Source organism: Hyalella azteca, unplaced genomic scaffold (genome assembly GCF_000764305.2).
Source record: "Hyalella azteca isolate HAZT.00-mixed unplaced genomic scaffold, Hazt_2.0.2 contig4675, whole genome shotgun sequence".
In the NCBI taxonomy this organism is placed as follows: domain Eukaryota; kingdom Metazoa; phylum Arthropoda; class Malacostraca; order Amphipoda; family Hyalellidae; genus Hyalella; species Hyalella azteca.
This window is the reverse complement of record NW_025934886.1, coordinates 194,661-338,839: the sequence shown is the minus strand read 5'-3', so window position 1 is coordinate 338,839 and position 144,179 is coordinate 194,661. Positions and strand designations below refer to the sequence as shown.

Below are 144,179 nucleotides of genomic sequence, written 5' to 3'. Positions count from 1 at the left end.
AAATGTACGCTGTGATGCTGCGGGTGTTGCTGCTAATTTACTGTCTATGTCTGTCTGCCTCACGGTAACTGAGAATTCGATAAAAAGCTTGACGGAAATTGATTTTTTTTATAATTTTGAAGCTGGCTTAGCTGCACACTACGGAATTACGAACTGGCATTACGAACTAACTCTACTTCGTATATAACCCCATCCTGTTTCCGAACTAACTCGTGTTAAGAACTTATTCGTCTTACGAACTAATCCTTCTCACGAATTCAACGCGTATAAACTAACGCCTATGTAATATTAATGACAAATGCGTGTCCCTGTTGCCCCAATATAAGCAGACATTTTTTATTCGAAAGTTAACTTTGGTTTTCACCCCGCTGGGATCTTTCAAACTTCGAAGTATGAATAATACCATTCACTGTGTTGAATTGAAATTAATAATTATATATAATTGAAGTGATTGTTCTTCCATTGTGTTGAAATCCTCAACCTGTGATTTAGGTTCAAAAAATAGTATTGTGTTTAAGCACTGAAACGATTGCGTCATTATTATGTTTATAGTAGTTACCGCTCTGGCGAGTGTGATTGTTCACAGAAAACCCCCATAACAGAAAACGTCGATTTTAAATTCGATCAGTAACTGGTGTAAACTTGCACCTTTAGTTAAACATTAAGTTCATATTGTCAAGAATAGTTTAGTGCAGTTTTTTTATCAGGGAAATTTCTCAAGCCGTCAGCGTTTAACGTCCACTGAATTAACACGTTTCTATTTTCCATTCTGGAAGTGGGTCACGAAATCCAGAGCTGTGCGTCGCTCAGCTGGGCCGTGCAGCGCCTTTATTTTCCGAACACTTGTCAGTATTGTGATGCGCACTACTAGTTGGAATCGCATGCGTGTGAATTGTCGCTGGAATTGTATGCGTTGGAATCACCATTAGAATTGCCGTTAAAATCGCCGTTAGAATCACAGACCGTCATTCGTTGGAATCGCCGTTAGAATCGTATGTGTTGGTATCGCCGCTTGGAATCCCAGCTTAGAATCGTATGCGTTGGAATCGCAATTTGTTCGCACCGACTGCGGTGTGGATGCTCCAGGGTCAAAATTTGTCCCCACTCCGCCGACTAGGGGATTTTTATTATAGGATTTAGAGCGCATTGTAATTTCAGAGCTCAAATTATTTGTCAGCCGCAGAGACTGGCTCATTTGCGGCCGAGGAATATTTTAGAGGAATATTTAGAGTGCTGTTTGTCAGCTGTCAGGCCTGTGAAGAGGAGGAATATTTAAGCGTCTGCTATTGATTATATACCTGCACCCATGCAGGTATAAAGAGTGGAACATATTATCCGTATAGAAACTCCATTTCTTACTTACATGCTGATACGCCCTTTTACCGGGCTAACTGGTCCAAGAAGACCCACATAGGGGAAAAAGTGCATCACCATTTGGACTGTCACACTCTGAGTGTGACCTAATGTTTGCTACGCACTTATTATCAAATTTAAGAAAGTATTTCCGACATTTATATAACATTTTCTTAATGTCCAGTGTAGTGGTCTAACCATCGGCATAATACATTTCTTAATCATCGTTAATGGTTTCATTTGCTAGGGGAACCTCTACTTTTGCCAGTATCTGTGGCATTAATATGTATTATATATAATACTAATTTAGATATAAATTAGAAGTCATTGTGAACTAACGTTATTACATTTCTTCCATGCTGCCTCCCTGGAACACTTCGGTATTTATCTTTTGATTTTTTTGTTCTGAATTATTACTTTACGTATTACGATTATTACTTTACGTATTTGCGTAATACGATTACTTTACGTATTATTATTACGATGTGTTTGTCCTATTGTTCATATGCCACTTACTCTTATCTTTACTGCATGCGTTATCTTGTGCTGCATTTTACTGTCGACTCCTTACTTCTTGCCTGTTGTTATCTCAATAATTTTATTCTTGCTCCGTCGTGTGTCTGTTCTCGGTATCCTTGTATGCTAATTGTCATCCTCTGCTATTACTGCCTGTCGCCGCCAAATTTCGAGTTGTCTCAACCATTATACAACCATTCCACTCACCCTACAACCATTCCACTCACCCTACAACCATCTCACTCACCCTACAACCATCCCTCTCACCCTACAACCATCCCACTCACCCTACAACCATCTCACTCACCCTACAACCATCCCTCTCACCCTACAACCATTCCACTCACCCTACAACCATTCCACTCACCCTACAACCATCCCACTCACCCCCCCCCCCCGCTGGGTGTGCCTGGAGCCCCCGCAGCTTCCAGTTCCTGTACGGCCGCCTGCCTGCCCTGCCTGCCTCTGCCTCCTTCACTGCTGACCTCGTGCAGGCTGGCAGGTTGGCATGTGGCATGTGGCGTGACATGGTGGCGTGTGGCATGTGGCGTGACATCTATGCCGCTGTGGCATTTTAATATTGCGGTTGAATTTATTTATTTAATATTGCGGTTGAATTTCTCAGACAGGCAGAGCCTGTCTGAGAAATTCAACCGCGTTAGGCCGTCTGGTCTCGACGTTGCGTTCAGCGACCGCTCCACCAGACTCTTGAATTATTACATTTTCTTTTACGCGCATTTGGGTGAATTCAAGCGACGTGCGTGACGCTCTTATTGTGTCTTTAGTGTTTTGGACGTAGCAGTCCCAGGCCTTAGTATCCCTAGCAGGGATACTAAGGGATAATTACGGGAAACGTAGTAATCCCTTAGCATCCCTATCTCTTCCCCCTAGCAGCCCCAGGCTTCCTCAACCTCGACACGCACACTTTTCATTTGTCTGTATTAAGATTGCGTGTTGATGACAATCTCTGTCTGGTATGGCTATCGTGTAATGTGTGGATGTACTTAATTCACTTGTACACCAATCATCTTCCTCTGAGCTGCATTCATCATCGCCGGGGTCGTGACGGTAAATTTTTTCTATTTTGAATAATTTTTTCGTCGTTTCCCGTAGGAACAAACTTGATAGAAAATTCCGTCTTTCACGTGGCCATTTGAAAGTAGACTTACCCTCTCTCTTCTCCTCTCTTCTCTCTTCCCCCTCTTCTCTTCTCCCTCTCTCTTCTCTCTTCCCCTCTCTCACTCCTCTCTTCCCCCTCTTCTCTCTTCCCCCTCTTCTCTTCTCTCTTCTCCCTCTCTCTTCTCCCTCTCTCTTCTTCCTCTCTCTTCTCTCTTCCTCCTCTTCTCTCTTCTCCCTCTCTCACTCCTCTCTTCCCCCTCTTCTCCTCTCTTCCCCCTCTTCTCCTCTCTTCCCCCTCTTCTCTTCTCTCTTCTCCTATCTCTTCTCTCTTTCCCTCTTCCTTCCCATTCCTACTCCTCTTTTCTCCCCATCCATGTTCTCCTCCCTCCACTTCTGCCCCCTCCTCTCCTCCTACTCCCTCACTTCTTCCTCCCCTCTCTTGCCCTCGCTCCAATTCCTACTCATCCTCTCCCCAGCCCCCTCCCCCTCACCCCTCCCCCTCCACACTCCCCCAGATCCCTAAAGGGGATGCCATCGTCGCTGCGCCGGCATCCCCTCAAGCTCCCCTAACCCCCCTCCCCTCCAGTGGGCGCTGCTGCCATCATCACACTAAACTGCCATCATCACCTCTAACACAGCACCATTAGCTCTATCATCCTAGACTCATACCATTAACTCTATACCATTAATGGCTGATACTATCAGCTCTATAACCATCGACAGGTTCTACGTCTACGTCATCCTAACCATTACCAAGTTAACCATCACCATCATAACCATCATCTTTCTAACCTTCATCATCATCATCCCAACCATTGACCCCTGAAATCTTGTCCGACTGAATTAATTGCTTTCGATTTACTGATTTAGTCAAGTTTGCTCGTTCACTGAAATTCCATTAGACCAGCAAATTACCAGCAAATTTTGAAAATTCATCATTTGTGTAGATAAACTTTTAATTTATCCAGGCAAACGTCTCACTAATGAATGTTTTCGTTCCGCCTAGACGTTGTAAAAGTGAACAAAGTATATACCTATTATACTTTTAAGTTTGAATTTAAAAAGTTTATAGTTGAAGTTAACATTTCTACCCCTCCCATCTCCTGCCTCAGTTGTGACCTTTACAAACATCGTTGTTTAGTCTTTATTTCGTGTCTTTTTTCTAGCACTCGTGCCAATTTTTTATGCGTCTGTTAATTAGATTTGCGCGAAATAAATTAGAAATTTACGAAACCTTGTTAGTAATGGTGGCGTTTGAATTTAGATTTGTTAAAAGAGGCCGTTGCCTCATAAAAGTAGTTGATGCTATCTTGTCACAGCGATTAGAAACGTTGTTAATCGTGCTGAATTAAAACGCTGTTAGTCATGCTGATTAGAAACGCTGTTAGTCATGCTGATTTGAAACGCTGTTAGTCATGCTGATTTGAAACGCTGTTATATTCATGCTGATTAGAAACGCTGTTAGTCATGCTGATTGAAAACGCTGTTAGTTATATGCTGAATTGAACGCTGTTGGTCATGTTGACTAGAAACGCTGTGACTCGTGCTAATTTGCAACACTCTCATTCCAATTGAAATGGCTGACTAAAACCTAAAAAAAAAACACTTTTGCACGTAACATTGGTACGTCATTTTACGGGACTAAACTGGGTTGGGATCACCCACATAACGGCAACAGTGCATCGATATTTGAGCAATGTGTCACTCATTCCTCTGAGTGGTGCTACAGCTCAAGCCTATAACAAACGACCAGTGCAAATTCACCTGCATTTAGGGCAGAGGCAATCGTGTAGCGTTGAATTTTCTGTTCATACAAGAGCTGGTAATAATACCTGTCTCTTATACACATCTAGATGTGTATAAGAGACAGCCCATGTAGCGCGTGTGCCCCCATGTAGCGCGTGTGCCCCCATGTAGCGCGTGTGCCCCCATGTAGCGCGTGTGCCCCCATGTAGCGCGTGTGCCCCCATGTCGCGCGTGTGCCCCCATGTCGCGCGTGTGCCCCCATGTCGCGCGTGTGCCCCCATGTCGCGCGTGTGCCCATTGTAGCGCGTGCGTAGCTTCTCTCTCGTAGAGAGCGCTGAATCGATTCTCTGTATGGCTCTGCCGTTGTCTCGGCGCTGGCGTGAAAAGCGCACCCGGCTCCTCTGAAAATTCGGGGCCGTATTATCAAAGTAGATCAAGTTCATAAGTCTATCTACCAACTACTGTACGGGGGCCGTATTATCGAATTCAGCGCCGTACTCGTGTTTGCCGAACCTGTAAATTTATCGTTATATCAATTCAAATCATGACAATAAATCATTCCACAATCCTAAAATTGAGTAAGTTGTACAGGCCACATAAATTGAACTGCTCGACTGAACGAGTTCCCGATGAATGTTATAAAATTGTTGATCGTCTCAATTGGTTTTTGATTTCGTAGTTTGCCGTCTTATTCATTGCTTTCAATTTACCTCGGTGCAAATTGTTTCAATTAAGATGTTTTCATTCTTTGCTAGTAGTTAATCATTTTATTCATAATATTCTCTGACAGATATGTTGATGGCATTCCATGTCGACTCTCTTTGAACAAGGGGGTGTGAGGGGTTCAAAAGTCTTTAAAAATTGGGATTTAAAGCTTCATTTGGGATTTAAAGCTGCATTAAGTTGGTTACTCGTTGATTTATCTTTTAATTAAGCGAAGTCGTTCGCACTACCAGCAAACTCGGATACACGTTTCTGGAGACATCGGTTTGACAAGCTAACCGTATTTTATAACCGTGATGAGCTAACCTTGAGATAACCGTATTTGATGACATGAATATAGGCGTAGGATTTATCAATCATTTATCCGGATCCTATATTCTGAGGTTGTCTTCTATCTTCAGAAGACTCAGCCCCAATAATAAAAATCTTCGTCGGGTGTACGAAATGATAAAAATATCAATCTGTCACTCTGAAAAAAAAACGTATCATGCTGATTTCGCGAATTTCAGAAAGTCGAGGAAACATTTCGCGATACTGACAGTACATTAATAATAGCGTTGGGTCTAAAAAAAAAATATGAATCTCTTGACACAACAAGTAAATAGCAAAAAAATGGTTACCATACAAGCCTGACGTTTGCGTTATTAGATTACCTTTACACACACACTCACATTACCACCTCAATTTTAGTGGGTGGAAGGATGTCACTAGTTTTGCCGCTAGAAGGGATGCCACTATAGGTTTTTTCTGCCGCGTAGGTGTATGTGTTCTCATAAAGTGCACGTCCTGTTAATTTAATTGAGCAGGCAAGTCGTGCCTGCTCTGTGTGGACATCGCTTGAGCTCACGAGTATACGAAGAGATATGAATGGGTCATATTGTCCAAATAGTGACACTTTCTTACCCACAGCACAAGCAGAGAGCGGACGTGGCAGTTTCTTACCCAGTCAGGATGACCCACACAATTATTTGAAAAGCGTATTGCTATGTCACTCTTAATATGAAACTGTATGCCGCGAGTGTTACAGTATTTATATTAATCAAATTAACCAATATTTATGAGAGAGTGAACATTATGCTACTTCAAATGTGGTAATGAAGCTAATAAGCTTGGGCGGCTCTGTCCGATTGATAATAAGGATTATATTGTTTCCGAATTGCTTTACTTATAGTAGCTTACGAGGATATTATAATATAATAGCCTCGCTCCCCAGGCTACTCTCGTGGCAGCCAGGGGGCTGAGACCGAGAGGAGACACACAAGAAAAATTTCGACGTATTGTCCAAATAGTTATATACATTTTCTGCACCTAGCACTGTTGCGCCTTTGTACCGGGACAAATTGGTTCCGGATGACTCGTGCATGGGCGGAAAGTGCATCGCTATTCGGACAAAGTTTCGCTCGTTTCTCTGAGTGGATGCGAGCGCCTGCTTGTGTAAGTTAGCTTAGAGCTGCTCGATACAAGAGAGAGCGCCGCCCCCTCTTTAAGGGGGCAAAAGGGAGCGCCGACCCCTCTCTCTGAGGGGCACCGCCCCCCCCCCCCGTTGAGGCTAAAGCGCCTGAGCGTTCATGTCTGCGTGTCTAGTCTTAACGAGCATCTGTTATCCGAGACCTAGCACTAGAAATTATAATTTGTATGTACTATTCTTGAAAAAATCTCGGTTTGAAGCATGTACGGATTCGTTATTAGTTAAATGTTTGTGAGCAATTCGGGTAATAAAGTTGGTCCGTCCGTTGGGAGGCAAAGCGACCGGCGGGGGTCGCTGGACCCCGTCAGTGTTCTTCCAGCAGCCGGCCGATGGTGACCTGTGATCGATCAGCTCTGTGACTGCATCCTTAATTCTTTTTACATATAAATAATATATCCATATATTAATGTATGCATCCTGCAATAAATAACTTCTAGTCAGTAATATAGGGGAAAAATTGTGTTTGTTGAAGCGCCGGTTGTGTGTTTGTAATTCGTTGTAGCCACCGAAATTCTTGCTTCATAACCGACACCATGGACAAGGCTTCAGACATGTGAGTAATTCTAGCAGTGATACAAATATAGGGAAGGGTTATTCTTTTTCAAATTTAGATTAAGTTGCCGTGGCCTTACTGAAAAAAAGAGTATCACGTTGTCTACTTATTCCTTTTAGAAGAATCTGTTTATTCCACTTAAAATAAACTGTTTTTTCCACTTAAAAGAATCCGTTTATTCCACTTGAAAGAATCCGTTTATTCCACTTGAAAGAATCCGTTTATTCCACTTGAAAGACTCCGTTAATTATACTTGAAGAATCTGTTTATTCTACTTAAAAGACTCCGTTAATTCTACTTGGAAGAATCTGTTTATTCCACTTAAAAGAAACTGTTTATTCCACTTAAAAGAAACTGTTTATTCCACTTGAAAGAAACTGTTTATTCCACTTAAAAGAAACTGCTTATTCCACTTAAAATAAACTGTTTATTCCACTTAAAAGAAACTGTTTATTCCACTTAAAAGAACCCGTTAATTCTGCTGAAAGAAACTGTTTTTTCCACTTGAAAGAATCCGTTTGTTCCACTCAAAAGAAACTGTTTATCCACTTAAAAGAAACTGTTTATTCTACTTGAAAGAATCCGTTTATTCCACTTGAAAGTATCCGTTTATTCCACTTAAAAGAACCCGTTAATTCTACTTAAAAGAAACTGTTTATTCCACTTTAAAGAAGTTGTTTATTCCACTTAGAAGAATCCGTTTATTCCACTTAAAAGAATCTGTTTATTCCACTTAAAATAAACTGTTTATTCCCCCTGGAAAAAGCTCTGAGATTTTAAAAAGAAATATCTTTTGTATATGACTGTTGACTTAAAATCTTATAAAATCTTTGTAGTTGCACACTTTCTACATTTTTGAATTAGCATTTAAAACGTATTTCAGTGCTTAGAGATTTTTTATAAATCAATGCTTGTTGGGAGTAACTAGTAGAAAAAGTAAGCAAAATAACCATGAATATGACTGCAAAATCGTATCCTGCATGAAACAAAAGTTTCGAAAAACTCGTGACTATAGTGTTTTTTTTGTCCTATATTTTAAGTTATAATTGCTTGAGTGGAAGTTAATTTAAAATATAATGCATATAGACTTTACACCGCAATCTCATCGTCGCATCTTCGAGACGTTCTGAGCTGTGTGTCTTGAGTCGTCACTATTTTATCGTAAATAATTGCTATTATATTATAAATTATATCAATTATCGAACAATTGCCTCGGTAGCTGTCGTTTTTCAGGCAACGTCCTAAGGAAATCTGAGCTGCTGTCGAAAATAATGTGGAAGGAAGATAATTAAATGTTAGGGTTATTCACCGTGGACTTTTGTTCATTGTGATCTTTAACAATTTAATATTTATATAACGGAGCTTTATGAATATCAGTTGACTTTATGATCTAATATTTTACTTCAAATTTTATCCTTTAATAACTATATTTTACACAAAAAAAACTTTCCGATCCGTCTTTCAAGATCCGTCTTTCCGGTAACTTTGAGTATTGCGCCATCTCACGCTGTCTCCTAAAATTACCCACAAAAGGCAAAAAGTGCTTCTATTTGGACTCACTTTACTGATGCGTTTCCAGCTGCTGCCTCATTGCAGTCAGAATGCAAGCCTCCAGCCTATCAATTCTATTGGACTTTACCGCTTCTTCGAGGAGCAATCGGAGAAAGATGCGCTGGACACACATCCTCTTACACTAGCACGCACAATAGTGAATGGGTCTTATTGCCCGAATAAAGGTCATATTGCCCGAACACTTTTTTTGCTCACGGCATTAGTTGAGAGCGGACTTGGCGCTGATGGTCCCATTTGTTAATTTATACTAGGTTAGCATGATCCACAGGAGGGCAAAAATTGCATCGATATTGGACAATTTCCCTCTCATTTCTCCGAGTCTCTGACGTCTCTCAATTGCATCATTGAAGGCGTACGCTGCACCCAATAAACGCCTTCGCAACTCACTTGAACAACCGTGTGTTGTGGACAGTTTTTTGTGCCTTCAATGTTACTGCAGTTACTCGCATCATGTCCAACGAAGTAGATGCAGCAGTAGGTTAATTAACCCTCTAGCGTTCTGCTGTACTCAAATCATGTGGCGCCTTTCAAAAAATAGCGTTTTTTTGCTCATGTATGAAGCTCATTCGTAATTGGCAAAATATATCGTCTGTAATTTCAGGCGGCGCTATAACTAGGTGGACCTATTTGTCGCCTGTAAATTTTTTTGTACTCAATAGATTTCAGCAATGTAATATTGTGCACTCGCAATAAAATTGGAAGCTAACGAGTTAAATTTAATCTTTTCATGAATATCCACAAGATTTTCAGGAGGTTATTTTAGTTCGCTATCAACCCAAGTGCCGTGAGATGATTAATATTTTGATGTTATTTCCAATACTTCATTGCTGTATCTCAATTATTCTAAATATGCGCAAGTTTTTTCAGTGATTGTTTCTTGCGGGTGTGCGCTTTCTGCTTCGGATCATTTAGTGATGACACATTTCACCGTGCAAAAAAACGTCGAGCAACGTCAATAAAAGGTTAATTTCGCTGAAACCACGTTCAATTAACTGACGTTTTTTGGACATCAGATATATATGGTGAAATTATCAACTCTGACTTTCATTCGGCTGTATTTTCTTATTTTAATTAGAAAGAATTTGTATTCAAGGTCAATTCATACATGATACGCTACCTAAAGCAAGGGATTCTAGTGTTGAAGAGAATTTCGCCTTATTGAACACCGCTGAAAAATGCATGCAATTCAAATATTAAAAAAAAAATGCTGGTTTAAAAATTCACAGCTCGCAATATTCGTTGAAATCTTAAAATAAACTAAAAAATATTGTAAAGATGGGACACAATAAATAAATTGTAATCGTGGAATTTACGGCTCTGTGCAATTCATTCGAAGGTTTTACCAAATTGAATTGAACATTTCCTCCGTCCATTTTTTTTTATTTTTTAACCTAACTTCTGAACTTGCTACAATTTTTGAATTTTAGCAGAACCTTTTTTGCAATATCATGTCTTCGATGTTATCTGAGGACTCAGGGCTGACCCTTAGAGACGTTGCTAACTGAGGATTAAGGGCTAATGATTGAGTTTTGGAAAATTAAACGCTGACCCTTAGAGAAGTTGTAAAAAAATTAATGGCTGACCCTTAGATAAGTTGGTATGAGTATTGAGGGCTGACCCTGAGAAGATTTATTAGAGGATTAGTAGCCGAGTTGTTTCTGCAGTTGCCAGGCTCAGTTATTATTACTACTTTTTTTAGTGCCCCCGGCGAAGTCCTCATTCATGAAGCGCGAGAACATCATTTTGTATTGCAAGTCTAAAAAGCTAGATATGGCTGCTGGTCTATAAATTTTTTTGTTTTGATAGAAGCTCGAACTTCTCTGTCGAAGTTTGAAGACATGCCTATTTACTTTCCATGCATGTTGTATTGAAAGTATAGGCGGCTGACACCGCGCAGCTGCGTGCGTGGCTGTGGCTGACACCGCGCAGCTGCCAGCGTGGCTGCGGCTGACACCGCGCAGCTGCCTGCGTGGCTGCGGCTGACACCGCGCAGCTGCCTGCGTGGCTGCGGCTGACACCGCGCAGCTGCCTTGCGTGGCTGCGGCTGACACCGCGCAGCTGCGTGCGTGGCTGCGGCTGACACCGCGCAGCTGCCTGCGTGGCTGCGGCTGACACCACGCAGCTGCCTGCGTGGCTGCGGCTGACACTCGTGCCCCGGGCTGACCTGAGCGCTTGCCTGATCAATACCGGCCTCTCTGCTCCCCTTGTCTGCCCCATTCCTCCCCAACCCAACCCTCTATTCCTCCCCATCTCCCTCTACTTATCCCCATCCCCTTCCTCTACTCCCAATCCCCTTCTACTCTTCCTCACCCCCTTCTACTCCTCATCCCAATTTACCACTTCTACCCATCCCCGCCCTCCACTCTTCCCCATCCCCTACCAATCCTCCCCAAGCCCTTCCACTCTTCCCCATCCCAGTCCTCCACTCGTCCCCATCCCAGTCCTCCACTCCTCTTTCCCGGCAAGTAAGGACGATATCCTTAGAGGAGTATCCTTTTATCCGATATCCTAGGTACGGTGGCTCATCTAATCAAGGTCGGTCTGTTAACTAATCTCTTCTAAAATATCGGCTCACAGAAGTGATTAGTCAGCTCACTACTCAGCCTGTGCTTATCAACTCACGATTGTAATCACAGTTTAATTTAAATCACATCCCGTTTAACTGTTTATGGTTTTGTCCCAGTTGAGTTAGGATAAATTGTATGTCCAGGGTTCATTCAATTGTCGCGACTATGTGCGTGGAAATTAGTGATCGTCATGCACTTGGAAAATAATCGCGGGAATATAGCTGATTTTTCGTGTGGAACACGGCAATCAATCCGCCGTGTATACGCTCAGAGGGGAAAAAAGTGGGTTATTGTCCAAATGGCGATGCGCTTTTTGTGCTTGTGTAAGTCATCCTGACCCAGTTTGACCCGTCATAATGGCGTATTAGAGCACTTTCGCTCGCTGCTCGTACAGTGGGTGAGTAAACTGTATCACAATTTGAATACCATGACCCATCCATTTTCCTGAGTACACTGCAATCGATATGCCTAAATTTAGACGAGGCTGAACGACCTGCGGCTGGAATGGCATTTGTGTTGTAAATTAAAACGCTTCTTTTATATACGTTATTCATACAATATTTACATAAAATATCTCTTGAAATTGCTCTTGTTTGGACGTTTTCTAAGACTATCAACTCAGTCATTGAGTCTCACAATGTTCCCAACTGGGCTGTTTTAACTACAAAAAGGCTTCCGTTAACGGAACAACATTCGTAGCATAAAACATTTCTTGCTCGTCTCAACATTTCGTTGAATTACTCAACATTGAAAACTAAAAATAAACTTGTATCCTTTTAGAAGTTCCGCATCTGTAGCCAGAACCGCCGTCATCTCGTTTCAAGATTGGAGCAGAAATCGATATTTACTGAGCGTGATATTGACACAGCCGCTTGCGGTGCACTCGAGGAAATATCAGTGGAGAATTGAAAAAAGATTTTCTCTTCATCCTCACCGTTTTTCGATACCATCAGCTTTGACACAATATTTCCTAATTTAACATGCCTCGATAAGTTTTTTAACCTCATGTTGTCAACATCATGAAAGGGCACATATTGAAACGATGCTTCGCTAGATGATACTTCATAGTTACCCATAAATTATTGATGAATTTTTTCGAAATCTAAATCTTAATCTCACCAGTAGGGCATTTCTTTTCATATAAATATATCGTCTCGTCGTATAGAGAATGCCCTCTCGAGTTTGTGTTTGCCGCTCTGATCACACATTGGATGGCTGCACTAAGAAAAATTAAAGGGTCATACATTGTCCAAATACTGACACTTGCTTACCCACAATTCCGGTCCCGATTCAAGTCTAGCTATATAAAATTTTAGCCTTAAGATAGAAGATTGCTGCTCGTCATTGTTTTGGTCTTATCAAAAATCGCATTAATGTTAATTCCACTTCACGTTTTATGTCTATCGATTCACTTGAAATCATGGACAGCAAGTTGCTGTTTATTGAGCGGTAACTTCGAAGTTGACTTTGAAAACTTTCAGAAAACTTCGACCCAGTAAAATTATTTAATTCATTTACTGAACTCATGCCACCGAAGTCGCTACCTCATTAAGTCTCTTGTCTCCATTAGAATATCTACTTTAAAAATGAAATTGAATCTGAACTCTAATTATCTATTGCATCTACCGGTTTCTAATATATTAACGCGCTGTAGGAAGCATAGAAAGTTTAATGGCTGCGTTTAAACCATCATAGTTTAAATTCGTTCTATTTTTTGGTAGTCTACACTCGGTTGCAGTAATTTCTTCTGTTACGCAGTACACTGTTACACGAAAAAAAGCTCTCTTAGTACATGTGCATTTTACAGACTCCGCTGCACCTGCATTCATGTAATACACTCGTACCAGATTATTTTACCTTAATGAGAGCAGTTCTCAGGTACCGAAAGCAAAAACTGTGTATCCGAATAGTTTTAATTTTGCACGTTCCAGACGCTGTAGTCTCTATCTACTATCATTATGATTGGAATTTTGTAGATACAGAAAGCTGTAGCTATCTTCGATAACTTCGAGCTGTGTAGTATCTCAATTGTTGTAATTTTGCAGGTATCAAAAGCTATACCTGTGTACCTTGCTTGTGGTACCTTAATGATGGTGGAACCTTAATGATTGTGGTACTCTAATGATTGTTTTACCTCAATGATTGTGGAACCTTAATGATTGTGGACCTCTATGATTGTGGTACCTTAATGATTGTGGTAACTTAATGATTGTGGTACCTTAATGATTGTGGTACCTTAATGATTGTGGTACCTTAATGATTGTGGTACCTTAATGATTGTGGTAACTTAATGATTGTGGTACCTTAATAATTGTGGTACCTTAATGATTGTGGTACCTTAAAAATTGCGGTACCTTAATTATTGCGGTATTACAGGTACCAAAATTGTAATTTACAGGTACCAGAAGACGGCGGGCGCCATCGGGGCGGTGGGCGAGAAGACGTCCTCGCTGTTCGGCGGTATTGGTGCCAAGTTCGGGCAGCTGAAGGAGACGCCGACCTTCAAGAGCTTCGAGGAGCGCGTCGGGGGTGTCTACTCTGCAGCGCGGGTCAGTCACTTCGGGCTGCGGGGTGCCAAGTTTCTGTCCTTCTAAGGCTTATTCTGGCATTCCGGATCCTTATCGGACCGTTAATATCGAAGTTTATTCTGTAATTTGACATTCTGGATATTTTCGGACCGTATTTATTGAAGTTTGTTCTGTAATTTGTCGGTCTGGATACTTTCGGGCTGCAAGGCGGGAATTTCTCTGTCTGAGACCTACCATTGTTACTCTTCGAGCTGCCGGGCACTAAATTTCTATCCTTCAATGGTTATTTTGTAATTCCGGACTCTCATTTTTAGTTTATTTTGAGTTTCCATACCCTTTCGGGGTGTAGAGTGAAGAATTTCTAGCCTTCTAAAGGTCATTCTGTAATTTGACCTCCTGGGCTCTTTCGAGCTGAGTGAAAAAAAAATATTGTCTTCGTCTGTCGTTCAAGTTTTTCTCACTCGAAGTTCAGAAGACTTTCGGGAAGGAGGGTGAAATTTTTTTTTAATTTTTCTTCTTCGACTGTTGCGTTCAGGATACCTGATTTATTCATTGCATCTATTTTTCAACGACTTCATTTCCTTTCATCCGTTGAAGTTTTCTTGATCTGCGGATGCGCATTTTGTGAATTGTTACGCTTCGCGCTCGCTTTAGACAACTTCTATAACTTATTATTTTCTGTTCTGTCTTAGCATATACGAATATTTAAAGTCTTTGTTATATTTCAGATTTATTAATCGTTCAAGAGACATGAGTAATGATTAAAATTTCTAGATTGCATTGATTCCTAGATACGGGTTTTAGTTTAGCTATTAGTCCTTTGAACTTTGCATCGCTTTTACCGTCATTCCGCTATATTTGATATTTTCAGTCTTAGTTCATAATTAAATGCTGATGCTCCCTACGTTACATTAGAAACGATGAGACCCGAACCTGCGTTGTATTCTCTGTACCGAATGATTTTTGTAACTAATCTCAATTATTCTTCAAGCATTACTTGATTAACTTGTCTATGTGAAGGCAGTTTTAACATCTTTTGGAAGTAATCATTACGATGTAATGTAAGCGAACAATAGAAAGAGCAACAAAACATGTCATTAAACGTTCTATCTAAAACATTCAATAAATGTTTGATGCAATAATTGCTAGCGAGTTTTGGTAACGAGTTTTTCTGTGGGTTAAATTTTTTATATGCTCGTCAACTAATGTTGTACACAACATTTTATTGTAGCATCGATGTATTGCATATTAGGTGAGTTTGTAGTCCTAGATGAAGTATCGGATTTTCAATAGCATCTTTACAATTATATTGTAGCATTTTTGACGGGATAAAAATGCGTTAGCTGGCCAGAATGAAAATACTTGAATACGTTTTGGTTTTCTAACTACTCAAATCATTCCTTATTGTGAATTAATTTATTATTTCGGCATGAAGTCAGACGTCTATTTCTTCTCTAAATTATTTGCAAGTGAACCGCGTTACGATAGTGGGGAACCTCGGTATAGGGTGAACCCTTTGATAAATTATTCCAAAATCGCTCGTTTCGCCATTTTTGTAGTAATAAGGCTCTATTAAATTTAAGATCTCGGTCCACATTATCCCCAAAACACGCTTGTATTCCCAAAAACACTCAACAGAAAGTAAGAAAGGCAACAGAAAGTAAGAAAAAAGTTAATATCTTGGTATTTATTTGGAGCTCTAATTCTTTAAACTTCACATGTTCTATTTATTCTATTTATTTGATTTGTGTAGATTTTATTCCGATGCCAACTTTCTATTTTATGCATTCGTTTATTATTAGCGAATTGTACGTCATGTTCGTGGTTTGCTTGGAAATTAAATCGCATCCGAAAATTTATATTTTTCTAATCCTCACGCGACTATTAGAACCTGATCGATATTGAAATTTTTTCTAATTTGTTGCTTCATAAGTAGCATGTAGTTTCATATAAACTTTTCGGACTTATGATACTAGTTATTGAATTAAATGGAAATTTTTGTAGCTTTCTGTTCTGTGAAATGAGCAATTTATTCCTTGTGACGAGTTTATTTGCACAGACGAGTTAATTTAATTACTGAAATTGGGAGTGTGAATTGTGGTGAAAAACTTCATCATTTAGAGCACAATGGCTTCCAACATGTCACTATCATGTCAGGGCACTAGCATGCGGTCAGAGCAATAGTATGTGGCCAGGGCACTAGAACACACTATCAGAGCGCTAGTGTGGGCGAAAGCTACGGTAGTTAGAACTGACCGTGTGCAAATTTCTATCGTTCGAACTTTCCTGATGAGATGCACCAGTTTCCACTTCGTCGTCGGAGTAATCAATTTGTCGAAAATTCTCTACAGATAACATGCGAATCAACAAAATGCATAAAAAACGTTATGAGGTTTCAATCCTACGGATTGAGTGAATATTTCATTGCCTAGCGACGGCAAACATATGCACTTACTTGATGTGCCACGCGACTTGAGGATGGCATTGTAGTTTAAAATATTCGCTATAAACTACAACAGTCATCGCTAAATAAATTTCCGTCGATATTCTTGACATGAATGACGTGTAAATTTTAATTGCACGGCGTGAAGAGCGCAAGCGAAGATAATGGATGTTTATGTTCACTTATACCAAGTCATGAAAACTTTAACGAAAATTATTATCTCGTAGAATTTTTAAAGTTTGAGTTTATCAAAATGATAATGATGCTAACAATCTTTTTATGTAATGATAATATTGCTAATGATCTTTGTACTAATGTTTTCAGTGTAGTCGAAATGACTTTAATGAGCAACACCCAAGATATGAACACAATTTTTGATTGTTTTTGCCGTTAATTTAAATTAATTTCACTCATTACCATTGTCTTGATGTGCATCGCAACTATATTATTAATTATTTATCACTCAGAAAAATGAGTTCGTCCAAGTAACTGTGCACTTTTGGCCCTTTTGTGGGTCATCCTAACCCAGTTCGGACCGGCTAAAGGACGTATCAATGCTACGACCGCTCTTTGCTCGGTCTGTGGGGGAGGGAGGAGAAAGTGTTTCACTATTTGGACAATGTGACCCATTCATTTACACAACAATACTCATGGTTCCTGTATTGTGCAGTCAGTGGCTGAGTGCCATGTCTGCTCTTTGCTGGTGCTGTGTGGGAAAAGTGTGTCATTATTTGGGCAATATAAGCCCCGTTCATTTTTTTGAGTGTTCAAATATCAATACCAACTCATGATGCCTGTATTTTCCCTTTTTTTCGACTCGTGATGCCCATATTTTTCGATTTGCGGTGCCCGTATTTTTTTAATTGTGGTGCCCGTATTTTTCAACTCATGGTGCCCGTATTTTTCGACTCATGGTGCCCGTATTTTTCGCCTCATTAATGCCCGTATTTTTCGCCTCATTAAGCCTGTATTGTGCAGTCGAAGATCCCTGGTGGCAGCGGATCGAACTCGACGCAAGACTTCGAGGAGGCCTTCAAGGAGGCTGAAGGCGAGAAGGCTGCCGCTGAAGCCGCTGCTAACGCCACCGCCCCCGCCCAGGACGGCGTGGGGGGCGTCGACCCCAGCCAACAACAGCAGTCCCTTGGATGGAGGGAGGTGCCCTACAACGCGGGGGTGGACTGAGATGCGTAGGATGATCTGCTTCTGTATAAGATGCAACCCACCGGGCAATCAACGTTGTAATAACAACCTTGAATCAACGTAAATTCAACATCACAACGTTTAATCAACATCATATGCCTGGTGGGCAGTCACTTAAAGTTCTATTGGTTGAAAATATTAGACGTCTTATATTTCCGATTCTGTATTCGGTATAGAATAGTGGAAGTTTATTATTATTATGAGTGGTGCGATGGGAGGTAGAGGACGTCTGGTATCTTCAATACGTTCACGGTTGGAGCTTCCAATATTGGTTTGATTAATAACAGCTCGCGGTTGGGATATTCAGTTTGCATTCGTCTAGGCTATTAGTTATTTCACTTTGCTGCGACGATTTAAGTAATGTCTGGCCCGATTGTTATTGGAGATTTATTCTTCACTGAATATCTTTTTCGTTGTAAACACATACTACCAACAATCCAGAACAAAATAGAAATGTTTGGGTATCCATTTTCTGCACGCAATTTATTTTCAGGCGAGTAATCTTGGATTTTTTCATGTCATTTGTATATGAATTTAATTCAAGAGATTGTTTTTGCTGTCGCCTTTGCTTGGTCCGGAAAAGTCGGCACAAAATTCGCTCTAAAACTCATTTTTACGCCGTAGTGAGCATGAACAAATTAACATGGTGAGTTTCTCCTGAATTCCTCTGTTGTAAATATTCATTATGGTTCTGAGTCGATGTGTTCCGCCAGTCAACGGATGTTCTTTCCATAAGACGAATTTAGCGAATGTTCCTGCCAACAGTTCGATGTTGACAAATGTTCCTGCCAACAGTTCGAGGTTGACGAATGTTCCTGCCAACAGTTCGATGTTGACCAATGTTCCTGCCAACAGTTCGAGGTTGACGAATGTTCCTGCAACAGTTCGAGGTTGACGAATGTTCCTGCAACAGTTCGAGGTTGACGAATGTTCCTGCAACAGTTCGATGTTGACGAATGTTCCTGCAACAGTTCGATGTTGACGAATGTTCCTGCAACAGTTCGATGTTGACGAATGTTCCTGCAACAGTTCGATGTTGACGAATGTTCCTGCAACAGTTCGATGTTGACGAATGTTCCTGCAACAGTTCGATGTTGACGAATGTTCCTGCAACAGTTCGATGTTGCCGAATGTTCCTGCAACAGTTCGATGTTGACGAATGTTCCTGCAACAGTTCGATGTTGCCGAATGTTCCTGCAACAGTTCGATGTTGACGAATGTTTCTGTCAATTGTTCGAGGTTGACGAATGTTCCTGCAACAGTTCGATGTTGACGAATGTTTCTGTCAATTGTTCGAGGTTGTCGAATGTTCCTGCAACAGTTCGATGTTGACGAATGTTTCTGTCAATTGTTCGAGGTTGACGAATGTTCCTGCAACAGTTCGATGTTGACGAATGTTTCTGTCAATTGTTCGAGGTTGACGAATGTTCCTGTAACAGTTCGATGTAGACGAATGTTCCTGCAACAGTTCGAGGTTGAGTGTTCCTGCAACAGTTCGATGTTGACGAATGTTTCTGTCAATTGTTCGAGGTTGACGAATGTTCCTGCAACAGTTCGATGTTGACGAATGTTTCTGTCAATTGTTCGAGGTTGACGAATGTTCCTGTAACAGTTCGATGTAGACGAATGTTCCTGCAACAGTTCGAGGTTGAGTGTTCCTGCAACAGTTCGATGTTGACGAATGTTTCTGTCAATTGTTCGAGGTTGACGAATGTTCCTGCAACAGTTCGAGGTTGACGAATGTTCCTGCCAACAGTTCGATCTTGATGAATGTTCAGCAGTAGGACATAGGCGGGAGCGCGTTCTATAGCGTCAGGAAGCTAGGTCGTCTCACCAAGAGTACTCAAGTAGAAGGTATTTTCTCACTGGTAGCTAGGACTTATTATTTGGGTAGACTATATAATGGATTCACTGTACAATGAATTCACGACATCGTAAATAATATCAATCTCAAATCGCTACCCACATCCGTTCTCGCTTTGAATAGCAAAGTTTAGTCTCCGAGGTCAATAATATTCTAAAAAAAATAAGATTCTAACAAAATATGAATTCAGTCAAGTAGTAACTGGTTGAATATAGTTTGGACAGTTTTCTTCTGCATTGGATACAATTTCAAGCTATAACTGTCGTACTATCAATCGCTTCCTCTCATCCACTTTTGCAAACAGCAGTTTTTCCGAGTTCAGCTGGCACCTACGCTGATCTGTTTTATTTGTGTTCTCGACATCTTTTGTTGTGTTACTCCTTTTTCTCAAGAGATGCTTTGCTTCTTTTAACTTATGTTAATGTACTCTTTTCTATATTGTTTGTTGCATTTGTTTTCTTTTAGATTGCGAAGTAACGAATGCTTGAATTCATAAATTCGAGCCTCTATGCAATCGGACACCCAAAGGTTTTTTTTTCAGTTTATGGATCTGACTTGACGGTTTTCTGTAGCACAGATCTGTAGTGTGCGGCATTTGAAGACCGCGTGTTAAGCATTGATCATTTATTGGTAAAATCCGTTCCTTGTTTCTAAACAAATGATATTTTTGGGGTTTTGTTCTAATTCCAACTTCTCGATAGATCAATCATTTTTATTCCCGAAGAAATTTCTTGGGTCAGTAAACGGCAAAAAATAAAGGACTTTGTATCAAAATTATGTATTTTTTATTCGTTGTGGGTGTAACAGCAGCAGTAGCACTTTGGAAAACACTCTGCATGTTGTGCACGTGTTGGTGTGTTCAATACTTTAATCTTTATTAGTTGATGAAAGAAATATCTTAAGTTCCGTTATCAAGTAGAGGGCCTTATTATTTTAGTGATTGAAGAAAGTTTAGAAAGATATAACTAATAACTATTAATAACTAACATTAATCCTATTGTATCAAGTGTAGTGCAGTGCAAATTGTTATGGTTGAGTGCTGTGCTGTAATGTCTGTATGTTGGCCGAGGTGTGGTAGCGGTGCAAGCTCTCGAGTTCTCAACATTTAAAACGAGTTATTAAAAAATTGTTCTTTTTACCCTTAAATTTATGAACAGAGGTGCATCTTTGAAAATTCCTCGATATTCGATCGAACAATTCAAGAAAAATCGAAATTAATTATTAAAATAATTAATTATTACATTACAAATTAATTACAAATATTCAAATAAAAATAATAATTAAAAAATCTAAATTCTATTACTGGAATATTGGAAAACATTTCATGGTAATTTTTGGCGAATTGGAAGGGTGACCACAACATTTTGGAACTCGTAGGTAATGTTGAGAAAAGCGAGGACAACCGCACCGATGCTGGCGCCTCTTTTACTGCCATCTGTTGTTGTTGCGAGTGTCTCCCTATTTCGTAGGTGTGACTTTCATCGTCTTCTCGGCGTAGGTTGTTGACTTTTTCCTTCATCTGGAATATTCCTTGTTAATATTCCAGAATATTATCTTGCGATGTTCTTCCAATCATTAAAGTATATTTATTTTTGTTCGCCCAAATTTGCGCATATCAAGAAGTTTATGCTCGTTTTTGATTATTTTTTTACCATGATTCTGTTATTATGATAATGATTCTGAATATCATCAAACCTGAAAGATCTGGGACCAGTATTTTGTGTTCTGTCAATTTAATTCGAACGAAGTTTTCGTCTTCCAGCGTCATTATTCATACTCTTGAGGTAGCCTAAAGTTTATGGTTCGCGTATCATCAATAATTACCACGAGAGAAATACCATATATCTCTTATATGGTTTCTCTTATTAGGTACTAACGTCGTCTCGAGACCCAGAGTAAAAAATGCTAATGGTTCTTGTACAGGGGGCCACTAGTGGCGGCCAGTGCAATTTATAGATGCTAACTACTACTATTGATTCTTCTGTCTTCGTGTAAGGGGTTACTGGGACCCTTACGTGTCCAGTAGCGTTTATTATACATGAGGCCAGTAGCACAATTAATGGTGGCGGTCAGTATTTGGTAGGTTATACTTGCGCCACTAATGTACTTATGTTCAAGCGCCTAAAACATGACGATGCCCTGGTATCCCTTCCGTTCTTGCAAAAGGCGTGTGGAGGGAGGTTGCTGGGTCGTTGATCGAATGTTCTAAGATCTGGTTTGAAATGCAATAACTGGTGTTTGTTGGTGAAGCAAGCGTTGCACGAGTTCTTTCAACACCCTCGCTATCAAGATAGCTTTATCTGTAGACAGATATTCACTGTACAGAGCTCTCCTCTGAAAGACCAATAACAAAGCTATGTAGACGCCGACGAAAGCACTCCATCAATGACACTAACAGATGGCATTCACCAGTGCAATAGATTTTTATCATTGCTCTGTTAAAGGTAAGAAGGTCACTCTTCACCACGTGTTTGAAGCTATTTAGCAGCACAGACGAAATGGTCTGCTATCTTCGATGTTCGTTTTGAGGAAAGGAACATTCGCTGAGTTACAAACGGCCATAATGTTGTATGGTTGCTTGTTAATTCTAGCATACGAAAGCTACCTCACCTCAATTTACTGTGTCCGTCTTGGTATCACTTGTATTGTTGGAAGAGTTTCGACTGCATGCTAGCGTAAGGCGTGGAACAACGGGTATCCTAGGGACGGTCGTCGACTTTTGCCCTAAGCTACTGCCACAGCAACTAAACTCTTAGTTGACTATCACGCGTTGCTATCACGACGTACTGTCTTCCTCCACTCTTGTCGAGTCGTATTCAGTTCTCTTAATCTTTAGCTCCGCTCTTGTTCGTATTCTTCTCACGAAGGTTCACGTTGAAGGAGTTAACTGGTCGGCGCCTGTTGAATTAGGCAGGAAATTCCTCGACTATTTTTCCCATTAAACGAGTCCGAGGTTATAAGCGCCAACGTAAACGAAGCAGCTGGGAGGGTTGGCGAGCAGAGATGTTTTCTAATGTGAATATTAAAATATTAACTTGATGTGTCGGGAGTAGATTCTCTCCGTTATCACCATTCCGCATGGACTCTAATGAATCTTATATCTTCTCTCAATGTCTTTCCTCTGGAGAGAAGTTGATGGTCGTGTGATGCTTCGGTTATTATTATCAAGTGTTTAAAATTATACGCGCTTCACGTAATTTGAGTTATATTTTGTTCATCACTTAGCGGTTAGTGAATAAAAATTTTGAGTATCATTAAAATGTTACTAGTAAACAATTTAGCCTAATGATGATTTTATTACCTCAACGCATCGAACATTCGACATCGAAACTTTCATATATGTACGTCTTCCTTGTACAGTAGAAATTTTCGGAAGCGCTTTTAGAGGGGCGTTCCAGCTTTTGTACATCAATGTTTTTAATACTATTAACTGGTACATTGTTAAAGGATCAAAACCAGATAATGATTTCTGTTTAGCAGTTGTGTGCAAGCCCTAAATGTTACTTTCTCGTAACTGCATGGTTGCGGGAAGTAGCGGCCACTAAATGGTTCAACTCAACTCAATTGTTTTAAGATAGACGGTTTGTGAAAGATGCCCGCATTAAACGGGCATCTTTTTTTCAACGGGCCCGCTTTTAATAAAGTTTACATAGCTCTACATCCTGTCACCTGCAACCCTCTGAAAGCTTTTCTTTTAAATTAAACTTTAGAAAACAGGATCCAAAATATGACGCAAGGTGTCAATGATAACAATAACCTTGGATGCTATCATCTATTGATCATAATCATCTATATTGGAATCATTGAATGTCTATCATAGTTTTGTACTAATACGGCAGTTCGTGGGCAAATGAATTTCTCATAATATAAATAGCTTCTTCCACAATATTAATGAAAGAGATGCCACTAAATAACGGAAATTTGAATTGAGGGAATTCAACTTATTCGCATTTTCTCATTGATGGCGAACTGGGATTAAATGTTAACGAAACTTGATTAAGTTCATAACTAACCGTGGAAAAAATCTCTGAAAAATTTGACCATAATCGACAATTTCATTGAAATGAAACGACTGGCACCTGAGGAGCCTACAGTCGATACGGTTCCACCTCTCGCTCGATCCCGACGAATTTCAGTTGCTCCGTCGGTCCATATCTGAAAATGATGCGTTTTTAATCTCAATTGCGTATTTCTAACAATAATTATAATCAGCGTTATGTAAAATTTATATTTGAATTCACCGACTTTTGCATTGGAATGTTCGAGGTTTGATTAGATTGCTATAAAATATAACTACAAATTATATTTTATGATATAAAATTAACATCTATATAAAAAGCTGCAAAATAATTTTTTCAAGGAAGAGTATCAATCAGTTAACTAGATATACATGGGGATGAGCATAATTCCCAAGTGGAAAGTTTCAACTGAACTTGTCCCAGGTAAGAAGTTCAAACTCGCCTGTAATCAAAGAAGAGTTCCTCCCCAGAAGCGATGTGACGCTTGGCGAAGATGCCAATGCGATGGTCGCCGTTAACCATCATGACTTTGGCATAGCAGTTCGGGTTTATAGAGTGATTGGCGAACCTAATCTTGTTCCCCTTCCGAGTTGCGTCCACGACGAAGTCTGAGAACGAAAAGTGTGCATGTAAAAAAAATAATAATAGACAATATCTTATATTGCTGAATGAATGGTACGTTAATTCAACACACGATTATTTGGTAATCCAGAAAAATGCATGCCTTCAAACTCGGCTACTTCTACGTCGTGTAGGTTCCCCACCGGTGGGTTCCAGCGGGCTCCGCGTCGGGACAGAAGAAACCTAAAATCGACACCTCATGTGCCGAAGAGCTCGCTCACCCTTTCGTACGTGGTCAGATCATATCGCTTCCTTCCCTTAGCCACTGTTCCATCCCCGTGAGAAATACTTCACCCTCTCGACGGCCCACTACCTCTTCGTCTTCCTCTCTCTTCTCTTCGCTCAGGAAATTCATTCCAACTCAGGTCTCACCATTGTACAATCAGCGAGTCGCTGGTCATGTGGACGTTGTCTTACGCTCATGATGTAATGTCTTGATCCACAAAAGATATTCGGGCCTAACCTCTACCCAGCAGTGCTCCAGTGCTATCGCGAGGCAAGCTCTGCATCAACGGCCTGTCCAACCTTACCTCCTTGGCTCTCCGACTCTCCTTCCGCTTGGAACTCACACTTCAACTTAAATCCAGTGCAACGAACTTGTAGCCTACCGCTCCATGGTGAATAAGGGTCTATTAGCTTCGAATCTTGGAGGCATGCAAATGGCATAAGAAAAGCGTAGAAAACTGTTCGCATCATAAAATATCCAGCTCCACTTTAGTTTCCCTTTCTCATTTCCCCTGTTTTCACATTTTCCTTCGAAACATGTCAGTAGCAGAAAGCTACACCTATCCAGTCTCCTCTGCAGTGAGTACAAGCCCAGACACATCAACCACACCCAATAGTTCAGCTCTTCCATCCCGCTGATCTTGGAAATGAAGGTTTGCTGGATCTGTTCAAATTGTCGCACTGCGTCGAATGTGAACAGGTTCCAGAGCTTGCATCAGTATTCAAGGAGAGGAATAGCAAGAGCTTGAAGAGTGTTATCATCGCCGCCTAGCTTTTGCGGCTATTAACGTTAGGTAATCACCAAATTCAACCTGGGTATTTATCATCACTCTTAGAACGCGAAAGCGTTCTTTTTCTTCAATTTCCATTCCCTCTGGACCCAGGTAACGATGTTCCATCCTGACTCTTCACCTACCTCTGTTACTTAGAACTTCAAATTTGGTTCCATTGAATTTCATGTCGAGGCACTTGCGCCCAGTCTGATATTGCAGACATGACTTGCGACCTCTCGCCTGCTGTCCTGTCCGTAATAGGCATCAGTCCACTAGTAGTGTCGACTATTGTCCGAGGTCGAGGCGTGGCTCACTGTCACATGTATGTCGGCAATGTGCTTGAGGAATATCAATGCACGGACGTTCGTCCGTAATATTTCACATTTCACTCTTCCCTCACTTGACTTCGAGTCTCCATCAAGTCGATCAGCTAGCAAGTTGTGTCTCCTTGCCAACAAAACACGTCTGTCCTCCAGTTGTCTTTCTTTTCTGATCATTCCATTGTCAACTTTGGCAAGCACTTTCGCGAAGTCTAAATTCACCATGTCAACCCCGGTCTTCTCTTCCAGCTTGGCCAGGATATGGCTGTGATCCTCCAGTAACTGGGATAAACAGGTCCTGCACAACCAAGCTGGAACGCTTCACAAGCCCGGCTTGTTATGAGTGGACACCTTCTCCAATTCTCAAAACACCTCTTCACATACCCGCCGTCCTCCTCACAGACCTCCCCGTCTCCTCCCTGAAGTCCCAGTTACCTGCAGGTTGCAGCCTTCCTGCCCATCATCTCATCATTTGCTCACCTTCCTCTTCTCGTGGCCGCTCTTCCGCGTCCAATCTCAAGCCGTCATCTAATCAAGCGTGATGCTCGACGCAGACAACGATTTCATCTAAAAATATAGAATACAATACTGAACCAACCGTTGTTGAGGTTGAAGAGGAATGAACACATGTATTTGTCGTAGACTTTGCCGCGTCTATCAGCCTCGTCTTGGGAGATAATCTCGCCGCAATATTCTGATATGAACTCGTTCTTATTTACTGAGTCCTTGAGGAATATGCCCCAGCCAGCCACATCTGATGGGGCCATCAGCAAGTGCTTATCTGTGAAATATAATATCAATGTAAATTGTTGTTAAGATAATAGCTTGGACTTATTGTGCACACGGATTTAATAGAAAAATGTGCAGCAAACTGAAGCTAATAAAATCTAAATCTTGAATATTTCTTCAACGTATTTTATATTCTGATTTAACAATATTATATCTCCACGCACATGGTATTTTAACAAAGGAGATAAAATTTTCATTTTAAATATCCTCATCTACCTGATTTCATTCAATATTTAACCGATGAAAATGCTAGTATACGCAATACTCATCACGATGAAGTATATATGAGTCAAAAAGGAAGATTTACATAAAAAAGTCTATTGTAACTCAAGTAACTTACGTAGGCCGCACTGTACGGAGACGTTTTTGCATGTAATTTTTGCGACGGTGAACTGATTAAGGAAGATCTACATAAAATAAGTCTATTGTACAGGTCAAGTAACTTACGTAGACCGCGCTGGACGGAGACGTTTTTGCATGTAATTTTTGCGACGGTGAACTGATTAGCACCGCACGTGGTGCACAAGTCAGGGTCGCACTCCCGCACCGCCAGGAAACACGGACACTGTTTCGTGTTGCACGAAGCCTTGCACCGACACCCGGGGAACCTGTTCTGGCCTGAAAAATATGGCGCTCAATAAGAAAAATATTCAATAGAAATATACAAATAGAAATATACAAATAGAAATGAGATTGTACTTGTATTCTATGTGTTTTTGAACTGATTGAAAATATGGCGTCAATAAGAAAAATATTCAATAGAAATATACAAATAGAAATACGATGGTACGGTACTTGTATTCTTTATGTTTTTGAACTGATGCAAAGTTTGGCGTTCAATAAGAAAAATATTCCATAGAAATGTACAAACAGAAATGAGATTGTACTTGTATTCTATGTGTTTTTGAACTGATTGAAAATATGGCGTCAATAAGAAAAATATTCAATAAAATATACAAATAGAAATGAGATTGTACTTGTATTCTATGTGTTTTTGAACTGATTGAAAATATGGCGTCAATAAGAAAAATATTTAATAAAATATACAAATAGAAATAAGAATTGTACTTGTTTTCTATATATTTTTGAACTGATGAAGGAGCTGGTGAATTTACTTGACATTTTCTTTATTTTTAATTTTTGGTGAAAATATCCAATACCAAAGAAATGAATGGGTGAGAATAACACATAATAATAGGAAGAGTTATACACTAAACTACACGTAACATTATCCTATGTATAAATTCATTCAAATCAATATTAGATGTAATTTGATAAATTTACTTACTTAATTTTTTAATTTATTAAAAGCTGAAAAACCCCTACAATGGTTAAAAATGATTCCAAATTGCAGGTTGATAAAATACAATGCAATTATGCCTTCACTTAGAAGGATAATCTGTTGAAATTATATAGCGAGAACCAACAGAGGAGCAGAACTATGGCTGCAGCGGCAGAACTTCTTGCAGAAGTTCTAAGTCAGAACGCCCGAACCTACCTACAGCTGCAAGAGAGAACCTACTAAAAAAAGAACCATTTCCCAGCGACTCACAGTCGGGACTACAGTGGCAGAACTTCTCACAGGAGTTCTGAGTCAGGAAGATAGAACCTACAGCTGAAAGAGAACCTACCAAAAAAGGACCATTTCCCAGCTACTCACAGTCGGGACTACAGTGGCAGAACTTCTCGCAGAAGTTCTGAGTCAGGATGCAGCCACAGTTCTGATCACACGGCTGGTTAGGATGGTCACACGGAGAATAGTTGTACACGTGGTTGTTGCTCGAGTCTTTCTTGAGCTGAAAAATGTATTAAAAAATATGAGTGAGGAGACTTCGCACGCATCCAAGTGACTTAGTTACATGTATTAGGTATTATAAAATATTAGTAGCCCTGCGTTCTCTGAAATAATAAATGACTGTTGCTGTGCATCAACCAAAGTCAGACTGATGAATCCCGTTTTATATATTTTATATTATTGAAATATCGTACATATCTTATATCAATATATCTTATATATTGAGCCTAAGCGAACGTTAGACTGGACATTAAAAATGCACGGAATATGCCCTGGATCATCCGAATTTTACAACAATCCATTGACCAAAGTCTGACTGACGAGTCCCGCTTAATATATTATTTCATCCTAAGCCCACGAGGAAGTACGAACGAACGTAAGAAATGCATAGGATATTCTCTTTTGTGATAGAAATTGGACAGACATTAATTGTTTCAGACTAAGCCTAAGCTGGTTAAAAATGCGCATAAATTATTGCGTTATGTTATATATTATTATATATAATAATTATATATTCATTTTATTATATAGTATGTCCCACTTATTATGTTATTTTAGCTTAAAGTTTGAAATGCGTAGACTATGCTAATGTGTCCCCTGAATTTTACGGCATTGCCTTGATCAAAGTCTGACTGATTAGTCCTGCTTATTACATTGTTTTCATGATATCATTTATTAATATTCTAATAATTATTTATGCAAAGGATGGGAAAAAAATTTGAAATGTGGATGAATTTTCAAACATATGCTCATGAATTACCTGAATTTTGCGGCAGTGCATGGACCAAAGTCTGACTGATTAGTCCCGCTTATTAAATTTTTGTTAATATATTATTTATTAATATTCTCATACTTATTTATAGAAAATTCGGAAATAAAATTCGAAATATGGATGAATTTTCAAACATATGTGGATGAATTACCTGAATTTTGCGGCAGTGCATGGACCAAAGCCTGTGTTTCTTCTTCTTCTTGCGGGGCGGAGTGCTGTCCTTCTGCACGGCGTCTGCCGGCAGCTCGGTGCTCTCGAGGCGAGAAAACTCATAAACCTGTACATTGTGAGGAACTCATAAACCTGTACATTGTGAGGAACTCATAAACCTGTACATTGTGAGGCACTCATAAACCTGTACATTGTGAGGCACTCATAAACCTGTACACTGTGAGGAACTCATAAACCTGTACATTGTGAGGCACTCATAAACCTGTACATTGTGAGGCACTTATAAACCTGTACACTGTTTCATAAACCTGTTAATTGTAAGGAACTCATAAACCTGTTAATTGTAAGGAACTCATAAACCTGTACATCATTATGGATATTCAGTGGATAGCAGTGGCATGTCGTAGGATGATACAGGCTTTACTTTTATGCTCGCATTTCAATGGCCACCAAAAAAAATAGAGAGATCAAAATGTCGCAGAAGCTGTTAGGCCCTTGTTTTTAGCAGAAGCTACCGAAGAATGGTTAAGTCAAATCCGTATACAATAAATAGAGAAGTAATTATTCAGAATACGGATGTTAAATTTCAATTATTCTGATACGGTTGCTAAATTCATAATCGATTTGCTGAAGTAAGCAATTAATATCGAAAGAAAACTAATTATTGCAAACATAATTGTTCACATTGCTCACCTGCTGACAAGTTTTGGACATGATGGCCTGAGCAATAGCGCAGTAATTGTTCAGAAAAACCTTCTGAAGAGCTCGGAAAAGCGAGGCTTCTGATCCCAGCCAACTGTCGTCACTCCTCCCTCCGGTTCCCAACTCCCCTTCGTCTTTAATAGATTTTTCCAACAAATCTTTGGAGTCTTTCGAGTTTTTGTCACCAAACTCACGTCCGTCTTTAGGGTTGTTGCCCTCCAACTCCCCTTCTTCTTTTAGTATTTTTCCCACCAAATCGCGTTCGTCTTTCGGATTGTTTTCCCCCATATTTTGTTGAGCTCCCTCCGTACGGTCACTGCGAAGTACGGCCAGAAGACTGCGTTGTGCAGCGTCACACGGGGCCGTGTACACGTATTTCCCGTTACGGTCGTTCTCACAGCCGTAATATTTGTTACTGCCAGACGCTCTCTCGCAGTCATGGCCATTTGTACCGTTGGTAACGCCGGTAATTCCACTAAAGCTATTCTGTCGGCGAATACCGTTACCTGAGCTGCCGCCTACATGGCCTGATGAAGCAAAACACATGGTAATTCATGGTAATACAAGAAAATTCATAGAACACAAATTTCATTCATGGAATACAAGTTTAATTCTTCACATAGTAGTTGCAAGTACGTTCTTCACAAGTCAGTGGGAAGTTTAAATTATGATGAATAAAAAAATGTAAACAACAAAAGCATTGCCTACATCTGTGTCAAAAATTGACAAGTAAATAGGACATGATAAATATTTCATAGTTGTTATTAATAAAATGAGTACCTCGTAATATAGTACAACAATAAAATATCCTAAGTAGTATCAAATAACATTATTCAATGCAACATTCATTATTAGGAGTAAAATTCATGAGATGTGAATGAAGCGTGAGAGCGCCTGGTCTTCGAGAAATTTTGAAAAGAAAAATCGAGATTCTTGTAAGCCGAAAAATTTTGAAGACCTAAAGCCAAAAATAACGTTCCCTTGCATATTATTTTCCTCGATTGAACCTGAAATAGCAAAAGCACACAATTTAAAGCCCGAAATAATTTTTTTCTAAAGGATTTTGAGGTTTTACAAAAAAGTGCAGATATTTTGCAAAGAAATAGCAGTCCGGCGCTACTCAAATTTTTTCATGTTTTGACCTTATCAATTATATAACGACCATAAGCATAGTGTTTTTTCTCTATTGTCAACACTGATAATTTCTAGCTAAATTTAATAATTTCTAAATATTTTGCTCCATTGTTATCCCAGGAAAATGGCTGAATGCCCCTATTTACCCACAGTTCTGCTGCAGCCTTAAATGCATTTGCATCCGAGACTTGCTCTGACTAATGAGTAATTTAAATGTCAAAAAAAAAATGAGCAATGCTCGTATGATTTCATAAGAACGAAGGCAAAAAGGGAGCGAGATGTGAAGAACACATAATGGCAGAGCCACGTTAGACCATTAGGCTTGAGAACTGTTCAATGTGTCGAGTCTAATGTGTTTTTTGACACTTATGGAGCTGCTGAAGTCCTTAATACATATGTCCACATTCAAGAGCTAAAAGCTTTGAAAAAGCTGGAACTATAAGAGTCGTTAATGTAAGAGCTACATAAGAATCCAAGAACGTATAAACTATTGAAAAACGTTTTTTTTATCAAGTTTATGTTTCCTCTACCATGAATTTTATTCAATCCTTCTTACGAAACTTACGAGCCTGCTTACGACTGCTTTTAGCGACTAACTATACACATTTGTCGCCTCTCAAATGGCGTTTTATTGTAAATATATGTTCATCCATAAATATGTAAATATGTGAAGTTATTTACTGACTGACTTATGACATATGCTACAGTCACCGAAAATATAATGAGTTATCGAGGAAAATAATATGCTAGGGATTTTTTTCATAACAATTTTGAAGGGTTCAGTATCCTAGCGCCGGCTTCCTGCAATGTGTTCCATCCGCTAACAGGATAATGCAAATCATGTTAATAATTATAATACGAATTGTGAGTAAATAATCGTTATTGCAATCTCAATTCAGTAAACAGAATTAATGATTTAGGGCCAATAGAAATTTATAAACAAAGATATAATTGATGGTATACAGGCAATTGAATTTCAACAAAGTTTAATTGAACGTAAAAATAATAATGAATGCTTGTATAGGACTTCTTGCATGAACAAGTAATAGATTTAAATTAGCAGAAACTGCTGTAATTCAACATTAATGTAAAAACGTGAAGTTACAATTTATATTGAAGTTTGAAATTTCGTCTTGATTGCATAAAACCAACAATGAAATATGAAGAAAAAATCAAATTCACTGCATCGAAAACCAAAAATGATTAAAATTACCAATGAAAAATGCAATTCCTTATTAGGTTCAGGAATTAAAGCAAGAATACGGCATTTAAATTAAAACCACGGCATGTAAAATCGATGCCGATAACAGACGAGATCAAACAAATGCCCGCCCAACAATTAGCAGAAAGATAATAATGAAATCTAATTCGTCTTAATAGCCAATCTTACCTAAGATACGCACCGTGAACCAATTCCGGATCTTAGGATTTTCTCAATCTCTACAAATTTAGTTTAGAATGTAGACACAAACCTTGGGCAGAAGTCGTAGCTCGCGAAATAACAGCCAATAAAGGAGATCTCAAGTCTCGATTGACGCAGTCACTCTTGCTGCATGAATGAGTGATACATGAGTGATGTGATGAGCAATTGTGATGAATTATTGTGATGCAGAGCACCACCCAAGTGGTGATAAATCATTGTGATGCAGAGCACCATAAATAATTGTGATGCAGAGCACCATAAATAATTGTGATGCAGAGCACCAATGGCACATCTATTGACGAAAAATTCAAGTGTCATGTCTTGCACTCGTGAATGAGTGGCTCAGTTTGTCCAAATAGTGACACACTTCTGCACGTATAGCACTGATACGCCCCCTTTGCCAGAAGCAAACTGGGTCAGGGTGACCCATGCAAGAGCAAAAAGTGCATCGCTATTTGGACCAAGCCTTGCTCATTTCTCTCAGTGTTCCTATCTATTAGATTTACAGGTCACTGAGGTCAGTGTTGGGGGAATGGTTAAGGTTAGTTAATACGTAGGCGAGTGTTTGGGAAATGTGTTGCTGTTTATCAACCAAAAAGGCACCTTAAAGGGAAAAATATTACAGTGAAAACAATATTAGTTTAAGGTTTGATGTCGTTGTGGTTATCTCCTTATGCGCAAAGACCGAAATAGTCGATTTCTTGAATAGCTGTTCCACAACAACAAAGAAAGCTAGGAGCATACAGAAGCATTAATACATTGTACTTATACCATTTCCAGATTGTGTTAAGATAATACCGGTACCATTTCTAGATTGTATTAAGGTAAGGTTTCTCTCCTTACATTAAGCGATTCAAATTGAGAGAAAGCATAATGTGACACTGAAATATAACTTACGCCACGCTAACACTTTGTTCAACAACGTCATCCATATTTTTTTTAGCTTTGGCTTTATAGTGAAGAAGTAACTTTTCGAAGTGAAAAGTTACTGTAAGTAAGTTCGCTAAAAAAGCCTTAGGATAGGAATGTAAAAAGTCTTCCTATCGCTAAAAAAGCGATAGGAAGACCTCGGGTTTAATTCGATCTCGGCCGTCAATTTCCTAGGCATTGCAAAATTTTTGAATATATTAAAAAGAGAAGCAAAAAATGTGACAAAATTTAAATGACTGTATTTAAAATTAGTAAACTATCAAGCATTTAGCGTTCCATTTTTAAAAATTATATTGCTTCTGTAATAATAATAATGTTTGTTTTACTTGAATGTGTGTGCTTTACATTTCACTCGGATTGTTTGTGTGAGAAAAATTGGCAGAAAAATCGTGTGTTCTTGTGTATTGCTCGTGGGCAAGCCTTGTGTAGGCAAGCCTTGTGTAGGCAAGCCTTGTGTGGGCAAGCCTTGTGTAGGCAGGCCTTGTGTAGGCAAGCCTTGTGTGGGCAAGCTTTGTGTAGGCAACCCACCATCAGAAGAGGTCGACGGGCCGGCACCAGCACAAGCGGCGGCAGAAGCAGCAGCAAAGTACCGCACAAGTCTCATGCTATCGTTGCTTTCCTCGGAGCTGTCATCGTCATTACCGCGATCCTGTGACGAACTGCGACGTAACTTGTTGCTGCTGACGATGCTGGTCGTTGTCTTGGCGACGATGCTGCTGCTGCTGCAGGAGTTCATGGAGTCCTGACACACGTCTTCCCCTGCCACGCTTGATGAACCGCTGGTGCCTGTGTTCCGTACGCCAGGCTGCAGCAAATATGTAGTTACGTATTAACATCACTTCATCGATTAAATCACAAATTTAACAAGATATTAAAGGCTAAGGAACGGTAAAAAATTCATTTTATTTGAGAAAAACCTTCGGAAGAAATACTGGATACGTATCAACTATTAAACACGACTTTATCGATTAAATCACAAATTTAACAAGAATTTAAAAACGAAGGAACGGCAAAAAAAATCATTTTATATGAAAAAACGTTCAGAAGAGATTCTGGAGATGCTGAGATTCTGAAACTGATCGTGTCGTCAGGCTAAATTGATCTAGAAAAAAAAAAAAAGAATTCCATGTTGCTTCAGCGCCCACGTACTGTACGTAGGCAATAAAAATACGCGTTAATACAAATATGCGAGCTGTAGTGTTGTGCTGGTAAGAGGTTGTCGGTCATTGCTCGTTTTTCGTATTCAATGACCCGGCGATTCCAGTCCCAATTAAGAAGGATAAGTTTTTTGGAAAGCGGGTCTAAAATGGGTCTGGCGGGATAACGAACCTCTGATGGTTGTAGAAGTATCAGTGGCCCTAGTGTCCTGGAAAACTGATTTTTGGTGTCCTGAACTGATCTATAATTCCCCTAGTGGCCACTACCAGGTCACGGTAGTATAACAGAGGTCCAGGCCGAGTCAAGTTACTACAAGAATCCTGGTACTCCCAGCATCAGGAAGTGCTTAGTTTTGTTAAATATTCAATAAAGTTTAATGCACTGACCAGGTTAAGGTAACACTCAGCGCCACAAGGCTCCCTGAGAGCGCGCAGCTCGGGGCTCTTGCGCTTGTTGATGCCGGGGCGCGGGTGGGAGGATGCCAGACCTGGGCACAAAAATGTTAATAGGTTATTATATTATTATAAGTTTATTATTGTTAGATGGTAAGTTTTTTAGTATGATATGGTTCTATACTGTTTCATTGTATTTTGTATTCAAGCTCACACTTCTTCATTGTAATGACCCTTGGCACAAAAATGTTGATTTACTATTATAGAATTATTGAAAGTTTATTATAGTAGGATAGTGAGCTTTCGTATTGTTGTATAGTTTCTATAGTGTTTTCACTGTAAATTCTTCATTGTGATGAACCTTGGCACATAAACGGTCATGATTTTAATGTATGTTCAATAATCTTTTCATTGGACTCTGTATTAGAGATTTCATTTTCTCATTGTGAAGGATGAATGCCTTTGCCCAAAACCGTAAATCAAATATATTATGATAAACTATATATTGTCCTCATGGTATTCTTTACTCAAGATTTAACTTTCTCATAAATGAAAGGATCTCCAAATGAATTTAGTGCATACTAACTTACATTTTATTCTTTTCAATTCATAGACAGACCAACGTGGGTCAAATTTATTACGAAATGTATACTTTACTAAAAGTAATTAATTAATAAAAATATTCGGAATAATATTTTTCAGTGCAAGAAAAGTAAATTTTATGTATATTCCAGTTAGAGTGAAGTGGCCATTCATCTTCTGAAGCACGAGTCTGACAATGAATCAATGTATGTACCTCCTTCGGTACCCTAGACAAGAAAGTAACTACGATTACAAAATTATGATTGAGCAAGAATATTATGCATTATATTCAATAATATTGAATATAAATAATGAATATAAGGCAATTAGCCAGATATCTAATAATTGGTTATTAGTAATACTTAATATGGTAGCAGCTGACATTTAAAGAGTGGGGTAAGTAGAAGGATTACCGAACTCATTAAATGGTACACTCCTTAAAACAAAGTTGTGTCAACAATATTTACAAGTGATTTTACGAGACGAGGAATTCATCACACAACAGAAAACAAGTGCGTAGAAACTTATAAATATGAATAATATTGATAAATAGTTATCTTACCATGAGGAGTATGCATTTATCAAGTCGTGATTTAATGCAATTCAAAAACAACCAAATAAGATAATACATCAATTAAATAAAATATCATTTAATTAGATATATTTTAGAGCAACCGTTGTGCTGAAATATATAAATGTTAATAAAATAACTGCCAGAACAGTCTTGTTCGATAATTAAAAAAATAAAAATAAAAAAGACTTGTTCAATAGGAAACTCAGAGTAGAATTACTGAACTTTTCTAAAAGTTATTAAACTAAAATTAGTAATATCAAATTGCAAGAAGATCTTAAAAAAATATAAAACAAAAATGCTGAGCTTGGCAACGGGATTATTGAGGAATGGTGATTAGCTGAAGTGGTGATTGGCTGACATGGTGATTGGCTGGAATGGTGATTGGCTGGAATGGTGACTGGCTGGAATGGTGATTGGCTGGTATGGTGATTGGCTGAAATGATGATTGGCTGGAATGGTGATTGGCTGGAATGGTGATTGGCTGGAATGGTGATTGGCTGGAATGGTGATTGTCTGGTATGGTGATTGGCTGGTATGGTGATTGGTTGGAATGGTGATTGGCTGGAATGGTGATTGGCTGGAGTGGTGATTGGCTGGAGTGGTGATTGGCTGGAGTGGTGATTGGCTGGAATGGTGATTGGCTGGAATGGTGATTGGCTGGAATGGTGATTCAAGTGTTGATGAGAAGGTGGGAAGAAGCTAGTACGAATTAGTAGGACGACTTTAATATATTTAAAATACATCAGACGTCACATTTATGATCTTGAAAGAAGGATAATTCAACATCGAAAATGCAGTGACACGTCAAGGATCGAACATGAGCGAAAATGATGTCGAGTCAACGATGAGCGCTAATGATTATTTTCAGCGAAGGACTGAGCGCAACAAAGGATTTTCAGCCAAACCGTGAGCGCAAATAACGTTCAGCGAACGAGTGAGAGCAAATGATGTTCAGCGAACGAGTGAGAGCAAATGATGTTCAGCGAACGAGTGAGAGCAAATGATGTTCAGCGAACGAGTGAGAGCAAATGATGTTCAGCCAAACCGTGAGCGCAAACGATTTCGTGTCAACGAGTGAGCGCAGATGATGTTGAGTCGATGCTTGAGGGTAAAAATCTGTTTATGAACGAACTATCAATGCTGGCGGATAATCAGTGACTGAAAAACGTAATGATATCGAGGAAAGACGATGTCATCGAGCGAAGACGATAATGATATTGAGCAATGACGGTAATACCGTAATAACGATGATATTGAGCAATGACTGTGATGTCGAGCAGTGACTGATATTGAGCAATGACTGTGATATCGAGCAGTGACTGTGATATCGAGCAGTGACTGTGATATCGAGCAATAATCTACTCACCGGGACATTCGTTCAAATCCCTGGACGCTGCACACAAACATCAGTTCATACTTAAGATATATTGCAAGCATGGGTTAAAACATGATCGAATAGCATGCCTATTCCGGCTTCTTAAATATCCATTTTCTGTGAACATCGGTAAAATCTAAGTGAACATATACTCTCATAGCGCATATTCTTTCAAGTGCTTTGTTTATTACGGTAGCACTTTTGCGTTTGTTTTAATGAAGAAAAAGTATGTCCAGTAGCTCACTTATTATTTGAGATTAAATATATATCCTAATATATGTGTGTATTCATTTCTTTGCTCATTGAGTCTCATTTAATGTGATACTCATTAAGCAGACCAACGCAGTAAGAGTCGCGCATAAGAACTTTGAACTCACACCACTCCCAGAGACAGAGATTTTTCAAGATTTCTTTCGAGAAATTTGCACTAAAACTCACCTTTTGCACCTAACTTACGGCAGGGTGCAATTTATTGTTGTATTGCTGTAAACGGGGGTATTTGAGGTCACCGATACATCAATTAGTTATAATTCTCAATTTATTTTTAATTGAAGATAAAACTTTCTCATAATAATGAACTATTCTCTAATAGGAAGAGCCCATCCATAGAGGCATTTTTAGCGCATTTTCTCATTTATGGAAAAAATGCACTATTGTGCTCGCTATGTCCGTCCTTCCGTCTGTCTGTCCGTCTGTCCGTGACCTCAAGTTTTCGTCGACGAAAAAATGCGCTCTTTGTCACTCACTGCAGTGAGTACTGAGTTATATTTTTTACAAATGCGTTGCGAACTTTAAATTAAATTGAGAAGAAAAACCACAAAAAACACGTCCTGTTTAAAAAGTATCTTTGCAGACTTCGAGTTCAAAACATTGCAAGAATAAAACACCGTATTTATCTCCATAGGTCTGCTCTTTATGAGAGAAATACGGTAAAAATTAAATCTTACGGTGCAAGAAGCAGTCGTATTTGTAGCAACGTCAGCAGAAGATCGTGTGTAATAAAAAATTCGGTATTACCTATAAAAAAAAACAGAAAATAAAATGTATCTATTCCCTAAAGCCTAAGCAGGAAATACGGTAAAGATTATAACTGACGGTGCAAGAAGCAGTCGTATTTGTAGCAGCGTCTGCAGAAGAGCGTGTGTAATAAAATATTCTCACATAACAAAGAAAACGGAAGATAAACCGTATGTATTCCCTAAAGCCTTCTGTATAAGCAAGAAATACGGTAAAGATAAGAAATACGGTAAATATTATAGCTCACGGTGCAAGAAGCAGTCGTATTTGTAGCAGCGTCTGCAGAAGAGCGTGTGGAAGCTGTGCATGGACTGCTCGGGGGGCACACTCAGGGCGCCCTCGCTGTCTATGTTCGCTGTGCACTCGGGGGGCACGGCAGTCGGGTCAACCAGCTCCATGTACCTGCAGATATATTATGATGTTGGGACATTATGAGATGTTGAAACATTATGAGATGTTGAAAGATTCCTATTTGGTCGACAAGAAGGACTCAAAGAGATTTGTAAAATATTATTTGTGTTCAATTGAACACTGAAATAGGTATGGAAGTGAATAACTGTGCATACAAATTACAAACTGATGCATAACTCAAGTAAATCAACATAATCTACAATGCTTAAATCAGAAATAAATTAGACATATAAGCCAGCCACTTACTTCTCTTTGAGCTCGTCGGCCGTGCCCTTGTCAGGGAACAGCGCGGCGATGCCTTGGAAGATCTGGTAGCAGGGGAAGCCGGGGGGACTCTTGTTCACCTGCGACATGATGGTATGTTAGGGATGAGGGGAGGTGATAACCATAACTACTGTACACCATGGTGGCAGTGGTGGTTACTTCCACCATCTACCACTCTATCTCTACCACATCTACCACCACTGCACGCCATGGTGGCAGATTAGATGGTAGGAACCATCTACCACTGTACACTATTGTGGTAGTGGTGGTTACTTAAATTAAATGGTAGGAACCATCTACCACTGTACACCATTGTGGCAGTGGTGGTTACTTAAATTAAATGGTAGGAACCATCTACCATTGTACACCATTGTGGCAGTGGTGGTTACTTTCATTAAATAGTAAGAATGATGAACAGAGAGTTGATAACCATCTACCTTCACTACACAGTGCACGCGAGGTGAAGTTATCTTCAACTTGGCAACGAGTACAAGTCAGTGAATAATTTTAAAACTTTTATGCAACGACACAAAATGAAAACAAACGTCTATTCATGGATATTATTAGAAGGATTCGATTACGAGGTAGCTTTTGACTTTAAAAATTTATATAATTGTTTTAATTAGCCATTAATCGCTTCTCAAATATGATCAATTTTTAAGAGCTTTTTTGTTTCAGCTTGTATATAATAAATATATAAAATGTTTTTTTCAATATTATAATATATAACTTATATAACATAAATAACATAAATTAAAAGACCTGTGACTGCTCAGTGGCCGTACTATCAAAAATAGTTACGAGTGCACTTGGGCTATGTGCACTTGGGCCGCTACGTGCACTTGAACCACTATATGTACACTTGGCCGCTACATGTACAACAAACTCACTTCAGGAAGTTTAGCTCCCTCGTCCTCGCCCTCTTGCGTATCATCATCTTCAGCATCTTCGTCATCATTATCATCGTCATCATCGTCAGCCACGTCCCGGGCCCGCGGGCGCTCTTTGCTGGAGAGCTTCTTGCCCGCCTTAGTCTCCTCGTCCCGCTTCTGGGGGACACGGGTGAGAAGGGGACGGGTGAGAGGGGGACGGCTGAGAGGGGGACATGGGTGAGAGGGGGATGATGAGAGGGGGACGGGTGAGAGGGGAGGGTGCGAGAGATAACAAGGAGAGTGGGGACGATAATTAAGAGGAATTGGCACGAAAAGGAGAGAGAAGAACAGTAAGAAGAGGGAGGCACAATAAGAAAGAGAAGGAGGCACGATAAGATGGAGAGGGAAGATGAAGTCCATAATGGAGGACTGTGGAGACCTTCAAGAGACAACTGGACGTGTTCCTGAGCACAATCCCAGATCGACCTCCCCTGCAACACTACCAGCGGCGAGAAGCAAGCAACAGCATCGTGCATCAGGTGGCCCAAATGAGGGCGGATGAACGATAATCAGAGGCGGCGATCCATCGTGGCCTGAGACTGCTATGTCCCAAACAAATACTAAGCAATAAGACAGCCACTGCTCCCCTCAGATGGTGGATGAACGCATCACACGTGACATGACCACACACCTGGTATGACCACACACCTGGTATGACCACACACCTGGTATGACAACACACCTGGTATGACCACACACCTGGTATGACCACACACCTGGTATGACCACACACCTGGTATGACACGAGACACTTGACAAGCTCGACGAAGATCTCGTCATCAATGAAGCCAGTCTCGTTGTCGCCGTGGACTTTTCCGTCGTAGTTCCTGATGAGTTCTTCAATAAACTTGCCGTCGCTGTCAAGCACCTCGTCCCCCATGTAGGGGATGTTGTGCAGAACTGTCTCGTCCTCGACCTGCAATGCAAACATTTTCTTAAATAATTATGGAATTATTAAGTTTTTATAACACCCCACTGTTTAAAATGCAGATACACTTTTAAATATCTCTGGGATTATAAACATTTGATGTATTAAATCCCGTACCACCGATCATTTTCAACATGCAATCCCACCCACTCTAATTTTAATTAAGAAAAGTATTTTGCAACCTCAGTTGATTTTCTCTGGAATTATCAACATTTTTTGCAAACCTGCTATAAAACAACCCTTTGATCATGAACATTTTTTGCAGGTCCACACTTGAAAAACTTAGTGATTACGAACCTTGTTTTCAACTCACCTGTGACCTGTTAAATAACTGGAATTTTGCACACTTTAAAAATGGCTTTCATGATACTGAATTACTCAGATACGGTATTTTGTAAAGCTTTTGGATTTTTTAATTGGTGCATTCAGCCATCCCATGCGCATGGAGATATTGCAAACACAGCTACATATTTTACCTATTTCTGCAGAACAGAATCTACTTACAAATAGAGCCTCCAAATTCAGCCCTTATACCATAATACTTTTAAAGTGAACACTACAAAATGTACCAAGACAAGTACCTATTACTTTTCAAAGATAAAAAATTCATTCTATGTAAAACCCTAAAATTAAGAAGCACAATAAATTTTGATGAACAGGAGCCCATATGTACATGATGACTTGAGGGATGATATTTTTTAAATACAAAATTATTTCTACGTAAACATAAAAAAATCACAATAACAATTTGTAAGAATGAAGTCCCAGAGAAGTATCTTAAAACATAGAAAATAACTTTCAAAATATCTTAAAAAGAAAGTCACCATAAAATTTTGCTGAAGAGGAGCCCATGTGTACATGGTGGGTAAAGGGTTGACGGCCACCATGGTGCGTATGGGCACCACCAGAGCTTCTCCAGCAGACGAGGTCACGTGAGTCTTGCGTAGCACAGCACCGTGGGCTGGGGCCTCCACGCCACACACCCACACTGGTGGCACCGACGGCAGTCCTACTGTAAATTAAAACAAGTTAGTCATATTACATAGTATTATTATAGTTTAACTTTTTTGGTTGTGCTTCATCTAACAAAAATTCTAAAAACAATCATGTTTGTTATGTAGCTAATACTAGTTTGCCTAGTATTTTTTTGGTTATGCTACAGCTAAGGTGTCATTTTAAAGTTTTTTTTTTTATTCTATCATTTAATTCAAAGGGAGCTACATGGATAGTATCATAGTAACACAAATATAACTCAGTACTCACTGCATTGAGTGACAGAGAGCGCATTTTCTCATCCGTCCATGACTTAATGTCACGGACGGACATGACGAGCACAATAGTGCCTTTTTTTCCATAAATGAAGAAATGTGCTAAAAATTTGCAAACTTGTTTATAACAAACCTAAAAAAGACAAATTTTAAAACCTAAAATCATCTGAAAATAAATATTAAAAAAAATTGGAATCTTTGTTAAATAAACAAATCTTAAAGGACACATAAATTGTTTCATAGAACATGTATAGGTACTTACTTTGACTAGCAGTATCATTGTTGCCAATCCCAGATATGAGTCGAGTCAAAGCCTCTGAAGAAAGTAAAAACATAATCACTGTAATATTTGACTTAGTATGCTCAACAACTACAATCAGTGCTCAAAAGATTCAATACAATACATCCATACTTAACAGTGCAAGTATCAAACAAGCCGTGAATTAAACACAAAATAAAGCTTTTCTTTCATGAACTTTAAATTTTTAACCATTTGAAAGTGAACTTTAACTAGAAAGTTATTTGTAAACCACAAAAATCAATGGGATGACTCTGGTTGAAAATAAATCTTAGCTTCTAGATGGTTTTATTAAATACTGAATATAAATACAAAAATTATACATGTGATTGATCAATTGAATATTTTTCATAAACATTGTAAAGACAAAAAATCAACATTTACACCCATACTGACATTCTCAAAGTTTCACTTGTATAAACATTATACCTGTACTTGGGTACAAAAATTGTGCAAAGCTCCTGTAATATATCAACAATTTACTTGGCTTTCTACAGTCATATAGGATTATACATTAGATGCAAATATGACATTAAATAATGTATAAAGATTGAGCTGCAATCATGTAGTTGCCTGAGCTGCTGTTCCATCATCAAATCAATGCAATAGACTAAAAATTAAATACCTGTTGATAAAAAAATTTCTATAGATAAATAATAATCTAAGAGTTAATCAACAGTAAATATCAATACATATTTAAAACAACTTATTAAAAATATTTAATAAATAGTAACAACTTGCAAAGCATAGTTAATTAGAATATGAATAAATCTCCAAAAGAGAATGTGCACATAATGAAAGAGTAGAAAGTTGGCTCAAAATTCCATCTGATTGGCTTGTCACAACAACCATGATGGTAGACAACTACTATACAATGTATGGTGAGCATTTACTGGCAGGCAAAGTTTCAAGGCAATAGAATCCTTCAATTAATTGAATTTGAATTACTACACAATTCTTAATTAATACAGAAATTAATCAACATAAGTGAACCTATAAGAAAGCATAAAATATAGTAGTTGTGTATGAAGGCTCAGGTTCATATAAGCCGAACAATGAACTCGACATCCATTTACCATTAATATCTTCAATTTCTTACTTTAGGGGATCATCTGGGTCATAAATAAAAAATTTTGGTTTTTCCGTTTTATTGGCTCATTTTATAGCTGCTGAAAAGTTGCGTCTAACGCAGCAATCCAGATGCATGCGCATGCTCTAGTTCTTTTTCTAGAATTTTTTAAAATATATAAAATGAATATTTTTTAACAATATGTACAAAAATTTCTTCAAATTAAATCTGAATTTATTGATCACTATGCTTGTTAATTGCAAAGTGGTTGCACTTGTTTGACAGCTACAAACGAGGCGCGTTCAACAAAAACACTACCTACCAGGGATGTACATGCAATAGATTTGGTGCAAGGCTGTTTCGAACTTTTATAAAATGACCATTTTATATCAATATTTACAAATTTTTTGTTTAAAAATAGTATTTATAGATCATTATTTGCGTTAATTGCAAAGTGTTTGCACTTGTTTGAAAGCTACAAACAAGACGCGTTCAACAAAGCTACTACCATGTATGTAAATGCAATAGTTTTTGCGTAATGCCGTTGTAAAGTTATATAAAATGAATATTTTATAAATGCATATATACATAAAAAGTCCCATTTACAGCTTATTATTCACGTTAAACTGGACATGAATAAGTCCAAATACGCGCACTGGTACCCTGAAAGCAAATAAATGGCAATGGAAAAGTTTGGGCTACAATATCAAGAAATTTTTTGACATATTCTTCTTTTTTCAATGAATTTTACTTTAATTGGCTTCCTTGAAAATTTTAAAAAATCCAAAAAACGCATCTTAAAAATGTGATAACTCCAACAATTTTCAAGCTACAGCAATGAAAGACATACCATTTGATTTGTAAAGACCATACCTAGCGACTCTAGAAGCCCTTTTTTCGAATTCGAGCATGGTTTGACTTATATATGCAGGAGGAGTGGGGGAAGGGGGGAAAATGTGTCAAAATTTAGAAAAATGCACGTAAAAGGAAAATGATGAGGAAAATAAAAAATCGGGCGTCTAGAGTCGCTAGATAATGTTGTTAGGAATTGAATTATATGTGTCTCGACATTGTAGCTTGTGATTTGCTAAAGCTAGAAATTTTTTTTAGAGTACCCCCTATTTTAACGTTTTCTATTAATTTCTCATTTTCTTCCATTTTTTCCAAAAATTCATACAAGCAAATTATTTTTTTATTTTACAAGTTTTGTATGAGTGTGAAATTTCAGGAAGATTGGTTAATAAATGTAGAAGTTTTTCCTGGACCCAGACGATCCCCTTAATTTTTCTAATAAGCTAAACATGATATAAAGATAATCTAGTAGTAATCTCACCATCAAGTTTTGATCTGTTGCTGTTCCAGGCATCTTTGATTTCATCAGCTCTTTTGAACCGTTTAAGGGAGCGTAGTCGCAGATACTCAAGTTTGATGCGCTTCTTCCAGATGGCTGACACTCTGCTGCGCTTCACCATGGTTTTAAAGTAATAATAAGTATTCTGTGGAGCATATTAAAAAATATAGAGGAACATTTACTACAGAGGAACTCAGGAGCATGATCTACAAAACCTAGATACAAATAGAATAAAGGATCTAATGTAGAAAACTTGTTCTATACAACTCTTCAAGTACTAGCTATGAAATCTGGCCAGGCTTGATCAAGACTTTACCATGACAGTCTTCTATCATCTCTACCAATTTTTTTAAAAAAATAAAGAAAAACAGCCTATTTCCACCAGCAATTTTCAACAGCCTATTCCACCTATTCCACCAACAGCCTATTCAACAGCCTATTCCACCTGCCCAACATTCCAAAAAGGCTTGACAAAATGAATTTATTGTTTAAGACTTATTTTCAACAACCTGTAAAAAAACTCATAGCTCAAAAAATAATCATGCTTATATTGTCTTCAGCTGTAAAAATGACTAAATCTTTGCTTCAAAAATCCAGTCATAGCCATGTTGAGCCAGCCAAAGAGGACCATCAATGACACATAGGTAATAGGTTGCTACTTAGCAAGCTTTCAGATACTGCTGTTGTGCTGCACTTAATCAAGTAGCTGTTGGTAAATAAAAACCATATACAAGGTCTATTCAGAAACTATGGAGCATTTGGTAATAAAATAAACACTAGGTACAGAAAAATGCTTTACTATATACATCTGAAAGAGTGACCAAAATGTTACTTTTCTACATAGTCACCAAACAAATCAAGACACTTATTGTAGTGTTGGACGACAAGCTTCAAAATTCCTTTGTAACAGAAATGCACTGCCAGCAGGCTGCAATCTCAGCCAATCAGTGAAGCACGTCGGAGCTTGTGATTATCATCAAAACGCTCTGTTGCTAGTCAGCTCTAAATCTTCGGGAACAAGTGAAAATCATTCAGTGCTAGTAGGTTGGGACTGCAGGGTGGATGTGTGATAATCTCCCATTTGAATGAGTCAAGAAGCTCTGCAGATTGATTTGTTGCAAGGTCAGTCATCGCAGGAAGTTGATTTCTATGGCAAAGGAACTTTGAAGTCTGAACCTTGTTCACCACTAAAATATGTGCCTTAATTTGTTTGGCAACAATGTAGAAAAGTAGCATTGTAGTCAGTGAGTCACTCTTTCACATGTATATCATAAAATTTTTGTTCCCATACCTAGTTTTTGCTCTATTACAAAACATTTCTTTGTTTCTGGATAACCCTCATAATACTGGTTAGAACCATAATTTGTAGGGTTCAACAAGTGCCACATAATAACTAAAAAGCTTTTCCAATCATGCTAGAAAATGGCAGTTCAATTTGTTTACAAAACAGATCCTTTCAATAGAAGGCTGGCCACTGCACTCACTAGTGACACCAACTAAGTGCTGTGGCAGACTGGCAGTGTGCCTGAGTGTGGCAGTCACACTCACAGGCTCAGGGCCATAGGCAGTGTTGAGTCCGCGCGGCTCACTTGAGTGTGGTGATGTTACTCGTGTTAGTTTCATTGAATCATTTAATGCTGTAGTCAGTATATCCATCATGCTCCAGGCCATCCTGACTCTCCTGAATGGAGTGCTGCAGCCTGCAGCTGCCGGTCTGCTTGTCTTGGATCGAGCGCTTGTTCCACTACTATCAGAGCAGGACAAGCATGCTGCCACTGCTGCCGGCCCGCTTATATTGCAGCACGTGACGTGGCTGGCCCAGGGCCCCCTACTCTTAGAAGAAGCGCTCCTATTTTTGGCAACCGCACTCGTCTATTACTATAATTTACTACATAGGTCATAGGAACATGGATATTCAGAATGCATTTACTCATGATTTAGAATGCCACCATGCAGTGCGATACGAGAGTGCCATTCAATTCACGGTGGCAAAACCAACTCATTAGTTATTGAGCTGTGAGTTTAGTTAGCTAGCTCTCTTGCTAATGGGTAAGTTTGGGTAAAAATTTACATATGATAAAACCAGGTAACTTATCGTAACTAAGGTAATTAGGAAAAGATATCATCAAAGATGCAAATCATGCAACTAACACACTCACAGTTCATTTGACTTGACTTGACTTGACAAGTTAGACGCTTGAGGCCTTTCTCAGAGACCTGTTCGTCTCTCCGAGACTATACTAACTTTTGTAATATTAGCAAAATTCGGGGGTGGCTGGGTTCCAAAAAAAAGTTAGTGTCTAGTTCTGGCATGATGGAGTATAGAGAGTTGGCAGATGAAGCCAATGTTTATTGAGGTGACTCTTGAAAGTATCCACAGATGGTGCTTTGACGACATTCTCTGGCAAGCTGTTCCAGTTTGTGACAATGCGCTGAGAGAAAAAGTTACCTCTAATAATGTTCAGTCTGAAGTGGCTCTTTTGGATTTTTAGAGAATTTCCACGGAGGTTTCTTGCTGTAGCCATTGCCAGTATGGAATTCTAGAGGGCTATTAAATTAACCAGTACACATAGCATATTGGAAAGCAGGACCTGGAAGCTTGGAAAGGCCAAGAACTTTACACTTTCAGTCAATTATGTACATATCCTATCCCTTTCCAGAATTCCTGCTGTGATTGATTGATAAGATTGTGATTTTAGCCCCTTTCAGCTTTCCAGCTGTGATTGGTTAATGGAATTGTAATGTTATTTTGCTTTCTAGCTGTGATTGGTTGATGGGGATGCTTTCAAGCTGTGATTGGTTGATGGGGATGCTTTCAAGCTGTAATTGGTTGATGGGGATGCTTTCAAGCTGTGATTGGTTGTGTCCATAAGCCCTGCCCCCAAATATGGTATATGTGCTACAGTACTGGTTAACTAAATACTTGACTTAAACTTGATCATTATGATACAAAGGGCCTGAAAAATTTTCTAAAAATCCAATAAATAAAATAAAAAATATCTATCAAACAAGAGACATCCAAATTATTCTATAACAAACCTGATGTACTATACAATTGAAACAGTTGGTCCTCTTATGATCCATTTTTACATTTATAGTCAGTAACAGAGCAGAGCACTGTATCAAAGGAAAGCTTTTCACCTTGGGTGGAAAGCTTTTTTATAAGTGAACTTCCATTCTTAGAATTCCAGCCTGGCCATTGCAAAACTTGGGCGTGAGACATCATAGTAGCCATGTAGGTATTTATAAACCTCAATCATATCGCCCTCAGCCGGCAGTGTTCCAAGCATGGTAACTTCAGCATCTTGAGCCTATCTGAGTAGAGCTTGTCTTTTAGTGAGGCCAAGAGTTTTGTTGCTAGCCTCTGGACGTCTTCTATATCACTACATAGAGTCTTGTGTGCTGGTTGCCACACGCAGTGCCCGTACTCAAGAAGTGGGCGTACCAAGCTATTAAACAGTTGAACGAATGTCTTTTCGGTTAGGTGATCAAAAGTTCTGCGAATGATGCCGACGACTTTGTTTGCCTTTGCTGAGCACTGAGCAAAACATGCTCCTTGAAGGATAGCTTATTGTCTATTATCACTCCCACTAGTCTCCCAGATCCCTCTCCACTTCACCGGTCACCCACCGCTAATCATAGTGGCAAAGCAGAGAGTTTTTTAGACTCTCCCTCAAGTTCATTTTTGAGTCCCATAAGTAGACCAATAAAGTATCCTGGATGCCAGCCTTATCATACATAAGAAATTGGTTTAAATCTTAATTAAATGAGGAAGTTAAAAATGAACTGATTCTAAAAAATCTCTGGTTTGTCACTATGCCGCTAATTCCAGTCTCTCATCTTGTTTATTCATATAGTAAGTGCCTTGGGACTTCTGCCTGCCTAGTTTGATCACACTACACTTCTCAGGATGAAATTTCAGTATTTGGTCATAGAATGATTGAATTCGAAGTGAGTTGCAACTTGCAAGTTCAATTTCATCTACATGATGAATTGATGATGATCTATACCCAGTAACAAACCCAGTCCAGTCCCATCTACAATGATGATATGATCTACCAGCTACCCATTATTTCATCTAGGTACCCAGACTCCCAGTAATGGTAGGTATTCACTATGACACTATTCAGTAAATCAGTAACATTACATAGCAATAGCATGATAGTGATGATAGCTAGCCACCAGCCCACCACTGCCAGTTATAGCATAGTGATAACTGACAACTTGACAAGCCAGTGAAGCCACAGCCCACAGATATTTTAGAATCAATAATTTTCAATTTCCTCATTTAGGTATTCAAGATTTTCAACAATTTCTTATGTATGATAATCAGATAATGATGGTATGATTGGTATCCAATCCATAATATGATGAATGACAGAATGATGATAGATGATACTTTAATAATTACTGGTCTATTCATAGGACTAAAAATTGAACTTTAATAAGAGTCTAAAAATAAAAACGTCTGCATCGACTGTTTGACACTATGAATTTATTAATACTATTACAGTAACCACTCCGAGTGACTCGCCTGAAATACTGAACGAGTGAACGTGGAGTCGAAGAGAAATGATAAGTCGTATCGAAAATTGATGAGAGGCCAGATTCAGCATGTCAACGATGAAAACACTAAAGCCAAACCATCTACATGAATTTACATTACTAATAGTACATCAAGATTAATAGTACACGAAAAAATACGAAGGCCCGCCGCCTAGGCGGGCATGGTTGGAAAGGCGCGCGCTTAAAAATACGGCTACGCTAAATAGGCGGCAGTCCTCTCCCCTGCAAAGTAATATGAAGCAAATAGTTAACTTTTGTATCAAATCACATGTTCACAGAAGATTTTTCCGTTTATGTTTTGTCTTAGCAGCCATAATTTTGATAATCGAGCATTTCCCTATTCTTTAGTAGGTATCCGTTTGAAAAGTACCCGCTGTGGGCGCTGTGGACTGTGGTGCGTCTCGGACACTTCTACGGACGGACTCGCGGTCGGTCTCCAAATTCAATAACCGAGAAATATTTTCCAAACGCAGCTCGATGAAACTTGGAACACGTATTGTATACATGTATGTATACAATACACGAATGCGATACATTGACAAAAAACATATCCCTACTTTTTTTATAGTGGTATGTGACAATATTTTCTATTTTGCCTTCGTTCGTGAGCTAAACGGGCATACGGCTTGGATTTACGTCTCGGACATAAGGAAAAAGGGAGACCGAGCCAGGTGGAAGAATACGGGCTAAAATTCACAGCGACCAAGAAATTTCTTCTAAACTATAGAACTGATTTGACCGAAACTATGAATATACTTTACTAACAACCCAACGGTGATGCTTAGCTCGTCATTTTTTTTATGATTTTGCCTTCATTCGCGAGTTTTACTGCTATACGGAGAAACGACCGGCATTTGTGCGGCCGGTTATCAAATTTGCAGTGACCAAAAAATATCTGTTGGTCAAGAAACATCTATTCAATGCCTCATTCTGGTGCAGACATTGGATTCGCATTGGATCCAGTTAGTTGCCGAGTCTGTTTTGGTTCGATCGAAGCTCTGAGATTTCGTTAGAGATGGTTCTATTGGAAAATCAACGATCTATCAATGCCACTGATAAACCTTGTTCTATATATACAATCTTTTTGAGAAATTTAACAATAAAATTATTTTTCTGGTCTTTAATTAAACTTGTTTTAATTTCTCAAAAAAGTGGGCCATTATTTTTTTGTCTAAAACCTTCTGCCAGTCTAACACATGCTTCAAGAAAATGCCTGTCTATTGGATCAATATCCCATTAAACAACTTCAAAGCTGTCTACTTGATATTGATTGGTCTCTCTTCTTTTTCTGTCGAGATTCACTGGATGTGGCATCCTTAATCAGTGCCCTCTTAACAGAAGTGCCGACTTCTGCTCAGACTGATTCATTAGCATATTCGACTTCTGTTGATTCATCAGCATATCCGTAAATATTCCTATATTTTTATAGATACGCTTATTTATTACTTTGCTCTTATCAAAAATTTCTCTCGCATCATGCCTCTTCCTGTTCGACAAGCATCAGAGGTCGGGGCTCTTTGGGATTGTACCCAGGAATCTAACGACCTCAACCCCTCATTACCACAGGTATGCATAGACCAATCCATCTTTCACAAACACTAAACCATCGCACTAACTTTATATTATTTGGAAAATGTGAGCGTTGCTCCATCGAAACATTAAGCAGCACAGCGTACATGGTTTATTTAAGCCTGCAGGCCGCCTGTTCTTGATGATGTTAAAGTATTTATTTAGACAGATTTGTTGTCGTTTCAGAACTAACCTTTTTGTGCGAAAATTAAGGTTTAAGTCGATGAGGTCGGCCAGTATATTCTCGCGGCATGTTCAGAGTTAGAGGCCCGAAGCTTTTGTTCTGCTGCATAATGGATGGTAAGCCAAATAATATAATGGATGGTAAGCCAAAATAGGCCAAATTAATAATGATAACACTATATGAGCATTATTATAGTGAAATTTTGTCCTCACGGGAAACGCGGAGAGAGTTACTTAAAGAAGCCGAGTTCAAAGTTAGGCGAAATATATGCAATGCATGATCTGAATCTAGTTATAGAGCTTTTCAGAAAAATGTTGATTAGTATAACGTACAATAGTTTTACACTGTCTGCATTGAAGATTAGGCCGAATAGTCCATTTCTGTTGTGTTGTAACTTATTTCCGAGTTCTAAAAAAACTGGCCTTGGTTTCAAATCGAAGCTAAATAGTGTCAACATATTTTCTTCGATGAACTAAACTACACGAAGGCAATCCCTCTGAATACGAAGCAATCTCTCAGATTTGCTCAAATGTTTGGGCAATAAAAAGTCGACGTCGTAGTCATGCTTTCTTGAATATTGAAGAACACTTTATTCAAGAATTGAGTGACGGCAAGCCATGAATCAATTTATATTGAGATTGGACTTGAGTGCTGCGTGCAGGTTATTAGGTAAAGATTTCCTTCAAACATGATCAATAAATAATTTTGGAACATTAGTTGTAGAAATTATAACCGAATATTTTATGAACGAATATTAGACTTTTACTGCCGGACGACAATAGATTAAGACTTAAAGAAATTTTTAGCGAAAAGTTCTATGGTATTTCAACGTAATTCAAATTTTAAAAGTGGAAATCATAGCGAAGAAGCGATTGCTCACATCGATAACAGTAAAAAAAATAATAAAGTAATAAAAATTTCCAATTTTGTTAGCAATATTTAAATCGGAAATAATTTATATTTCAATCATGCTGCTCGAACAAAATAATAAATGTTCTACACAACGCACATTAATTACTCGATTATTCATCAATGAAATCGCAATAATATAATAAAGTACCCATATAGTTTACTCGGATGATAATCGTTCCTGAGGTCAATATTGTGTGATTAATTTAATTTTGTATTGTTGTATCAATATTGTATGATTAATTTGCATCCTGAATAAAAAATAAAAGAAGGTAAACTCATATTTGCATAAAAAACGTGAGACACAAATTTTTTTTACTAAATTTTGGAAAATATCTTCTACGGAAAAAAGATAGCATAGTTCAGTAGTTCTGATTTCGTTCACCTTGCATGCGACCTTCAGAAATGGCTGAATGACGTAAATATAAACGTGAACAAATTCCGTAAACGTAATAGCGAGCAAAGTTTATAACAAAATCATGTCGTATGAAAATTAAAGCTTATCAAATATGTTGAAGACGTTAAGTGAAGGATATTGTGCTGTGAAAATGATGAGCTCGAAGCTCTCAATGATCGTGCTTGTCAACATCGCCGCCGTGGGCCACCCAGTCGCTGAACGATCCCTGGTACGTCCTGGAATTACAATTAATTTTAGTAAATAAAATAAGATTTAACTGAAATTAATACATAAAAAATTTACTGAAATTAATACATTATTGAAATTAATAATAAAATAAGAATATTGAAATTGTACAAGATAGATTGCAATCTACCAGAGCATTGACAGTATTCTTTCAAAAAACCTTGAACGAAGGAACTTTGCCGTCCGAATGGAAAGAAGCTCAAGTAACACCATTGTTCAAAAAAGGTGACAAAAGCAGCCCCGGCAACTATCGCCCTGTCAGTCTGACAAGTGTTGTTTTGGGAGGTCATTAAATAGATTATGAGCCTTCAACTCCGGCACTGGGGAGGTGATTGAATAGATTATGAGCCTCGAACTCCGGCACTTGGGGAGGTGATTAAATGGCTTATGAGCCTCCAACTCCGGCACTGGGGGAGGTAATTGAATAGATTATGAGCTCCAACTCCGGCACTGAGGAGGTGATTAATAGATTATGAGCACCCCCCAGAAATCTGACGTTGAATTAACGTTAGTTAAACTTAAACGGTGTTTCAACGACATTTGTCTGGAAGGTCTACAGGAGCTTCGGCAATTAAATAAAATAATAATGATACACATGACTTAATTTTATACGGAAAAACGGCTGGAAAGACCGGATAGCGAAACGTTGAACCCAAGTTAAAATCACGAGACTGATCAATTGAAGTGAAGTCACCACGATAATTAATGAAAGAAATGATGCAACGAATAAGAAAACTAGTCGGCAGAATATCCCGTCCTGAAATGGATAGAGTATTCATAGAAATCAGAACATTAACAGTTGGTAACTTGGTAATGTTATTGAAATTGGAATTGAAAATTGGAGCACAAATTTATTTATTCAAGAAGAATATACCGTATTAAAAAATCATATATTAGACTGGGGAGCCAAACATTCTGCCAACGAGACATTCACTAAAATATCCTAAAAGATTATAGGTAATGTTTTCAATTGAGAGAAAGACATCTTAGTATATTAACATAGTAAATAACTGTACTTCTTGTAAATAATAGAAAGAGTCGTCAATTAACAAAGAATTCACATATATCACAGGCGAAATGTCTGATTAAAATCATATTATTATCTAAATTAGTAAATCTAGGCTACTTAGGTTAATATTTCCTTCTGGCATCATCGATATATAATTTTCTCTTTTACAAACAATAATAAAGTAATTAAAAAGCATAATCGATTAGAAATGATCAGTAAGAAATAAATAGTGAATATATTATTATTAATAATGAATAATACAATGAATGAAATAATAAAATGAATAGAATTACGAGGGACGTTGTGGGAGCCTGGAATCTTGCCATCCTTCTCGACCTCGTCGTGGTTGCGCACATCCAAGATCGTCGCGTTCTTGGCGATAGCCGCCTGAACTCCTTCGAAGTTAACTGCAAAACAAGCAAATAAACATTAAACTTTAACGAAGGGAGAAGTTAAAAAGAATAGGTTAAATGTAAGCACCTATTTAATGTAACGTCAGTCTTAAAAGATCTGGTTAACGGGTAAAATTTTTGGTGGGATATCCAGTGAATAAGTTATGAGCATAACACGAATCGACAACAGGCCGATTTTGGCCTATAACGAGTACCATACTAAAACAATAATAAAAGCATACCGTTGGACACTAGACTATCAATATAGGCACATAAATGAACACATTAGAATTCGCATGATGGGAAAAATTAAACGCAATTCATTGAAATCTCGAGATTTCAACATGATACTAAGATGCAAATCTTTGCGAGCGTTCTGAGCACAAAGGCATAAAATGAAGGGTTTTCGGACGTCAAACCCTATGTATTTTGAAAGCATAGATCTAGAGAGAGAGTTAGACAGTTTTGTAATAAATCGTTATATAGATCCCATCAACTTCAATGCCGGAATGCATATTTATTGGGCGCGAGCGCATTTACACAATTAATCATAATATTTCCGACGAATGAAGAGGTTTACCATTGATTCTCAGGAAATTTGTTGATCAGCAGAGAATTTGACGAGCATTAGTATTCTGGTCACTGCTTATATAGCGCGCCGATCGATCTTCGTGATTTTGTTATGTGCAACTGTCATGCTATATCGGACAATGCATTTTTAACTCGTTGAATGCAGCACGACCCACCTATAGAATCCTAAAGATGATATAGTCAGATGGCCTAAAAAAGGCCAAGTCCGTGAATAAAAAAGCCCATAATTCCAAATACACTAGTAAATTTGTAGGTTTAGTGGTAAAAATTTTCTTCTTATACGTAATTTTTAAGATTTAATGAGGTAGTACTGCCATCATAAATTTTTATCAAAAAACGAAATTAAAAAAAAAGAAATCGCGAAATTTGTCCGGATAAAAGACTCGGCAACATAAAGGTTAATTGTGCATGCTAATTAATGCATTATATTCATTGTTCGCTTCAGAATGGGATTTAAGATCGTGTATAGATCTGTGGAGAAAATAAAGCTAACTCTTGTTGATTTATGTTATAATGTTGTTTCTAAGACAACGCATACAGCAAAGAATGCCGAGTTCAACATGTCAACGCTGAGGTCATGCAGTCAACGTGTCGTAAGCGTGTCGAAACAAGAACAAATGAATATTATTGACAACGCTGTGAAACAATTGATAACTATTTAGAAATATCAAATATGAATAATAATTATAACGATCCATTCTATCCAGAGTAGATTGATCGAGTTATTTTTATGAAACCAATTGTATATTCAAGCATTAACCGAAAAAAAATCTATTTCGATATAGTTAATTAAATAATTACTTACCACTCATGTTGTCAAGTAAGAGATCAAAGCCAAGTTACTTACCGCTCATGTTGTCAAGTAAGAGATAAAAGTTAAGTTACTTACCACTCATGTCGTCAGGTAACAGATAAAAGTCAAGTTACTTACCACTCATGTTGTCGAGTAAGAGATCAAAGTCAAGTTACTTACCGCTCATGTTGTCAAGTAAGAGATAAAAGTTAAGTTACTTACCACTCGTGTCGTCAGGTAACAGATAAAAGTCAAGTTACTTACCACTCATGCTGTCGAGTAAGAGATCAAAGTGAAGTAAGGAAGTAAGAGGAAGTAAATGCTTCTTCAATGCAAGCCAGCAACGAACTGTGCAGCGCGCTAGACTCGTGCCACCCAATACAGCAGCGCCCGATATATCGACTAACATGGAAGCTGGTGATGGCATTTGAATGGTGCGGTCGCATGGATGATATTTACGGTTCACTCAGAGAAATAAGCGAGGCTTGGTCCAAATAGCGACACACTTTTTGCCTCATTATGTGAGTCATCATGACCCAGTTTCACCCGGCAAAAGGGCAAGGTATCAATGCCACATCCTCTCTCTGCTCGTGACGTGTGTAAGAAGAAACTCGGAAAAATTAACGGATCAATTCGTACAAATAATGACAGATTTCATCACCACCAACAGCCCGGGAAGAAATCGGACGTATAGCACGGATACGCCCTTTCGCCGGACCAAATTAAGTGGATCAGGATGACCCACATAGGTACCAAAGGTGAATCGCTATTTGTGAAACTCCAATTTCCTGAAGTCGAAGCGTCGCGTCATTGACATGAAGTCTCACTTGAGAAATATTGAAGGCGGAAATTTAGCAAAGCATGACTCAAAATAATGACTGCACTTGCGAATCCTAAAGTATTCCTGACAACATAAAGGATCAGTGAATCGGCATATCAATTATCCAAAGCTAATATTCCGTATGAGGTCCGGTCTGTTCCGGATCTTGTTAGGAACTGCGTCGGCATGACAACGACTTCGACAGTGCGGAACAGGTTCTGGAACAGGTTGCGGAAATGGTAGCGGAATAGGCTGTGGAGCATGTTGTGGAATAGGTTGCAGAACAGGTTTTTAAACAGCTTGCAGAAGAGGTTACAGAATAGGTTCCGGCAAAGAATGTGAAACAGGTTGCGGAACAGGCTATAGAACAATTCGCGGAATAGCTAGGTTGCTCAACAGGTTGGATAACAGGCTCCGGAACCTGTTGCCGAAAAGATTGTGACTTGGTTGCGGATCAGGCTACGAGCAGAACCGGTCGCGGAACAGGTTTAGGAACTGGTTGTGACACAGGTTGCAAAACAGGTTGCGGAAAATGTTCCGAAACAGGTTGCGGTACCGGTTATAAACCAGGTTACGGAACAGGTTGGAAAACAGGTAATCACACTTGAGAGTTTTCAAAAACAAGTAAGATTTTAAAACTATAATTACCGTACCATCAATAATCAAAAACTCTGCTGAATCAAAAAATCAGCCGAACGTAGAAATCGTGGCAAACGGGTTTCCTTAGATCACGTCAAGACTACGTCCGTGATTCAGAATCGGTGATAATATATTCAGCACATATAGATTCTACAATAAATTATTTGCGTGGCACCATTATGATATGATTTATACAGTATAATCAGTACTCAGTATCGTCAAAACATTGTAAATACACTGTCTAATCTGAGTTAATATAATTTGACCCCATCCGCCCGTTTCTAACGTTGTTTTGAATAATCCAAAATAATAGTATTAGTAATTCCCAATAATATTTGTGTATTATTAGGTACATGTTGATTAGATCTGTAAAGTGAATGTGCCAAAGAGCGAGCCAAGATAAATGTATTATTTTTCATACACTTTTCGTGCGACTTGATTTCGTGAAAATGAAAAATAGAAAAAAAATACTCTAAAAACTTTGATTTCTACTAACGTGCTAGCTCCGATTCAATAGAGTTGTAGCAAATGCGAATAAATACATTCATGCTTTATTTAAATGTATCTATAATAATTCATATTGCTTTGTAACAATCCAGTTCTTTCTCTGGAAAATTCCATTTAGAAGTTCAGTGTCCAGTGTAAAGGGCTGGATTAGAGCGCATGCGCTTGCATCCACCAATCAGGGCTCCATAAATGCAGGACTGCAGGTTGCGGAACGACGGTCCAGGGTAGCCAGAGGGGCCTTTTTCCGGCCTAATTCTACACTAACGTCCTTTTTCAATTGCGTTGGCCCTCGTGGGCAAGGCAAAAATCTAAGATGGCCATAGACTTACGGCATTTTTCCATGCAAAGAAACCCGGGAAATTGAATTGAGACACCGCAAATTACCAATTTACTAATAGATATATAGAAAGTTACTAAGTTAGCCAGTTTTAGCCGTTTTCGTGAGCGTTTTTGGCCATTTTCTTTTGCCACCATTTGGCAACCATGGAACGGACAAAGATCGACGCCGGCAAGGGGCGCTGGCATCGCCACTTCTTGCAGGCTGAAAGCTACAAATTAACAATGCAACAAGATCTTATAGTAGCGCGACACGCAAGGGCCAATACATGAAGTGGAAGAAGGGTGTAATATTCGCTACGATATCGGCAATAAGATTGTCGGTCGCACAACATAAAGAAGTTAGTGTGGTTCTATTCCTGTTATAGGTTTAGGGTAGAGAGGTTTTATAACTAGAACTCAAAATAGACCAAAAATGTTTTGCATTCAATAAGAGAGTGCTAAGCAGCTAAAACTACGTTAAATTCAATTTCGTGCTTAGTCTGACTGTACCAAGACGCCAATTGTTCATAAATATGCTTGCCACTGCCAGAAACCAAGACGTTTGCGTGTCGCATTGTTAGCCACCAATATCGACGGATGAATTTGTAGCGGAATAATTGTCTTCAAGTGTTCATGTCGGATCTAGTTGTTTCTGGACCGTTGTTAGGACATTTGTCTCCATGGTGATGCAGTAGTGAACTTTAAAGCTGTCGGATCAAAAGGCTCGCCTCAAGAAGCAGTGCAAAGACTAGTTAGGCTACCACCATTTAGCCAGTACCTCGAAAGAAAAGCAAGGGGGTGCGAAAGGTGCTAACATGTTACACAATGACTAATTATAATTACTTAGTTCACTCAAACTACGTACTGAATTTAAACGAACAAAAAGTTTTAAAATATCTCCTCATGATTTGATAAAAGTTGCATGCATAACGATGCGTATGTCTGTCTACTCACCACTCATGATTAATGTTGACAACTGCCGTGACGGAGCAGGGAATGAAAATGATCAATGACGAACGTACTCTCCCTATCGCAGTCAGACTCGCACTGAAGATTTTATCTGGATTCTGGTCTGGCATGCGTCGCGCACTGAGTCCTGCAGCATAGTTGCCGGTTCTCAACGTTCGTCCGGAAGGTGGCAGCGATTGCTTGCGATTTTCGGTTTTCCCAACAACAAAATCCAGTTGATAACTAGAATAATCATTGCGGATGACTGTGAAATTTATTCTTTTACCATTATCTTCTGAGGTTGTTCATAAGTTAATCATTATGTGAACTGAAGTAATGTAAGCATCAAATTTATCTCGAACGTGGCTACGAGCAGATAAGAAGAGATAAGTTAGCTTCACACTTCTTATCTCGGTCGTATCGTTAACCTAGATCGTTATTAGGTAATCAACGGAAACTGATATGATTGATTGCTAGCTAAAAAAAAGAATAATGCAGAATTGCAACGACTGATTCATCAACTTCCAAGTTTTCTTCATTTTCTTTGGGAAAAAGTATCTGAATTATTAAAATAAACAATCAATTTGGAATTTGAAAAATATAGATGATCAGATGGGCACTTTTTGAGGTTATGTGGGTCATCCTGACCCAGTTTGACCTCACAAAACTGCTGCGCAACGTCCAATCTTTGTTTGTGATATGAAAGTGTGGGTAAGAAAGTGTGTTCCTATTCGGACAATGTAACCCATTTATTTTTCTGATAAATATCCGCTATAATATTCTTGCGATTAGTAAATAAATAACTTCTCCTTGTAATTTTTCGTGATTATGTCCCAATTAATATTTGTTCGTGACTATTCATGTCTGATAAATTTCACTGACAAAGTATATTTTTGAGACTTTCATCGTAATTTAGGCGTTATATTGCAATATTAAAACAACTTCACCTTATTGGAGTCCTCAAAATTCAACAGCGACACGCGCGTATTGTTGAATTTTTAACTTTTAGCTGCACGAAATGGAGTGCGCGAACCATTGACTTGATCATTGGCGTGACCATTGACTTGATCATTGGCGTGACCATTGGCTTGAGCTGTTGAGCATTGGCTTAAATGTTGACGTGACTATTGGATTGACCATTGGCGTGACTAACTCTATAGCTCACTTCGATCATGGATTGACTTAGCAGGTGGTGGGAGAGAACTCACGCAGCACGATGGCACTACACCACAGCTCCACACCACAGCTCCACAACACCACAGCTCCACACCACAGCTCCACAACACAGCAGCACCACAGCATCGCAGCCTCGCAGCACCACAGCACCACAGAACTTCTTAACTAGTATCGGGATCAGTTGCCTGAAATGTCACACAAATTTATCCACAAGACTGATAGTCTCCGCTCTTTACCTTTTTTAAATTAACTTCAGACTCACGTTATTCAAAAGGTAAGCATTCATCAGATTTTTTAAGCCAATGTACCTTTGTTATTACATTACTCGATTTTGAATTTAGCAATGTTTATCAATACCCCTAATTGACACTGAACGCGACCTATGTTACACTCAGATAAATTAATGAGACTTTGTCCAAATAGTCATGTACTTTAACATTCATGCGGGTAAACTTGATACAGTTTAGCCCAGAAATATGGACGTATCAATGCTACACGCAGCCAGTGAGTCACTATATGTACAATATGACCCATAAGTGTCTCTGAGTGCAGGTTGTTCCCGCCCACTGACATTTTGGTGGTTAAAAAAATGACGTGACATTTGGGACCAGACACGAGCCCAAATAATGCATGCTGTCTGAACTATGAATCATTCAGCTGAATGTCTCGTGCTGGGGTGTAATCACAAGGCGGTTAAATATAGTGGTTAAATATATAAGGTTAAACATGTTGTCATTCAAATGTCAATCAAGCACAAAAATATTGAAATTTCATGGTTTCATTAACGTATTCGTGTTTTGGGGGTAACGAGCAAGATTTATTTATTGTATTTCGTAGTGTTAGAATAGTAGAGGTTTTCTTCTATAAATTTTTTCCCACTACATGTAAAATGCCCGAATTTTTTAAATTTTGTTCTACAAAATTAAATAAAAATAATAGTAATGTAGCACAGACATAAAACAATAATTAGAGAATAAAAATAGAGAAATGCTATGAGTAAAAATGTAAATAGGAATAATTCAAGCGATTAATTTCTGTATCCGAAAATAAAATCTGGTAATTAAGTCTATATTTAAACGAAAAATTAAAATCGTGCAACCTAGTCGGGTCTAAAAAATTAATCAATGACAAAAATTCGAATGCCTTGCCTAAAAATACGTTTGATTTTTGTTTAAAATCTAAAAACCTTGATCAATACACGAGGAAAAGGACGACAGTTTATTATTTTTCCACCAAAGTTGCGCGGCAAAAGAAACGTTTGCGTGCGGCCAATGGTGTGACACTTAAAAGTTGTCGGCTGATCGTTGATACATTCGATAGCGTATCTTTGAGAGACTCATACAGTCACGCTAACATTAAAAGAGTGTCAAGAGCCCAATCATGTCCCCCAGAAAAAGAAATGGGTGATATTTCCATTTCAAGGAATCGTCAGCTAGCGAACGTATATATTATTGATTCGAGCCGAACTGGCCGGTTACGATCGATGACTCACTAAAGTGGAAAAAGTGCATCGTTGATCAATGGCATCACAATGCTTATTTTATGGGGGCTCCAGTTCAGCTCACTGGTTACTCAACGCTATGAGTGAGTTCAAAAGAGTGAGGATGACCCACTCTAACATAAATAGTGTATCACTTTCGACAAAATCAACCTCATTTCTCTCAGTGATATGGATCAGACAGCCTTTTCGCTGACTATGCTGAATTATTCTGACTAGAGGTGCATTAGTTTAAGGAAGGAATATTCAGACACTCAGAGTATTGAGTGAGATTTTGTCTAAATAACGATGCACTTTTTGGCCTGGGTCAACAAATGCATTTTTTTTTTGTTCTTGATCAAAAAGGTATAACTTGCACGCCCGGCAAAAAAACGTGTCAGTATACATGCTACGTCCGCTGTATGCTCGCGTCTTGGGTAAGTTAGTGTGTCATTATTTTGACAGTGTGATCCATTCATTTTTTTAGTGTATTATTCGTAAAAGAACATCTTCAGTAACGACTTGATTACTGGTTTAAATTTTTTCTGCCACATTTAATAATCTACACGATGATCACTCTGAAAAAATAAGGCGTCATATTGTTTTATTAGGGACACACTTTCTACATGTAGCACTGATGCGTGCTTTTTTACTGGTCAAACTGGGTCAAGATGACCCACACACACCAAAAAGTGTATCGCTATTTACACAAAGTTTCACTTGTTTCTCTGAGTGTGTTTAAACACTTAAATTTCTACTTAAAAATCGTTGAAAACTCATAGCGTGCTATGAAAATTATTATATAATCATTGAATACTTTTTAATTATATTGAATCAACCAATAGTGATGAATGAAGTAAATTTTCTAAATAATCTAAAATACTTGAGTGAATAATTTGAAAGTAATGACTCTATAAATTATTATTACCGTAGCGATTATTTAAATTATTACATTAAATTAAATTATTAAATTAAACTACATGTAACGATACTGCAGATATCGGAGTTAATTCAAAATGATTTAATGTTTTAATTTGAATGTTGGGTTCTGTGCAGGAATGGAGTCACATCTTCGAATGTTGCAGCTATTGTAAGACTGCGTATATGCTAAAAAATTAGAGATATTATTTATAACAATAAATTTTCAAATTTGAATGATATATACCCTTATAATATTGATGAACTACTTATCCATGAATAAAATTAGATGATGTCGTTGGTAATTTAAAACGCTGTTCACAACAAAGGTGTAGTTGTAAGTATAACATTAAATGGCCAAAATTAAATGCTACGTTTACAACATTGACGAATTACTCGCCTATGAATAAAGTTAGTTCAGGTCGCTATGTGGTCCAATAAACGATCCACAACGACGTTGTTGTAAATATAACATCAAATGTTCAAATTTGACAGCTTCAACTAAAACATTGATGAATTACTCACGTATGAATAAAGTTGGACGAGTTCGCTGGAGCAGCAATAGACTCATGGCATGAGTCAGCGATATGAGTACAAGTGTAGCGTGCTGGTCACGCACACCTGTGCCGACACTCACTCTCACCTGTGGGGCAATGAGCTCCAGGCTCTCTAAAGTTTCAAGACAGACTCTCTAAACTTGAAAACTTCCCAGGACGAATGTGCTCGAGGATCTCTAAAATTTCAAGACAGACTCTCTAAACTTGAGAACTTCCCAGGACGAATGAGCTCGAGGATCTCTAAAATTTCAAGACAGACTCTTTAAACTTGAAAACTTCCCGAGACAAATAAGCTCCAGGCTCTCTAAAGTTTCAAGACAGACTCTCTAAAGTTGAAAACTTCTCAAGACAAATGAAGTTCAGGCTCTCTAAAGTTTCAAAACAGACTCTCTAAACTTGAAAACTTCCCAAGACAAATGAAGTTTAGGCTCTCTAAAGTTTCAAGACAGACTCTCTAAACTTGAAAACTTCCCAAGACAAATGAAGTTTAGGCTCTCTAAAGTTTCCAGACAAACTCTCCAAACTTATAAACTCACCATAATACAAACTCTCCACATTTCAAGGAAGCTTAAAAAAACAATAACGTATTCTAGATAATTAATATATACACACATCACGAAATTTTATCGTCTATAAATTTCAAGAAAAACTCTCTAGATCAGAAGGAAACTTATAAACTTTTCAAGACCTAGTATTCGAAAAAATTAATTTTGCTCATATGTGAGTATTATGAATAACAGATAAGCTTTGCCTTTCACCGGCTTGATTATTCTGCTGATTTTAGAATCCTGTTATCGCAAATCTAGTCATTCCCGTTATCCCTATAATTTCGTTCACAATCATAAAGCATGAGTTTTCTAATTGCATCAAAATCAATTCAAACCCACATTGTACATAAACGAGAAGACTTCCATTATACTCTCGTTTCGACCATGGAAAGAACTATTTTGCATTTTTATATTAGTTTACATATGCAAACTTCAATATAAATTTAAAATTTCTACTCCATTTCTTTCTTCTTTTTCCTTCAATCTGTTCTTATTCTCCCACTAAGAATAAATTCTCGGGTTCAGGTAATAACCCGACAAGATAAGTATTCTGGATGTGAGTACGGCGGATGAGGATGAATGAGAATGAGGGTAAATAGAGATGAGGGTAAATGGAGATGAGGGCAAAGAGATAGAAGGCAAAGGGAGATGGTTGACCAAAATTTCCAGTACTATTAATTAATCAAGTTGCGGAAGTAATCTGTTGCAACGCAGGCCGTAACAGGGCATATCATGTGCTGCGTGAAGAAAGCTGAACGGACGGCTCTGACAATATAATAAAGTCATTATTCTGAATGTCCATTGGGGAATATAGAAAATAAAAGTACGAAACCATGCAAAAGTAGTATGAATTACTGTGAATTAATTAATTGGGAGGTTTGAACATCGAAAAATCATAAGTGGAAGGTGGGAGCAATGGTAGCTGCTAGCTGGCCCGTTACGACTCGTGATCGAAGCACCAGGAAATCGATACGGTAGTGAAAATAAAAAATCTGGGAAAATTGCGATGAATTTTATGAACACAGTGAGAAATATCACTGTAATAGGGGAGGTTTGAGCACCAAAGAGCCACAGGTGGCAGCTACAGGCAGTTGCTGTCGGCCTGGGACAAAGTTCGAGACACCGGCAGTTGTGCTATGGCTTGGTCCCATGCACATCTGGTGCCGTAGTGCCTAACATATAAGGGAAATTTGTGGTATTTTTCTAACTTATCAAGTTATTCTAAAGTGTAGTTTTTCCTCGTGGTCGGCTAGACTGCACGAGGAAACTGCAGACTGCAGTCATTGAAGCCAGTACGCTGATATCTTGCTGTGAAAAGTTGATGTTAAGTTGACCAGCAATTCGCCACCTCATAATGAACTGAATTTAGTGACAAAATCGACGACATCTCTTAAATGAACTGAATTTCATGACAAAATTTTTCCACATTCATCCGTTTGTGTTGTGCATAAGTTCTTATATCATTGGAGAAAGATTAGAATGAACTTTTGACAAACTACAACAGATATTGTCTTTGAAAAACCGAGAAGCAAGAGTGACTCTGACCATGGAAAGATAATTGTAAAATGATAATGTCCTCAACCACTCGAAAAGCTGATGATGAATGAAATAACAGAATGAATGAATGACGTTTTCAAAATAGTAATAATGCTGCATCTACACAAATATGATCGAATATACTCGGTTCATTTGACAATCGAATGGATTTTTTACGTACTCATCCAATCGTGCGGTGTTTCTTCGAACAATCACGCAGCGGAAGATCATTTATATGATCATGAGTGACACTTAAATAACTTGAAGAAACTCAAGCAGTTCATCCTAATTGAGTTAAACTGCACTGGCCATTTAATGGCCCGAAAGAGCGAATAAACGTGCGAATTATTGGACATGAAAAATATTGGCGTCTAATGCTGAATATCATTTATGGTTTGTCTCTTAGATATTTGATAATATTTATTAGCTAAAGCTAATAATTTATAAAAAGCTAATATTAATTAGCTAAATTTATTAGTTTATTGTGACTATATATATACAACACAACAAGCATGACGGTCTTATATTCATGTTGGTTTTTCGTCATGAAGAACATTGTGCCTACGTTTGTGTTGATATGGTTGTACTTGACCACGATGGTTCACGCCCAAGAGAACCACCTAAATATGCTCGTACGTACGCACACTATGAACCATCTGAAATATTTCCAGTCTCCGCAAGTTTTGCGTCCGGAATCAAAAATTGCGGATGGGGACAAGCTTCCGATCATCGGACCAGTTTCCCAGAGTCAAGGTGATTTCACGCACTTGCACAAAAGAGACATTCAAGAAATTATCGAAAATCAAAATCGTAAGTATATAGATTTGATTGCTCAATTCGTCGTTACTCATTTACTGATTTACACTAAAACGAGCGGATAAATTTTATTTTATTAAGTTCATAATATTTGTTGATTTTAAATTATCTAAATATATTCAAAAAAAGAATCGAAATGCGCGGGCTAATTGAAGCTGCAGTGCTATAGCGATGCATCTTTCCCTCGTGCGGGTCATCCTGATCTAGTTTGTCCCGTTATAAGGGCTTTACGCGCTGAAAGTGTGTCCCTATTTGGACAATATGATTCATTCATTTTTCTGAAAGCAAGATCCGGATTCCATATCATGCACAACGTTTAGTACGTTCAACTGAACGTCTGAACAAAGCATAGCGTAATTATGAAAATTATTTCGCTCGCGCTGCCATCGCTTTGGTGTCAAGGCTGGACATGAAGCGGGTAGCCCGCGCGAGGACGCAGGTTGACAGAAACTCGTTTTACGCTCAAAATGTACATCAAGGGAAATTAGTAAGGCTATATCCATATAGTATTGCACGTAATGCACTTTTTGTCCCTGTGTGGGTCATTCTGACTCAGTTTGGCTATCGAAATCAGTGTATGCACTGAGACGGTCTGCCAGCACAGCTGTGGTGAGCTCAAACATGAGCGTACACTCAGAGAAATGAGTGAGACTTTGTCATCTGGTTCTTTATTATCAAGAGAAGGCAACTTTGACATTTGTTGTATGACTTCAAACATTTAGCCTTTTAGTATAGTATGATTTATTTTCTAAATTGATTTAATTTCCATGATTTAATTTATAAATTTCTTCTTAATTTTGAAGTCTAAAAATTCAGTTACCTTTCACTTTGTAACATAAATGAATTTTAAAAGTAAGCAATTTGCTAGAATGTTGTCCATGACAATCGTGAACGTTAACTTTAACATTTGATTTGGTTATATCCGAACAAAATTCGAGCTCAAATGATGCCAAATGCTATAAAATTAATGATGAATATCTCTTTGCAGTGACATTCCCTCCCGAAATTGTGAGACGGACGAAAGAGGCACTCGAAGCCATAAGATCCTTAGCACTGGATATAAAAAATTATATTGAAAATCCACCCACAGTCCCACCGGCATCCACTCCTTCTCCGACGCCTGATCCTCTTAACACAACTCTGAACCCCATAGGAACAAATGGTAGCGTGTTTTCCAACGCAACCACTACCACTCCTATCACTACCACTACCACTCCTGTCACTACCACTCCTGCTCCTCCTACGAGCCTAGATCTAGTTGTAACTGATGGATCAGTAACGACGTCAACCTCTGAAACTCAACCTCCGACTACTACAACAACTAGCACCTCCATGACTACCACACCTCCTGAAACTACCAAAAGCACGAGAAGACGCTTAAACATTCCCAGAAGAACCAAAAATTTTGGACGCAGCCTCTCATTTGATTCGAAAATTTTGGCTCGGGCAGACAAAGAATCCAGCGAAGAATTGTCTTCAGAAGAGGCTTATTACGCTGCAGAAATGATAGTTTCACTACAAATAGCCTTCAACGCTTCTGAAAGAGTTATGTCGGATAAGTTGAGTGAACAGTTGGTCGTGGAGCTTGAACTAAGCGTGCAAAAAATGAACGAAATGAACAAGTCCTTGTCAAACATGAACTGGGATCAACAAAATGATCAGGTCATCTTCTGGCTTAGCTATCTGCTGTTGTCAGTTAAACATTCCCTACAAAGAATGCAGTATGAGCAAATGGTAACTGAACTTTTAAGTAAGACTGATGACATAACCATAGTAATAACAGCCGCGTTTTGTGTACTAGCCGTAGCACTCGCATTTGGATTATTCGCATACACTTTCAAATCACGGAAGCAGAACAGAGGAAATTACAAAATTGACAGACCCTCTCAAAGCAGTAACCCCAGAAACATTCCAGTAAGGAACCCTTCGTCAAGCAGCACCCAACCCTCATCGGACCCCAACTCATTCTTCAGCGTCCCAAGCGGGGTCACGGTCCAGACCCGGTCTAACCCCATGTATTCATCCCACCGCAGCGTCGATGTTGAACGCCCCGTTACAGCATCATCAGTTGATTCATACACTATCAGTCCAACACCTAAAAACAGAGACAGTAGCGGATCCTTGGACGATGTTCCTTTGAGAAATGAAAAAAATAACCGAGATCGTGGAGCTCATTTTCCAGCTTCCAGCACCACAGCCAGGAACTTCCGGGACCCAAGTCGGAACCGGGACCGAAAGTACGACGCCGCTAAGGACAACGAAGGATTCCTCGACGACGACGCCGTAGTTGTTCGTAAAGATTCGGAGTCGGCGATTTGATGAACTGTAAGAGATCATTAAAGGTGATTTTTTGCTCTAGATATAAATAATATTAATTACAAACATGGTGTAGTCATTATATGCTAGAATTATATGATTGCTCTCGAACGAGAATAAAGTAATGCATTCATCGATTAACTTAGACCATTGATTTGTAAATATAGTTAAATTAGACCATAAAAAAGTTGGAATGTTTTGAATGTCGTTCGAAATTTTGCAGAGTTGCCATTCCTAGAAACTTGAGTCCGGTTTTTTGCCATTCCTAAAACATTGAGTGCTGTTATTGCCATTTCTAGAATAAGCACAATTTTTATATTACAAACATTATTTATTTAATGAAATTACGAACACGACTAATTTCACTGAAGTCATTGCACAAATAAACTTTATTTCTCGAAACTTATTTAAACAAAATAAAAAGTAATTTCATCTTGAAGTTATGGGGAATTGCGTCCGAAGTTCATTAATGATTGCTGATGTGTTCTGAGCAGTATATATAATATTATGTATAATAATATTTTGTGTATGTGGTCGAATGTTGTTAAATATCACATATTTTTGATCAACCACGAGCCACCATTTTCCGCAAGTTCGGCATTCTAACATCTTTTCACAATAACTGGGCTGATGGTTCGATTTTTTCGAACTATATGAGATAATTTCTTGAATTAATTCTGGGTTGAATGTGATTTGATGAAAGAATTATTAATTATTCCCTTAAAATATTTTAATAACTGAAATGATACTGTAAACATATATATAATAATTTTGAACTTGATTAATTATTTTATGACATTAAGTCTTAAATTCAATTAAATAAATGTTTCAATCTGACGGAACTTGATGGACGCCATTTGGAATTATATAGTTGCATAATACGGTCAATTTTATTTAGGATGAATATTGTTGTTCCGTATTGATTAAATTATTTGGCAGTTTCAATTTCATTTTAAAATGATTTTAATTAAGAAGCACTAACATAGCATATCATGATGAGACGAAATAAATTATATGACTTTGTTTGAATAAATAATTTCAAATGTTTTAGATTTGTTAAAAGTTTTAAGTGTTTTAAATTTCTTGAAAGTGTTAGTTGATTAAGTTGTGATTGTATCAATTGCTTATGGTTTCTTAAACTATATATTTTGATGTTTGAAGACAATAGCAAAACGGGCATTAATTCAAAAAATTGTTTTAACAATTATGATGATGTAATATTAATGTGTATGATTTTTTTCAATCATGTGAGTTCAATTTTGGTCATAAAATTATGAACAGAAGCTGCACATTTTTATAAGTAGACCGAAGCAATAATTTGTTCCTGGCAGGAATTCATCGATCCATCTCCCAAAATTTGATTTTTCTTAGTAAAAGTATATGTAAGTGCCCGTATTTTTTGTCCCTAATAGTCGTAAGTTATCAATTTATTACTAAAATTTATTTTTGAATTATTATTGCATGAATTGACATCTCATGGGCTGTGACAATAGTAGAAATGTAAGACTTTGTGCACAGATTTTGAATCGTGTGGGTCATCTTGACTCAGTTTGGCGTACGTTCGCTTTCTGCTCATGCCGTGGGTGCGTAAGAACGTGTGTCACTATTTGCACAATATGACCCATCCATTTTCTGAGTGAAGATTTTGGTTGAAAAGGATGAACCTCACAGATGACATCAACGTGCAAACAATAAAATGCATGAGAAAGTCATCACTCTTTGAATTAGTATAAATTTATGGTCATTTGACTTTTATCAACTAAAAATTCAAAATACACACGCTATCGGAAATACGAATTTGGATCTTGACTCGAGCAAATAGCTATGCATGTGTAATTTGTGTATGTTGAAATCATGAACATTTTCTAGTGAAACATCGATATTGATTAAAAAAATTTCAGAAATTCTAAGCAACAGAAAATGAAAAAATTAAAATAAATAGAAAAGAATGATAATGTAAACTGCACAGCACAGAAGGCATAAAATTATCAATAAATGAATTGACCAAATGAACTGAATCCTGTTAATATTCAGGGCCGGCCACACGTACTGACATCGATGCCATCAGTGCAGCCACAGGCGCAGTTAGGAAGTGAATGAATTCATTGAATGAGGCCGTATTCGATGATGATTCATTGTAGCTATCACCGGACATCACAAGTTCTGAAACGATTGACATCCATCTATGTTCATCTATGTTTTGATTGACATCAAAATTTCTTCTCGCTTCGAATCACCGACATGTGGAACAGCCTCCCCGATGACATCGTTGGCGCTCCAAGTATGAACGCGTTCAAGAACAGACTAGATAAAGCTATGGAAAAATATATGTTCAGATTTGAAATGCCTAGCTCCTTATCGAACCCGGTGGAAGTCTATAGTAGCTACTTCAAACTATCGTCAGTCCTGAAAAGATCCGGTCAAATGACACGAGTTTAGATCTTCTGTGAACAAGGCACGAAAAGGAAAAGAATCGGCGACAGGCCACATCAGGCCTACACTGCAGCGCCGACATCACTATGTTATGTTATGTTATGTTATGAAATTCATGCTGCAACTGCACGGTTGAAGAGCAAATGAAGTCCTTGAGCAAGTTGATATTTAATGTTGAATTATTAAAGTTTTAACCGAAAAACGCACTTAGGAAACGACTGAACGGATACTCAGTTGAAGTTAAAAAGTTATTTATACAAATTTTATTTCAATAACGGTTGAACTGACACTGGTGAAATTTGAACAGCATTTTTGACGATTATAAAGTAAATAAATTTCTAAGTTTTATTCATTTTCACTCCACCATTTTCAATTTAAAAAGAATTATTAGATTCTGGAAATAACACTAACGAAAATAAGCGAGACTTTGCCCAAATTGCGAAGCACTGTTTAAGCGCGTTAGGGTCATCCTGACGCAGTTTGGCCGGGGGCGTATCAGTGCTACGTGCAGAAAGTGAGTCACTATTTTAAAAATACGACCCACTTATTATTATGAGTGTAATGTTAAAGACACGCTTATAAAGCCGCGCTTGAAGTTAGCGGCCAACTTATTTAATCAGTGAAAGAATACAAACATTAAAAGCTTAGAATTTTTAATTTCATTCAAACTTAATTAAAATTTGTTCTATTAAACAGTCAGGAAAAAATCATTTTGTGACAACTATAAAACAATCAACAGTTCAGATCTACAGTTGAATCAAGCCTTACAATTAGATCTAAATTTGCCTAAATGAAGAACAATGACAACTTAAGTTATAGAAACAAATAACTATATAATATATTATAATTACTATATAATTCCTGACAAATAAGAAGTGTTAGTTAAAATGTAACAAAAATACCTTTACCCTCGCTCAGAAATTGCAATGAAAATCAATCAATCAAATTTAGTAATCAATTTTTATTACCTATCGTGAATATATATATATCTCGGAGGTTACAGGTAATTTTATTAGAAAATTTACATTAAAAAAAATACTTCTTAGAGTAAATCTACGGTTGGTCTGGTGCTTAAACTGCAACTTGCTGCACTCAAACAAATAAGTGAGGCAGCACAGGATGGAAGGCATCCACAGCACAGCATGACAGGTCTGCGAAGCACAGCATGGAAGGCACAGTTAAATGTTACTCAGCCTAATAAATCTAAAAGAAAATTTGAAAAGCAGACAAATTATTTGCAATATTTAAAATTAATGCAGCGTACTCGGGTTCAGAACTTCGCATGCCAGAGATGAAATCTATTTAAATCTTTTTATCAATTAGCATTACCTCAAGTTAATTCATTAATCACGTATAATAATAATAGTCAAGTAAAGATTCGGATAATAATTAAGTTAAATAATCGAGTGAACGGCTAAAAGAATGAATTACTATTCTGACAGTTTTTTCTGACCAGTCAAAGCTAAATTTTGTGAATCTGAGCACATTTGGCTCACGTCGAATGATTTCTTAAACGAGATAATCAATTTCGAGATCAAAATGCATCTTAAAACTGAACATATAATGAACAAACCCTTAATTACAATGAATTTTTTATTAAAAATTGAGGAAGCCCAAACAGCAAAAATTTTTTGTTGCATCGCAATGAATCACGGAACTATTCATTAAATTCTGATAATAATTATCATAATGATGTCCACTCTGATCGTTATTATTATAATGACGTCCACTCCTATAATTATTATTATACTGAATGCAAGAAGCTGTGGCTCGCTTAAAAACATTATTTTGGCTGCAGGATCTGGTCACAAAAAATTCAAGTTTGAGGAAAGTTTCAGCACTAAGAATAAAAAATTGAGGCTATAACCATGATTACCGATAAGCGCTACCGCGACATCGATGATTGCAAGTAAAGACGAACGAACAAGCGAAATATTAGATTAATTTGATCGATAGGTTACGACGAGCTTCTTATTTCCAGGTAAACCAATTTTAAAATGATGCATTTAAATTAATTGACAGTCACGGAGTTAAGGAATTCAACAGCGAAGATAAACGGCCTTAATAAAATTGATCACATTCAAACATCTGAAATTTATATCAAAATTTACAACGCAAGGAAGGAACATCTGCATCTAAATCATGCAGATGTTAATTCAAAAATCGTCATAGGAATTGTTTAAAAATCATAATTGTATATACTTGAATAATTCTAATTAAGTTAACCTCGCTTGATATCGGTCGCGGCTTATCACAATTTCCAAACTCGAATTGATTTCTGGAAATCTTAGGTCATTAATAAAAGTGATACTCAGAACCTGAATATAATATAATTAAACTCCGCCCCCTCCCTCAAAAACGGTAATACACTCAAACCTTCAACTTTTTTTTCAATTTTCGTACAGAGAAAAATATTCAAGTTAGAGGATGAAGAAAAGCGGTGAATTTTTCACTGATTGTCACAGCATTGCGAGGCAGTCGTAAATAAGGATACCTTTATATAGATAATGATGCAGCAAATGTTAGAGATGCAATATGACAGAATAAAAACCGTTCGAGAATAAGAGTTATTGATAACAGAATGATAATAAATTGAAAATAAAAATAGAAAACATTAACGAAGCAGACACGGGCGAGGAAGGCACTAGTGATACCAATATAGGTAATCCTACCGGGCATCTGGTGTTAAAATAACGCTAATTAAACGTTGTTTCAACGAAATCAATTCCTAATCAACGTTTTTTCCAACGTCATTTGACGTTTTTTAAACATCATTTGCCTCCGAAATAATTAGCTCCCATAGGGTATCTGAAATTGAAAGAAACGTTTCCACTAGGCATCTAACGTTGAAATAACGCTTAATAAACGTTATTTCGTCGAAAATAATTCTTATTGCACGCTTTTTTCAATGTCATTTGCACGTTTTTGCAACGCCATTTGCACGTTTTTTCAGCGTCATTTGCACTTTTTTTCAATGTCATTAGTTTTATGACGTTGGAGTTGACGACTCAGAGCCGAGCTCGACGTGTGTATCGTAGCCCTTGCCGAGACGTCTCTTGCGACACAGCGTGACGAAGTAGGCTGCGAAGAGGGGCACCGGAGTAAGGGTAGCCACCGCTATGGGCACCACCATGGCTATGTCGCCCAGAGGTGAAAATGACGACAGCGAAATCTGGAAGATGTGAATTGTTAACATCAGAAGTTTCCCGAACTCCGTGTAATATGTGAAATTTTCAGGGAAAAATGTTGGTGTAAAGATCAGTAGTTGGGGTAATTTATACAAGTTGGGTAATTATTACAACTATGGTAATTTTAACAGCTGAGGTAATTTTAACTACTGGGATAATTTAACAACTGGGGTAATTTTAACAACTGGGGTAATTTTAACAACTGGGGTAATTTTAACAACTGGGGTAATTTTAACAACTGGGCTAATTAATACACTTTTCAAGAAAAAAAATAAAAAAATGAAAAATTACAGTTTTGGTTCAATGCTTTATCCAAGAAGACAACATTAGTCTGAGGATAGATGTCAGGTTCATCTTTTGTAGGCAGGTTCCTAGTATTTTTCTTTCTAATTACCTCTTCCTAGAGGACAACATCTAGTGAAGCTGGTTCATAAGCCCTGATCCAAGTCTTTTAACTAGTTATAGAAGAACTACGTCACTAGCCTCGGACAATAGTATAGTATAGTCCTTCGACATTAAAGAATAGGCCTGGAAAGGCCTGTCGCCGATTCTTGTGCTTTTCTTGACTAGACTGGCCTTTTGATCAGATCTTTTCAACGGACGGTAGATTTAAAATAGCTTCTAGATATCAGTTGTTCCGTAGGGTACGAGGCATTTTAAGACTAAACATATGCTCATGCATGGCCTTGTCTGGTCTGTTCTTGAACGCGTTCATACTCGGAGCGTCAACAATATCTTCAGGGAGGCTGTTCCACATGTCAGTGACTCGAAGCGAGAAGAAATGTTGTCGCGTGGATAAGTTGCACCGCAGTTTTTTTAGTTTATAGCTGTGGCCCCTGGTGTTGGTTCTTGTTTCAAATTCTAGTAATCCTTCTGGGACCTTGTACAAACCATGAGTATACTTGTATACTTCAATGAGGTCACCACGCAGGCGACGATAACGGAGACTGGGAAGCTTCATAATCTTCAATCTTTCTTCATAAGACTTGCCCTTCAAGCCTGGAATTATCCTGGTTGCACGTCTTTGAACACTAAATTTCTGTCTTTTTCAAGTCTCGGTGACCACACAACGTTTCCAAACTCTAGGTTCGGGCGCACGACAGAGGTGAACAACAGCTTCATCATTTCTATATCTAGGTACTCGTAGGAGCGTCTGATCAGTCCAAGCAGTTTATTGGATGTATTAACTTGCGTTTCAATATGCCTATAAAATTTTAGTTCCTTGTTGACACAAACTCCAAGATCTTTTTCCACGCAAGTCTTCTCAATCATAACCCTCTCGTTGCAACCGTGTTTTCTCATGCTGTAAGCTTGCTGTTCATTGTTCTTCCCGAGGTGAAGTACTTTACACTTGTCAGCATTGAAACGCAGCTGCCACGTATCAGCCCAATCAACTAAACTATCAAGATCATTTTGCAGTTGCATTTTATTTGACGCATCCTTAACTGTATTATAAACTTTTGTGTCATCGGCATACATGGAGCACACGCTTGACACTACTTCTGGTAGATCGTTTATAGATCGACAAGCCTGTGTTCTGCGGGCCAGTAGCTACCCAATATGAGGAGGTCATTAATACAACGTTTAATTAACATTATTTAAATGTTAGATGTCCGGTGAGAACATTATTCCTCGCTTATTAGCGCGAGGATTTGGTTTATCATCTAGTTCCAGACGAATTATTGCACAACCTCATTAAATAGTTCAAGACGATCTATTGCACTATCTCATTAACTAATTAAAGAAGAACTATAGCACTATCTCATTAAATAGTTCAAGACGATCTATTGCACCAAACTCATTAACTAGTTCTAGACGAATTATTACAATATCTCATTAACTACAGTTCTAGAAGAACTTGCACTATCTCATTAACTAATTCTAGACGAACTATTCCACGATCTCATTAACTAGTCTTAGTGGACTAGTTAATTAGATGGACTAGTCCCTAACTAGCCTTGAACAAGACGATTCGATGGCCTGTTTCAACAGGCCGGTCTCGTCCTTCCTAGCAAGACGTTATTCAACGTTGTTCCAACGCTAGATGCCCGGTGATCGTTTTCCTAGCTCATTACCTAGTTCTAGAAGAATTGCAGCCTGCAGTAGCCTCGAGAAGGCCGGTTATCTGGAGTATATGCTGCACTAGCTTGTCTAGTTCTAAACGAGCTGCTGCACTAGCGTATTATCTAGTTCTAGAGGAACTAAGGCACTAGCCTTGAGTAGGCCTATGGCTAGGCCTGTATTCTGTAGGCCGGTCTCGACGCTGATGGCGATCACCTCCGCCGCTTCCCGCCGGGTCGCCACCGCCGCCGCCGCCCCCGCCATGAACCCCAGCAGGGGAAGTGAGAACCCGCACACCGCCACCTACGGCGGCATTAATTGTTATTAATATCTTTATTATCATCTTTAATTCATTATTATTATGATATAATTATCATTATTTATATAAATATCACTTGGCTAATTACCACTGCTAATAAATTTATCACATTGAAGTAATAAAAGTAGTAGGTAACGTGCCACTTGAAGAACTTATGATTTTTAGTAACATAGTTACCGCTGCCGAAAAAAACTTGTCATGATAGAGAACTAGAAGTAGTTGATAATGGTAGTAAGAGTAGTGATTAATGGTAGTAAAAGTAGTACCTAGTTAATAGTAGTAAAAGTAGTAGTTAATGGTAGTAAAAGTAGTAGTTAATGGTAGTAAAAGTTCAAACTCCCCGCCTGAGGGTAATATCAAAAGTGAGTCAAACTCCCCGCCTGAGGGTATCATCAAAAGTGAGTCAAACTCCCCGCCTGAGGGTAACATCAAAAGTGAGTCAAACTCCCCGCCTGAGGGTAACATCAAAAGTGAGTCAAACTCCCCGCCTGAGGGTAACATCAAAAGTGAGTCATCAACTATTGAAAAGGTTGCATTAATCTGGAGAAATTAAAGTAATTCTACATGAACACTACAAAAAATAGGCACATTAACAGGCCGGAGAAACGAGGAAGGTTACGTTATAGAAAAATATTTCATGGAATATAATTTAGAACATTTTTTGGAAATATTTAAGAATATTTCGACAGCTACGCTAATTGTACTTCTAATGAACTCAGGGTGAATGAAGCTTTAAAAAAATACGTGCGAAAATTCATCTTTCTGATATATTGAATCTGAATTCAATCTTGAAAACAATGCATACACTTTCCTCGTCTGATGAATGACTTTCAGTATAAATATCTAAACCTTTTGATAAGAAATTATTATTTGTATTAATGGTACAGAATTCAAAGTTTTAGTTACTATTAAAGTAGATTTAAGAACAATCTAGATATCAGCAGCAAAGTGTATACAAAAAAGTTAATATTATGAAGTTCAACTTTTAAAGGGTAAATTTTGACGGTAAATTTTGATTAGGGTTATTATTGAGGATGAATTTGAAATTTACAAATGATTTTTTACCGAGAATTGAGCGGGGATGAGAAGATTTTTGATCAACAAGTAAAGATTGTTTTTTTCTGTTATTATGATGACAATATGTTATAAATTTAAAGATTTTTTAAATTGAGTTACCAATATGACAGATTGCCAAAAATTCTCTTTCAACAAATGTACAAGGGAACAAAAAACAAGGATATATTTTATCCCATATAATAAAACAGTTAATTCTAAATAATATTTTATTTACATAATAAAATAACAATTATAAATTTTATTAATAATGAAATGAAATTTATTTATTCTATTTATAAAAAAATAAATAAACGCTCACCCATGAAGATGGTGGGCCTCCAATATAATAAAAAAGTTAAAAATAAAATAGTAGTATCTTGTATATAATAAGTAAACGCTCACCCACGAAGATGGTGGGCGCTAGTGCCCACACCCACAAGGGCATGGCGACGAAGGCAGTGATGGTGCTGACGAAGGTCATGGTCACAGAGAGGTCCAGTGACCCACCTAGCAAGTAGGTCCACATGTTACTCCCCCCTCCCCCTGGGGAACAACCCGTCACGAACAGCCCCAGCCACAGGGCAGGGGAAGACCCAAGCAACAGGTAGCCCAGGCCGTACGAACACTGAAAATTTGATTATATTATATTAAATTATTTTATACTATATTATATTTTATTAAATTATATTATATTATATTTTATTGTATTATAATTATATTAAATTACATTAAATTATAATTATATTAAAAAAGTCTTCTTAAATAATAGATTTCATTTCAAAAAATGCTCAGGACTATTATATATTTTATTATAGCGATAGCCAAAAGATGAAGTTTTCCAGAAAACTGACAAATTAACAGCAAGGAAATATTCTCACAAGGGGCATGAAGATGTAAACTTTAATATTAAGTATCTTTAAATGATAACCTTGTATATTAATAAAACCTTTAATAATTTTTATTCTCACAAGAGGCATGAAGATGAAAGTATCAATATTAAGTACCTTTAAATTAAAACATTGCATATTAATAAAAGCTTTTAATAATTCCTATTCTCACAAGAGGCATGAAGATGTACTGCGACAGGAGGCCTATAAGAGGCGCCACGGGCCTCCTGATGGTGAGCTTGATGGTGTCGAGGTCGATGGTGCAGCCCATGTTGATGTAGACCATCACCACCAGCAGCACCACCACGTGCACGAAGATCTTGTCGAGCACGTGTGGGCCTCGCTCCACCTGCACACGTGATCACGAATTATTTATATTAATAATAAAAAATACATTTTAGTAATATTTAAAATAACGATAAATAAATACGTTATAACCATTATCACCTTACACTATATATAATAATAAATAAATTATAATACATATTCATAATAATAACAATAAATAAATATATTACAATAGATATTCATAATGATAATAAATAAATACATTATAATACATATTCCTAATAATAATAAATAAATACATTACAATAAATATTCATAATAATAATAAATAAATATATTATAATACATATTTATAATAATAGTAAATATATACTTTGTAACCATTGTCACCTTACACGTATATATAATAATAATAATAATAATGAATAAGTTATAATTTATATTTATAATAATAATAAAAAATACGTACGTTACAATACACATGTATAATAATAATAAATAAACAAATTCTAATAGATATTCATAATAACAATAAATATATACATTATATATACATATTTATAATGATAATGAATAAATACATTATAATCCTAATCTAAATAATAATACCGTAATACAAATACATTAAGATTATAATGTAGGTATTGATGATGTACATACTATCACGAGCAAAGCTCTCTACCTCATAACGTGAACCCGGGAATAATATTGATTATTATTAATATATTACTCATAGGTTAGGATTTACGTATTATTGTTAATAGATAACTCGTTGCGCAACGACACCATAATCTCCTGCAATATGAAGTCACCATACCTACCTTGATCGGAACTTGAGTCTCGACAAGTTCACTGTCGTTGCCGCCGTCGCTGAGGACGAACTTAAGTTTCGAGAACCCGAGGAACTCCCCACGGGCGGTGAACTCCCCCGTGAGGTACCTCCCCCCTGTACTCCCCGTATCATTGTTGTCCCCCGAGGGGATGGGGAAGTGAGGGGGCTGGTCTAGAGTGGTGGTGTCCTGGTCCACTCTAAACGAGTGGGGCGACACGAAGGCGTGTTCAATGTCGTCTGGAGTCACGACCTGCACGAGTTAGACGCAGAAAATTTTTTTTTGAGTAGAAGAATGGCAAGAAACAATAAAATTTTGAATCAAGTTGATCAATCAAGTTGAAGAAATGCAAGTAGAAGTTTTTTTTATAATAAACTGAACTAAGATCAAATAAATGGGTCATATTGTCTGGATAGTGAAACATTTCTTACCCACATCAGGATAAGAGAAAAGACGTGGCACTGATACATACGTCCGATTGCCGGGAATCAGACGTTAAAATAACGCTGAATAAACGTTGTTTTAATAACATAAACTAGTAATCAACGTTGTTTTAATGTCATTTGCCTGGACGGTTTCAACACAACATCCTCAGAACCTGCAGCAACACAGCACCTGCAGCAGCACAGCACCTGCAGCAGCACAGCACCTGCAGCAACACAGCACCTGCAGCAACACAGCACCTGCAGCAACACAGCACCTGCAGCAGTACAGCACCTGCAGCAACACAACACCTGCAGCAACACAGCACCTGCAGCAACACAACACCTGCAGCAGTACAGCACCTGCAGCAGCACAGCACCTGCAGCAGCACAGCACCTGCAGCAACACAGCACCTGCAGCAGGAGGGTGCCGGAGTAGTCAGGAGGGAGGCCCTCCAGCAGGAAGGCCACGTCCACCTCCTCGCCCTCAGTGAGCGCCACCTGCGGCACCGCTGAGCCGTTCACCGCCAACCGCGGCCGCAACGACAGCGCCTTCACCAGCGCCGCCCCTGGCGCACCGAAACAAGGGTAATGTACTTAGTGAGTACTTATATTATCAGTCTAATGGTAGTGAGTACTTATAATATCAGTCTGCTAATATTATCAGTCTGCTTATATTATCAGTCTGCTTAGATTATCAGTCTGCTTATATTATAAGTCTGCTAGTAGTAAGTACTTAGATGATCAGTCTGCTTAAATCGCAAGTTCACGAGGAATTTAAAAGCAATGAAAACGCTAAGCAAATTCACCATATCGATATTGAAAACGTTTCGGAGTCCAGCTACATCGCAAGTTCGACAATGAAAAAAATGTATACAATAATTTTATAATTCAAAATTCTAAGCTGGACTTCGAAAAGTTTTCACTATCGAAATGGAAAATTTGCTTGGCGTTTTCTTTGCTTTTAAATTCTTTGAAAAGTATAGCGAGACTTTGTCCAAATCGTGATGCACTTTCATCCTTGGGTGGGTCATCCTGAGCCAGTTTGGCCAGGCAAAAATGGCGTATAAATGCTACGTAGAAAGTGTGTCACTATTTGGACAATATGTCCAGGGCAGTACAAAAATACGGAAATATTTATATAAATTTAATATTTTTAATCGAAAAATAAAAACAATATTTTGGGCATTCTTCGAAGGATACTTCAACTGTTTTTAGTTGAATCTGATATTAATACTTTGAAACGCAAGTCATGGTTATCAAAGAACAATTTAAGCTAATTATTTAAGCAACAGGTTAAACTAATTTTTAGTTTATTAACAGAGCAACATGTAAGGATAATTAATCCATTGAGAGTATTTATTAATTAGGTAGTTCTCACCTGTAATGGTCCAGGCGGAGAAGAGTACAGCCGCGTACAGCAGCAGCATGTGGAAGGGGTACAGTGGGCACATTTTGCTCGGTACACCTGAAAATATAAGGACATAATAAATTTTGTATATAATAAATATTTTTTAAACATTTTCGTGTAAATGTTCTTATTTTTTGCTGTTGTGCTGCGTTAGTCTAAATCTAAAGCAGCCGTTGTGATCGGCTAGTCTAAGAAGAGTCGCTGTGTTCGGCTAGTCTAAGAACAGCCGCTGTGATCGGCTAGTCTAAGAAGAGTTAGTCTAAGAACAGCCGCTGTGTTCGGCTAGTCTAAGAACAGCCGCTATGTTCGCTTAGTCTAAGAACAGCCGCTGTGTTCGGCTAGTGTAAGAAGAGCCGCTGTGTTTAGGGACTAACCAAAATCTACACACAATACAAGCACGTCAGCGGTACGCTTGTTTCAGGATAAAAAATTCTGAATATACCGAGAATTGCAAGTAGCTGCGATTGTATAATATCACAAATCACCGCGCAGACAATGCCAGAATCTGAATATATTCTGATCGTTTCTACCACTGTCATCTCTGGGCATCGGGAAAGGTTTATGTGTTCATGGGGTCTATCAGACTATCTTTGTCTTTATATTTCTAGGTGAGTTAGAAAAGTTCGTATAATTATTACAGATAACGTATTTGAAGACTTGAAAGTCAAGAATTGTTCTTGAATTCGTAAGTGGAGTTCAAGCAAAGAAATTCAACCTTTGAAGGGAATTGTGTCCATACTAATTGTTGAATCAATGGGAAATTATGCAATGTCTATACAAGTTTTCGCTCTCAGAGACTCAGACTATGTTAATTTATCATATTGAAGTATAACGAGGGTCTTTTACATAATTGAATCGCTAGTCTATTTGGTCAAAATTGTTGGTCACCGTTGATTGTGTAATCGCTTTGTCTACGTTTAAATTTACCTTCGTATAGTGCTATTCGATTGTTCATAAAGACCTGGGGCCATACTTTCAAAATTCGCTAATTAAACGTAAGTACTTACGCTCTATTTTCTTGTCTATGATTGGTGGATTTTGCTTGAAAGGCCGTCAATGATTGGCTGATGAACTTTGAAAGTATGTGCCCTGGTAGCGAGAGTTACTGTCAGTAGACAAACGAGTTAATTCTCGATACCGCAACCAATTACCAGCAATACACAGAATTTTAATCAATCTTCGGCATGACCCTAAGTCTTGCATTCTGCTGTTTATTTATAGTGAAAGATCTGTGCGGTGCGCAACACGCGTCCGGTAATTACCGAACTGCGTGATTATTCGGTTAGAGTGAAAGTTCAGCCTCGAGGTGAACCGCACAGAACTAGAATTTGGAGGTCGTGAGTTGAATTATTTAGTGACAGCGAGAATCTAATATATAATGACAACGCAAATATATAATGATAACGAAAAACTAATCGCAAAGCGGCATCGAGAAACTAATCGTATAAAGGCATCGAGAAACTAATCGTGTTGCGTAATTAATCAAATATTGGCAAAAAGAAACAAAGCACTCAACATATCATACTTATTTACCCACATTCATTATTTATAAATACGCATGCTAAATCTAAAGGAAACTTTATGCTGCGTTCTAGTGAAGTAGGCAACAAGAGCAAGTAAATCGTACATAAATTCATCAACGCAAGGGCGTTAAGCTTCCACACAAAAATGCAGACGTCTTAAGCGTAACGAGTTATTGTTGTTATGGGGAGCGAGCTCAACCGCAAGAAGTTTAGCGTAAGGAAACCAGTGCCTGTTCTGCTAACATGAAAGATGGCCACTCAGAAAAAGAAGGCCTTCAAAGAAGTAAATTAATACAAAAAGGGGGATGGATATGGGGGTTGGGGGAAATTTAAATCTCTTTTTTCCCTTATCTATCTTTTTTATCTATATCTGAGACTTCATTTAAGTTTCACGAAAGAAATAGGTTCGAATGGCCTTCTACCTTCTAAACTGGAGTTCTATGTCTCTCCTTCTTAATTATAGCTTTATCTTATCATTGAGATCACGTTAGTATGAGAATTAGTAACAGTATTCTGAATACCGAGGTTTTAAGTTTTTTTTTTTTGCAATAGCGAACATATATATCCCACTTGCGCTGCGATGACGCGGCGCAATTTCGAATCAGCTTCGCCACTCGTGATGGTGATGCAAATTTTCGCTGCATCACCATCAGGTTTTACAGAATGTAGTGAAAAACACTGTTACGGAGATCCTGGACACGTCGTGATTTTGGATTTAACAGTTTCTTCAACATAAAATTTTATGCAACATATTTTTAAATTCGTGTTTTGCTGACAACACGGCTACAGAAATCCTGGACACATGTTACATTCAACAGTTAGTTAGATCGGCACAACATTTTGAACAAGCTACTCGCTATTTTACGTCGTTAATTTATCCTGTAGTTGCGAACAATTTCTTGCAATGTTTTTTTTTGTAAACTCCATGATTATCTCGATTTGTGCTTCTATGATTATATCAATTTACCATAATGGGTATCATATTTCCCTTCAGCATATAATGAATGGAATCGTGGATAGTGAATGGAATCCACGGACGCAAACAGATCCTGCGGGACTGTTTTCCAACGCAAGATGATTCCAGAGTCGTGGGGATCAACGGTTGATGATACGGTGGGCGAGAACCACGTACGGTTCACTAAAGAATCACTTATGTTTTGAGAAATACGTACATTTCTAGCGCATTTTCTCATTTATGGAAAAAAAGGCCCTATTGTGCTCGTCATGTCCGTCCGTCTGTCCGTGACCATGTTTTCGTCGACGAGAAAATGCGCTCTCTCTCAATCGCTGCAGTGAGTACCGAGGTATATTTTTAGCGCATTTTCTCATTTACGGAAAAAATGCACTATTGTTTAAGGTATCATTTAGCTTTAAGATAAGTGTTATACTGAACGTTTTTCTTATTATATATTTCTTATTTAGGTATAAGAAATGTATATATTTATTATATATTATTTCGCTTTTCTTATATATTCTTTCTATACTGACCATAATCATGTCGAAGAAATTGATGCAAAATTATTCCTGGATAATCTTCCTAAAAATTTGTGCGGGACAAAGCTCTCAAATGCAAATTGTTTGCCGGGAAATCGGAAAAAATAACCTTCGTATTCGCGAAACATAGACGAAAATCAGCAGCGCCTCTGCAAAGTTAATCTTAACGTATATATAAGAAAATAATTACTTAGCAAAAACTCGCGATGAATCTTCTTATCAATATTCGGGAATATTCATGAAAAAAGAACTAAAAAAAATATATTCAAATAAAAGTGAGAACTATACCCGTGTAAATTTCAAAATGAAGTTAAAAAACGCTAGGTTAGATATTTTTTTTCTCAGCAAAGGTGAGTTTGATCATAATGCCTAACTATTTAGTGCGATGAAAATTATAGTAGGTATTATGATCATCCGCTCCTCTGCATTGAATAATAATCTATGACTACTTGTTTTTTGTCTATTACTGTAGGAAAGTTTTGTTCTAGCCTTCTAAATTGGCAGGCAGTCTCAAAATCGGCGGGCAGTCATTCCGTTTGAAAATCCCCGAATTTTTTCGAGTTGTTCTTTTGCCTTTGAATTTTTTCCTATATAAGAGAGAATATATAATGGAAATTTATACCAAGTAATAGGATTGTTACTTGGTTGTGACTTAGCAAAATAATATATTTTACTTGTTGAACCATTATCATGTTAAAGAAGTTGATACAAACTTATTAGTGTAAAATCGAGTTAAAATTTTACAGGAACTACAGGAGGCTTTCGTTATGGTCTGACCCTCAACTATATGGCAGAGGGCGCTGCCCCTTGGGCCACAGTATCGCTTACGGGTCTCCCCTCACAGCCACAGTTTCCCCTCGCCGAGCTCAGCCTATGCCGTGATGAGCGAAAATCTGCCTGCTTACAAAAATGAATATTACATATTCTACAAAAAATATACATTTTCTTATACCGACGGCACGAGCAGAGTGCGAACGTAGCGGTGCAAAAAGTGCTTCGCTATTTGGACAAAGTTTCATTCTTTCTCTGAGTGATAATAGGCTTCATGGGTACGAGAAAATTCGAACTCAGTTGATCACACAACTTTAGGCATTTCGAAACATCAAAAAATAGAATTCTTGGCACACGCAAGGTGGCCAACACACAAGTCGGCATGAATAAAAAGCGTTTAATTCGTCTAATGACTGAATATTAGACGTTAAAACGAGTTAAAATTGCACATGAACTACAAGACTACAAAAAGTACCGGCCAGTAAGTTCTTTATAAAACGTTATATATAATGGTCCGATGCCTGTTATTGTTTTAATAGGCGCGGCTAGACGGAGATTCTTAGTCTCATAAGTGGTTCTTAGAACTTCAGAACAACATCTTAGAACTTCAGAACAACAATAGCAAAAAAAAAAGGAATTTGTAAAATATGTCATTGATTGTGGGATTTCGGCCACTCGAACATTTACGTCATGCATGACAATGAAATATTTCAAATCGAATACCTGGAGCGATTTTACCTCGCATTCTTGCACTATAAAAAGTTTAATGAAGAATATTTGTCGCAACTAAGAATTCTGATTTTTTGTTCACCGAGCACTGCGTTCAAGGATGATTTATTACACTCAGAAAAATTGACGAGTCATATTGTACAAAGATTGACACACAATTGCCGCGTGTAGCACTGATACGTCCATTTACCGGGCATGCATTCTTGATCAAGATGACCCACATAAGGGACAAAGTGCATCGCTATTCGGACAAATTAAGTCTTGTTGATTTATCGAAATGTAGAGTGTTCAGAGAACATCCAGGATAAGATTTCAAGACCGGAACAAGCTTGATCAATTTCACTAAACAAAACTAATTTTGAATCGCATAATAATGAATTTATCTCGCTCTAGCTACACTCATAAATATGACTCGTCAAAATAGTAATGCATTTTTGTCATTGTGCGGGTCACCCTGACCCAGTTTGACCCGATAAAAAGGCGTATCAACGCTACGTGCAGTAAGTGTGTCAGTTTATGGACAGAATGAGCCATTAATTTCTCTGAGGTTTCCTTATCTTGATCCATTAACTTAATACACTTGAAGGTAGCGAGCAAGGGTGATAAGGATGTAAAGATAACATCGCATTGCAAGCAAAATATCATGCAGTGCATTGAGGAGAATTATGATAAGCTTCTATAAAAAGATGGCGAATAATATATCAAAAACACATGCACTCTGAAAAAATTGAATGGGTATTATTGTCCAAATTGTGGCATACTTTCTTGCCCACAGCACGAGCAGAGAGCAGACATATAGTACCGAAACACTTTTTTATAAGGTTAAATATAATTCCCCATACAAAATTCGCCATTTATAATTCCCCGTAAATAATTATTATTTATCAATTTTTCTGGCCATTTGAAGGTTAATTTGCATACAGACATTTTCTTGCGAGCTGATGAGCCGAGAGCAGCTGCGTGAGTTTGCGTGAAGAACAATCGTGAATGTAAGAGGATGCGTGCATCCTGTGATGACTTAGCCTCTATAGACTATATCTCCTGACTGTGATGACTTAGCCTCTATAGACTATATCTCCTGACTGTGATGACTTAGCCTGTATAGACTATATCTCCTGTGATGACTTAGCCTCTATACACCATCTCCGTACACCATATCCTGTACACTGTCACTATATACTGTATCTACTCACCGGAGCTCCCAGACATGCCAGCTCAAGTTATACTTTCTACACTGTTCTGGCTTCACGTAATTTACTGCGTATACGCTTTTCCTGTCGCGGCATGTTCAGTGTTGACGTATTTTGTGTGATAATAAAACGTAGGCATTCATGCATTTTAGTTCTTAACGCAGTCAAGTTAAATATTTATAATCTGAGAAATAAATGAGACTTTGTCCAAATAACGACGCACTTTAAACTCTTGTGTGGGTCATCCTGATCTAGTAAGGCCCGGCATAAGGTTGTATCAGTGCTACGTGCAGCAAGTGTGTCAATATTGGGGCAATATGACTCGTGCATCTGTATACTCGCAAATGCACATGTCACAACCATGCTACGACGTAATGATTGCGTCGGTGCATGCATACTATTATGCCACGGGATGTGCACATTTTTATGCTACGGGATGCGGAGATTATTATGCTACGAGATAGGCATACTATTATGCTACGGGGTGTGCACATTTTTATGCCACGGGATGCGGAGATTATTATGCTACGGATTACGAAGATCATAATGCTACGGGATGTGCATATAATAATGCTACGGGATGCGGAGATTATTATGCTACGGATTACGAAGATCATAATGCTACGGGATGTGCATATAATAATGCTACGGGATGCGCAGATTATTATGCTACGGGATGCGCATATGCTGATAGTGACCTTGAGCTTGGCAGTGAAGGCCCGGCAGGTTTGCATTGGCCAAAACACAAACCTGTTTCATGCACATTTTCTACCAGTGGCCTTTTTATACAGTTTGAAGTTCAGTAATGTTATTTTCACATTAGCGTAAAATAAGGAATAATTAGATATTAAATTATCTATAGCTATATGTTTATGTTAGCTAGAATTTAGAGAACCACAGTATATGTATAAATAACGAAGATCTTTTAAATTATCAGAACAGAGTACACAAGTTATTAAATTCTGTTCAATCAAATATGAAAAAATTGAAAAAAGAACATAGCCTATGTTTCTACCGCTACGTGCGAATATTCCAAACATTTGTGAATGGTGAATGCACCTTGTAAATAAAAATATTTAATTATATAAAATCACCAACATTTGAGACTCGAGATGACGACAGTACGACTATCTCATTCATTGTCTAAAAAGACCAAAACATGGGGAATAATCGACTGCAATTCCTGAAATTCCGAGCGAAATTTTTATTCGAATTTCCGAGAAAGACAACGTCTAGCTTCAGTCAAATTTCTACAGGATAAACTGAAGCAGAACGACTTTGTCGTAAAAAAAAGAAAAAAAAGAACAGGGATTGGCACTTCACCTGAGGGCTGTTGTGCGGAGAACGTTTCCCGTTACCTTTCTGGGAAACCGGTGACCGTGGTGTAACCTATGCAACCATGGACTAAAGAGAGAGAGGTAACAAACTCAGAGAAAGCCACTTTTATAGCATGACTGAGGCATACTTTCAATGCTGCTTACCGTTCCGTGAAGACACAGCTGAACAAGTATCTGACGATAGAAAGTGGCGGAGTGATCAAGTTAATACACCAACACGTACGACGTCCTGAGGCGCACTGAGCCACAAGGCGGCGGGTGGCTGTCTTATAAGCTTCTGTCCGTCGGTCGGTTGAGCCGGATCGACTGAAACTGAGATTTAATTCTATTTCTGAAACAGGCATTGAAACATTATTTATTAAATGTGTTAATACATTAATATCAGTTAATTGTTTTCATTCCCTAATAGCAAATAACTGAGTTGACATTTCTAAATTACTTGTTCTTGTATCAGTAGTGTAAAATGGTAATGAAGAACTAGGGAAATAAACCAATAATATGCGTACGGTACCGGTAGTTCGTCTCGCAAATGATTTTTCATGATAGTTGGTTAAAAGATAAGCTTATTTGGAAGATAATTTATATATAAACTGTGAATATTTTTCTTTCATTGCTTCACCAGAGTACAATTTAAATTGTATTTTGACGGCATGGTCATTAGACTCTAATCGACTGCGAGATTTGAGGGTTTTATGCCTGAAAAGGTTGCCATGGAACTTGCATTTAGCGTGCTAAATCGAAAAAATTAATATAAAAAATTCTGACGAGGCTAGCGCTCAAAATTTTTATTGTTATTGAAAAGCTTTAACTTTCAATGAGAACCTGCATTGAGATTGCAAGATTTTATGCGTAAAAAGTTGCTACCATTTGGTAGGTAGAAAATTTAGGGTCAAAATCCAGGCTAAATTCCGGGCCAAAAGTGTCAATGCAGCAGCATTTTGGTAGAATCTTCAACGCATAAATTTTCTTTTCTAAAATGTTTTCTTTCTATTTAGATCAATAGCGACGAATCAGACACACCAATTGCTATTTAAATTTTCTTCATATTCAAGTACCATTTCGTCACAAATATTTATTTCTGTCATAATTAAGTGCTTCTATAGATAAAACAAAATATTCTCTTCTTCCTCGTGTTTCGAAGGAACGAACTTATTCATTCCCTAACTGCGACCGCATCATCAAGACAATAAAAATTATATATCGCGTGCGACGGGATGGATAATGTCAATAATGTATTAAATATGTAATGGCTCGAACATTGGCTTGGTTTATCATTGAGACATCAGGCAACTATGCACTCAGAGAACTTAATGGAACTTTATTCAAATATCGATGCACTTTCTTCCCCCGTGTGGTTCATCCTGCCCCAGTATGGCTCGGCAAATAGTGTATCAGTGTCACGCGCAGAAATCGTGTCACTATGGAGACAATATGACCCGTACATATTTCTGAGTGAATTACGTTCTGCACAACGCTTGCCTGGACTCGTATCAATCAATTACCAATTAGAATTGGATGATTGACCATCCGGCCAATTAATTAAGAGAAAATCCGGTCACGACAAGGAAGTCACGAAGCCTCAGGACAGCCATTCGCAACGGCTAACGGTTTTTATTGATGCTTGTAAGTAGATTAGTAATCTAGGTTCGATGCAGAGTTATAGGACTCGTCTAGTTTAGTGAATTGAGGAACCGTTGCTATGAGGCCACAGCTAAATACTTTTAACCGCAAATACCAATATCGCTGTTGATCATTCTATGACTAGTCAATCGTAAACATAGCCAGCGACACATCAAAGAATTTTCATTTTCAAAGATATCTGGGTCTCGAACACGCTTGTCACTGATGCAGTTTAGTTATTTTTAACCGCCCTGGCCAACTTGCAGACATCGACAAGAATTCTTTACAGCTAGCCGGAGCTCGAACCCGTAACTCACACGCATAATTCCATTTACATCTTCAATGCGGTTTTTAACCGTTCGAACAGTTCACTTATTTATAGTTCGCCCAAAAGTAACGGAAATTATCGTGTATTTTAGCAATTTGATAATAGGAGGATAGAAAGACTATTTAAAAGATGGAAACATTTACAAAATTCAAATCACAGCCTCGTATGATGCAACAAACTACAGTTTTTTGTGATTCATAACAGAAATCAAAGTTTTGTATTCAAATTTAAAGAAAGTTTTGAATTCACATTTAAAAAAATATAAATCACAGCCTCTCGTGAACAAACTACAAACTTTGTATTTTCCGATTCTTAGCCAAAAGAACGTTCTGGGTACAAAAAAAAATCAAAGCCATCTATGATGCAACAAACGAAATTTTTTTAGTGTGCTTCATAGCAGAAAACAGAGATTTGTATTCACATTTTAAAAATATACGTCGCAGCCTCTTGTGAACAAACGTTCCGATTCTTAGCCAAAAAAAGTTGAAGTTCTGTGTAACATTGGAAAAATAAAAATCAAAGCCCTCTATGATGCAACAACCTACAACTCCTCTGCGCTCTGGATTACTCATTTGTGATGTAGCCGAAAATAATGTTCAAGCTTCAACCGAAATGAGTATCAATATGAGTATTGGTGATGTAATCTTCTGTGAATAACTCTCCACATACAGGACAAGGATACTTAGCAGCAGATCCTACATCCTTTTTCTTCATGCAGGTCTCGAAGTCACGATTTTCAAGACCGTCAACAAGCGAGGCACCTGCCCCAGAAATGCCGCTCCCGCTACTTACCCCAGCTCTTGGCCCGCCAAAAGGGTCCATGCTAGTCCCAGGGCCCGAAGTAATTTCAGTTCCCAAGTAATTAGAAGCCGTGGTTTTTGCATTGGAATGCGTCCCAGCAGGCAAAGTTGTCGCAATATTAAGTGTGGCTGCGTCTCGTGTGGCTATGTCAAGTATAGCTAAATTTCCTGACAACTGCACTACTGACATCACCGGCCTCTCCCAGTACCTGACGTCAAATTCGTCGTCAGAGTCTGATACACAGACGAAATCTTCGTCGTGAGTTAAGTCATTCGAGGAATTGCGTTTAACAACGTCTCGACTGGCGATATTTCTTAAAGGCTTGCTGCTATCCACAATCTTCTGCGTGCTGACTGAGTTCGCTCCAGTTAAATGGGACTCTCTAATTTTTTTGGTGGTTGCAGAAGTGATATTTTTGTGTGATTCCGTCGGAATATTAGTTATCGGTTCATTACATTCATTATCGCCAGAAGTGGACTTATGATCTTCAAAGGTTTCGTTCATATTAATTTCTCGAGCATCGAGATCGCTGAGAGCTGACACGAGAGGCAAATCTTCAACTAACAAATTCTCCGACTCACCCCAATCTCCCATACACACAGAAATGTGAGATATGAATTCATTCGATGAAATAGAAGCTTGACATAACGGACACGTTTTCGTTGTATCACAATCTTCATCACTATCGCTTAAAGAATACTTAGAAGATTTGGAAAATTTGTTCTCGGAAATTTCAGATGGAGTTGTACAGTTGCCCTGTGTAGGAAGTTGTGCACTACAACCACGAGAACTAGAAGTCCTAGGGTCACCTTGGTTTCCTTTTTTGCTTGCAATAGCTCTAGTATTTGATTCTCTTAGCGCGTTGTGCGCAGCCATTCTAGCGTCATATTCCAATAAAAGTCTGGACACAGGCCGACCAGATTCGGGAACCGTGCTTTCTACATTGCCATTTGATAATTTGAATCCTGTTCCAGTACTACTAACAGCCAACCCGTTGCCCAAGTTCCTGGCCTTCACTTCTTCAGCTTCTTTTCTGTCGGTGGTCGTGGTGGTTGTTCTTGGGTTCAACACAAACGTACCTCCACTACCGAAAGTAAGCCCTCCACCAGATTTTTTATCAGTAAAACTTGCACCCAAACTTTTCCCGGCAATATTTTTTTGAGCATTAGAGTTCTTATTTAAACCTTTGTCAAAGCCCACTATTTTGGACCTTGAAGCGTTCCCAACCTCGACTGACTTGACGACACCAGATGCAGTCGAACTAAATCCTCGAATGTTTTTGTTGGCGGTAAATTGATCTGAATTCGGCAGTTTGGCTTGGGATTTTCCTAAATTACCAGCGGCTAAGTGATCATCTTTGGGCATTTTCACGCTGCTTGTTGAAGGCATTTTTGCATCAGTGGATGGGAGCTTGCGAGTGACACCAGAGGCCACAGTCAAAGATTTTCCAGCGCCAGTAAAATACTGGCGAATGTCGGCAGCAGGGAGGGGGGCTTTGGCGTTGCGTTTCACTTCACTTTCTGGAACAACATAAACAGGATATTACCATGAGAGAAATTATTTTCAGAATGTTAACATGCACGATTACTTTATTCAACACAGCGTTACCATGAGAGAAATTATTTTCAGAATGTTAACATGCACGATTACTTTATTCAGCACAGCGATAACATGAAAAATTATCCTACGAGACAGAATTTTACCATACAATATTACCTAGTTAACCAGAACGTAACTATGCAAAATTATCTTTATAAACACAACACAAATATGCAAGCTTACGTCATTTAATCAAACGCTACTATGGAAAATTACTTTGTATGACAGAATTTAACCATGCCAAACTATGTCAATAAACAGAATGTTACTATGCGTCATTTATACGTTCTGCAACAAAACTGAAATATTTTATTTACCATTCAATGAATCTGTTGCTTTCCGCTTGACGCCTTTATTTGCGTAACCTTCAGGCTCTCGAATTTTAGTATAGCTGCCGCCACACGAGCGCTGGTGATTTGCCCACCACCTGCCATATATCAGAACCAATTGAGATTAGATTAAATCAAATAAAATAAAACTGAAAATAATCTCTATACTAAAAGAGATTTATTACAGCAACAAGGGATTGGGAATTGTTACTTGATTACAAAGAAACACATACAGGAAAATACCAATAAAACAATTAGTGTCGATTTATAAATAAATTCATACTCATTAATCAAGTTATGATGGCTGCAATATTCCAACAAAAAACATGATTTCTGGATCATTTTTGTAAGTGTGAGTCAAAGCTTGTGCAAGAAGACAACTCGCTTGGCTCCCAACCGACCTTAATACTTCGCCTTAACTGGCAGCCTAGCGTTAATTTGACCTATAATTGGGACGTACTAACATATCGTTAGATTGTACCTATTAGGTCCCGACTGACCTATCATGACGACCCAACTTACCTATCATTATGTCATACTGACCTATCATGTCGACCCAACTTACCCATCATTATGTCATACTGACCTATCATGACGACCTAACCTAGCTATCATAATGTCATACTGACCTATCATGACGACCCAACTTACCTATCATTATGTCATACTGACCTATCATGACGACCCAGCTTACCTATCATTATGTCATACTGACTTATCATGACAACCCAACTTACCTATCATAATGTCATACTAACCCATCATAATGTGGTACCAACCTATCATAATGTCACACTAACCTATCATAATGTCATACTAACCCATCATAATGTGGTACCAACCTATCATAATGTCACACTAACCTATCATAATGTCATACTAACCCATCATAATGTGGTACCAACCTATCATAATGTCACACTAACCTATCATAATGTCATACTAACCCATCATAATGTGGTACCAACCTATCATAATGTCACACTAACCTATCATAATGTCATACTAACCCATCATAATGTGGTACCAACCTATCATAATGTCACACTAACCTATCATAATGTCATACTAACCCATCATAATGTGGTACCAACCTATCATAATGTCACACTAACCCATCATAATGTCATACTAACCCATCATAATGTGGTACTGACCTATCATAATGTCACACTAACCCATCATAATGTGGTACCAACCTATCATAATGTCACACTAACCCATCATAATGTGGTACCAACCTATCATAATGTCACACTAACCCATCATAATGTCATACTAACCCATCATAATGTGGTACTGACCTATCATAATGTCATACCAACCCATCAATATATGGTACCAACCTATCATAAGGCCCCGGTGCCCTGTTCATGGAGCGCTTCACAAGACCGTAGTAAGGCCGGCGGTGACGACAAGGTCCGCTGCACTGCCACACATGCTGCCTGTACACGGCAACCTCGTCGTGGAATGAATGGTATACCTGCCATGTACTTCATTATAGTTACTTGTTACTTGTACTGTTCATTATAGTTACTTGTTTCTACTGTGATAAGAATTAGAAAGTACTTTTTGCTTAACTGATATGATTAATTAACTTTGCATATTGGCCGTGAAGAATGCTAAACTTCTATGCCAACCTCATCGTATAATACGTGGTAAAACAGTAATACAATTCACAATATTTTGGGGTCATATAGATAAAAAAAACTTTTATCCTTGCCATTAAGAATGATAAAATTTTACATTGGACTCTCAAAGTAATGATAGTTGAAGTGATGTCAATTTTACAGGCATCTTTGAAACGGCAAATAATCCCGTCAAATTATTCGATGTTTTCACAGTTTTTCAATAACACTGTAAGAAGTAGTTCTTTTCTAGCCACAGAGGATAATTCAAATTTGAACCTAACTGTTCAGAAAAATTGCTCTAAGTTTAACTGGCATCAATAAAAACATTCCCAGACATAAGTTAAAACAGATGTACAACACAAGTTAAAATATTTCATAATACTTTATACTATCTAACAATATTAATGCTGTTAGTATTTAATCCAAGCTTTTGCAAGAACACAACTCTTGAGGTCACAATTACAAAGGGGAGTATGTTCAGGAAAATTTTATAATGATATAAAAAAACTTTCACAGAGCAATATAAATGCATTAAAATATTAGCTGAATTTTAACAATATTGGTGGTAATGTTTCAATTTGATAACAAATTTTCCCTTCTACGTTATATACACCCCATACACGAATCAAGTTGCTCAAATTACTGGTATTTCACTGTGAATGTTGATTTCAGTGACATTATTGTGAAAACTAAAGCATCATTGATGACAAATTTTCACTTTTATGCAAGTTTCGCTCCCCCATGCAAGAATCTAGTGACAAAACTCACAGAAATTCTGGTGCGAGCCTTGGCGTTGATGCGGTGCATGTGCTTGTGGAACTCAGGACCGTGGCCTTCCCTGTCCCTGTTGTTGGCTGTCACGAAGAGGTACGCGTGGATCATCTCGTGCTGCACACACCGGCTTAGTTTAGTGTTACGAGCAGTATTATAGCAAGTAGTTCATTATTAAAAGCAGCTGATTATTGCAAGAAGAAGACTAATGTTATAAAACTTGCAATTCCAGAAGACTAATGATATACCAAGTCCTCACCAGGAGCGTCTCAACAAGGTCACTGCGGGGCCGCAGTTTGAGGAGAGGCACGGAGAGACGGATGGAGCAGAGCCCTCCCCTGCCCTCGTAGCTGCACACTCCAGCACATCTGCACAATTGATACAATTAATTACTTCTGAAATAAAGACTCTTAATACAAGGAAGATACCCTTAAAATTTATTAATACTATACATTTGAAAATACCTTAAATTCCTGTTCACTTTGATTCATGCATTCAGTGAATTATATAAAGAATTAATCTTTAAAATTGTATTAATTCATTTTATATATGCTCATATTGGTCAATTGCTGCAGGTCATTTAAATAGTATATAATTGACTACAATTTAATGTCTGTGGTTGCCTTGTCCAGTAAATCATGTAATATGCATAAAAATTTTCCACTGCATGAAAAATAGATAGGTATTATTCAACAGTTCAACACTTCTTAACTTCAATACAATAACATGAATGAATTAAATGAAATGTGTTGATTTAATTCATTCAAAACTCAAAACTGATTTAATGAACCAATTCTGTGCATCTTTAAATATAAAAAATCCTGTCTTTTCTTATCACAGCTGAAACCTTTAGTTTTACTCACCATAACGGAATAGAAACATATACTATATCAATATAATAGAAAAATACACATAGTGAGAAACAACATTATTATATATGTCTAATTTTGGTACCTATGATAATTCATGAAAAACTAAGCTGAAACTTACACTGTCATCCGAGGGCTCCACGAGACTGACACAGTGTGTAATTGGCCCCAGAAAAACTGATCATTGTAGGTGCAGAAGAGTGCGTGAACATCAGGAGCTGGATCAACCAACTCCCACACTGGGTCCACCAATGATACGGTAAGTTTGGTGTTGTCACTGTCAGAACCATCTGGAAAATTTATTGTGAAATTAAGGATGTATAAAAGCATTCAAGTAAAAATCAGTACAGTCATATGTCATTTCATATACATTTTATTACATATATTTTGAATATATATAACATGATTTATTTTTTTAATGTTTTATGAATATTTTATTAAAATTTTACCAATTTTATTCAAACCAGCCTCTAGAAACTTTTATTAAAACTAATTTTCAATAAAAAGTAGGTACAACCAATTATAAAGTTCACTTTATTTGGAGCACTAAAAAAAATAACTAAAATCTGTTAGAAAACCTCTTGACAGCACATTAATCAACAGTCTGATAGACAATGATCACTCATTTCATATACAATGCTGGTTGTAAAATAAACTTCAAATTCACTCAAATGATTCCTAGTTTCATAAAGATATGGTTCTTTGAATGGCACAACAATCTTATAATGTTGTATTTTAAAAGGGAGAGACAGAGCCAGATACCGTCAAATGGGAAAATAAGGGATGGCAAGCTAAATTGGGACAGTCCTCCACCAAAAGTATTTGAAATACTGCAAAACTAAAAATAGTGGCATAAACTTCAACATTTTACCTATCTATATAGCATAAAGGAAGTTGAGAAGTCATACATTTACTAGCTCAAAAAAATCTTTAAAAAAATGTTTAAAAAGTAATATTTTTTACTTTTTTACTTTTGCTAAGAAGTGTAATAAAAAAATATTTGCCATATTAAGAAATCTTGCTGGAAAATAAAGTTGTAGACAGGTGGCCGCTTTAAAGCTTCATCGATGGAATTTTTGTACCTCAAACCAGAACAAAATGGTGGCCATTTCCACAAGACAGGGTAATAAGGAACATTCCCCCGGGGTAATACAAGACACCCCTAAAAATGCATTTACAGTAGAACCTCAGTTATCAAAGGCTCCAGTTGACAAAAAAAATCACTAGACGAATAATTCATGCATCATTGGTCATCACAAAATTGAGCATAGAATGTCATAGGCATAATTGTGCACCGGGCAACATAGAATGAAATGTAATTATCCTAAACTATGATTTTTTTTCTACAAAATATATTATGGTTGTCACATATATATTACCCTCTGTTTCAGGTATATTTAATATTTATTAAAATTTTTTTTTCACATTGCTTCTCTTTAAATTCACTTCTTGTTATTTGTTTGTCTGCTTTAAATTTTATAATTATATAACATTTAACAGACTTCTACCTCTTTAATCTATCTGAAATTTTGCGCACTTGCATAAAATTGGAGATAATGCTTGAATCACTTGACAGGATAAATAATTTTACACATTTAAAAATTTTAAATTATTAACAAAATTGAAAAAATAATTTTGTCTGCTCCAAATCATATAATTGATTGTAACACACTTCTACCTGTCCAATCAATCTGAAATTTTGCCAACTTGCATGAAGATGGAGACAATGCATGAATCAATTGACAGAATAAATAATTTTGAAAATTTAACTTTTTTATAGTAGGATTGGATTTGGACTGTGGTGACACTGAAAAGATATGCAGACATCAGGCCTTTTGTATCTGCTAGCTGTCACGAATCACACATTCATTTTAAAATTAATTTTTGGAATAAGAAGAGGGGAAAAGAGGAGCCAGGTACAGGATCCAAGATACCATCAAACAAGGTAATAAGGGATGGGTGGGGTAATAAGGGACAGTCCTCCAACATTTCATAGAAATGTTGTAGCAGCTAAACTAATTAAAACATTGTGAAACAAAAAAATAGTGGCATAAAGTTTATGGTATAAAGTTCAACATTTTTACTATGTAGCATAAAGCAAGTTAAGAAATCAAACATTTACTACCTCTAAAAAAAATCCTTAAAAAAAGTGTGAAATACAAATTTTGGAAAAGTACCCCTTCTAAGGTCTGTAGCAAAAAAAAAATTCAAAGTATTAAAAAATTTACTTACATAAAAGTTGCATGCAGGAGATGGCTTAAAAATGTGGTTGACAGAATTAGCATAACTGATTTCAGAAAAAAATGGCAGCCATTTCTGCATGACGGGGAAATAAGGGACACCCCCCGGGGTAATAAAAGACACCCTTAAAAACACATTTACAGTAGAGCCTTGGTTAGCAAAAGCTCCAGTTACCAAAAAATCAATAACAACAAAAAATTTTGATTACATTTACTTCACTCAGCAAAAAAATTTCATTTGACAAGAAATTTGTGCATCATTGGACATTACCAAACTGTGCATAAAATGTCATAGATAGAATTGTTCACCGGGCAACATAGAATGAAAAGTAATTAACCTAAACTATGCTTTTTCTATAAAAAATATGATGGTTGTCACTAAAAATATTCCTTTGTGTTTCAGGTATATTCTTTACAATCTTTCATTGTTATGTAGTGAATTCACTTGACTTAATTAAAATTAAAATGGTGTGGAATTACAAGCTATCATGTAAGCTTACAGATACAGAAGAAATGCTACATGGCTGCTGATATGAAGCTTGCAGTGGACAAAGTTGTTGTAAATGCTCAATGGCATGTCCATGGATTAGGTAATATCAATAATACAGTAATGTATGGATAAGGTAATATCATATCAATAAATGGAAAACATGTAAAAATCACAGAAAATGTCATTTATTTAGACATCTAAATCATCTACAAAGGAAGAGGAGGACTTCAGAGTACTGTTAGTAATAGATGAGTACACTCTGCAATCTGCATGCTTCAAACATTTTAAAATTTAGTTTCATTTCAAGTGTCCCTAATTACCCCATTCCCAGGCTTAGTTCAGGAGGCTTTTATTTTGCATCTGGCATCTTACAAAGTTACGAATAGCATATGGAATTTTTGGAATATCATACAATAGCCCTTGCAAATACCTTTAAAATGAGCTTAAACTTGTTTATGAAATGTTTCATGATAAGAAGTTATCAAGGAAAAACGTTCAAAACCGTCCCTTATTACTCCATTTGATGGTATTGGGACAAGATTGAGAGTGCAGAGAAGCCAGAGAAGGTTTGTGGAAGTATTAGGTGACTTAGGTCTACGCAAGTAATAGGTTGATGAAATAAAAGTACCCAAGAGGATAATAGGGGAGATGGAGAATAATTTCAATATACCGTACTGTAAATAGGGTTGTTTTGTTGGGTATTGCTAGGTCATATTTATTGCATGGTAATTTTGGCCATTTTTACACAAATATTGTTAGCTCCCAAAACACTAGGTAATACTTTATTTCTCTTTATATTTATTGTTATTAGTAGCATTACCCAACTTTTTTATTGCTTGTTTATTTACAGTTTACACTCTCCACGCCTTCTCCTCTCCAGCCTACTCCTTAATATAAAAAAATTAGGAATTAATTTTTTTAGGTATTTGAAAATAAATTAGAAATTCTTTGTAAATGTGTAACATTGGAGACACTGGATTCTTTAGAAGTGTTATCTTACTTATAGTACTCAAAATTGAACAGTCATAGTGACAAACCAGAGATTTTTTAGAATCTGTTCATTTTTAATTGCCTCATTTACCCAAGATTTAAACCAATTTCTTATGTATGATACTGCTGGTATCCATGATAGGTACTTTACTGGTCTACTTATAGTACCTATCTAAAATGAACTTGAGGGAGAGTCTAAAAAACTCTCTGCATTTGAACTTGAGGAAGGGCCTAATAAACTCTATGCTGGTCAAAAACTCTAAGTATAGGGTTTAGCTATTTTTTGGGGCTATGAACAGAGCTTTCCAATATTTTTTAGAGCTGCACAATTTCTGCTACATGGATTACGGCCTATCAATTATGAAAAAAAGGGCCCAATTGAGCCATGAGCATGAGAATCCAAACGTATAAAAAATTTTACTTTGGAGCCAAATGATTTTAATCATACCTATGTAGGAAAGTTTCAATCTTGCCATGCAGTAAATTATCAATGAGATATAAAGAAGAAAAACTGATTAGAGTTTTAAAAATTAATTTGAAATTTTTGCACTACCTGCTTTACTGGTAAGAATAAAGTTATACTAGGAATTTAAAAGCAAAGAAAACAGCCAGAATATTAACCATTTCTTAAGAATGAAAACGTTTTGGAGTCCAGCTCCATTGTCAGTTCAAAAGTTCAAAACCTATAAGAAAATCAGAATCAATTAGAAAACTAAATTCACATCAAAGATAAAAACATAAATTGACAAAATAAAAACAAATACACATAAGGAGATAGGCCTATCTATTTACAATTTCAAGGGGATAGGAGCTGAAGGCTGCATTTAAACCAAGTTTCTGTTTAAAAATGTACAGGGATTCTAAAATCCGTAGGTCAGTAACACTGGTCGTGTAAGCTAGAACTCTGAAATCACTATCAGATACCGGAACATTGCACTGCTCGGCATGGACGCGCACAGCTGAATGAGGAGGATGCACAAGTATTTTTCCCGTTCTAAAGCTTCTGCCCTTATGCTCCAGTGCAGCAGCTCCACCAGCCTAGTGTAAAAATTGCGAGACGTCATACCGTGCCGACGTACGCTGATGCGCACTGCATACAACTGTATCTATATACTAGGGATGAACGCATAAAAAGAGGGAGAGCATCTTTATACTTTAAGAACAAACCGATTTTGAAGTTATTCACCAATAGCACCTGCAGATTTACATTCGGAAGATATTTATTGATCAAATCTTTCTATTCCCTAGCCATAGTCTCAGATGCTTTACCAAAGTAGGGAAAAGAACAATAAATCAGGTTCCTACTGTCACAATCGGGATTCGGGAACTACTACTAGTATATAGATACAGTTGTGCACTTGTGCGCAGTGCACATCAGCGTACGTCGGTATGACATCTCGCAATTTTTACACTAGGCTGGCAGAGCATAAGGGCAGAAGCTTTAGAACGGGAAGTCGGGAACAATACTTGCGCATCCTCCTCATTCAGCTGTGCGCGTCCATGCGGAGCAGTGCAATGTTCCGGTGTCTGATAGTGATTTCAGAGTTCTAGCTTACACGACCGGTGTTACTGACCTACGGATTTTAGAATACCTGTACATTTTTAAACAGAAACCTGGTTCAAATGCAGCCTTCAGGCTTCAGCTCCTATCCAGTATCCCCTTGAAATTGTAAATAGATAGGCCTGTCTCTTTATGTGTATTTGTTTTTATTTTGTCAATTTATGTTTTTATCTTTGATGTGAATTTAGTTTTCTAATTGATTCTGATTTTCTTATAGGTTTTAAACTTTTGAACTGATGATGGAGCTGGACTCCGAAACGTTTTCATTCTTAAGAAATGGTTAATATTCTGGCTGTTTTCTTTTAAATTCCTGGTAAACTTGCGACTTAAGCAATCTAGTAATTTTTATGCTAAAGTTATACTCACTTGAGGTATTTAATTTGGAATTAGAAACATTATTAGAGTTACTGCTTGAACTTGATCTTTGTTGTCTAATTTCTTCTTCAAACTGTTCTTGGAGTTGGATAGCAAGTTGTAGATCCATTTCAGATGTATCCATCATTGCATGAAATTTAAAAATAAAATCATACGATACATTAGACATACAGTTAGATAAATTAGAACAGATCTGCACTCAAGATATATTTCACATCAAATTTCGATGTTTTCAGCTTGAAGAATTAGCCACTACTGTGACTTGGGTCAATGGGTCGTTGAGACAGTTGTTTGTTTGTTTGTTTGATGCTTATTGGAGCTTTGGAGACGCATCCATGTAGCTCCACGACTGCAGGGGGATTTGGCTGTTCCAGAAGTCCCAGTATCCCACGTTTGCACAGGAATTTAGTCCGTGCAGAAGTCCCAGCAACTGTGTGCACATGAAAAATATCATTAGTATACAGGATCATAAACATTGTATCAATTGATCAACTAGAGCTCACATAATTGGGGTGTAAATTTCAGTATCATGTTCAGGGAAATAATTTGCTGAAGGCAGATCAGGGTACAAATGTGTTTCAAAATAAAGTGACATTTATTTGTTAAGAATTGCTAGCAATTTGCTCTTCTAAAACAAAGGACTACATTATTAGCGCTAAGCTAAATTGCCCAAGTTAGTAGCTAGAGGATGCCCTACCTTGTGCCACATACGANAGCACACAGTGCTGACAGGTCCTCCTGCTCTATACTCTCTTTTGAGGAGTCTCTTCGAGTGTTAACACTGGCCTTCAGCAGACATTGGCATGGATACTGGCAAACACAAATAGCTAACTCTGGTTGTGGTCAATTTAGATACAACCTTGATGATAGCATTACTTACATTGATTACAGCTCCTTGCCTAGACCACTACAATGTGCTATAGCTCGGCTACGCATTGGGCATGCCGGTGTAGGTGCTCACCGTGCAAGATTTGGGATGGCAGCAACTGGATTTTGCTCAGTGTGCCACGTGGGAGACACAATAGATCATTTCATATTAAGCTGTACTAAGTTCACTGGCCCAAGAGCACTATTCATGAGTGTGGTGACTGCACTGGGACTTCCTTGGGGTCTGCAAGCTGCCCTGGGTGCGGGTGTCACCAGCAAGCAGCGTCATCAAATTTTCTCATACCTGCGGCACTACTTGCAGCAATGTGGAGTGGTTGCTCAGATGTAACTTGTAATCAATAATTGAATAGGCCCTCACTATTGCCTGATCCCTAATATTGAGTCAAACCTAGTTTGTTTTATTTATTTAGTAATATTATTTTTATTTTATTTTATTATTATTATTATTATTATTATTATTTTTTTTCTCACTGACTCCAATCTTGCATGTCTACATATCTTCTATTGGTTGGTCTAGTTTTGCATGCAGCACCATGATGTCATGATGCTACTCTACGTCTCTGCAAAGAGGCATGTTGCACCATCTTGCATGCTCCATCTTATTATTATTATTTTTTTTTTGTATTTATACTTATTATTATTATTATTATTTTTTTTTTCTTCTACATTCTGAAGCATGTGACAAGTGTCCGGTACTAGTTGATGACACTTCCCTGCCTGGAGTGCTCTGGCTTGTGGCTGGGCCCAAGCTTTCTCTTGTTGCCCCCAACTAATGATTGAGATCAGGCTGGGCAGTGCATTAGCACTCGAAGCCTTCAAATTCAAATCATCATCATCATACGTCCAAGATGAATCAGTCCGTTCAGTGCGCTCTACCGGATAATGTTGTCCGAACTTCAGCTTTGAAATGCACATTTTACGTGCCTGCTTTCGTTTTTTTTGCATAACGGGGTCAGTTTTTAACTGATCTGTTAGAATTTAAATAAAGCTTTCGTTTTTTGCATAACGGGGTCAGTTTATAACTGATCTGTTAGAATTTAAATAAAGCTCAGATGTAGCTAATATATATATTTCAATTCTTCGGTCTCGGTTTTCGGTACCTGCATCTGGGGTAACTTGGAAAGTTGGACAATCGGATGATTCCTAATGATATATGTACGGTACCTATTCCTAGTAACTACTTTAATAAATAATAATTACAAATGCGCCAATGCCGAAACCAGCTTCTTGATGAATTTCCTAGTGTCTGCTATGTATAATTGGTATTTTCACTGTTTCTTATTATTTGCCTCAGTGATTCATTTCGTACATCTTCAGTTTTGTTGAGTATCGTCGGTATTAGCTTTAGCTGACCTTCAGACATAGATTAGGAAGTGAGTAAGAACAGGAACAATAGACATCTAGGAATATTTGATTGCAATACATGAAACAGGTAACAGGTTAACAGTATTTTGAATCTAGACTATAGATATTCTACAGCCATACCAAATGGCAAAAGGCAGAAAAGAAGAATTAAGCATCTACCTACATGTATATGTTGATATTGCTTCAGAAGTTCAGCGGCGAGTTCAGCCATATGCCCATAATTAATCGGTGATTGGTACTGTTACTACTGTATTGGTATTGAGTACTGTAACTGTATTGAGTACTGTAGCTATAAACCTGCCAAGAAGTTCCACCTATGATGATGGCAGAGAGCAGATGACCTATCAAATGATCAATTTGCCTAAATCACCTTGTATTTCATATTTTTACGGTTTTACCAAACTAATAACCTGGCCAGAGTTTGTTGCTCTGCTCCTTCTCTCTGACAGCCTGACAGGCAGGCATGGAATACTACATCTAGGATCTAGCCTACTTGGCAAACCGTGACTGAATTTTTTGAGCTGTGGTTTTATGGATTTGCCAGCCGTGATTCCATTTCTTTGAGCTGTGATTCCATTTTTTGAGCTGTGAATTCCATATCTCAGTCAACAGCCATGAAATGCCATTTACAAGCCACAAATTTATTTAGGTAAACACACCATATTCCGACACTTTAATGAATGGCTATAAAAAGATCACTGTATGCACAACTCAAATTCTGATTGCTTTACGTCACTCTCAAAACACCACACTATGAGCCAGCAATGATTAAACATCACAAACTGTTGCCCTATTTATTTAAAAGCCTTTAGAATTCAAATCTACAAAATCGCATAATTCCAAATTTCCGATGCTTTGTGTGAATAAATTTGGTATATTGTGAGACTAATTCCAACAGCGCTTCAAAATCATTATTCGTAATTCCGGCGCCCTGTGTTGGAATTCCGACGCCCTGTGTGAGCTGTATTGGAATACAACACAGCTCAGAACAAGCTGTCACCTGTGTGTGTCTAATTCTGAGCTGTGTTGGAATTAGTTTTTATGTGTCTAAAAGTCTAAAACCATCTCTTAACTTAATCATCTATTAATTTATTTACCACTTAAAATCAGCAAATACAAGTATGCTTAAAGAATTCCTAATATATTCAAAGACTTATTTAAAAGTCTTAAACCATAACATTCTTTCCAGTCTCCAGACAAACAGTTCATCACTATTTGGTAGAGCAAGGTCAACTATCATTATCAACTTTGACATGTGTTTTGATGTTCCCACTGGGTGACGTGGACTTTCGCTCTGAGGATCTCAACATTTTCCTGCCAGACTTAGTGTTTTGCAGAAATATTGTGTGCAATAGTATGTCACTATTTCAACCATCTACGCATGCATGGAACTAAGACAAAGCTTAATATGAAGGAAAAGGTTGGGAAGTGTTGGAATTACCCACGATGTCGGAATATGGTGTGTTTACCCTACCTGGCTACCAAGTCTGTGCATGTGTTAGTAGCCCAAATCTCTAATTTTACTCTAAAATAGACAATGGCAACAATAATATTTGTCTATATTGTAGGCTGAACATGTGTTAATGCAGTCAGTAGTCTGCAGTCTGACTGCTGTTATCATCTGATATGACCACAAATCTGCGCAATCTTCAACAAAACATTTTGGTTGACATCATTATGACATTCTGCAGGATGTTTTGGTGGGCATGGTAAAGTAATGCTGATTGCAGAAGTTGACAATTTTATGAAATGACATGTTAGCAAACCGTGCAAAGTGCAAACTGCAATTTTTTCACTCAAACAAAAATACATGACAGTAGAGATGGAAGATTTTATACCTACTAAAATGATATGAGCCATGATATTGAGCCACGTGGCTATATTGAGCCACAATAGAGCCATGTTAGAGCCACAATATTTCAGAAAAAAGGCAGACTTTTCCCAACCTGCTGACAATAGGTGGTATTTCTAGCAGAGGCAGATAGGTGCCTCTCACCTTTGCCAATAGGTGGCAAAGCAGAGAGTATTTCTAGACTCTCCCTCAAGTTCATTTTTGAGACCTAGGAGTAGACCTGTAAAGTATCATGGATACCAGTATATCTTACATAAGAAATTGTTTAAAAATTGTGTAAATGTAGAAATAAAAAAAAACAGATTCTTAAAAATCTCTAATTTGTCACTATGTGGGGAGGGGGAGGAGCTTTGCCAGGTTGCAAAAGGTGCAAGCACTCAAGCAGCATTGCAAAGATATGGATTTTTAGTTAAAGTTTTGCCAGCTAATTTCGAAATGCATTGCCGGGTTAAGAAAATGCTGCAAGCAATTATGATTCACCCAATATGATTTAATATTCACCCACTTCACCTGGGTGCTTTGGACACCACAAGTCTTGAAACTAGTTATAGTTAAAAAAAACTACCTGGCCATAACCCAGATAAATATTGGACCTTTCAGAATAGAGCCACTCACAGTCATAGCATTCCACCCTATGCTTGTCATCCAGGCAAGTAACCAGTTTTAAGCAAGCATTAAAATATTCACAAATTGAAATTTCTGAAAATAGTACAAGTATGAAGTATGAACAACTATAAGGTATATATACGTCTACTTATTCTTGAAACAAACAATAAAATTATCTATTAAAGATCTTTATTGCAGTATTACTCTAAAAAATTTCATTTAAAATTAAATTATTCAAACATAACAAGTAGCAATCTAACTTCAATTTAATTGAATTTCATGAACTTCTATTGATTAATTGAACAGATGTTGCTACTTCTTGTCTTCTCTCTTTAAAAAAATAACATCTATTAAAAAGATACATTTAGATTTATGGGCATGGTAGGATGTAATGGAACAATGGTCAGTTGATCGATGATTTGTAGAGGCATGATAATGTAGCCTAAAACACTATTTTGGGGCTGTGGTGTTTTTTTGGAAAAATGATATATATATATATATATATATATATATAGAAATGACCATATATGCCATATAGTCATGAAAGACTTTTGGAAAATGCACTGAATTTGTGGCTTGTGTAGCAATCATAGTGATGATTGGTGAAAATAAATTTATTATGAACAATTCAGATGGATTTGCTAAAAGCATTTTGTGAAAACAATCATCCTAAATGCCAATACTAAGAAGATGGAAACTTTGGAAAGTATAGTTAATACCCAAAATACAACAAGCATTTATGGCTAGGGTTACACCACATTCTGACATTCCATTCCACCACATTCCATTCCACCACATTCCATTCCACCACATTCCATTCCACCACATTCCATTCCATGTGAACACCCTGTGTAACCAAGAACTAACAATAGCAGGGAATTTCTCCATGAAAACATCATGATAGCCACTGACACTAAGTGGAAGTATAGCACCAAGGAATCACTCAAGAATTGGTAGCAGCCCAGTGGGGAATGCCTGTCAGAGACCACCACAGCTGTGCTTTGAATGGACTATCATGATCACTTCTCTCAAGAACATAGCCTACAACACTTCTGGATTGTAAAATTATAAGCGGCAAACCACCAGACAGATCACATCCCTTGAATTAGATCAATCGGCTTTCAGGAAAGTAGCATGACATAGAATGGCCCAGCATTGTATGCTAATACGCTAAAAAATTACAGCACCTGTATGGAGTGTACCAAAGCAGTCCATATCTGTCTAGTGTGTCAAATCATCTATAGTTTAAAGTCAGGGAATGAAGTGATGATTTGATGTTCAGTGGTGGACAACCATTATACCTGGAGCTATTTGCTTCAGAATATGGTGGTGTAAAGTTCCTAATATTTAAAGCAAGATGATGTCATGGGCTGGTTACTGACAGATGGCGTAATCTGTGGCTGATTGGTGGTCATCCAGAAATACTATGCTTGGGGTACCTTTCAAGACTGATTGGTGCACAATTTTGGTGGTGCATGGCTGCATACCCACCCAGTGCCACATCCTGGTTATCATTCAGAAAAAATATTTTTATATACAGAAATATTTGTCTGAGACGACAATTTGCTCTCACATGTACATTTGAAAAATATAACTCAGTACTCACTGCAGTGAGGGACAGAGAGCGCATTTTCTTGTCAACAAAAATTTGAAGTCACGGATGGATGGATGGATGGATGGACAGACAGACTGACGGATGGACATGACAAGCACAATAGTGCATTTTTTCCATAAATGGGAAAATGTGCTAAAAACTTTCACAGTTGTATTTTTTGTGTGAAACTTAACTAACTAATATTGCTTGACTTTACTCTTACACTGACAGTAATTAAATACTAGTTAACATTTTTTGGCTGAACATGTGCATGTTAATGAATGAACCCACTAATGTTGACAATGCCATTTCATTTGGGAAATTAATCTTATACGGTATTTGTTGATAAATTAAATTTTTCATTTGACTTCATGAAATCAATGGTGAAAATGCATAAAATTTTCCTTGGATAGGCTTATGCATAAATTCTGCTTATTGTCATGCAGTAAACAGTGCTCCATTACTATGGCCTTTCGTCAAACTTTTACCTAGCACATCATGCCGTCAGGAATTTAAATGCAAAGAAATTGTCCTGCTGTTAGAAAAATTGCATAGGTACTTATCTCACTAGACTCAAGTAGTTCAGACTTGAAAGTTGAATAAATGCTCTCCCCTTCTCTACTCATGCTTCTGTCATCTCTTACCCACCTACATTATTTGTGGTATGAGGTTACTTATTGAACCTGTAAATGGTATGTTATCACAAGAAGTTTGCAAATCTTGTCGTAAATAAAATATCATAATTTAAAATTTGAATTGCAAAGGTTATTGATAACTAAATGAACAAATTCTGCAAATACCGGTATAGGTAAGCTGTATTTAACTTATCATTTATATCATTTATCATTTATATTTTTATCATTTATCATTCATATTTTTTAATATATTGCCTTATTGCAAATGTAAAGAAAATTTGCATAAATAGCTCTTTCTTCAAGCATATGCCTAACTTGAATTATCATCAATAGTATTATTCTCATGTTTCCTTACATTTATGATTACAGGTTGGTCTAGTTGTTAAATCCATAATGTTTTTAGCTCTTGGTATAAAACAATCCTGCTTTTTATCTCGTTTAATTATAAATAAATCAAAATTAATAACAAATCTTTCTCAACAAGCTAGATGTCTTGGAACCTCTTTCAAAGCAGGTGAATGGAAATTCTGAAAATAATTGACCTAGTAAGGTTACTTAGTGTTAACTCTGACCTTAAATTTTGAGACTGGTTGATGTTTAGTAATTCCTCTGCATAGAAATTTTTGCTTGATTTGCAAGGAAGTGCTTATAAAAAATTAGATATACATAGAAATGCAATGTGTTCATTAAGAATTTGAATCCTGCTTTGGACCTGATGTTGTAATTGATCATTCAATAAGTGAATGTTATTTCATGTCGGCAGCCCTGATATAATTCCGTTTTAGTTTCTATTCCCACAAGAATTGACAATAGAGGAGTTTTATTTAAATTTTATAATATAATTGAATAGGTAATGATAGTTCAGTGTTTATTATGCTAAAATATTGTCCATTCTGCCAATTATGGTTGTAATAAACCGATGTTGTTGTGCTGATTGAGACAGATAATTTTTAATAATTGCCTACAATCTCTAAAATATTTTTGTCCTACAGTGCTTGGAGAAAAAGATGTCCTCCCAGAAGTGTCAACAAGCCCTAAAAGATCTTTGTCCAACATCAAAATCTATGACAGTGTAAAGCAGGTAAGTGAGAGGATTTTCAATTCAACTTTTGCTTGATTTGATTTATATGTATACTAATTTTCTGGGACAATTAACTAATAAACTTGTCTTTTTTAAGCATATAATAAGTATGTTTCTGACTGTAAACTCAACAGTTTTTGTTAATAGGGCTAGGCTTATAGTTTTATTTCATACAAGCACCAATGAATTATCTTATGAGATGCCGCTTTCCTGCTGTTGGCATTGCTAGTGCTCAATTGACGAACTGAACTTGTGTCAAATTTGCTACACGTTGCTAATCTGTCCGTTGCTGTGCCAAAAAGAAAAAAAACATAACTCGGTACTCACGGCAGTGAGTGACAGAGAGCGCATTTTCTCGTGCATAAATCAGTTTTCATTGCGATTAGTACAGTGCATTAGAGCTAGAGATGTCGTATCTTTGATACATGCATGCCTGCTTCTTAAAATTGACGAAAACGTGAAGTCACGGACGGACAGACAGATAGACGGACATGGCGAGCACAAAAGTGCATTTTTTCTATAAAGAGAAAATGCACTAAAAAACGCAAGCCATAAAGTAAGTGGTGTTGGTTTTGAGTTTTGTAGTTGAGTGGTTTAGTTGATTATTTTTTTTAGAAATTGATAATTAGATCTTGTTTGCCATTTTAGATGAAATCCAAAGATTGAATGGTCATTGGCCATCTTGGCAGGTTTCAAGAACGTGATGGAATTGAAATTGGAATTGGGGTGTGTGGTGACCTACGGTCACGACCTTTAAATCGGTCATACACGCTGCCTAAAAACTTTTACTAGCATAAAAAAATTAAAAGTTCACACTCTTATGTTAACAAAAAAGTTCAAATATACCATATTCACAGCTGTCCTAAGAAAAAATATAAAAATTTGACAATCCCAAAAAAGTAAAACCACGTACTAAAACAATTCGGCACGTTCACACATCTTCCCACCCTCCCCTTTCTCAACCCTCCATTCCTCAAGACCCCACTCATAACATCCTCCTCCTCTCCCTCATCCTCCACACATTTTCCAACTATCTCCTCACACTCTCAAACATAGCCGCAGTTGCTCCCTCAGACAGGCCCGTAATTATTGCCATCCACTCTTCGCTTGTTCTCTCATGCTCCACCTCGTTAGTCTCACCTCTCTCATTCAGAATCACCTCAATCATAGACTGACGCTCTCTCTCATACGCCCCACATTCTATCAACAAGTGCTCTACAGTTTCCTTCTCATCCCCATCACACATAAAACATTTATCTTCTCTCCTTTCATTCCACCTGTATGTACGTCCATTCACACCTAGCGCGCCTGCCCTAACACAAACAGAAGGTCCCCACCTCTACTACCATCATACATACATTCATATTTTGGAATCGCTTTCATCTGATACAGTCTTAGAGAGTCCTTTCCCTCCATTCCTTGCTTCCATACCTTCAGCTCATAGTCTTTCACTCGCTCATTTATTTCTCTTTTCCACTCTTTTTCATCCCACTCTATCCCAATCGCACCCCGTGCTGTCACCACCCATTCGTCCTTTGGCCCAGCGGGCCTTTGGCGCACCCATGCTTCATGCATGCCACACTTACGCACCACTGCCCGACATCTGTGTGCCCAAAATTCAATGAATTGTATCTCTGAGAAGAATAGACTTGCACCGTTCTAAAAACAGGTCAGAGATGACAAACATTTTCTGATGCATTTTTATATTGCATCATAAAATAGGATTCAAGATATAGGTAGATGCTTTCATTTTGGTTCACCACGTTATCTTAACATGGTCACATTTCACTTGATGGTGTAGTCATCCAAGCCGCGTCAGACGCGGTCGCCGTGCAAATTTAAGGGGAGCGTCTACCCTAAAAATTATCTCGGCTATTTACAGTCGGATCACTGTGAAACTTGGTACCTATATGTAAAATGGAAAAAAACTCGCATTTTGTTCGTGTGCATTTTTCGAAAAAAATGAAAGAAAACGTGAAATTCTTAGAAAACGGCTATAAAAGGGGGTACTGTAGAAATGGATCTAATCCTAGGATTTCTAAGCTACAACATTGAGACACATATCATTCGATGCATGAGGTCTTCATCTACAAAATGTTCATCCCCTTTTTTTGAAATTCTAATTTTTGTAGAAGTGTGGGGCATTTTTCCAAAATGTTCGGAAATTTTTCGATTTTCCCCCCGTCACCCCCCTCTTTTTGCAGAATAAAATTCAAACTAGAAAAACCGGGATGAACATTTTGTAGATAGTTTATTTGCAAATTGAATGGTATATGTCTCATTGTTGTAGCTTTAAAACTCTAGGAGGAGATAGGTTTTCCGTGACAATAAGTGTGAATGTTGAGGAGAGCGCAACAAAGTGCCGCGCGCACCACAATATGCGCTCAATGTAGCATATATTCCAAACTAAACGTTTCTGGAGCTTGATTCCACTCAAGGATGATGGGAGCAACTACATGCGCATCTCTCCCTACAAAGCCCGGAGGCACACTGAGTCAGACCTCACAAAAACACTATATTTGTAGTGGTGGACAGCGAATTATCTCATATCTAATTACTGAAAGAACTCCCCCCTCGCCCCCCTTTCATGAAGTGTCGTGTACGTGAAAATCGACGTACAGAGATGGTAGTGGTACCATTGGATAGGCCAGAATGTCAGCTTTAATATGAGACAAAACACGTAACTGCAGCACAACTCAAGTAGACACTATATTTAAAGAGCTCAGCAGCTAATTAGTTCCTATCTAACTACTTAAAGAACTCCCCCACCCGCCCCCTTCCATGAAATGTCGTGAAATCATAAATCAACGTAGAGAGATGGCAGTGGTACCGTTGGATAGGGCAGAATGTCAGCTTTAAAATTAGTATAAAAACCGAAAAAGTAAAAATTTTCAATTTTAGGGTAGACGCTCCCCTTAATGAAAAACTACATATTTACCATTCGTCTATTAACGTCACGAATGTACGGTATATTTTTTTCGATGTCAGTTATGCAAAAAACTGACATTTGGTTTGCTTAATTTCTAATTTTAAAATAGTTATTTTATACCGGTTCCATTTGCCGTAGACTTGAATTATCTTTCTTCCGTTTGTATTAACATTTCATCTTTAATGTGCACTTCTTCATTTATCAATTTGCGATGTCTTTTGTTTCACAGAATACAAATTTTCGGAAATCAAAGTGAGATAATTTAACAAATTTTTTATGATTAAGTTCTTTAACCTTGTTGTTGACATTCATTTCATTATCTTTGGTGTGATGTGGGGTAAAGTCTATGTGAAAGTGATAACTTGAGTAAATAAACTTCTACTTCCTCATCCACCACTATCAAATGAATCAGCTAATGTCTAATATTATATTTTCCATTATGCAGGTGCCCTCTTCTCCGGCTGCTGCTATGGTTCTGGGGTTGGCAGGCCTGATTCCGTTCGCGGCGTCGCCGTACCTTATGATCTCCAGCGGACATTTCCTCCCCGACATCGCTATTTATCAGACATTCTATGGAGCCACTATCCTCTCTTTTCTTGGGGGCGTGAGATGGGGGTTTACTGTTCCGTCCAATAGTCCCCAAAATCCTGATATTACTAACCTAGGTTACAGCGTTGTTCCCCAGCTGTGGGGATGTGGGAGTCTAGTCTTGGGTCACTATATGGAGTGCATTGTTGTAGCGAATGTAGGAGTTATGCTGGGGTTGGCAATTACGGGATACATGGACTTGTCTATGGCGGGCTATCCTGTTTGGTTCAAGGGACTTCGTTTCTGCCTGACAGTTGGTGCTTTGCTCTCCTTATTCTCAGTTCTTGCTTGTAAATTTATCCTACTGGAAAAAATAAAAAATAAGACTGAATTAGAGATTGAAGGAAATAATGTAGAAAGTCAGTAATTTTCGAAAGTCTCGAGTCCACTTCGTATATTTGTGTTCAATTTTAGTTCGGTATTCAATTTGTCTGGAGTAGCAAATTCCATTTAGCCCAAAATTTTCTAAAGTTTGCGCATGGTATCGGAAAAAAATGATGGGCGTTATTTAGATTATAGAACAATTTCTTTTGCATGTATTTCAAAGCACAATCCAGTTATCTCGGCAAATACTTCTAGTAGGTATTGACATCTCTTTATTGAAACAAGATCTTTATGGTGGTTATATGTTATTGTCTTCACCTGTGATATTCAATATTTTTATTAATTTCCTTTAGATGTTGATTGATTTGATTATCAAGGATTCCTTGAGACTATGTTTATGTTTACTAAAAGTCTATGCAATTTTGTGTAAGGTTAATCAAGCTATATTTATGTGGCTAAATACCAATTTATATCATTCAGAAAGAGTTGACAGATGCAGCTACATTTTATCTGGTCGTTTATGATCGATCCTGATGTTTGAAAAAGTAGTGTTGTACAGTTGAGAAATGCTTTTTGTTAGTTATTATTTTTCATGTCTGTTTGAGTTTCTTCGGGGTAAGTGAATCCACATTCAATAATCCATTCCTTCTTTGATCGCTTTATTTTAGGTGAAACTAATTATTCGTGTTATTTTGCTCAGTTTTGAAAGATGACTAAGACTTGCGATGCTATCCATAAAAGTTTTTCACGAGGCTAATTCTTATTAACCTTTATTGTTGAAACTTATTTGTGTACATAAAATTTCGGCTACTGAACTTGCTTTTCATTTTCGCTGAACCATTCGAGCTTGCTTCTGATGAGTAACTTAGTGATTTGCTTCACGCTTAAGGCATGTATGTTTTAGATCTTATGATTCGTTAGGAAGTATAACTTAGGACTATGTTACTTGCAGTGCGAAAGTTGAAAGTTAATATGCGGCTATTGCACCTGTTGGCTGAAACTTGCTACTAGGAGGATTAAATATTTTTCTTGAATTGCCTTGTTTAATAAGGACCAGAATTTGATTGTATTTGGTTATGACAATTTCTATTTGAGATTTAAATACTTTAGAAATAGTGAGCAGATATGTCAGACGCAATGAGGTTATTTTTAATATTTAAAATGAATGGCATACGAAAAATGTAATGACTAAAAGACCGGTCAACAAAGCACAACATGATGAGAATTCACAGGAGAAAAGGAAATGAATAGCTGGATCCATCGTTGGATTTACGCTCATACGAGTGGAAAAATGTTATTGAAATAGATTAACTAGCCTGGGCGATAACAGTATTTAAAAACTAAATGAATGTCACTCGATATAACCACTGGGTGGCCCAGTGGTTATAGTTCAAGTACCAAGATTAGAGCAGACAGGTGCGGGTTCGATCCCAGCTCTGTGCGCCAGTTTCTGATTAGAATCGGCAAGGAGACCGGGCGGTTTAAGCAGATCAGAAGTGGAACAGTGAGTTGCGAGTTCGAGACCCAACAAGCTGAGAAAGTTCTGCGATGTTAAGAATCGGAAACAGGCCTAAGGCCTAATAAATGATGAAACCGCTATTATATATATAATATAATATTTGCTTTATATTGGACGTAAATATGGTCACGGGTTTACGTAATGGAGAAAAATAATTTTCTTTTGAAGGAGGAGTTATTTAGATTTACATAAAATTACAAAGGTTATAATCTCCAGAATGGAAAACTCAACTACAGAAAATTTTTATGAATAGCGTAATGATAATGATGTCTTGATATTCAACTGGCATTTAGCTTAAATGGAAACTTGTAAATGGACAAAACTAGGCGTGTCTCTGCAGTTTCGTCAAATATCCCGTAACCAATATTAATTTCGACATTTTCTATCAACCCGGTATCGGTGAATGATGTGATATGCTCAAATTGTCGAAGCCACTGACCCCAATGTGTGCAGAGCTTAATACATTAAAGAAAATACCCTAATGTAAAAAATTTCAAATAGACTGACATGCCAACTGCGGTTTAAACAGTATGGTTTATGATTCAATATTTTTGGAAAGAGTTTTCGTTTATTTGCAACAAAATTATATTTTCTCCAACCCGACAAACTCTTTTATTTATTTAAGTAGCAAAGTAAGTTGAATTACAAGTAATAGTTAGTTGAAGGTTCACAATTTGAATTTGGCGCCAACTCATATCGATTGCAATTGGTACGCCTGCTCATATCTTTGATAGAACCATTAGAACCACGCACAAGAAGTAAGTCTGTTGCGGAAGCGGCATTTCTTCTACGTTCACTCTGTGTTAATTAAGTTCGTTGTTTTGTTGAACTTGATTCTGGCTTTAGCACGAGTTTTTCAATTTCTTGTTCATCGTGATGACGAGTAGTTCTGCCAATTGACGACAACAAACATACAAAATCTTTGCAGAAATCAGGCTGAGACTGAGTTGGTAAAATGATAGAAAGGATGAAACTTTTTCTGTGTTGACTGCTGGTTGATTCTGTTGTTGATAATTAAATAACTTATATTCATGTATAAATGAATTGCCTACAAATTATTTCGACTTATTTCGAGCAGTTTCTTTTGGTGTAATTGTATTAGAAATTACATGTGTTTTTAGGCTCTTAGTAGCAATAGTAGGTAATAGGAACCTGAAGTGCTGAAGAGTTGAAAATTTCTCAAATTAAAGCTGATGCACTTCTGATGAAGCTTCAATGGCACAAATTTTTGTAAGATGTAAAACCCAAGGATAAAGCTATGAGATTCAAAATTCACCAGTCACCACAATCAATTTCTTCAAAGCTGTAAGAATTAAAGTTGAGCACAAATTTTTTACAATCCTCTTCAGGATCTGAATTTATGATTACTGCACCTGCAGTAGCTAATTTGTAGCTTTTCGATTTTGAATAATCTTCATTTCATATTGGCAAAACATAGAATATTTAGAATCAGTTCATTTTTAATTTCCTCAAATGCCCAATATTTTATTAAATTTCTTATGTATGATGATGCTTGTTTTTAAGATAGTTTGAAGATACTTGCTAGTCTACTATCCTACTTAAAAATGAACTCGAGGAAGAGCAACAACAGATATTAAGACAACCTTATTGGAAAATCTTTAATCATGTCTTGCAAAATTTACATTTTTGAACTTGCAACATTATCCTTGACATTGCAACATTGAGCTTCAAACCAACATAGTTACCCCTTGATTGTTGAAAGTTGAAACACTAGTCAGAAATAACAATTTAAAAAAGCAGCCATATAATACTATTGTGTAGATTTGAATGTCAATAATTTTTTTTATTATACTTTTTTTGCAAGTGTGTATATGTATGATGGTTAAAACCACTTTGGATAAACCACTGCATAAGTGAGCATTGGTGCAGTAATTGAGTAAATGAAGTTATTTCATGCATTATTTCTACTGTCTATTCACTGAATATTGTTTTTAAGGGGAAAAAATGTGATTGATTGTAACAAATATAATTTAAAATATTCAAAATTATAGGGGATTGGGAAAAAGATTTGGTAAATATTTCTCATAATTACAGCATTTAAGCAATCAAAATTCAATTCGTAGCATTCATTATTTAACCAAAACAGGTTTTATTAGCTTAGAATTGAATGGCTTTGAGCAAGTTGATATTACTCAGGTGTCTGACATGTACTTATATGCATATGAGTTGAGTGTACAGCAGTTAACATCCTTCCATGATGTCAGTTATCAGAATAAGCTTGCTTACTTCTCCTCAAGTCCCAAAAATGCTACAAAGATTTTTATTGACAAATACAAATTCATATTATTAATTCTTTGAGTCACTTCAAAATCAACCATGAAATCCTTGAAATTCCATTATAGTATACCCTGTAAATTAATGAAATACTCAACAAAAATAACATTTGTGTTAAACGAAAATCAGAGCCACATTAAGGTTCTGTAATATATCAGATACTTGCTACAATCAATACTTTCTTGATGATAAGTTATCCTCTTGATTTGCATATATATAGCTGAATGATTAATTGAAAGAAAAGAAAGTTATTCCACACCTACACTGAGTAGTTAATGACTAACCTTACTAACATTTCAATTCTTTTTTCTGAAACTTGGATAATTCGAGTATTGACCTATATGTATGTGAGCAAATTGTGAAAACAGCAAAAGTGATGAACTTGATAGGCAAATAATTGGCTAGTTCACCTACCATACATTTTTCTTCTTTCAACTTTCCAATTTCCTGCTCTCTCAGCAACTATAAAAAACTGTATTCAGTAAGGTAGGTATATCAAGGTAAAGTGTAGTTTAAGAACATTTGGAAGAAAAACCACCCTAACAGACATTTTAATTTTTTTTATCTCAAATTCATGGGAGTTTTCAAGGAGAAATTAGAAAAATTCAAATGAAATAAAAAGGCCATTAAACATCATTGAAACTTTACATATTTTTCTATAATCAAATAGAATTTATTTTGAGAGTAATAAATTGTGGTTTTCACATGTTCAATGAAAAATGAGTCAAGTTGAAATGGTCATGTCTATGTGGACAAGCTAACAATTTAGAGGCCTAGTATTTTTGTATTGCCAATTTTTGTGAAATGGGTATATTAGAGTGTTTTACATTCAATAATAAAAAAGGGTGTATATCAGCAAAAACTGTAGGAGTCCAAAGAACTAAATGCAAAATATTTTAAAGTCAAGAAAAATCTCATTTATTGACATTTAATAAGAGATGCTTGTTAAAAGCAAGCTCTGAAAGAAAGTGAGAGCTGCTGGAAAGTTGAGAACTTATACCTGAACACTGGTAACTCCTCATCAAAAAATATAGAGGATTAATTATAAAGTAGTAAACTGAGAACTGAGTAAAGTAACTTATCCTCCTAATTAAAGCATTACTAATATAATACACCAATCAATAATATGTATGCAATAACACAATACAATACAACAATAATATGCAAAAATACACACTAATCTACTCTGATGAAAAATATATATTATTATGAAAAGTTAGTTTGTTACAATTGTTTTCAATAAATATCTAAGTAATATACATATCACTGACTGATGGTGATCATTCTATGTAAACCTTTGCATTCATTCAAAATTCAGATGCCCTGGATTACATAAACCTGGATAATTTCCATACCCAACAAGTAATAAATATATCATTGGCCTAAGGAATGTATAGACTGTCAGCTAAAGTCATTACTTAAAAAGGAAAAATATATAACTCAGTACTCACTGCAGTGAGTGACAGAGAGCGCATTTTCTTGTCAATGAAAACTTGAGGTCGCGGATGGACGGACAGACAGACAGATGGACATGGCGAGCACAATAGTGCATTTTTTCTATAAATGAGAAAATGCACTAAAAACACTAACGCATTGACAGTGAATTTCACTGGTATGTGTGGACACTCCCAAACTGGAATAGATTCCTGTCTTGAGTGGATAATTATTTGGCTTTGTTTATTCATAAACGATTTCTTTGCTATGATGAAGTTTTACTTGAACTTAGTCTCTCTTATCCTTCAAGCAGGCATGGCAAAACTGCCTTGCAGATCCTACTTATTGGAGCAAACTTTATGCAATTTAATTTAATATGATGCTTTAATGCAGTGGATATTGCCTGAGTATTAAGTTCAACCCTTCACACACCAGCTGTAATGGTAATCACACAATAATTTTATTTTTGGTTGAAATGCTCTAAATCTATCATGCATTCAAAGACAAATTGTGACCCAAGATTATCCCAATTTCTAGTGTTATTTATTGCTCACAAGTATCAATGTAAATGTCTAAAATTTCTGTTTTGAGTTGACATTGATTGGATCAATAACAAATTAAATTGAAATTTTGCTGCTCATTATTGAACTTACAAAAAAATCCTTTAATGATACATTTTTATTAATTTGATCATGCATTTTTTGTTTTCAGGATCACTGTTATGACATCAAACTAAAACTAACATGCCTAGAATCAATGAACTATAACTTGAGTTTAATAGAAATCTAGCTGATGTAGCGTTTTTGCAATCAAGATAAATATCCAAGACTCGCCCATATTCTTGACAAGAAAGCATCCTGATGCTGCTGTAATAGAGATGGAAGAACAGTCCAGCATGATTGTAATTAAAGACTGTTATGTCTCATTGTGTGATATTGGAATTTTCGGAGATTTGAGTGGGAGAATAGTATTGGAAGAGGAAGGAGATGAAAGTAAAAACGAATCTTTTGGAGTGGTGGATTCCACTTCTATTGATGGTCCTCTTACCATAGGTAAAGACTCTCCAGCTCATCATGTCCCTACCATTGGACAAGATTCTATTACTTCTGATTATGTGGATCCAACTCTAACAGCCACTGAAGGATCAACTGCTACATCAATATCAGACTTGGTCTTAAAGATCAAAAAAACTCTGAATGAGCTGAGCACATTTGCTGATGAGCAGTCAGACAAGAGAAGCAGAAAAGTGATCAGAAGGTGCAAACAAGCTCTTGAATACATTGAGAAAAATGATAAAATTTATAAGAATATTTTACCAGGAATTGGATTGCAAGTAAATGATTTAAGAGAAAAAAGCAGTTTAATAAATTTTAAAACAAAGAAATTTGACAAGGAGACATTGTCAAGTTTCGAAGAAGATGATGACATTCTAACTAACAATTGTGGGAATTGGTGTGATGGGTTGGACAATGCTGACAGTGCTGATGATATCCTGAAGATCTCTAGCCAATCTGCAGTCACAGCATTCCATGACAGAGTTAAGTATCATGAAGAATACATCTCGCCTCTGTTGGACAATTGCCAAGATTTTGAATCAAGCAATGAATTTGACATGTTTGCTGAGCTCCCACATCCTTCTGCATTTCTTGGATTCGACCCAATCACACATTGTGATGCAGATGAAGAATTATCTCTTTCCTATGACACCCTACACAATAATACTGACAATACTTCACTCCTGGAATTCGATTACCAAGATCTGAAGGATTGTAAAACAGGGGATTATTCTTATTTGCCACTCAGTTCTTGGGAACAGCTCGGTTCAAGGACTCCATCTGAAGCTATTGCAGAAGATATCACAACATTGATGATGGATAAAAGAACTCCAATTCTAAAGGCAGAAGAGCCAGCTAAATTGCTGGATAATGATGCTAAATATATCTGTCAACATTGTGATTTTGAGTGAGTATTTGCCTTAAATATTTACATAAATCTCTTGGTCTTTTATATTTAACATGTATGCATACTTAGTAGTACTTGCTATAATGCTAATTTGCTATATTATTCGACATTTTTACAAGTATATCATATTGTATCATCATATTGTATATTCTTTACTAAAATTGAAGACTACAATATTTTCAGTTAGTGAAATTTGTAAAAACCCATGATCTGAGTTTGATGTTGACTTCATTGAAGTTTTTTTCTGGTTATACTGGTGTTCATCAGTCGGTGAACTGAGAGCTCATCTCTGTCCAATAAATTTCAAATAATTTAATCAAATTCATAGATGATTTATAAGTTTATCAATAAATAATACCTTGGCTCTCTCTATTGATAGCTTATCTCTGACTTGCATTACATTCATCATGTTATGGAAGCATGATTGATTATTCAACCAGATCTCCTTCTAGGGTACCATACACGGTGGGTAATATGACGGCGATCGTCCAGCATCTCTTACCCCTCAGAAAGTTTACCCAAAAATCTGTTGATAATATTCTGAAACAGGTATTGGTTTGCAGACTTGAATTGAGGCAAGAATTCTCAGACGGTCTCAAGGTAAAGTTCCGCAATCATTTTGATGTATTGGTAGTTTTTGTGCTTGGGTATTATTCCGTAACTAAGGTGAAAATGTGATTTGCAGTTTCCAATTAATGCAATATATTTTTCCATTTCAACACTTTCCCCATTCCCAATATTGCAACATGAAATTTTATATATATTTTTATAGATTTTATAGAAATAGATGGTAGATAACATTACTGGGGAGTTATTATTCGTCATAATTGATCGGTTGTTTTTCAGGTACAAGTCGCATCAACCTTGGTTTGCAAACTATGTTCTAAAAAATTTGAAGTTTATTGTGAACATCTGTACAAAGTGGCTCATCATTTAAATTGTTGTGCTATGAAAGCATATGGAGTTTCGCCCTTTTGCATATTCTGCTGTGAAAGCGTTGCAGCAGGTTGCATGGACCAGCACTTCGACCAGCGTAGTCCCCAAAGCTGTGCGGCCGCATGGATGAAGATGGCAGAGATCATCCCCATAGGGTGCAAGAAAGTAACTCAGGTGAGTAAGAAACCTACCAACTACGGGGCAGATAAGTTTAGGTAATATCTATACGTATGGCACGCTTTGTTTTTGATTATGAAGTTGGTTAAAATTAATTAGCAGCAGGTGGCTTATTCGTTATAGTTTTTTATGTAGACTGGAATTTAGCTTTTAAAGTAGGTTGGTGCTTAACATTGATAAAAAATTTCGTTACAGCGCAGTGTAAAAATTTTCAGTATTTTCACATCTGTATTTGCAAAACACACTTATAGCAACTACACTGAACAAATTTTCGCAACGTTACTGGTTTATTCTATGGGATAGAGTTATAATACTTCATTCAATGGCTATTTATAAACTAATGCTTGTAGAAAGGTTCTTCTATGAAAGTTCGTGAACACGAAGCTTTACGATTTAGTATTGAAATTCTGAGAATAATTGGCAACGAGTGAGTTTCAAGCTATTCATGTTCTGCATCATTTGGTTTTCACTGCAAAGGGAAATATTTGTTAATTTTTTTGCAGGATCTTCGAACTCGATGCAAGTTATGTAAAGCGGTTTTTTCTCCATACGATTGCATCCCGTTGGATGATAAAGCTTTCTGTACAACCTGTCACAAGAACCTGACCACAGCAAACATACTCGCAGTTGATTCAGACTCTCAACAAAATTGCAGACTGTGCGATTCAAGTTGTTCTCAGAAATTTATTACATTGGCTGACCCACAAATTCGTGTAGGTTCTCACTGCTGGATCTCTTTGAGATTCAGTGAAAAAGTTATAAAAACTAGAGACCATTGTTTGGCTTATAGAAGCCTGACCCGCCTGTTAGGATCAACTTATAAAATTGTATCTAAAGAATATTTTAATAACGGAGTCAAAAATACTTTACCACAGTTTCCTTTCCCTTGCATGAAATAAGCCAAAAAGAAAAAAGTAATGTAAATAAAACTGAAGCTAGTCGGACCGAACGAGTTTCTGTACAAATGCAGCAATATAGTTAATAATAATTTTTCAATGTGAAATATATCGATTACATGTGGAATGGGTTGATTCCACAGCTGAACGCATTGCCATACGCGCCTCAACCATAACTCATTATTCGATTATTTTTATGAGAGGAACTCGTATATTTAAATGCAGCTTTACTCTTCTTATGATTATTTTCGTTCTTACAAAAACGCTTTAAATTTGGTTTTTCGTTCAATTGGTGTGAAAACAATATTATAACATCCTAGGAGTAATTGCGTTCCAAAAATTGCAAGATCATCTGATGAAGATGCTCTTGCTTCCTGCCCCAATAATGATTAACAAGTTTTCTTGCCATTGCTTCTTTTAAAACAGACTGAGAATGTGATGCTGCGATTAATATTTGTCAACGTCATTCGAAATTGTCGCGTGTGAAGTGGCTGTTACCCTATTCCTTGCATTTATACAAGATATTTAAAAAGAGTAGAGCGTCCGTGATACTCGAATTAGTCTAAATAATGTTCATTCAAAAATATTCTTGGTATTTTTCTTCAATTGGTTTTATATTGCTTATATTTCACCAGAAAATACGTTTGTGGCTTAGACTCTGTACAAATTTGTATCTTTGACCAATTTTAGAAATAGTTAAAAAATGTTGAAAGAATTGTGTGTATATAGTGAACTCCATTTAATGTAAAAACAGGTTTAAATAAAATTTAAAATTTAAATCCTGATAAAACAGGTTTAATATATACATCTTACTTTTGTATAAAACTATTTACATATTAGATCCAAAATAATTTTCGCCTTTTGTGTACCCTGCTTCTATGAAGTCACGATAGAAATTTGGGCTAAATGTGAACCGGGTTATGTGTTTCAACAGTGACCTGACGCACTTTAACACGTTGACTCCAATTGCTTCATCTTGAACTATTATTTCATTTTTAGTGTTATAAAACAGGGTTGCCAGACGGTCTTTTCTTCCCGGACAAAAGTCCGCGATTTAATTTTTTCAATAGCGTTGGTCGGCTAAAATTTATGATAGCTACTACTTCCTGATAGGGTTACACCTAAAAACGAGAAATTGAATTTTCACACCGGAACCTGTAAATATACTAATATATCGATTTACAGGCCTTTTTTGTTCGCGGACTTGGCCGTTTTTTAGGCCATCTGGCAACCCTGAATTATGTACCACTACGTCCTGGAGAACTACATTTCGTGGTACGCATATGCATGGCTGAACTAGTATAAGGTTGACCCATGAGAAGCTCATTTTTGCGGATGTAGTTTGTTGTTCCCCTGTGACGTCACTGATTTCGGTTACAGGCATTAACGAATCACAGATATGCGATCAAACTCGTCGACCAATCCGTCATGGGAATGACAGGATTGCTTACGTTTCTCGATCTCAGTGACGTAACAAGAAAGCTGAACTGAAAGACGGAAAACCTCGTGAGTCAACCTTATATAGTTCAACCATGCGCATATGTACCACTTTGGAGTCAACGTGTTATGTGTCATATGATAAAACCTTCAGTCTATTTACTTTATTTCGACGTTCTGTATTCATGTTTAGTACATTTATGCATAAATGTCTTATTTTTTTATTAAATTTTATTACTATCTCCTCTTTCATTTAATTCACATTGATCAAGTCAAAATATTCACATACATTTTTCGACTTACAACAAATTTTCTCTAATAATATTTTCCTATACAAGAACCTGCACAAGATTCCTCTAATAGCAAGAGATAGATGGATGACAGGCTCAAAGTTGATGGATAAGCTGCAAGGCACCATGATTTTCAGCATTATTTTGAATCAAGCAGAAAGAATGAGCTCTAACATAATATAACGAATCGCATTTACACATTTTCAAGCTGAATATTTTTCTGTGTAGTTTCACGCCTAGTTGTGTTATACAAGAATTCAGTGAACGTTGACATTAAAACTGGCGGTGTCTAGTGAGATGGTCACACGTTTCAGTGTGAATTCCATCGCTAGCTTGGAAATCTTTAAATGGCATTTTAATTTATGGATTGATTGCTTGTAGATAATTTTTTTTTGTAATAAGAAATACCCTTCAAAAAGGTTTTCTGACGCGTATCTATGCTCGTCAAAAGGCCTATGGGATTTAGCGTTCCCAGAGGCATTGTTCCTTAGCCGCCATCACAGCGTGGATTAAGTTGTTTGGCAGGGCAGTTGTGGGGTTAAGTTGTGTAGGCAGGGCAGTTGTGGGGTTAAGTTGTGTAGGCAGGGCAGTTGTGGGGTTAAATTGTGTAGGCAGGGCAGTTGTGAGGTTAAGTTGTGTAGGCAGGGCATTTGTGGAAATATTATCAATTTTGTTTTATAGCGCTCATTTGGCATCAGGAATCCCATATTTAGTAGAATCGTAACTTTCCACAAGTTAATTGTTTGGATTCAGATTATACTGTACAAAAGAACTGAATACGTCCCCACAAAAATAAGCTGAAGAGCCAAAAAATGCGCAATATGTCGAGAAATCATGAGATTAGTTCATTTGGAATGTATTTAGGAACACTGCACATCGAAAGCCGTAGAAAGACTTACGCTGAATATAATGTAACGATTTTTAAATCTTCGAATCTAAAACAAATCAATCTTATATTTTATTTTGTGCTATTACTAGGTTCACAGTTTCTCATCTGCGGTTGAATCGATCGTTGTTGGCACTTCTTTCTCTGCCGTATTTTCTATCGCGACTGTCGCAGTCATCAGACGGGTTATGTTTATATTTATTCCGCCGGTGATCTTTTCGTTCATCATCGTCTTTCGCGGTTTTTCTTTTCGATCTAGATGAGCTCTTTTCACGGTGGTATTCTGATTTACTTTCCTTCTCCTCGTGACCACGATGGCATCTAGAAGTTCTTCTTTTATCAGAAGAGGTTGATGGTTGTGAGCACATATCGCGGCTGTGCAGTGGTCTGGTTTCGGACGGAGATTTCGATTTTTGGTCATCCACTGGGATCCCGATGAGCTCCATAACGTTGTTTATCATTTCTCGCGTCACCTGAAAATAGAGTAAAATTCAGAAAATTCATTCAAATGCTATAAAAAATCGGTCGAAAGACAACACGAATAATGGAAAATTAGTAGCTAAAAATGTCATGCGATCATACAACAGTTTTGTGTTCGACAAGAACTGCGCTTTGAGAAAACTTAAAATTGTTTGAAGATACACTGCGAAAAATTAATGCGTCATATTGTCCCAATAACGACACTTTTGTACCCACGTCACGAGCAGAGCGCGGACTGAGCACTGATACGCTCTTATGCTGGACCAAATTAAATCAGAATGACCCACACGCGAGCAGAAGTGCATTGCTATCCTTACAAAGTTCCATCCATATTTAAGAGCGTTTGCTAATTGTTTTCTGTTCAGAAACAAAAAATTTAGGAGTGAAATGAGTTTACGTCTCTGAAGATTACAGTGACAGCAGAATTCCGTATTGTAATGACCGTGTCGATATTCTTGAAACAAATTGCACATTCATATAAAAGCTTAAACCATTAATTTACGAATAAGAAAGTTCAAGTTACAAGGGAATAAACATACTACGTTATAAGGCTCCGAGGGTTTATGTGTCTCTGCAATAGGCTTTGAGAGTTTTTGTAAGTCTGCAAAAGGCATTGAGGGTTTCTGTAAGTCTTCAATAGGCTTTGAGGGTTTCTGTAAGTCTTTAATAGGCTTTGAAGGTTTCTGTACGTCTGCAATAGGCTTTGAGGGTTTCTGTAAGTCTTCAATAGGCTTTGAGGGTTTCTGTGAGTCTTCAATAGGCTTTGAGGATTTCTGTAAGTGTTCAATAGGCTTTGAGGTTTTCTGTAAGTCTTCAATAGGCTTTGAGGGTTTCTGTAAGTCTGCAATTGGCTTTGAGAGTTTCTGTAAGTCTTCAATAGGCTTTGAGGGTTTCTGTCAGGCTGCAATAGGCTTTGAGGGTTTCTGTAAGCCTGCAATACCCTTTGAAGGTTTCTGTAAGTCTGCAATAGGCTTTGAGAGTTTCTGTAAGTCTTCAATAGGCTTGGAGGGCTTCTGAAAATCTGCAATAGACTTTGAGGGTTTTTGTAAGTATGCAATACCCTTTGAGGGTTTCTGTAAGTCTCCAATAGGCTTTGAGGGTTTCTGTAAGTCTTCAATAGGCTTTGAGGGTTTCTGTAAGTCTGCAATAGGCTTTGAGAGTTTCTGTAAGTCTTCAATAGGCTTTGAGGGTTTCTGTAAGTCTGCAATAGGCTTTGAGAGTTTCTGTAAGTCTTCAATAGGCTAGGAGGGCTTCTGAAAATCTGCAATAGACTTTGAGGGTTTTTGTAAGTATGCAATAGGCTTTGAGGGTTTCTGTAAGTCTGCAATAGGCTTTGAGGGCTTCTGTAAGTCTTCAATAGGCTTTGAGGGCAATAGGCTTGAGGGCAATAGACTTTTGAGGGTTTTTGCAAGTATGCAATAGGCTTTGAGGGTTTCTGTGAGTCTTCATTAGGCTTTGAGGGTGTCTGTAAGTCTTTAATAGGCTTTGAGGGTTTCTGTAAGTCTTCAATAGGCTTTGAGGGTTTCTGTAAGTCTGTAATAGGCTTTGAGGGTTTCTGTAAGTTTGCATTAGGCTTTGAGGATTTCTGTAAGTCTTCAATGGGCGCTTTGAGGGTTTCTATAAGTCTGCAATAGACTTAGAGGGTTTCTGTAAGTATTAAATAGGTTTTGAGGGTTTCTGTAGTCTGCAATAGGCTTTGAGGGTTTCTGTAAGTCTGCAATAGGCTTTGAGGGTTTCTATAAGTCTGCAATAGACTTTGAGGGTTTCTGTAAGTCTGTAATAGACTTAGAGGGTTTCTGTAAGTATTAAATAGGTTTTGAGGGTTTCTGTAGTAATAGGCTTTGAGGGTTTCTGTAAGTCTGCAATAGGCTTTGAGGGTTTCTATAAGTCTGCAATAGACTTTGAGGGTTTCTGTAAGTCTGTAATAGGCTTTGAGGGTTTCTGTAAGTCTGCAATAGGCTTTGAGGGTTTCTGTAAGTGCAAAAGGCTTTGAGGGTTGCTATAAGTCTACAATTGAATTAGAGGGTTTCTGTCTGTCGGCAATCGTCTGAGAGTTTCTGTAATTGCTAAATATGTTTTTAGAGATTCTGTATTTCTGCAATAGTCTCTTAAGATGATTTGCTTTTCCGCCATAGAGGCAAGTTCATCAGTATTTAAGTTGTTAGGGGTAACACAGTAGGCCAATGACAGAAACGTTTAATTAACGGTAATTCAATGAAAAACGTTCAATTCAACGTCAGATGTCTAGTGGGAAGATTCCAACGACTCTTGCAAGATGCGCAGCTTTGATGTACCGAGCTGGGTTGTAGTCAGCAATCGTGTAGTTATGCTTTAGCGGATTAGTAATTAGTATGGAGGTAGATGGGATGTATTGGATTTTATTGCAAATGCTGGGATGGTTGTTCGTAATTCCTGCTAATAATTTGGTGTCTGTTATGTTAAAACTAGGGGAAGGTAGAGTTGAGTTTCGGCGTATGCGTGTTTGAAAAAATCTTGTTTTTATTCCGGCACGTGCAATGTCGACTCTGAAAACACGATAAAATTTCTTGGAGTCCACGCAGGAATGACCAACTCTAACTCCAACAGTGGCCTCACCTCACCTCACTCGGCTATTACAACCTAGGAGACCATCCCTTCCCGCAAACAACGGTCCAACATATTGATAAATTATTATGCTAGCATCAGTCACCTACCCAAGCACAGGACAGACAAATTAACAGGCGCAAACACAAATTTCCACTAGTGAATAATTACATCCAAGCGAATATTAGTGTATTACTATTATAATCCACTAGTGAATAATTACATCATTAGTCAGACACCTCACGCGTCATAAAACAGCTCAAAAATTCTTCAGCCAAGGGGCCAGACAACATCTAAAGAGCTGTGGTGGTGCAGTGGTGAGAAACTTAGTCTCTCGCACCCAGCTCCCGGGTTCGAGTCCCACTGAGGACAAGTTCTTCCGGGAAGCTCAGCTCATGGTCAACTCAGCCATTCATCCAACTCTGGTTGATAAATGAGTACCTGGCTTGTCCAGGGTGTTGTGTAATGCAAAAATGGTTCTGGCGGGTCAGCGAGCCAGTGATGGTCGTGGAACTACCAGTGGCACCAAGTGCCCGGAAAAACTGACCTATCACCCCCTCCCTTACCAAGTTGCCACTACCAAGATGGGCAATAACAACAACAACATCTAAAAAATCCACCTTAAGCACCTCGGCCCGCATGGTATCACCACTCTCACAGATATAGCCAACTTTTCATTTGCCAACTGCATTATACCATCAATCTGGAAAACCGGCAAAATCATAACTCTCCTGAGACCGAGGCAGCCTCCTACAGGCCCATTACGCTTCTCTGCACACCATCCAAAGTTGTAGAGCGCCTCATACTCTCCATAACCACGCCTCACATTCCCCTCTCACCCACTCAACACGGTTACAGGACCCATCACTCCACCACCACACTCCTCACCAACCTCACACAACGTATACAAGATACTATACGTAACTCCAAGCGCCCTGCACATCGCACACTCATGATTACAATCGACATTAGCAAAGCCTTTGATGCCATCCCACGCTTCCTACTCACAGATAAAATCTATAATACAACACTACATAACAACACCAAACATTGGCTTGCCAACTATTTAACAGGCAGACAGTCATTCGTTCACTACAATGGCAAATCATCACACACAAAGAACATACCGAACGGAGTACGCCAAGGATCAGTCCTCTCACCAACACTTTTCAACCTATATATGTACGACATTCCAGCCCCACCAGACAACATTGACATTTCGTCTAACGCAGACGACATCACAATTACATCAACACACACCAATGCCAACACATGCTCTACACTAGTACAACCTTACATCGTACTACTAGAGGGCTGACTAGCACGCAACAGACTTCAAAGTAGCCCCCACCAAATCAACAAGCACATTACTAACAAGCCACACAAAGGGAGCATCAGCACAGACCCACAGTCACTCTAAACAACACCATCATACCACACACATGAAACCAATATTCTAGGTGTCACTTACAACACTTCTATGTCTTTTGGGCCACACATACAGAACATAAAAACAAAATGCAGACCTAGGCTAAACACACTCAGAGCCCTCATAGGAACAACATTCGGACAGAACAAAGAAACCCTCACACTAGTGTACAAACAATACATACGCTCAGTGCTAAACTATGCAAGTCCAGCCTGGGCACCCATAATCTCACCCATATTTCACAAACACCTACAAACCATACAAAACACAGCCCTCAGAATCGCACTTGGCAGCACCCAAACAACACCATCCAGTCACGTCCATGCAGAAACCAAAGTCCTCTCTCTGAAAGAACACCTAGACATGAGGCGCCCAATTCCTTGCATCAGCACTCCACAATCCCCTCAGTCCCTGCCATCACTTTCAGTACCTACCCCCTACACCCAGACAAATTGCCAACACTCCATACAACTACTATCTCACAATAATTAATTCCATACCCCCGCCCACAGACCCAGCCAACTTCATTAAACACATACACACACACCTAACCCGGACACGCACTCTTAAATCTACCAATCAACAGCATCATTGACGACATACCACCAGACATCAGCCATGAAGAACAGCAGTTGAGCCGTGCAGACAGCTGATCTTTTCGTTGCTGATCTTTTGTTTAAAGAGTACTTCGAGACACAATACCTGAACTTCACCTATATCAAAATATCACCTATATCTAAATATCACCCTATATGATTTTTCAAAATTTTTCTAGCATTAAACAACATCGGGTCAATGAGTAAAATGTCGAAAACAGAAAGCCCTAATGATTCGAAAACACTGATAGGTGTTATTTCATAAGTCAGCCCTGAGAGAAAAGGTCCAACACATAATCGAGTGCCACGTGTCGCTGTCCAATTTGGTTTATGAGTATTTTTTACAGGCATTTGTCAAACCCAATTATCTTTGGCAAATTAAAGGTGAAGATTTATAAATGACAAATTTATGGGTATCTTGGAGTTAGTTTTGAGGTTAGGCAAAGGTAAAAACGTCAAACCAGGATACCAATATTTTCAACTTTTGAAGCTTCAGTTTTTGTTGCCAATTGAACGCGCGGGTCATCAAAAGCAATACATGAAATGGAGTTCCTCATGAATGCTTCTTTTCGCAGTCACTTTTTAACCTTCGCATGTGTGACATACCAGCCTCTTCAGAAAGCATATGCCGGGTGAGAACAATGAAATGAGTAAATAATGACAGCCTTCTTTTTCAAGGTCAATTCAGCATCAGTTCGACTCGGGAATGACATCAAGTTACTGTCCATTGATCATAGCAATCCCAAGCCATTATTTTTGCCAGGCTGCTAAGCGATACTGGCGTAGTAAAAAGTTTCCTGACTTACTTCTCTAGAAAACTCAAAATTAGTCTAACTATATTCAGATTTGGTGACTGTGCAAGTGTGTATGCATAACATTGAGGTTCATCACTTTCATGTCCATCTTCACAAGTATTGTGGGTACTGGCGCATTGTCACTCTGACACCCAGCCTTGAGGATTCAATGTTTGACCCATTGGATGCACATGGTCATGATGTGTCAGTCCAAATCATCACTGATTTACGTCCTAAAATGGTCTAATTTAGCCATGAAACCTCCCACACTAAGATGATAATTATTTTAACTTCGTTTTCGAACTATTGTGCTTCTTAGTCCTGATGAAAGACATGGTTAGTGCCCTGTGATCTTACCTCAGTGAGGGTCTTGCTGCCGGTAGCTGCGGTTCTGTACGCTTGTCTGCGACGTTTAAGATCGCGTTGTTGTTGACGTATTACGACTTCGTCTTTGCTGTCGTTGATTTCAGTCACTGGCTGTAAGGAAACTAAATGCAGTGAAAGATGTATATTATTTTACGGATGAATGTGTTCCTTATTAAGCTATACTCGCACAGTGGGATAAAAAATGATCGATGAAAGAGGCAAGATACAGAATTTACTTCAGGCTATTCCTCCCAGCTGTCCTTGAATTTCAGTCACTGTTTGCAAGAAAATTAAATGCATTGAACGATATATATATATTATATGCAATAGTGTGATTCTTATTATGTGATACTTGCACCGTGTGAAGAAAAAAAGCGCAAACTGAACAGTTTGCTGGCAGAGGCAGAATACGGAATATAGTTTAGCCCTATTCGTATTTGGTGTTGATTTCCGTCACTTGCTAGAAACTTGTCCGTCACGTCTGAAACTTGAATGCAATTATCGCTATTACTCTATGCAAGAGCGTGCTTTTTATTTAAGAATTCTTGCGCCGTGCGATTAAATAAAAATAATGTAATAAAGAAGGAAACTAAAGAGTTTGAAGTAAGAAAAGAATTCGTAACACGATGTCTTGGAATGGTAAAGGCGAATAGATAATTGGGATAGTTCTAATTGGAAAGGGGTGATTCATATACCTATCATAGATTTATGAACATGCTTTCACACTGTTCTAATACGAAGAATTTTGAAATAGTTCCCATTTCATAATGGAAGATGCCGACGGACTTATTAAATAATGCTGTCATTCAAAGTTGAGCGGGTTGGAAAATAAACATTTTTCGTAATAATTGAAATTAATATGAAATATTTATAATGGTATTGCATTGTGAGTTGTACTTAATGTACTACCAACCTGTAATACGAGTTGAGGGGGTGGGGGCGGCGCCTGTGTGTGCAGAAGCACGTATTCGTAAAGCGCCTTGCGTTCTTCCCGTGAGAACAACAACCATTCATGTGCCAGGCAGCTGGGTGGGGGGCGCGTGTCTGCTGCGTCTGGCATATTCATGGCGGTAAACATTATAAATGATAAGTTGCATTTTGGTTAGTGCAAATACAAGATGAAGATATGAACCTTCATGATAAGGGGTGCCGGATGAAAAATGAGCTAAAAATTATATATTTTTAATGTTAGCTTCTACAATGTTGGGTCTCGCGTTCTGGATTGTGAACATTTTTAAAGGTGATAAAGCAAAAAAAAAAATTACATTAGACGATACTGTTTTGTTAAGGCTTATGTTTGTTATTGGAAAATAGGTTAATGAAAAACATTCAGAGAAATAAGAAGTGTTCATTTGCTGCAGTGAATATCCATAGTGTTAGAATTAGGCTGCAATGTAATATTTATCAGACATTCATCGATTTTGTTCAAACAATTAATTTATTTTAGAGGAAATTCCTCGAGTTAAACTTCGATGGCCAATCCAGGGAACAGTATGACGAATGCATTCAAACTTTCAAGCCTAAAAATGCATATTGTTTGTCCCGCAGATTCCGCTAAGAATTTACCTAAAAAATTAAATAATGGCATAACTCTGAAATAGGGGCATTCTTAGACTCGGGGAGCACGTAAATCAGATGCTCGTTGTCTGCTTCCGCTCAGGGTTTGAAGGGCAGCCTCTGCCCAGTGAAAATTTAAAGACGCGGCAGCATCCGATTTGGACTACCAGAAGCTGGGGCGACTCTAAATTTTGTTAGGGTGGGAGCTTGCTAGCTGGGTATGACTATAGCTCGCCTAACCCTTGTCATACTCGCAGGCGACTATAAAGTCGGAATGTACATTCTGGCCAGAAGCTGATTTCGATCGGGTGGCCAAGGAGACCCAGAATAACTTTAAGCCGAGTGTATTGCTTAAATAATGAAAAACATTCTAAGCACCCTGAATTAAATGAAATGCAGGGTGCTTAGGCGCACCCTGAATTTTATTAGGTTAATAACGACGCAATCAACACTAAAAGACAAAGTTCCAGACCAAACAGACGTTGCAGAAAAAAACAAACGTTACAGAATAAAAAACCACGAATTCAAAGTTTTTGCTGCAATTGTTTCGTAAGTAAAACTTGATAAGCCCACTGCACCATTTACTCAAGTCGCAGTCCATATCTAGCACGCATAGTATAGTTCCTACTTTATAGGGGGTTCATCACGGATTTTTCAGATGCTGATGTGACGGATAATTTTCCTATGAGCATATGCCTTGCACTGCGACTGTACGGCGAACCAGTCGTATAAGTCATCGTAAACTTTATGTGATGTTAGTTCCGACTGATGCAGTTTAATGCAGAGATCGCAATATATACGACGCGGTCCCACCGTTGAAACTCGATAATGATTGCGCCATGACAGCATTTCATTATAGCTTGTCTCATTTTGGGATAATGTTTTCAAAAGTGATGCAAGCTGCTTTGGGTTATAATTTAATGCATTTATAAATGAACTTTGCGGCAATAAATTCGAGTAATTTGCACCTCCGAAAACAACAGGTACCACAGGATAGTACAAGATATTGTAAAGCTTTTCAGTAACGTAATCATCACAAATACTATTTTCGAAACTTAAGTAAAACAAGTATTCTCTGGCCAACTTAAGACACTTGTCATTTTGAACTTCCACCGGCTGACGCACAAATCTGGAAGAACCGCAAGTAAAGTTACCACATTTTCCATAGATATCAACTTCCATTTGCAGCTGTAACTCTCGGATATAATTCATTCTACCGCTTGGCGTTGAGCAATGCGAAATGAACGCCACTGCTAGCTTTCTTCTTTCAAATGGAATTTCTTCTAGTTCAGGAGTTCGCATCACCCACGACGGAGGGAGAAACTTAGCATTAGCTTCTGAGACAACGAAACCGTGTGAGAAGGTTATATCAGAATCCTGCCGGTAGGTCATGGTGCGGTTGAAAATGTTATTTAACCCAGATAGATCAGTCGTATTAAATGATAAATTAATTGGTGATTCAACTGAGAGCGCAATCCAAGGCTGAGCTGGATCTCTGGTAGGTAGTCTTGATTTCAAAACATTCACGCTTCTGAAGAAACTTAATACGACCAAAACTGCATCGCTTCCATTTAGCTCAAGTTGGTTGTCTGTAAAAGTGCATTGCAATGGACATTCACTGTCGGTGAAATGTTTCAAAGATTCGATCCAAAAGGGATCCGACAAAGGACGTGCAGAAACAACAAAAACTTTTGGTAATGGCCCAGAACGAAAATTGGTACGTCGTCGGTATTTCTGAACATGTTGAAACGCGTCCAAGAAAGGCTGAAAGTGCTTGTCCACGAACGTTGGCACGGAGTTGAGAAAATTATCCAGCTCTCCATGAAGACTTCGGTTGAACGATTCGCCATTCGTCGACTTTCCTACCCGCCATTCATGTTTGAGATAATCTGTGAAGGTGCATACCACGCAAAAATTAATAAAGATTAACTAAAAGTACGACTAGATTGAATGGACTTGAGAATCAACAATAAGCAAACAATTTCTCTTCAAAGTCAGACAATGTACTAAAGTGTAATATAAATACAACTTCAATCACACACAATTAACTGGGCGGGGCAAATCATATTATATACAATGAATGACTTTTTATTTTAGAATCAATTAAGAATATATAGAGGTAATTGATGCGTTTATTAATTGTGAACCAAAAAGAAATGCACTTTTTGTAAAGCAGAATATTTTGAGCTGCCATACGCACCTTTAGAATCACGAACCTCAAAAATACCCGCTTTTGGATAAATATGGTAACAGAAGCAGAAAAAAACTGCTCCCAGAAAAATGCTGCACATTTTTGTAGTGTGGCATAAAACACGTGGTCCCATAACAATGTTTTTTTTTCTATTGAATATGTTGCCAAAAGGACAAAATGTAAAGTTTTTAGTTGATTTAAGATGATTTGTGAGGTCTAATGTTAAAAAAGACCTGGAAAGAATTACGAGTTTCGTGAAGAAAATACGAGTAAATTGATTTTTCTCACAAGACGGAAATGGAAACGTTTTCACATGACTGTCCAAAGTGGTTAAAAAAATATGAAATGCGGCCGCATTATCGTTGTCAAATGTTACACGGTAATCTTAGTATGAAGTAAACACACTAACATCGAAAACAGTGGCTGAACTTGGCGTAGAAATTTACGTAATATTAAATGTCTTGAGTTCTTTATTAACGTAGCAGGGATTAAACGCCATTTTTACTATTATATTTATTTCATTAAATCGAAGGAATTTCACTAGAATTTTTACTGGTCAATATCTTAGAAGTTTCATTCGAATAAATATTCTTCAGAAGGATGTAATCAGATCAACCGTAATAGTTGTTACTTTTTAATGTCACTTCACGTAAATTTTCAGCTAATTTTTGGATAACGCAACTAATACTCATGCTTTATTATTTTCAATTATTATATACACATTTATTCGTGAAGGTCGACAGCTTTGCAATCTAAAGTTTATTTTATTAAAATGATAGTAAAAATTTCATAAGAAACCTGCGGTATTTTCCATCGAGTGAAACAACGCTTAACGTCAATAATGTTTGCAGGTCATCGCGCGGCACGCAACCTGTTTTCAACGTATACGAATTGATACTGAAGCTTTGGTATATCCACACAATTTTGGTCGCAGGTGCCAGGAACAGTTGTGGGAGATGTTGCACAGTGAAGAACATATGATCCTAGCAGGTGTTCACTCTATGAAAAGATGGGCCACACTCATTACTCACTTGATATTGATAGTGAGTAATGAGTATACAACAGCTCTCGATGAAAGAGGCACTTCATTCAGGCTAATACTCACCGTGGGCTGCTTTACACTCTGAAAACTGAGTGGGTCATATTGTCCAAATAGACACTGTCTGCACGTGGCTCTAATGCACCCTTTTGACGCCATAATGGTTCAGGATGTTCCGTAAAAAGCATAAAGTGCATCGCTTCTTGGAAAATCGTACTCGTCTCTCTGAGTGAAAGATCTTATTGGCTATGCTAGCTTCTATGAGATTTAAGTTCAAGTAATCACTCAAGTGAAACCAGTTTATCAGTCCATCCACAACCATGATTAATGTCATTTCGTGATATTTGATGGTAATTACAGTACAAAACCTTCGAAAACTCGTTCGATTTTATTGACCAATGCTCACGTAAGTAGTGCGCGGTGCACAAAGGAGTTCCAAGCAGTACGCTGTTATTTTTCCGGTCATTTTTGGTTGAATTTCGCATTATTTTACAAATAATTGTGAACCACTTTGTGTTTCACAAAATTACTAACTTCCCATTGTGAACAATTCCAAACTGTTGTCAAATGCTAAACCATTGAAGTATACAAGTGTACTCATGGTTTGTACAAGGTCACAGAAGGATAACTAGAATTTGAAACAAGAATTAACACCAGGGGCCACAGCTATAAACTAAAAAAACTGCGCTGCAACTCATCCATGCGACAATATTTCTTCTCGCTTCGAGTCACTGACATGTGGAACAGCCTCCCTGAAGATATTGTTGACGCTCTGAGTATGAATGCATTCAAGAACAGACAAGAAAAGGCCATGCAGGAGCATATGTTTAGTCTTGAAATGCGTAGTACCCTAAGAAACAACTGAAAGTCTAGAAACGATTTTTAACCTACCGTCCGTTGAAAAGATTTGATCAGAAGGCCAGTCTTTTAGATCTGTGAACTAGTAAAGAAAAGTACAAGAATCGGCGACAGGCCTATCCAAGCCTATTCTTCAATGCCGAAGATCTTCTACTATACTTCCTAACTAATACCAAATGCTAATGGCGACCAGTACGCCATTGTTGAATTTAAACAGTAATGCTAAATTCACATCTTTCTGTTGAATTTATATTGGAACTATATTACAGTATATCAAACTACAAACTATTGTAGTACGTGATGGCACCCGATGGTACGCAGCAACTGTACGCTTACAAGAGGTATTCGATCACAAATTTTGTAAAACAGGAGCAATGGTATGGTACTGAAAAACAGTTAAGAGTTATTAATTCTGTCACTGCTCGTTTTTAGGCTAACATCTCCATTCTCAGACGAGAAATTGGCTGCTACGCATATTTAGACCGCCACGTGTAATTAGGCCGCTACGTGTAATTAGAGCGCTACATGTACTTAGGTCGCTATGTGTACTTAGGCCGCCTTGTGTACTTAGGCCGCCTCGTGTGCTTAGGCCGCTTCGTGTGCTTAGGCTGCTACTCGTGTTTAGGTCGCCAGCCGCTACGTGCATATAGGCCAATACGTGTACTTAATAAGTTTTGATAATTCTGCGCCGGTGATAAAGCGCCTGTGACCATTTCCGGCAGGGCAGAAGCCATGATTTTAAGGTCTTGAAGTTAGCGAGCGATTTGATTTCGATTTGAAAAATTAATATATAAATTTATTTCCCGCAATAATAGAGATTTATAGTGGTACAGTCAGAGATCTGTAGTGGTATAGCCAGAGATCTGCAGTGGTACAGTCAGAGCTCTGTAGTGGTACAGTAAGAGATCTATAGTGGTGCATTCAGAGATCTATAGTGGTAGTCAGAGATATGTTGTGGTACAATATGAGATCCATAGTGGTACATTCAGAGATCTATAGTGGTCGTCAGAGATATTTAGTGGTACAATGTGAGATCCATAGTGGTACATTCAGAGATCTATAGTGGTACAGCCGGAGATCTATAGTGGTACAGCCAGAGATATATAGTAGTACAGTCAGAGATCAATAAAGATAGAGTAAAAATCTATTTTGATATCTGCGTTTCAGATTAGAACTAGGCTGACTTAATTTGGAACCCGCCACCCACAGCTCCAAACTTGCTGTTTCTAATCACCGACCCAACGCAAAGAGATACCTAGTTTAAAATTAATTTTTTGAGCGTGAATAAATTACGATTTTAGTAAAGAAAAAAAAAATCGGGTGCAGCAGAGCTCGGTACAGACTTGGTTGCCAACTGTACTAGAGACCCAGCACCACTCAGGGTAATGAATGCATCATGTTATCCAAATAGTGAGGCACTTGCTGAACATAGCTCTGATACGCCATTATGCCGGGCCAAACTGTGAGAAGGTGACCCACACAAGTGCTAAAAGTGCATTGCTATTTGGAAGAAGATTCACTAATTTCGGTAGGGAACAGGACAAGTATGCATCAAGATATTAAGCAGTTTGCAGTAACCATAGATCTCTTTATGGCATCTCAATCTTAGAACTTTTAATTTATGGAACCTAGTCATTCAAATTTGGCAAAGATTTCTATGAAATTAATGTTGGAACTAGAAGAAAATTCTTGCAAAGTTTTTTAAATGATAAAAATGATAGTGTAAATGAAGCAAAAAAAGGCAGTAGGTAGTCCAAAATCATATCTCTGGACACAATAAAATCCATTCATTCATGCACTACATTTTTAATTCTAAAAGATATCAATAAGCTAGAACTCTTATTTAAAATCCTGCAAGCAAAATCCTGCAAGCAAAATTCTGCACTTACCTGACTTCCAAAATGGCTTCAAAATCTCTCGTTGTAATGTACTATCTGAAAAAGGATACATGATATCATACCTTTAAAATTTATCATCAAACTTCATGAATGTCAGTAAAATACAACAACCCTGGGCAAAAAACATTTCCATATAAGAAACTAGCAGTCAAGATATTTTCATTCTTGACTTCGCAGCAACCATCTCATTAGGCATCAGTGTAGATTAATTTTTATTGAAGACAAACATTGAAATAATTAAATCAAGTGCATCTACATTTAAAAGAATGATATGATTACATTTGTTCAAGTAAACACCGCTATGACTACAGCACAACTCATGGCTCTTGTTTAGTTGAAGGGCTTATGACACCAATTATGCTTGGAGACTAGACCATCTTCTAGAATCTAGACAATAGCCTGCACTAGCCTGGATAATAGTCAGCAGGACAGTGGCAGCCATCAGCAGCACCAACAACATTTCTCAGAAGTTCATTCTACTGAATACTTTTTTGGTTGGCTTGCAAAACTACAGACTAAAGTTATGAAATTTTACAATTTTAAGCAGAATCAATCTTCAAATTTTAAATGAATTGAATTAAATTTTCACTGCTTAATTAAGCTTGAACACAAATGATATCAAAATTTTTCAGCAGCAAGTACAAATGATTCTGTTTGACAACTGAAAGTTTACAATTACTAGAGCCTTTTTGTGAAAATAAGAGTTTGAAAAATGCTTTGCTAAAAATAAAAAAAAAAAACAAGTGCACACTTACCAATAGTGATACGTGAACTTGATTTAGGGCTGATGGAAGAACCGATGGGGTAAGGTGGAGGTAGAAGTGGTTCATTGCTGTAAGGGTTTTCGTCATCATCTACAGCGCTTGTAGATGAACTCTTCCTTACTGTAGCTGTTGTACTAAGCTGCAAAATGAATCAATGTTTAAAGTGAAATGTGTGATGATGTTAATGTTAGGTACTCAACTGTATAATGGAAAAAAATCAAGATAGTACGGTATATATTACAATAGCATAAATGCAGCAACTCAACAGGGCTATAATTTCCAGTAACAAGGTTAGCCATGAGATAATTACAAGGTTAGCATGGAAACCATCATCTTGAAAGTAAAGCATTTCCAGTGAAAATTCCCTACAATTCACATACATTTTATGGTGTTCTTAAAATTTTTGTCTCTTGATCATCATTTTAGTAAAACATTACAGTATCTAGAAAACTTTTATCTTCATAGTCAACATTAAAGTCTTGCTACACAAAATAATGTACTAATAGATCACTGATTCTTGTATAGTTTTGGCACCTGATAATACTCATCTATAAAATCATAATAAAGATATGATAAAACTTATTGGAAAAATCAATGACAATTGGAAATAATTCTAACAATCCTATTTATTCCTGTCCATACCTAGTGAAATCATGACAATTACTGACAATTTATTGTAAAAAATTTGTAAGCCATAATTATTTCTAGGTGACATATGTCTCCCAATGAGGAGTGTAAAGAGCCCAACTCAATTTTAATCTACAGCTTTTTAAATTCTTCATTAAAAATTAAACCTCATTTTTTAAAAAATGTGGTAACTTTGAATTAAGATTAGAATCTAGATATTCATGTAAACTGCAACATTAGGCTGTATTTGCAGATAGTGATTTATAGATGCAAGTAAAGTAAACTAAGAAATTGGATGGACATGGTGACCAAGAAACTTACCTTGTTGACACAATTATTTGCTTCATCATTCCAGTGGACAGCACTGTAGAAATCTGATAAGCAGTCTTCATATTCTTTAATGTTGATGTTCTCTGTCTCCATAATTTAATAGTTATTCTGAAACTTTTTAAATTTTTTTGTTATAATTCAGTTATTATTCATCATAGATCAATATTAGACACATTAGAAATTCTGAATGGAGTGTGCCTGAAAAACAAGCAGGATGGAATTGTTAATTGAAATATTAAAACTAACACAAAAATATCAATAACCAAGAAACTTATGAGTACCTGTCATAGACAAATGATATCATAAATTATGGAATCAAATTCAGCTCTTAAAACTAAATTGAATGACAGAATGAATTCAAAATTTATTGAAGCATTCAGGTAATTGGTGAATGGGCCCAGTTGTCTCAATGGTGAATAAATGATTAAAATCACAATAAATGAGAGGCATTAACATTGTAGTCATAATTAGTAGTGTACACTATCAGCAATTAGCATTTCTGACAAGCACTTGCAGAATGCAATGAAGAGTGAAGCCAGGAGTAGCAGCTGACTAGCTGTGAGGCTGTAATGACTTACTGGCAAGATGTAATAATTTTAACATCAATAAGAAAAGATTGCATATAAATTATTGCAAGCTTCAACCAGCTCACAATAATAATTAATTTGTTGGCTAAATAGGCCTGCAAAGTCCCACTCATAAAGAATTAAACAAAAGTAAATGCAATTATATTTTTAATTAGCATTTAATTCTGGTAGTACTGGATTTGCTTAGATCAGGTTCTTATAAATAAAATTATTATAGTTTATGTATTAATCTGGCTTTCCCTTTTTCCAAAAGGAAATTTTTATTAAATTAGTCAGGCAGGAGTAATTTGACCTATAGGCTATAGGCAAGGACTGACCAGAACACCAGATACCAGACCAGTCCACAGAAACAGTGAGTGCTTCAATTTTTTTTTTGCTGATTAAATAGTAGCAAGGAAATTCTTTATAAATCACCCCTATTGATGTGTCTTTTTAGCCTTCATTGGACCCACATTTACCAATAATTTTTAGATACCGATGTTCAAGAACTAATTTGAATGTTTTGGGTGTCAGTGTCACTGACAAGTTTCAAATAATTTCTTAGTTCAACCCTATTTAGACATTGAAACCACTTGTTAGGATTTAACACAGCTAAATGATCTAAGTAGGCTCAATTCAATCTTTTATATTAAAATTTTATGTTTGTTAATCATCATCAATAATTGATAGTTCAAAATTCTATAAATTATGCCTTGATGTTATCTGAGTTACCCCTGTAGGCTGTATGTACCATATATTTCTTCAGAGGAGAGCTGAGCCTGTATATTCAAGGTCTGCAGACATTGAAAGATTGAAGATATCCTACTGGTAGTGGTATCATCAGTGGTATGGAGATGGGGGGAGGGGGAGTCGGAGTTCAGACTTCAGGAGACTTGATCCATGACCCATGTGATAAGGTTAGGTCAATAGACTAGTGGTCATGATCCATGACCACTATTGAAGCTAAAAGAACCATCCATATCAATTTCCCTAATAATCTTGCTTGATGATTACTTGAAGTATATAGAGACAAAATTTTTCAGGTCATGACATCAGACTTGGTAGTGAGTTGGTACTTGTCCTCCTAAAACTATTTATTGCCAAAAGCCAATACCATCTTGGAAAGGTGGAAAGATTTAGCAGTTAGCAAGGTCCGAGCTGCTTGATTTTGATTTGAAATGTTGATATATATAAAAATTTCTGTACCGCAACAATGCCAGGCTACAGAGAGAAAAAGTCAAGAGATAATTATAGTGACACATTGTGAGATTTATTGTGGTTTCAAGTTCAACATTGAAGATTAGACTAAGTCAGGCTTTGTCTTGAACCTTTACGCCGGACTTCGTCTAATCTTCAAAGTTGAAACCATTATAAATCTCGCACCGTATCACCACAAATCTCTGACTTTTTTCTTTCTGGGTGAGATAGCTAAATAGCTGAAACACTTAAGAGTTAAGAAACATGTGGGATGTCCGATGTGGCAACGCAACTACAGTAAACCCAAACTTGCACCTGTAAGCGTAAAATGCTTATACGCGGGGAAAGTGTGTTGTGCTTTAGCATCCTAATGATGCTTTTTAAGAGAAACTCTTAGCAGATAGTATTACCGTCAATATGTTTCACTACGAATATCGTGCTAATTTTTCTTCACTATAAAGAAGCCAGGAGCGGGCGGCCGGGCGCTCGCGGTCGTGGATCAGACTCTGGAGTTTGAGCTAAGCGCCACTGCGCCAGGAGTCAACAGTGGAATTCTAGAGGGGTATTAAATTAACCAGTACACATAGCATATTGGAAAGCAGGACCTGAATGCTTGGAAAGGCCAGGAACTTTACACTTTCAGTCAATTATGTACCTACAATAATTGTACATATCCTATCCCTTTCCAGAATTCCAGCTGTGACTGATTGATGAAATTGTGATTTTAGCCCCTTTCAGCTTTCCAGCTGTGATTGGTTAATGGAATTGTAAGATTATTTTGCTTTCTAGCTGTGATTGGATGATGGGGATGCTTTCAAGCTGTGATTGGTTGATGGGGATGCTTTCAAGCTGTGATTGGTTGTTGCACAACCTGAAAACTATGTTCTGTTTCATTGAATCCGGTTAAACTCATAAATGATCTTGATACTGTCAATTATTAGCAGTTTTCCCCCATTTATAACGTGTGTTTGTTTTTCTGAGACTGATTTTCTGAATATCAAAGTGATTGTCATTGTGCGAATTAATCCAATTGTCCATGATTATTGAATCAATTACTAATTAAAATTCACTTGTGTAACGTAACCAGGCAGTTTGTACTGTATAACCCTGAGCGGAATTTTTCCTTGAGAAATATTTCCTGTTGCCGCCTATATTGAAATTTCTGAATATTCCTAAGCGTCTTGAATTGCTCAATCGTTACCGACTATCGTTGTTTAGGAGTTACTATTAAGACTAATTTTAAGTTCTGCCTTCTTATGGTACTCTGTTTTGCAGAGCACGTCATGTGAAGATGGACTGACAAGAAGTACAGTAAGATTCCAAAAATCTGTATTTCATTCCCTGCAAACCATCTGTGTCCTCTGGCATGAGGACACGACAATAAGCCCCGCCCCCAAATATGGTATATGTGCTACACTCTACAGTTGTACAGTACAGTACTGGTTAACTAAATACTTAACTTAAACTTGATCATTATGAACAAAGGGCTG

The 144,179-nt window shown here is 37.5% G+C and overlaps 10 protein-coding genes and 1 long non-coding RNA gene across 17 annotated transcripts in view; 5 read left to right on the top strand and 6 right to left on the bottom strand.

Moving 5' to 3' along the window:
* The window catches only part of LOC108673770 (tumor protein D52), a gene marked incomplete at its 3' end in the record, with an annotated part of 33,285 nt that extends 15,557 nt beyond the window's left edge, over positions 1-17,728 (top strand). The window contains exons 4-6 of the mRNA XM_047880136.1: positions 2,294-2,371; positions 14,016-14,166; positions 17,567-17,728. Of these exons, the coding sequence (XP_047736092.1) occupies positions 2,294-2,371; positions 14,016-14,166; positions 17,567-17,728 (391 nt within the window). The remainder of the gene's footprint in view (positions 1-2,293; positions 2,372-14,015; positions 14,167-17,566) is intronic.
* Positions 17,729-17,737: 9 nt separating this feature from the next.
* On the top strand, positions 17,738-20,426 carry LOC108673785. The gene is made up of 2 exons (XR_001930997.2): positions 17,738-19,262; positions 19,319-20,426. It is a non-coding gene; the product is annotated as an uncharacterized LOC108673785 (long non-coding RNA).
* A 2,984-nt stretch (positions 20,427-23,410) lies between these two features.
* Positions 23,411-45,088, bottom strand: LOC108673784 (histone-lysine N-methyltransferase E(z)). 4 transcript variants are annotated; one of them, XM_018161653.1, is made up of 17 exons: positions 44,928-45,088; positions 42,490-42,543; positions 41,784-41,971; positions 40,765-40,947; positions 39,990-40,148; positions 39,082-39,179; positions 38,672-38,826; positions 37,399-37,425; positions 34,871-34,971; positions 33,855-34,131; positions 29,831-30,366; positions 29,118-29,243; positions 28,060-28,195; positions 26,847-27,017; positions 26,209-26,391; positions 24,114-24,279; positions 23,411-23,807 (listed from the first exon to the last, which is right to left on the bottom strand). In XM_018161653.1, exons 1-17 carry the CDS (start codon positions 45,064-45,066, stop codon positions 23,741-23,743), a joined length of 2,766 nt encoding a protein of 921 aa, XP_018017142.1. In that variant the 5' UTR covers positions 45,067-45,088; the 3' UTR covers positions 23,411-23,740. The 4 variants fall into 4 exon arrangements, with proteins under 4 accessions (XP_018017142.1, XP_018017143.1, XP_047736081.1 ...); XM_018161654.1 differs by having other exon boundaries at positions 33,969-34,131; XM_047880125.1 differs by lacking the exon at positions 37,399-37,425 and adding an exon at positions 38,503-38,522 and having other exon boundaries at positions 38,692-38,826.
* A 7,651-nt stretch (positions 45,089-52,739) lies between these two features.
* On the bottom strand, positions 52,740-55,811 carry LOC108673769. The gene is made up of 4 exons (XM_018161640.2): positions 55,782-55,811; positions 54,119-54,232; positions 53,085-53,223; positions 52,740-52,806 (listed from the first exon to the last, which is right to left on the bottom strand). The coding sequence occupies exons 1-4, from the start codon at positions 55,786-55,788 to the stop codon at positions 52,740-52,742; spliced, it is 327 nt and encodes a 108-aa protein (XP_018017129.1). The 5' UTR covers positions 55,789-55,811.
* A 9,684-nt stretch (positions 55,812-65,495) lies between these two features.
* Positions 65,496-68,927, top strand: LOC108673806 (myotubularin-related protein DDB_G0290005-like). Of its 2 annotated transcripts, none has more exons than XM_018161678.1 (2): positions 65,496-65,798; positions 66,850-68,927. In XM_018161678.1, exons 1-2 carry the CDS (start codon positions 65,558-65,560, stop codon positions 68,178-68,180), a joined length of 1,572 nt encoding a protein of 523 aa, XP_018017167.1. In that variant the 5' UTR covers positions 65,496-65,557; the 3' UTR covers positions 68,181-68,927. The 2 variants fall into 2 exon arrangements, with proteins under 2 accessions (XP_018017167.1, XP_018017166.1); XM_018161677.1 differs by having other exon boundaries at positions 65,496-65,855.
* A 4,548-nt stretch (positions 68,928-73,475) lies between these two features.
* On the bottom strand, positions 73,476-88,344 carry LOC108673768 (P3 protein). The gene is made up of 10 exons (XM_018161639.2): positions 88,261-88,344; positions 81,043-81,129; positions 80,076-80,230; positions 79,231-79,491; positions 78,294-78,470; positions 77,637-77,859; positions 76,552-76,666; positions 76,288-76,357; positions 76,013-76,162; positions 73,476-73,782 (listed from the first exon to the last, which is right to left on the bottom strand). Exons 2-10 carry the CDS (start codon positions 81,113-81,115, stop codon positions 73,597-73,599), a joined length of 1,410 nt encoding a protein of 469 aa, XP_018017128.1. The 5' UTR covers positions 81,116-81,129; positions 88,261-88,344; the 3' UTR covers positions 73,476-73,596.
* Positions 88,345-90,191: 1,847 nt separating this feature from the next.
* On the bottom strand, positions 90,192-102,413 carry LOC108673809 (DNA-dependent metalloprotease SPRTN). Of its 2 annotated transcripts, none has more exons than XM_018161680.2 (7): positions 101,712-102,413; positions 96,186-96,354; positions 95,455-95,563; positions 95,193-95,312; positions 94,140-94,276; positions 92,782-92,891; positions 90,192-92,385 (listed from the first exon to the last, which is right to left on the bottom strand). In XM_018161680.2, exons 1-7 carry the CDS (start codon positions 101,887-101,889, stop codon positions 90,668-90,670), a joined length of 2,541 nt encoding a protein of 846 aa, XP_018017169.1. In that variant the 5' UTR covers positions 101,890-102,413; the 3' UTR covers positions 90,192-90,667. The 2 variants fall into 2 exon arrangements, with proteins under 2 accessions (XP_018017169.1, XP_047736096.1); XM_047880140.1 differs by lacking the exon at positions 101,712-102,413 and adding an exon at positions 98,297-98,367.
* A 6,395-nt stretch (positions 102,414-108,808) lies between these two features.
* LOC108673815 (transmembrane protein 69) lies at positions 108,809-114,397 on the top strand. The gene is made up of 3 exons (XM_047880131.1): positions 108,809-108,833; positions 109,653-109,741; positions 113,116-114,397. Exon 3 carries the CDS (start codon positions 113,140-113,142, stop codon positions 113,623-113,625), a length of 486 nt encoding a protein of 161 aa, XP_047736087.1. The 5' UTR covers positions 108,809-108,833; positions 109,653-109,741; positions 113,116-113,139; the 3' UTR covers positions 113,626-114,397.
* Positions 114,398-115,839: 1,442 nt separating this feature from the next.
* Positions 115,840-123,798, top strand: LOC108673813. Of its 2 annotated transcripts, XM_047880143.1 has the most exons (5): positions 115,840-115,859; positions 119,542-120,792; positions 121,233-121,392; positions 121,639-121,902; positions 122,409-123,798. In XM_047880143.1, exons 2-5 carry the CDS (start codon positions 119,708-119,710, stop codon positions 122,802-122,804), a joined length of 1,905 nt encoding a protein of 634 aa, XP_047736099.1. In that variant the 5' UTR covers positions 115,840-115,859; positions 119,542-119,707; the 3' UTR covers positions 122,805-123,798. The 2 variants fall into 2 exon arrangements, with proteins under 2 accessions (XP_047736099.1, XP_018017176.1); XM_018161687.2 differs by lacking the exon at positions 115,840-115,859 and having other exon boundaries at positions 119,540-120,792; positions 121,245-121,392.
* Positions 123,799-125,372: 1,574 nt separating this feature from the next.
* LOC108673812 (U11/U12 small nuclear ribonucleoprotein 48 kDa protein) lies at positions 125,373-141,127 on the bottom strand. The gene is made up of 6 exons (XM_018161686.2): positions 140,918-141,127; positions 139,961-140,108; positions 139,197-139,241; positions 132,576-132,715; positions 131,654-131,773; positions 125,373-125,887 (listed from the first exon to the last, which is right to left on the bottom strand). The coding sequence occupies exons 1-6, from the start codon at positions 141,017-141,019 to the stop codon at positions 125,519-125,521; spliced, it is 924 nt and encodes a 307-aa protein (XP_018017175.1). The 5' UTR covers positions 141,020-141,127; the 3' UTR covers positions 125,373-125,518.
* On the bottom strand, positions 133,586-135,785 carry LOC108673811 (alpha-(1,3)-fucosyltransferase C). The gene is made up of 2 exons (XM_018161685.2): positions 135,420-135,785; positions 133,586-135,108 (listed from the first exon to the last, which is right to left on the bottom strand). The coding sequence occupies exons 1-2, from the start codon at positions 135,541-135,543 to the stop codon at positions 133,874-133,876; spliced, it is 1,359 nt and encodes a 452-aa protein (XP_018017174.1). The 5' UTR covers positions 135,544-135,785; the 3' UTR covers positions 133,586-133,873.
* Positions 141,128-144,179: the final 3,052 nt, after the last annotated feature.

What these genes read in the sequence shown, in the direction of transcription:
- LOC108673813 (XM_047880143.1), top strand. Translation starts at nt 119,708, where the DNA reads ATGGAAGAACAGTCCAGCATGATTGTAATTAAAGACTGTTATGTCTCA. An exon ending in TGTCAACATTGTGATTTTGA is followed by an intron (nt 120,793 to 121,232) that starts GTGAGTATTTGC and finishes TTATTCAACCAG; the next exon opens with ATCTCCTTCTAGGGTACCAT. An exon ending in AATTCTCAGACGGTCTCAAG is followed by an intron (nt 121,393 to 121,638) that starts GTAAAGTTCCGC and finishes GTTGTTTTTCAG; the next exon opens with GTACAAGTCGCATCAACCTT.
- LOC108673769 (XM_018161640.2), bottom strand. An exon ending in AGGCTCCCACAACGTCCCTC is followed by an intron (nt 53,224 to 54,118) that starts GTAATTCTATTC and finishes TACCTCCCCCAG; the next exon opens with TGCCGGAGTTGGAGGCTCAT. An exon ending in GACCTCCCAAAACAACACTT is followed by an intron (nt 52,807 to 53,084) that starts GTCAGACTGACA and finishes TTGTAATTCCAG; the next exon opens with GACGTACCAGGGATCGTTCA.
- LOC108673812 (XM_018161686.2), bottom strand. Translation starts at nt 141,019, where the DNA reads ATGGAGACAGAGAACATCAACATTAAAGAATATGAAGACTGCTTATCA. An exon ending in CCCCTCAACTCGTATTACAG is followed by an intron (nt 131,774 to 132,575) that starts GTTGGTAGTACA and finishes GTTTCCTTACAG; the next exon opens with CCAGTGACTGAAATCAACGA. An exon ending in GCAGCAAGACCCTCACTGAG is followed by an intron (nt 125,888 to 131,653) that starts GTAAGATCACAG and finishes CTCTATTTTCAG; the next exon opens with GTGACGCGAGAAATGATAAA.
- LOC108673811 (XM_018161685.2), bottom strand. Translation starts at nt 135,543, where the DNA reads ATGGGACCACGTGTTTTATGCCACACTACAAAAATGTGCAGCATTTTT. An exon ending in TGAGGTTCGTGATTCTAAAG is followed by an intron (nt 135,109 to 135,419) that starts GTGCGTATGGCA and finishes GCACCTTCACAG; the next exon opens with ATTATCTCAAACATGAATGG.
- LOC108673809 (XM_018161680.2), bottom strand. Translation starts at nt 101,889, where the DNA reads ATGTCTAATGTATCGTATGATTTTATTTTTAAATTTCATGCAATGATG. An exon ending in GCACCGGGGCCTTATGATAG is followed by an intron (nt 92,892 to 94,139) that starts GTTGGTACCATA and finishes GATATATGGCAG; the next exon opens with GTGGTGGGCAAATCACCAGC. An exon ending in AGCAACAGATTCATTGAATG is followed by an intron (nt 92,386 to 92,781) that starts GTAAATAAAATA and finishes ATGTTGTTCCAG; the next exon opens with AAAGTGAAGTGAAACGCAAC.
- LOC108673815 (XM_047880131.1), top strand. Translation starts at nt 113,140, where the DNA reads ATGGTTCTGGGGTTGGCAGGCCTGATTCCGTTCGCGGCGTCGCCGTAC.
- LOC108673806 (XM_018161677.1), top strand. Translation starts at nt 65,558, where the DNA reads ATGACGGTCTTATATTCATGTTGGTTTTTCGTCATGAAGAACATTGTG. An exon ending in AATTATCGAAAATCAAAATC is followed by an intron (nt 65,856 to 66,849) that starts GTAAGTATATAG and finishes ATCTCTTTGCAG; the next exon opens with TGACATTCCCTCCCGAAATT.
- LOC108673784 (XM_018161653.1), bottom strand. Translation starts at nt 45,066, where the DNA reads ATGGTGAAGCGCAGCAGAGTGTCAGCCATCTGGAAGAAGCGCATCAAA. An exon ending in AGTGTCTCGTGTCATACCAG is followed by an intron (nt 40,149 to 40,764) that starts GTGTGTGGTCAT and finishes CGTGTCCCCCAG; the next exon opens with AAGCGGGACGAGGAGACTAA. An exon ending in ATACGACTGCTTCTTGCACC is followed by an intron (nt 37,426 to 38,671) that starts GTGAGCTATAAT and finishes GTTTGTGTGCAG; the next exon opens with CGTCCAGGGATTTGAACGAA.
- LOC108673768 (XM_018161639.2), bottom strand. Translation starts at nt 81,115, where the DNA reads ATGTGCCCACTGTACCCCTTCCACATGCTGCTGCTGTACGCGGCTGTA. An exon ending in CTCCGCCTGGACCATTACAG is followed by an intron (nt 80,231 to 81,042) that starts GTGAGAACTACC and finishes TCGGTGCGCCAG; the next exon opens with GGGCGGCGCTGGTGAAGGCG. An exon ending in CCGGCACCCTCCTGCTGCAG is followed by an intron (nt 79,492 to 80,075) that starts GTGCTGTGTTGC and finishes TAACTCGTGCAG; the next exon opens with GTCGTGACTCCAGACGACAT.